The sequence below is a fragment of the Delphinapterus leucas genome, chromosome 19, assembly GCF_059928025.1.
Source record: "Delphinapterus leucas isolate spDelLeu-1000000601 "Yukka" chromosome 19, BTC_Dleu_Yukka2, whole genome shotgun sequence".
In the NCBI taxonomy this organism is placed as follows: Eukaryota; Metazoa; Chordata; class Mammalia; order Artiodactyla; family Monodontidae; genus Delphinapterus; species Delphinapterus leucas.
The window spans coordinates 51,456,083-51,592,042 of record NC_143147.1 but is presented as its reverse complement, the minus strand read 5'-3'; the positions used below and the strand labels follow the sequence as shown (position 1 = coordinate 51,592,042).

General features: G+C 48.3%; 10 protein-coding genes and 2 pseudogenes across 14 annotated transcripts; 2 read left to right on the top strand and 10 right to left on the bottom strand.

Annotated features, from left to right (window-relative positions):
* Nucleotides 1-13,434: 13,434 nt before the first annotated feature.
* On the bottom strand, nucleotides 13,435-22,005 carry G6PC1 (glucose-6-phosphatase catalytic subunit 1). The gene is made up of 5 exons (XM_022558106.3): nucleotides 21,310-22,005; nucleotides 18,981-19,090; nucleotides 16,287-16,392; nucleotides 15,538-15,653; nucleotides 13,435-13,946 (listed from the first exon to the last, which is right to left on the bottom strand). Exons 1-5 carry the CDS (start codon nucleotides 21,537-21,539, stop codon nucleotides 13,435-13,437), a joined length of 1,074 nt encoding a protein of 357 aa, XP_022413814.2. The 5' UTR covers nucleotides 21,540-22,005.
* A 17,739-nt stretch (nucleotides 22,006-39,744) lies between these two features.
* On the bottom strand, nucleotides 39,745-41,952 carry LOC111166274 (amine oxidase [copper-containing] 3-like; annotated as a pseudogene). Its single transcript, XR_016388789.1, has 3 exons — nucleotides 41,663-41,952; nucleotides 40,788-40,918; nucleotides 39,745-40,542 (listed from the first exon to the last, which is right to left on the bottom strand). The product of XR_016388789.1 is annotated as an amine oxidase [copper-containing] 3-like (transcript).
* A 4,136-nt stretch (nucleotides 41,953-46,088) lies between these two features.
* LOC149746762 (primary amine oxidase, liver isozyme pseudogene) lies at nucleotides 46,089-47,176 on the bottom strand (annotated as a pseudogene).
* Nucleotides 47,177-50,976: 3,800 nt separating this feature from the next.
* Nucleotides 50,977-59,157, bottom strand: AOC3 (amine oxidase copper containing 3). Its single transcript, XM_022557991.2, has 4 exons — nucleotides 56,994-59,157; nucleotides 55,187-55,472; nucleotides 54,645-54,774; nucleotides 50,977-54,026 (listed from the first exon to the last, which is right to left on the bottom strand). The coding sequence occupies exons 1-4, from the start codon at nucleotides 58,591-58,593 to the stop codon at nucleotides 53,751-53,753; spliced, it is 2,292 nt and encodes a 763-aa protein (XP_022413699.2). The 5' UTR covers nucleotides 58,594-59,157; the 3' UTR covers nucleotides 50,977-53,750.
* A 103-nt stretch (nucleotides 59,158-59,260) lies between these two features.
* AOC2 (amine oxidase copper containing 2) lies at nucleotides 59,261-65,261 on the bottom strand. 2 transcript variants are annotated; one of them, XM_022558018.3, is made up of 5 exons: nucleotides 64,468-65,261; nucleotides 62,892-64,351; nucleotides 60,616-60,901; nucleotides 60,255-60,384; nucleotides 59,261-59,915 (listed from the first exon to the last, which is right to left on the bottom strand). In XM_022558018.3, exons 2-5 carry the CDS (start codon nucleotides 64,276-64,278, stop codon nucleotides 59,649-59,651), a joined length of 2,070 nt encoding a protein of 689 aa, XP_022413726.1. In that variant the 5' UTR covers nucleotides 64,279-64,351; nucleotides 64,468-65,261; the 3' UTR covers nucleotides 59,261-59,648. The 2 variants fall into 2 exon arrangements, with proteins under 2 accessions (XP_022413726.1, XP_022413725.1); XM_022558017.3 differs by having other exon boundaries at nucleotides 62,892-65,261.
* A 100-nt stretch (nucleotides 65,262-65,361) lies between these two features.
* Nucleotides 65,362-72,817, bottom strand: PSME3 (proteasome activator subunit 3). Of its 3 annotated transcripts, none has more exons than XM_022558095.2 (11): nucleotides 72,514-72,814; nucleotides 71,799-71,831; nucleotides 71,613-71,675; nucleotides 71,312-71,416; nucleotides 69,863-69,911; nucleotides 69,201-69,313; nucleotides 68,919-68,987; nucleotides 68,716-68,783; nucleotides 68,562-68,616; nucleotides 68,350-68,436; nucleotides 65,362-67,767 (listed from the first exon to the last, which is right to left on the bottom strand). In XM_022558095.2, the coding sequence occupies exons 1-11, from the start codon at nucleotides 72,553-72,555 to the stop codon at nucleotides 67,687-67,689; spliced, it is 765 nt and encodes a 254-aa protein (XP_022413803.1). In that variant the 5' UTR covers nucleotides 72,556-72,814; the 3' UTR covers nucleotides 65,362-67,686. The 3 variants fall into 3 exon arrangements, with proteins under 3 accessions (XP_022413803.1, XP_089756156.1, XP_089756155.1); XM_089900030.1 differs by lacking the exon at nucleotides 72,514-72,814 and adding an exon at nucleotides 71,934-72,023; XM_089900029.1 differs by lacking the exon at nucleotides 71,613-71,675 and having other exon boundaries at nucleotides 72,514-72,817.
* A 6,581-nt stretch (nucleotides 72,818-79,398) lies between these two features.
* Nucleotides 79,399-89,716, top strand: BECN1 (beclin 1). Its single transcript, XM_022557975.3, has 13 exons — nucleotides 79,399-79,517; nucleotides 79,828-79,956; nucleotides 82,164-82,231; nucleotides 83,120-83,178; nucleotides 83,632-83,700; nucleotides 83,851-83,941; nucleotides 84,048-84,184; nucleotides 84,345-84,539; nucleotides 85,437-85,583; nucleotides 86,858-87,007; nucleotides 87,518-87,578; nucleotides 88,029-88,171; nucleotides 88,911-89,716. Exons 2-13 carry the CDS (start codon nucleotides 79,830-79,832, stop codon nucleotides 89,077-89,079), a joined length of 1,416 nt encoding a protein of 471 aa, XP_022413683.1. The 5' UTR covers nucleotides 79,399-79,517; nucleotides 79,828-79,829; the 3' UTR covers nucleotides 89,080-89,716.
* Nucleotides 89,362-98,128, bottom strand: CNTD1 (cyclin N-terminal domain containing 1). The gene is made up of 7 exons (XM_022557977.3): nucleotides 97,790-98,128; nucleotides 94,509-94,584; nucleotides 94,091-94,259; nucleotides 92,429-92,591; nucleotides 91,802-91,946; nucleotides 91,065-91,161; nucleotides 89,362-90,494 (listed from the first exon to the last, which is right to left on the bottom strand). Exons 1-7 carry the CDS (start codon nucleotides 97,956-97,958, stop codon nucleotides 90,300-90,302), a joined length of 1,014 nt encoding a protein of 337 aa, XP_022413685.1. The 5' UTR covers nucleotides 97,959-98,128; the 3' UTR covers nucleotides 89,362-90,299.
* A 172-nt stretch (nucleotides 98,129-98,300) lies between these two features.
* Nucleotides 98,301-99,463, top strand: COA3 (cytochrome c oxidase assembly factor 3). Its single transcript, XM_022558111.3, has 2 exons — nucleotides 98,301-98,552; nucleotides 98,906-99,463. The coding sequence occupies exons 1-2, from the start codon at nucleotides 98,339-98,341 to the stop codon at nucleotides 99,010-99,012; spliced, it is 321 nt and encodes a 106-aa protein (XP_022413819.1). The 5' UTR covers nucleotides 98,301-98,338; the 3' UTR covers nucleotides 99,013-99,463.
* Nucleotides 99,464-99,792: 329 nt separating this feature from the next.
* On the bottom strand, nucleotides 99,793-115,378 carry WNK4 (WNK lysine deficient protein kinase 4). The gene is made up of 18 exons (XM_089900036.1): nucleotides 114,767-115,378; nucleotides 113,108-113,280; nucleotides 112,068-112,288; nucleotides 111,583-111,740; nucleotides 110,990-111,078; nucleotides 110,700-110,916; nucleotides 108,673-108,937; nucleotides 108,320-108,441; nucleotides 108,038-108,096; nucleotides 107,818-107,935; nucleotides 107,429-107,545; nucleotides 103,919-104,056; nucleotides 102,771-102,825; nucleotides 102,083-102,666; nucleotides 101,933-101,993; nucleotides 101,042-101,450; nucleotides 100,754-100,953; nucleotides 99,793-100,387 (listed from the first exon to the last, which is right to left on the bottom strand). Exons 1-18 carry the CDS (start codon nucleotides 115,376-115,378, stop codon nucleotides 100,269-100,271), a joined length of 3,717 nt encoding a protein of 1,238 aa, XP_089756162.1. The 3' UTR covers nucleotides 99,793-100,268.
* A 1,126-nt stretch (nucleotides 115,379-116,504) lies between these two features.
* On the bottom strand, nucleotides 116,505-121,599 carry VPS25 (vacuolar protein sorting 25 homolog). The gene is made up of 6 exons (XM_022558097.2): nucleotides 121,491-121,599; nucleotides 121,130-121,275; nucleotides 120,163-120,216; nucleotides 119,379-119,467; nucleotides 118,535-118,610; nucleotides 116,505-117,125 (listed from the first exon to the last, which is right to left on the bottom strand). Exons 1-6 carry the CDS (start codon nucleotides 121,541-121,543, stop codon nucleotides 117,013-117,015), a joined length of 531 nt encoding a protein of 176 aa, XP_022413805.1. The 5' UTR covers nucleotides 121,544-121,599; the 3' UTR covers nucleotides 116,505-117,012.
* Nucleotides 121,600-125,584: 3,985 nt separating this feature from the next.
* On the bottom strand, nucleotides 125,585-127,566 carry RAMP2 (receptor activity modifying protein 2). Its single transcript, XM_022557903.3, has 4 exons — nucleotides 127,233-127,566; nucleotides 126,727-126,792; nucleotides 126,152-126,263; nucleotides 125,585-126,022 (listed from the first exon to the last, which is right to left on the bottom strand). The coding sequence occupies exons 1-4, from the start codon at nucleotides 127,330-127,332 to the stop codon at nucleotides 125,767-125,769; spliced, it is 534 nt and encodes a 177-aa protein (XP_022413611.1). The 5' UTR covers nucleotides 127,333-127,566; the 3' UTR covers nucleotides 125,585-125,766.
* Between the last annotated feature and the right edge of the window lie 8,394 nt (nucleotides 127,567-135,960).

The window sequence follows — 135,960 nt, the reverse complement described above, 5'->3', positions numbered from 1 at the left end:
CTGTTGTGGCCTCTCTCCCGTTGCGAAGCACAGGCTCCGGATGCGCAGGCTCAGCAGCCATGGCTCACGGGCCCAGCTGCTCCGCAGCATGTGGGATCTTCCCGGACCGGGGCACAAACCCACGTCCCCTGCATCGGCAGGCAGACTCTCAACCACTGCACCACCAGGAAAGCCCTGGTAGTTTAAATTTAAATGACATATTTGAATAACACATTGTTTCAACTTAGATGAGTAGAAGGCAACAGAAATAATTCTAAACATTCAGAAGTTTTTAAAAGAACCTAAAATTGGGGACTTCCCTGGTGGTCCACAGGTTGAGACTCCACACTCCCAATGCAGAGGGCCCGGGTTCGATCCCTGGTCAGGGAACTAGATCCCGCATGCAGCAGCTAAGATCCCACATGCCCCAACTAAAGACCCCCCACGCCACAGCAAAGATCCTGCATGTGGCAACTAAGATCCGACACAGCCAAGTAAATAAAATAAATAAATGAATACTAAAAAAAAAGAAAAGGAACCTAAAAAATTCGATATTCTAGTGCATCATTTAACCATGTATGAGCCATTTTTCTATTGCAGTACCTGAGGCAGTATGGTGCAGTGGTCAGAGCCCAGGCATGGTGGTCAATTGCCTGGGTTTGAATCTGGCTCAGACTAGCTCTGTGACCTTGAGGAAGTTTCTTAGCTTTATGATCCTGCTTCCTCATCTGTAAAGTGCTGATAATAATTGGTGTTGGGAGGATGAAGCAAGTTATATGTGCAGTCTTTAGAAAAGTGACAGCTACCTCACCATCACTACCATCATCACCACCACCATCACCATCACCACCATCACCACCACCATCACCATCATCACCACCACCATCACCATCATCATCCCTATTATTAGCTCGAGGAACCAGGTGGTAAGGATGACTCAGTAAGTTATTTTTTGTTTTGTTTTGGTTTTGATTCTTAAACCAAAGAGACCAAGGTCCTCAAGCATTCACAATCCTTAGAAGTCACCTACAGATAGCGATTAATCTGAATCTCAAAGGCACAGAATCAGCTTATTTCTCTCTCTGCTGGTGCCATCACCCCAAAAGCAGCAATGACAAGAGAGCAAGTCCTTCCTTTTTTTTTAAATTTTTTACCTCCTTTCTTTTTATTTTCCACCTCTCCCCCTATCCTCCTTACCAAGTCTTCCTGATCGCTTGTCACTTGCCAGCTTTAAATTCTCCTCAAAACTATCTCAGCCTCAGATATCGTCAGCTGACATTACTTCCCAGAACCTTGGTGTCATTTTCTATTCTGCCTGGAATACAGCTGCTTCACTCCAGCACTTGTGGGGTAGCATTCTATCAAGTTAACCTAAAAGAGCTCGTCTCTGGCTACACAAAGAGTGCTTCCATCCTTATTTTTGTTTTGTTTTGAAATTTTGTAACTGCCGCCCCTACTGAAGATTATGGAAGAATAAGAGAAGATAAAAGTTACTCTTACTGTATAGCGTGGGAAACCTGGTTAGACATTTGAAATGCCCAAATATACCACAATCTGCCTAGAGAATATTCTGGCAGTGGGTAACAACAGCTATGAAACTTTTCAAACCTTTGACCCAGTATTACCAGTTTTGGGAATATACCCGAAAGAAATAAACTAAAAGGGAAAAAATGTAACTCGTGCAAAGATGTTTGTGTGCAGCTATTTTTAAGAGTGAAGAATTGGAAATAAGCCAAATGCCAAATAAGGGAATGGCTTGGCAAATTATGGTATAGTGACATAAGGAGAGAGACACCAGGGAACGATTTTCAAGGACAGGAGTATAGCCTCTGCTGGCTCTGGGGAATGTGTAGATTAAATTACTTTAAGTGACAAAGAACAACAAATGAAAAGTTTGCAGCTGTGTAAAATGTGTGTTGTGCAGAAAAGTTTGGAAGTGAATTTTGAGGAAAGGAAAAGGTAGTTCAGAGTTGAGTGTGATACCTCTGCTGTAAAGCTGCGTGTGAATTACTGGAAAGTTGTGAACTGCCGTAATGTTGCAAACATCTATTGCAGTACCTTCTGGGGTCTGACCTTTCTGACAGCTGTAAGAGCATAGAAAATAGCTAATTATAATATAAATCAACCAGTGGGCTATGTTTTGCCCCCGCGGTAGAAGCACGGAGGCAACATCTTCATAGTTCTGTGCCAAGGCTTGGGAAAATATGACTCTGGCATCAGAAGTCTTTGCTCTAGAATCTGGAGACACCGAGAGCTGCAGAAAAGACATGCTGGGTATTAAAACCTGTTTGGAATCAGACCCCTGGCAGATCAGTACTCAGACCTTGCTGAGGGCTCACCAATAACCAGGCAAGTGGAGGGGACCTATTTTTTTAACAGGGAGAGAGGAGAAAATTAGATTTCAGAGGCCAGAATGTATGAGACATGCCGAAGAAACATTTACCAAAAAGTAACACAGACTCTTCAATGACTATTTACAGACTCAGGCCTACAGTAGACTCCCACTTCTTTTTTTAAAAACTAGGAATGCAAGAGTTCAGAATAGGAAACTGGACAGTCAGAGCAAGAAACTAAGAGGACATTAATCAAGGCGCTGTAAAAAACAGAAAGGTGATGGATAGATATTTGTGGCAATTTTAGGGGCGCATAGAGTATTTTTTTAATAATATATCTTGGATATGAGTTAATTTTTAACAACTAGAAAACAAGGAAACACGTTCACTGGAATGAATTGTTATTAAAGTTTACACATCATTTTTAAAAAATTTTATTTATTTATTTTTGGCTGTGTTGGGTCTTTGTTGCTGCATGCAGGCATTCTCCAGTTGTGGCAAGTGGGGGCTACTCTTCATTGCGGTGTGCAGGCTTCTCATTGCAGTGGCTTCTCTTGTGGAGCACGGGTTCTAGGCGCACGAGCTCAGTAGTTGTGGCTCGCAGGCTCTAGATCGCAGGCTCAGTAGTTGTGGCACACGGGCTTAGTTGCTCTGTGGCATGTGGGATCATCCTGGATCAGGGCTCGAACCCATGTCCCCTGCACTGGCAGGCAGATTCTTAACCACTGCACCACCAGGGAAGCCCTACACATCATTTAAAGTCATTTTTTCTAGTGAAGTTTTACCTTATCGTCATCAGAAGTCTATTTGGTCTGGGATGGATTTTTTTCTTTCTTAGCCTTAACTTGGGCAGTAAGACACAATCAAATTTGCATTTTTTTCCCATCAGCCACTAACAGAAATTAAAACAGGAGTTTGTACCAACATTATTGGACACTGAATTTTGTAGCGATGAGACATCAAAGTATCCCATCTCTTCTATCCTCTCCAAAGAAGTCAAGTCCAAGCTCAGCAGAGTTAAGCGCCCGTGTTATGCAGTGTGTCTTAACCAAGGTCTTTGTTCATCTAAGAATGTGTTTTGTTTTACTCATTCCTCTCCCTGGTGATTTAACAACAATGTTAAGTACATCCAGAGCCTTTGGAGCCAGGGTGGGGTTTGTCTCCCAAACTCTTGCAATTGGTGGCTCCCTGCCAAGACACCGCCCCTCTTGCTGGCTGAAACTCTCAACCCATCTACACATTTTATCCTGTGTTTAATGATGGCCACATCTATGAATACCTAGAAAGACATTCAGCTTCAGGGTCAGCTACAAAAGTCCTGGAGTCAAGGGTAGTTTTACTTATAGGAACCCAGTTGCAACGACTCCTGTTACTTTCACAAGTTGACCTCGTTGGAGGGAAAGGTTTTAGAATTTAGAGTGATAAATCTCCCACCTCGAACAGAACCGAAAGAGGGGCCGCCTGGCACACCAGAATGACCCCTTGACGCAGAGGTGCTCTGACACTGAGTTGAAAAGCATTCACTGGAGGGAAGTTCTTTCAAGTAAACTGTGATTGAACTGCTTCTTCTCTGGTTTGTCACAGTGTTTCTCAATCCTGGCATTATTAACATTTGGGGCGGGATGATTCTTTGTTGGGTGGGGGGAACGGGGAGCTGTGCATTGTAGGATTTTTACAGCCTGTGTGGCTTCTATGTACTAGATGCCAGTAGCACCTCATCCAATTATGACAACCAAAAATGTCTCCAGGTATCGTCAAATGTCACCTGGGAGGCAAAATCACACCCAGTGGAGAACTATTGGTTGATTAGATATTTTGTGTGGACATGATGGTATTTGGGCAATAGTGTGAGATTCTCCCCCATCTCTGAAATGAATGGAACATTCCAACTTCATCTACTCTGCCCTTGGCTTCCCAGCTGGCTCAGCCCAAAATAAAACTTGTTTTCATTCCTAACTCTTCCCCTCATCAAGCTCTTCTCGACACTTTTTTTTAAAAATTAATCTGTTTATTTATTGGCTGTGTTGGGTCTTCGTTGCCCCACGTAGTCTTTCTCTAGTTGCCCAGAGTGGGAGCTACTCTTCCGGGCAGTGCTCGGTCTTCTTTTGTGTGGAGCACAGGCTCTAGGCTTGCAGGCTCAGTAGTTGTGGCTCGCGGGCTCTAGAGCACAGGCTCAATAGTTGTGGCACACAGGCTTCATTGCTCCGCAGCATGTGGGATCCCCCTGGACCAGGCCTCAAACCCGTGTCCCCTTCATTGGCAGGCGGATTCTTAAACACTGCGCCACCAGGGAAGTCCCTCCAACACTTTTTTATTCTTCCTCAAATCCATTTCCCCCAGTTAATCTTCCTCAAGGATTGAGTATTATAGGCATTCCCTCCAAAGAAAACCTGTAACTACTTGGAAACCTTGAGCTGTTTCAGGTGAGAGAGCCCAAAGTGAGCCATATCCTCCCCAGGTCTTTTGTTTTTCTTAAAATGGATTGAGTTCAGCCACCCCCCGCAACTTGAGGAATTAACTCACCAGTCTGACAGTTATTATGTTTGGGGTCACTTGCCCTTTGGAATTTCTTAGAAGCGTATCATGCAGCTGTGTGGAGCTTTGTAGGTAGGAAGCGAGAAAGGGAGATAACTGTTTGGCGGCCACTGTAAGTAGGGAGGCTGCTGACAAAGCTTGGGGAGCCAGATCAAAGCCTGGAGCTGCAGCCTCAGCCTTTCCTGAATCAGCTCTGATACCTGTCAAGAGCCTCACCTAAGGAACCTCACCTAAGGCTCCCCAGAGCAAGAGAGCCCTTTGGAGGCTCTGGTGCAGTGGCCATGGTGGTTTCACTGCAGCCTATAAGGAGACGCAATGCCATCGTCATTTCACTGCAGTCATCGTGTGGGACAAAATGGACTGGTAAGGAGGGCATTGGTAGTCTAAAGACATTGAGGCAGGCTGGGACCTGAGACCCTTCGCTGCAGTGCTACAATGCTTGCACCTGGGCAAACGTCTCTTTGAGCAACAAAATACAAGGAAACTGTAAGGGACTAAAAAGACTGCATGCTTGTTGCAGTTGGGGCAAATTCTGGACAACAAGATATAAAAGATACAAAAAGTCCAAAAAAACTCAACTGCCACTTCTGAAGAGGTGGGAGCAACAACGGGGTGTCAGGAGCAAAAGCAGGGTACTGGGCGTGACCCCTGCTCTCAATAGCACCAAAGGGGTGGGCAAACACCTAAGCCGCCCCTCTGGCCTGACCCCTGGAAACATCCCTACTCTTCACCCCACATAGGGAACCAGCTCTCCCTTCCTCCGGGAGTGAGCAAGGGAAACTGTTACTTGTTTTCACTCCCCCCTGCTGCAGCAGGGGCCCCAGTAAAGCCTTGCCTGAATTTCTTGTCTCACCTCTAGTCAATTTCTATTGCTTGGGGAAGGCCAAGAGCCTTGTGGGTAACAATGTGATCAAAATAAACAAAAATAATTTATGCCACTTGGACTTTTAAGTTAGTGAAGCCAAATCACACTTGTACAAAAGCTCACTTAAGTTCATTACTAGGGTGGATCAAGTAGGGATCAGTGGCAGGGTTGCCTATGGGGTGGGGTTGAAGGAGGAGATTAGAGAGAAAGACAGAGGAGCAAAGATGGAATTTTGGTGGCAACCCTCGGCTAAAGAGTCCAAAATGGTTCACCGTGGAGGAGAAGGAATTAGATTTTCATTCTTTTTGCTCTGGAGAGAAGGACTGCAGCTGTTGAAGGCTGGAATCCCAATTCTGTGATGGCGCGGAATGAGAGAATGAGAGAAGTCTGGCCAGCCTTCAAATGTTGAAGTGCAGTTGAGCTGACCATGGAATGTGAAGATCAAAAGAAGAAAGCCAGAAGACAGCAGAAAAGAAAGCATTGAAAATTTGCTGACTGGAAAAATACCCTCGTGCTAAAAAAACCCCAAACCCCATAAAAACATCAAGTCGTTTCATGTTGTGGTTACACTCCTGCCCTGGAAAGATTTATGAAAGCAAAGGAAGAGAGGAGCACATAACATAATTAGGAACAGGCTACCTAGAACACAGTTATTCTAGCTGTGGCTTAATTTGGTTAACAGACTCTGGTCCTGGTTCAAATAAGCTGGCTCTGCTATTCACTTATGTCTTTCACTTCTGTTGCCTGTTGACCCCGCTGCCCAGGTAAATGCCGGAGTCAGACAAAGGGGAGATAGTTCTCTGCTAAGAATCAGGAGACCTGAGGACAGGTTACTCGTGTGACTTAGAAGGGCTGTTTTACCTCTGTAGGTCTTCATTTTTGTATCTATGAAATGAAAAAAAAATTTTTTTGAATAGAATTAATAATGAACAACTTAAAAAAAAATAAGGGCCAATTCAGGAAAAAGAAAAATATTAAAAACTTTTCTCTTTTTATTAAGAAGCCAGTAACCCAGAGGCAGCTTTTTTATCTTTCACTCTGAAATTAGATTTTGGACTTTGGGTTGCGCATCATTGGACTAGACTGTTGCTAGTTTCTCTTCCAGGTAAATTAGGTCCTTGGTTCCCTAATGGAAGTAACTTTTACTGACTGCTACTCATACTGTTTCTAGTCAATTCTTTCCTTGACAACATCATCAGAAGGCTCTTTGGCCAGAGTGTTCTCTGTTCTCAAGAGGCTCTTGAAAAACTCTTGGATACAAATTATATTCTGCTATTTGATTTACACATATAGGCCTTAAAGGCGTCTGTCTTAGTTTGGCAATTACTACAGAGTGAAATCAATAAATATTAAAAATTTAGCAGCTACCGTAATGATTTTCAGAAAACAGCTCAGCAAAGTTGGACAGGTTACAAACAACTGGTCAATTGTTAAGGACTGGAACTTCAACTATCCAGGTGCGTCTTCAAATGAAATGCTCTTGGAACAATAAAGCCACTGCCAACAGAAGAAGGAGGCTCCCACTGATATTTCTTCATGTAAATCTAATCACCTGATCAATCTTGCTTTGAAACTCTTCCAAAGCAAAGAATTAGACAGAATTTTGATATAGGGTCTGATCCTAGGAAACCAAAAGAGATGGCAAAACCAAAAACACTGTAAAACTTTTCCTTCCTAACCCCTTGGGGAAAGTTTGGTCGTTCCTTAAAAGTTTCTAGTAACTTTTTCTAGTTTCCGCTAGTTTCTTAAACATAGAGTTACCATTTGACCCCGCAGTTCCACAACTAGGGATATACTTAAGAGAAATGCAATCATGCGTCTACATGAAAACTTGTTTGCAAGTGTTCCTAGCAGTATTGTTCATAATAGCCCCAGTGTGGGAACAATCCAGATATCCATCAACTAATGAATGGATAAACAAGATTTATCCATACACTGAAATATTGTTTGGCCATAAGAAGAAATGAAGTACTGATACATGTTACAACGTACATGAACCTTGAAAACATCATAAGTGAAAGAAGCCAGACCCAAAAGGTTACATGTTGTGTGATTCCATTCATATGAAATGTCTAGAATAGGCAGCTCTATGAGTCAGAAAATAGATTAGTGGTTGCCGAGGGCTGTATGGGTTAGGGTGAAATGGAGGTGACTTCTAATGAGTATGGGGTTTCTTTACAGAGTGAGAAAGAATGTTCTAAAATCGATTTGTGGTAATGGTTGTACAATTCTCTGAATATGCTGAAAACCATTCAACTGTTCACTTTATTATTTTTTTTAAGATTTTTTTTGATGTGGACCATTTTTTTGAAAGTCATTATTGAATTTGTTACAATATTGCTCCTGTTTTATGTGTTGGTTCTTTGGCCTCGAGGCATGTGGGATCTTAGCTCCCCAACCAGGGATCGAACCCGCACCCCACCCCCGGAATTGGAAGGCAAAATCTTAACCACTGTACCGCCAGGGAAGTCCCTGGACTGTTCACTTTAAATAGCTGAATTGTACAGTATGTGAATTATATCTCAATAAAATTGTTATAAATTTTTAAAGCTATTATAAGTTTTGTTAAAAAAAACAAAAATTTTATGCCCTTGGTTTCTCTGCAGTGAAGCAGCATTGGCCCAGGCAGCAGACATTGCATTTCCTTTTCTTTTTTTAAAATAAATAAATTTATTTATTTTTGGCTGCGTTGGGTCTTCGTTGCTGCGTGGGGCTTTCTATAGCTGCGGGGAGCAGGGGCTACTCTTCGCTGTGGTGCACGGACTTCTCATTACAGTGGCTTCCCTTATTGCAGAGCATGGGCTCTAGGCGCATGGGCTTCAGTAGTTGTGGCACACGAGCTCAGTAGTTGTGGCTTGAGGGCTCTAGAGCACAGGCTCAGTAGATGTGGCACATAGGCTTAGTTGCTCCGCGGCATGTGGGATCTTCCTGGACCAGGGCTCGAACCCGTGTGCCCTGCATTGGCAGGCAGATTCTTAACCACTGCGCCACCAGGGAAGTCCCAGAAGTTGCATTTTCTTAATGGGTCTGTTTTCCTAGGGCAATAATACAATTGTATAGTGTGTGTGTGTGTGTGTGTGTGTGTGTGTGTGTGTGTGTGTGTATCATCCTCAAACTTATTTCCCTAAAACGGATAGACTGCTAGACCAATCTATCAAATTGTGCTTTAATATAACATGGACCTTGGTTTAAAACGGTCATTGGTCACTTAAACTTACTTCCATCCTGAGGATTCACAAGTCATTTCTAAAGCAAACATACATCTGTAACTTGGGGAAAAGATCTGTGTTCAAAATGTGCTAGTACATTGGCTATATTACAAATTGATCATGGCCTGACACTCTGCTCGGCTTTACCCGTCACAAATTCTTAGCCCTTAGGGCTGTCCATTTCTAGACTTTGCCTGTCCCAGTGAAAGGTAGCAGTCCTGTATTTGTGGAGTCTCTGATCTAAATAATCTTCCACAGTGTCTCTTTACTTTCTACTCCTGTATATGGCTCTATACCAAAAGTTCTTTGTGGTAATTCTACCTTCTCGTGCTATCTCGATTGTAGAAATAAGTTACTTACTGTCTGACCCAGATAGGCTGAGCATGGCTTTTAAGCTCTTCCTTGAAAGAAAGAAAAGAAATAGCTAAGGTTGTTTTAGACACTGCTGTTAATCTAACACGGTCATGCCTGTTCCAATAGTTAGTTTATGAAATTAACTTTGAAATACGGTATCTTCATACTTAGAAATAAATACTAGCTCACTGGGAGGATCACTCTGTGTTTTTTTTTTTTAATTGGAGTATAATTGCTTTACAGTGTTGTGTTAGTTTCTGCTGTAGGATGAAGTGATTCCCCTCTTGGACCTCCCTCCCTCCCCTGCCCCTTTCCCACACCTCTAGGTCATCACAGAGCACCGAGCTGAGCTCCCTGTGCTATACAGTAGGTTCCCACTAGCTATCTATTTTACACATCGTAGTGTATTTATGTCAAACCTAATCTCCCAGTTCATCCCACCCTCCCCTTCCCCACTGTGTCCACATGTAAATTCTCTACGTCTGTGTTTCTATTCCTGCCCTGCAAATAGTTTCATGTGTACCATTTTTCTAGATTCCACATATATGCATTAATATACATTATTTGGGGACTTCCCTGGTGGCGCAGTGGTTAAGAATCTGCCTGCCAATGCAGGGGACACGTGTTCGATCCCTGGTCCGGGAAGATCCCACATGCCGCGGAGCAACGAAGCCCGTGTGCCACAACTACTGAGCCTGCACTCTAGAGCCCATGAGCCACAACTACCGAGCCCATGTGCCACAACTACTGAAGCCCGCACGCCTAGATCCTGTGCTCCACAACAAGAGAAGCCACCGCAATGAGAAGCACGTGCACCACAACAAAGAGTAGCCCCTGCTTGCTGCAACTAGAGAAAGCCCACGCACAGCAATGAAGACCCAACGCAGCCAAAAATTAAAAACAACAACAACAACAATGGTATTTGTCCTTTGGCCACAAGAAATCAAAATCTCTGTGGTCTGAATGAAGAGTTGTATCTGGTATTGGAAGGATGGTTTGATGCAGCCATTAGTCTTACTGGCATCTGTGGGGTAGAGGATACAGTATGAACTTGGAGTCAGACTGCCTAGCTCTTAAACTGGCTCCTCTATTCTGGGCAAGATACCTAATCCTTCTGTGCCTATTCATATGTAATGTGAACATAAATTCTAACACCCACCTCACAGAAACCTTGGAAGAATTAAGGGAGTTCACTGTATAAATAAATAAAATACTTAGAACAGAGCCTGGTGTATATTAAGCCCAAATTTCATCTTTTATTATGTGTCTTTATTAACCTTACCAACTACTGGGGGCAGGAACATTACTTACTTTCTGCCAGAATCCTACTGTAAGGAATCTGGACTTGGTCCCTGAGGGCAAATAAATCATCCAGGATGGAGGCCATGCCCAAGCAGTGGGGTTCAATTCAGACAGAACAAGACCATTTCCCTTCATCCTTGGTGAGACCGTCAGTGTCTCGGAGGGGCCCGGTGCCACCCCTGAAGAAATAAAATTCGGTAGGAGGACTCACCTTTCCCTAAAGATTCACATCCCAAAATTCTGAAGCGAATGATCAGACTCAGTCTCGGTAGATCCAGAGATACGCCGATGAGCCAAGGCTTCTGGAGGCGGGACCCTGCACCCAGGATGAAATAAATCCTGCAGAAATGCTTTCAGTAGCTCCCTTGTGCAGCCCTCGGTGCTATCACTTGCCCTGTTCATATTTTAACTATAACCCAGAACCATGCTGACACTGGGTTACTGGATTCCACAGTCTGCTCAGTTTTTTTTTTGGCCAGGACCAGGGATTGAACCTGTGCCCGTTGAGGTGGAAGCGCAGAGTCCTAACCACTGGACCGCCAGGGAATTCCCTGCTCAGTCTTGTTCTGCTGCTATGACTTACATTCCCTGATTGGTTAGTTTGGTAATGATCTTGCCTGTCTGCCCCCAAGTTGCAGTTTTGTAACAGGAGAGAGCCAATCCTGACTCCATGTTGGATCTGTTTCTTTTATTTTAACCTTTGCTTCCGGTTGCTTTTGTTCATTAAAAGGATACTGTCTGGGCTTCCCTGGTGGTGCAGTGGTTGAAAATCCGCCTGCCGATGCAAGGGACACGGGTTCGTGCCCCGGTCCGGGAAGATCCCACATGCCGCGGAGCGGCTGGGCCCGTGAGCCATGGCCTGTGAGCCTGCACATCCGGAGCCTGTGCTCCGCAACGGGAGAGGCCACAACAGTGAGAGGCCTGTGTACCGCAAAAAAAAAAAAAAAAAAAAGGATACTGTCTATACATAGTGGCCTGCCTTAGGGAACCCTGTCCCCTCTGCTTGAATGTTAAACCAAAGTGCCTTTGTTCAGGGAAACATCCTGACCCTGTCCACCTGTGGATGGCGGCAAGAAAGAAGAAATTAACACATCCCCTCCCCAAGGCTGGCCGTTCCAAGGGACATTCGCAAACCTTATGGCCTTTTTATTTCACTTCCTCATCTCCTCCCCCTCTGTTCTATAAAAGAAACTGGCATCCAAACCCTGATAAGATGGGTTTTTTTGGAGACATTAGTCTGCCATCTTCTCTGTCTGCCAGCTTTCCGAATAAACTTGTATTCCTTGCCTCAGCACCTCGTCTCCCGATTTACTGGCCTGTCGTGTAGCAAGCAGAGCGAGCTTGGACTCGGTAACAGTTTGATCCCATAGAGCAAGTCATGCTGCACTGTGGTCTGGTAAATAATGTTCAGCCTTGGCCAACTAGAATATGATATTGTGACTATGTTGATATGCTCGACTCTACCTGTGCCCCTGTGGACACTTTATAAGTCTCAGCAGCCCTACTGGGACTCCTGGGCAACCCAAGACAAAGCACCTTCCTTTTGCAAAAAGAAAACATAAGTATATAGAAACCAAATTATTTGTTTAGGGAAATAGAGAAAGACCTAGAAATTTAGCTAAGCCAGAATTAGAACCTTCAGATCACATTGCCTCTAAAATATAGTAATCAACAAGACTTCATTCTTAAGTAAAATGTTGTTTTAATAAAATACTGCACGTATATATTTTTCTTTGCAAAGATGTTATGACCAGGATGGTTGGTGTGAATGATACTATATGGTAAGCTATATAATTAGTAGAAAAAACAAGGACTCTCAAATAAATAGGCTTCAACATTTTTTTTAAAGGACATATTCTGCAAATTAGTTGAGACTAGAGAATAGGCAAAGAGGAGGAGTTGGCTTTTCCTCCAAGAATGCACTCTTGATTGGCTTGGGATAGAGAAAGGAGTCATATTTACCTCCAGGAATCAAAAGTAACATTGGAGTGACCTTCTGGAGAGAGAAATCCTGGCCCTCTCCTTGCCATTTTGCCCAAGATTTCAGAGCTTAACTGAAACATACAAAAGCACCACTATAGAGTCACTTTTAGGCATCTGAGGATCCAGCAGGGTGGTTGTGGAATCAGTGGAAAATGCTGGGGAAAGCAGAGCTGGGCTAATAAGGAGAAAGATCGAATGTTATAGAGGAGAAGCTGACGTTGCCTGAGTATTCTGACCTAGTGCAATACCCAGATCACTGCAGCCATTCAGAAATCCCAGTAAATACAATGACCATGGATATATAATAGAAAAATACAAGAAGCAGAATTACTCCACTAAGGACCTATTCATTGTACTTTAAGTTGGTCCCCCACCGTTGAGAGCCCTTTACCTAAAGATTCGTATATCATCGAAGCCATTAAGATATTGTTTGACATACAATTTGCATGACATGCAAGATATTTAAAAATCCTCCTTAATCAATCCTTCTTTCCCTATCAAATCCACTGCTCCTTTCCCCTTTTCTGGGTAAGGATGAGCATGAGTAGAAAATTCAGTGTGATCCCCAGCCTGGCGTTATGAGCTGGCCCTACCAAGAAGTCTCGCTTTTGTGTATTGGACAAAAGAGTAAGTATATCTTCGTGGAAAAAAATCCAGAATGACCCAACCTCCAATAAGGCTTTTCTCAAAGAGCCTTATTAGCTTTTCAAAAAAACATCACCCAATGCAATTAGAATTGCAAAGGGGGAAGGGGGTGTCGCCTGAGCTGACTCTATAGTACCTCTGGCCTCACAACGGGCTGGCAGAAGGCCCTAGCCACCTTCAATCCTTGGTGCAGTCATCGACTTTTAAATTCTGAAGACTCCACATCCCTTTACAAAGTCTTCTTGTTCGGCTGGCCCAGGACCTGGGCCAGGCAGTAGGGGATGAGACTGACAGACGCCAGGGGCACTGCTGCACTCTTGCAGAAGGACAGGACATAGAAGATCAGCTCGATGTGGGATGGGGGTTTCAAAGAGTCAAAGAGATGCAGGAGGACGAGGGAGGCCACAATGCAGCTGAGGCGGAACGGGAACCACTTGCTAAGCTTGCCTTTGCAGCTCTCCCTGTACATGCTGGAGTTGAGAGCCAGACCCAGGCCAAAGAGTGTCCCCAGGTTCTTGAGGAGGCTGGCAAAGGGCGTAGTGTCAATGTGGACCCACTCTGGCCGCTCACACCTTCGCTTGGCTTTCTCTAGGGTCCACAGGAGGTCGACCCCCAGCCCCTTTAGCAGCAGGTAAAATCCAATGGCAAAACTGAACAGGAATAAGGTAATGAGAAAGTATTTCTTGAGATTGGCGTTGTAGATGCTCCGGATGTGGCGGAAAGTCTCAGCAACCGCAATGCCTGAGCGGAAGAAAGAATGACCGTGAGAACTGGGGAAGACGCTGGCCCTTCAGCTAGAGGTGAGTTTGGAGCAATGGGTGACATGCCATCCACCTCACCATTGTGGAGTTAAATCACAGATGCCAGATTGAGGGTCGTTTGTTTTCTTCCCATATGTGATTCCAGCCTGTCCTCAGCCACAGATTCTTTCAGATGGAAGAGTCATGTCACATACTTCCTCACTCCACATGCAAGTTTCCTGTGTGTGTGTGTGTGTGTGTGTGTGTGTGGTCCTCCTGTCTCTACTTGAATACCCTCAAGGATGAAGAGCTCACTCCCATTCAGGGAGCCCATTTCATTTTTGCATGGATTTGATCATTACACAGTTCTTCCTTGTGCTGAGCTAAATAAAACCTCTCTCCTTCTAACGATGTCTATTGGTCTCAGTTTTTTTCCGCAGGTGTTAATAAGTGGTAAATCTAGAGCCTCTGTCAGCACATTTAAAGATACTTGTTCTCAGCAGTGAGGGGTAAATTAGGAGGTTGGGATTAACATATACACACTATATAAAATAGATAACCAACAAGGACCTACTCTATAGCACAGGGAACTATACTCAATATTTTATAATAACCTATAAGGGAAAAGAATCTGAAAATAAATATATATATGTATGTGTATATATATAGGTAGATATACCTGTATATATATCTGAATTACTGTGCTGTACACCTGAAACTAACATGATATTGTAAATCAACTATACTTCAATTAAAAAAATAATAAACTGGGGGACAAAAAAGAAGAGACTAAGACAGATTGGGAACTCAAAAAATAAAATAAAGAAAGATAGTTATTCTCCTCTCTAACTTAAACATCCCCGGGTCTTTCATGTAACGTGAACTTGCAGGCTCTTTCTCAAACATGGAACCCTGCGCTAAATGCTGTGTCAATTCCGTGGTTGCCATGAAGCCATTATTTCCCTTGTTCTCAACATGCTTCTGTGAATGCTGCCCTGCTCTGCTTTTTCAGGTCTCCAGGGGAAAAATTCTGCACTTTCCTTAAGGTCTTATATTCTAGTCCTTTCCACAAAGTCAAGAAATTCTTGCTTACACTTAACCAAAGTCCTTTCTGCCCCTTATTAACTGGATCCAAGAAAACAAAATATTCAAAATTCAGAGCCTATAATAAAGACCAGCTGTGGGTATCTGTTAGGTTTGCAAATGAATTTATTTAAATAAAGAGCTTTCCAAGGACATGGTGTTAATTTGTTAAATTTGGTAGCTTTTCTTAAGACTAAACTAGGGGCCACTTCCAACTGAAGACCCGTAAGAAATAAAGAATGTAAATATCTTGGAGATTTCAAGCGAATTCAACTGGGTAGGTTAATTTTCTGTATTGTCATGTTTCTGGAACATACTTAGTTGTGTACATCTGGGCACTCCTATAGAAATGGGTCATTTCAAATCGCCCACCCTTGACTTTCAACCCACTGAAATGCTAATAGCATTGATTATACACAGAACATGGCAGGAATGCTGGGATTTTGTCCTGATGAGGGAGGAATGGTATAGGTGGGGAGTTGGAGGGAGGGAGCCAGAGCAGCTGGTACCTGACAAGACTCCAGCAACAACTTGATGGGGAAAATGAGCAGCAAGGTAGATTCGCGAAAGGCAGACATTCAGCTGCACTGCCCAGAATCCCAACCACAAAATGATGTTCAAGCACCTGCAATGGAAGAGGCAGCCATAAGAGAACCCAGATATAGATCCTTCAGCAAAGAGACCAGCCTCAGCAGGAATGTTGGAGCCTGGCAAACTTAGGTTTCATCAGTGGAATTCTTGTAAATTGAAGCCTGTACTCAAAATTCAAAGATAACCATGGCAAGTGGTGAACCCCTGTGTATGTGAATTTTAACCTCCCTATTTTATGTTTCATAATTAAGGATTTTCACAGTGTCTGCATACCCAGAATTCCCCATAGAAGGAATGTCTTCTGCTTCTTTGTTTATTTTAACCTGGACGGGGCGTCTCAATTGTTGGTACAGAAATGGGTTTTTGTTTAAAGCCTGCTTCTAGCTCACTAGCTGATCTCGAGAAACCCCTCTGCTATGTTAGGCCTTTTTTACTGATCTCTAAAATTAGGTGTTGCCCATTCACAACATTCATTAAGTGGGTCCCTTCCAGCCCTAACATTCTGTGACTCTAATATTCGCTCTCAGCAGAAATGCCACAACTCTTATCAGTACCATCCTAAGGCATGGGGTGGGCTGGGGGCACGCGAAGAAGAGTAAGTGGTGTGTCAGCTTCAGAGAGCCACCTCCTGCCCTCCACCACCCACAACCCAGAGCTGAGTTCTTACCGAAATCTGTAGGTTGGCTTTTTCTTTCCCCGAAAGATAGAGAGGGTAGATGTGACCATCACATAGTATACACCTGCCGTACCCATGGCATGGCCAGAGGGACTCCCTAAAGAATAGGAGAGAGATGAATGAATGAACCAAAGGTTAAAAGTCTCCATGTGGGAGATTGCTAGGGGGCATCATCTATCCATCCAACCATCCATCCTTCCATCTATCCATCTTTCCATACATCCATCCATCCATCTATCCATCCATCCATCTATCTTTCCATTCAGGAAATTTAATGGAAAAGCTACAAGATGTTGAAGTAGGAGGACCCTGGGCTCACCTCCTCTCATGAGCATACCAAAATCACAACTAACTGCTGAACAACTGTTGATGGAAAAGACTGAAACCTATCTTTCCATCCATCCATCCAATTATCCATCCACCCATCCATCCTTTCATCCGTCTACCCATCCTGCCGTCCATTCATTTATCCATGTAGTCATTTATTTAACAAATATCTATTGAGCTCCTACTACGTGCCCAGCACCATGCTAGGCTCTGGGAGTACAGTTGGTGAGCAAAGTCAGAGAAGGTCACAGCTCTTGTGGTTATATACAATCTAGAGATTACACAAAGAATCAACATGCTGGCTATACAATCACAAACCTATCTGCCTTCCATTGTCTCTCTTCCACTCTCTTTGCTCAGTCTGCTCCAGCCATGCTGGCCTCATGGCTCTCCTTTAAACACACTCCCACTTCAGTGTCCCTGTGATGTTGGCCTTTCTAACCAGACACTTCTTCCTTCAGAAATTTACTGGCTAATTCCCTTGCCTCTTTCAAGTTTCTGCTCAGATCTCACCTTCTCAATGAGTCCTACCCTGACCACCTTATTTAATCCTGCATTCAATTCCTAGTCCTGCTTCCTCTTCCCTGAAAGATGGAGGGTCCTGAGATGTGCCACTCAGATCCCCTTCTGGACCGAAGAGTTATTTCCCCTTTCTCTTGTTGAGAGTGTGGTTGCAGATGGCCCTCAGCTCTCAGACTTCTCTGGAAGTCTTGCCCTGGGCTGAAAAGAGCTGTCTTGATCACAGCTACCCTCTCCCTGGCGGGGGGAGCCTGCACCCAATCACTGGTCTCTATTGGGGTATAAGGGTCTGGTCTCCTTGAATCAATTCAGAGCTCCTATGGGGTTGGCTGAGACTGAATTGCAACTAGGTTTCTTCTGCCCAGGTGGCTTCTGTCCCTTTCTTCTATGAATGCTGCTCCCAAGAGCAGCCTACCTCCTGCATGCTGATCTCCATCTGAGTCTGCTTTCCAGGGAACCGCATAGGTAAAGCCTTGCCTTTCTTTCTTCCTCCTCCTCCTTCTTCTTCCTCTAATATCCTAAATATTTTACTTGTGTATTATGATTTTTTTTATAACACACACACACACACACACACACACACACACATACACACACCATTCAAATTTAAGCTCCACAAGAGGGAGAACTTTTTTTTTTTTTTGCCACGCTGCACGGCTTGCAGGATCTTAGTTCCCTGACCAGGGGTTGAACCCAGGCCACCACAGTGAAGGCACCGAGTCCTAACCACTGGACCACCAGGGAATTCCCACGGGTAGGGATCTTTGTTTTATTCACTGAGGCATTTCAAGTACATAGAACAGTGTTTGACACAGGTGTTAAATAAATAACACTTGAATGAATGGATATGCTCTGAAGTGAGTCAAGGATTTGTGAGAACAAATAACTAAGGGCCATGCCCTAGTCTGGGGGCCAGTGATAGGGTGTTTGAGGAAGGGACACTAACACTGAGACCTACGGGTGAGCAATGGGGTTGAGTATTCCTTTCCTTACTGAAAAATGAAATCTATCATGTGGCTGAAAAACGCCCGTCTGGGTGTACCTAGTAAAATACAGACAGGGTGCGGGATTGGACAGTCAGCTCAGGAGGCCACATCTCCCGGGCCATGCGTCTGGGAAGCACAGCCAGGGGCTCAGGCCTCTACCATGTTCCCTTCCCTGGACAAAGGGCCACAGCACAGTTACTCTCCTGAGCCTTTTGCCTGTGAGGGATCCCTTGCCTTTCTGGACTAGCAATTTCGGTTCTGGAAACATTAGGCAGATTTCCACAGTGTCAGTCATGGGCTATTTGGGAAGGCCTTGCTTAAGTGAATTCAAATGGAGTTGTACCGGACTTCCTTGGTGGTGCCGTGGTTAAGAATCCGCCTGTCAATGCAGGGAACATGGGTTCGAGCCCTGGTCCAGGAAGATCCCACATGTCGCGGGGCAACTAAGCCCGTGCGCCACAACTACTGAGCCTGCCCTCTAGAGCCTGCAAGCCACAACTACGGAGCCCGTGTGCCACAACTACTGAGCCTGCACGCCTAGAGCCCGTGCTCTGCAATAAGAGAAGCCACTGCAATGAGAAGCCCACGCACCACAACGAAGAGTAGGCCCCGCTCGCCACAACTAGAGAAAGCCTGTGCACAGCAACAAAGACCCAACGCAGCCAAAAATAAATAAATAAAATAAAATAAAATAAATGGAGTTGTACTAAATCCAAGACCATGACCAAAGCTTGCAAGAGTGGCTCTGCTCATGTCCCCCTCAAAGACAGCTTCATCCAGAACATTGTTACCAGGTGTCCACTGTGAGCAAGGTCCACCCAGTTTCTGTCTGGACAAGGGCTGTGACTCTCACCTGGGCCGGTCTCACAGGTGACCGGGAACTGCTTTATCAGCGGCACAGAGGTGTTGCTGTAGTAGTCAGTGTCCAGGACCCACCAGTATGGGCGCTGTCCAAAGAGAATCCTGTGAAAAAGCAGAACCGATATCTGGAATTACTGAGGGAACACTTTGTCCCAATGCCACACCTTCAAGAAGAGAGAATAGCTCAAGGAGAAGACCCATGTGATCCTACACAGAACACTGGTATCACGGGCACCTCCAAGAAGGGGAACTGGATGGCTGGAGAGGGGCAAGGGAGGGAGACTTTTTTTTAAAAAAATATTTTATTTATTTATTTTTGGCTGTGTTGGGTCTTCATTGTGGTGCACGGGCTTCTCATTGCAGTGGCTTCTCTTATTGCAGAGCACGGGCTCTAGGTGCGTGGGCTTCAGTAGTTGTGGCACACAGGCTCAGTAGTTGTGGCTCGTGGGCTCTAGAGCACAGGCTCAGTAGTTGTGGCACATGGGCTTAGTTGCTCCGTGGCATGTGGGATCTTCCCGGACTAGGGCTTGAACCCGTGTCCCCTGCATTGGCAGGCGGATTCTTAACCACTGCGCCACCAGGGAAGTCCCAGGAGGGAGACTTTATGGTGCACCCATTATATAACTTTTGAATTTTGCACTATTTGAAGGTATTATTTATCAAACATAAATAAATAAATCCAATATCCTCAAAGCCGTATTAACGGCAACTACGTGACTTTTTTTTTTTTTTAACCCCAAGAAGAATTTGTCCTGGCAGGATGCATAGGAACTACAGTTTGCAACTTGGACTTGCATATTCTATGGGTTCTCTTTCTGCTGGCCTCCAGAGTCTTGGGTTTCTTCCGGACACCAGAGAATGAGCCCCAGCCCCAAGGACAAGCCCCACCAAGGGGATGTGGTCTCTGTTTCCATCAGAATCACTCTCTGTTAGGACATACATAGCTTCAGGGGCTTGTTCTGTATCCGCTCAGCTTTGAAACAGAATATCTCAGACAAACCGCTTTCCCTTTCATAGCATGTTTTTCATCGTGGAAACATGTGTGAAGGGTTGGTCAGGATGCCTCCTTTGCCCTGCAGTGGAGGAGCAGTGATTTCTCACTAAAATTACCCACTAACTCTGACCTCTACCAACTCAGAGAAAATCCATGGTTCTTTACATGAAATTAGATGTTTGGAATAACGTTTTATCTTTTTATTTGTTAGAGTTATGCTATTGAATACCAGAAGTTACAGACAAAGTCGATTTTTCAACAGGAATTTCAGAATCCCATCAATACGCCTTGGGCTTCTGAGCCCAATAACGATGTTTTTTCCTACCCTAAAGGAGTTTTCTTGTTTATGGCCAAAGAAAATTAGAGCTAGAAGAGATCTTAAGAATCACCTACCAGTGAACAAAGATAATTTTAGGGATGGTAAAGATCTTAGAGGGCAGCTGGTCCAATCTCTTCATTTTCTAGACGAGGAAATAGAGGCCAAACCAGTAATGTGTTAGAGTCATCCGGTACTGGCTAACAAATGTAAAATATTCAGGATTTTTGCAAGCTGGACCCAACGGTAGCTTGAAAGTGGGATAATATACACAGTAGAAACTGGCAAATACTAAAACCAGGGCTTTTTACCCCCAAGAGTCAGTTTATCAACACTGGATGTAACATAGTTCGTAAGAGCGTTGCCTCTGAAACCAGCCTGCCTGGGCTTCAATCCTGCCTCCGACACCACCTGTGTTTTTCTAGTCGTTTAACTCAGTGCCTTAAAGTGCTTAGCACATGGCCTGGCACACACTACGTGTTCAATAAATGTTAATAACTATACTAATTACTAAGGTCTCAGAGATAATCTAAGTTTACAGATTATAAAACAGAAACTCAGAGAGTTGCTACGAGTTGTCCAGGACATACAGCCGGTAGGTGGCTGAACAAGAGAGTTCCCTGGATTACTTCTCATGACCCCACACAACAAGTTTTGAAATTGCCTATGTGTTTCCCTTCTTCATACCTCATTTTTCTTCCTTCGTACATCTATCTTTATGTCACCTATGCTGTTTCATAGTAATAAAACGGTGTTTCTTTGCTTATAGCCTATAATTCACAAGGTCCAGCTGGCCTTCCGTCCATACGACATAGCCTTTCCTGTATCTTCAGCTCACTGACAGGGTTTTCTCTGTCTACCCTCATTCTGCAGAGGATCCAAAGTCAGGAGGGGAGTAAGCTGTGCCTTCCTGAATAACACGGAGAAGAGGCAACTTCTGACGGACAGACATTTCCAGAGAGAATGCCAGCCTCTCCTTGCCGAGGTCCTCTTTGTCTGGCTCTTACTCACCACTTAAAGACGAGGTTGAGCCAGTCTCCAATCACAGCTACCCAGAGGAGTTTGATGCCCACAGCTTCTCGGAGATGGAACCAGATGGGGAAGAGGACATAAAAGGCATTCCTGAGGTCTGCGATCACGGACACCAAGATGAACCAATCCTGGGACTTCTGATAATTCACCTGGAGGTAGTGCGTTGACTGGACCCCAAAATCGTGCAGAGCATTCATTCCCTCCTCCATCCTCACTCAGGAAGCCTTTGGCTGTGGCCTTGCAGTTATTTCAGACTTGGTGGTGATTGCTCTGCTATCAGCCTGTGTCTTGCCTCTGTTTTATACACTCTGTATCCAGTCTGCAGGTCAACCCAGCCCTGATCTTTGGACTCAAAAACCGCTTTTGTCTAAAATCTATTGATCAAAGGTGCATCACCAGTAGGTTGATGCAAACGTGTTCAGTGTGATTTACGTAAAATAGGAAAACAGGGACACAAAAACAGCCTGATCGTCCGTGGGCTGGCACAGCCAATGATTAACTTTGGCATTGTTGCTTGACAGTGCAAGGGGCTGCCCTCCTGGTTCCGAAACCCGGCCAGAGACACAGGACAGAGTCTAAATCTGCCATGGTTCTTGCAAAGATGCCTGATTTCCTAAGTCTGCACCTGCACTTATTTTGGAACAAAGAGAAGTCTTGGTGCTCTAGCTATTCAACTTTTAATTTATTAACTTTAAAATATAGTAAGTTCTATTGTACTGGGAACTGCCATGTTGCTGGGCATTTCTTAACTGCATTAGGGTCTAGGAAATGTCTCTGATTTGCGAGAACAAACCCTCTTCACAGTATTGGCTCTGTATCTCTTAGGGCCAGAAAATAATCATCTTTGAATGCACTGATTAATTTTGTTGTTGTTGTTGTTTTGACAGTGCCACGTGGCTTGTGGGATCTTAGCTCCCCGACCAGGGATTGAACCTGTGCCCCCTGCCGTGGCAGCACAGAGCGCTAACCACTGGACAGCCAGGGAATTCGCCCTTTGGGGTTTTAACACATAAGTTTAAGCAACAGAGTGAATGCGTGTTCATGCAAAAACAATATGATGAATATGTGGTTCTAAATAAAAACACCAGCAAACTGGGGACTGGGGACTCTGAAAAGGGCTTTGTACTTTGAGCTTTCTTGCATTTGTACCTGGAGATTAGATACAGATATAGATATGATATAGATATAGATATAGATACAGATATATCAATATATACAAATAATCACCAGGAAGTAAATACAATGTTATTATAACCATGGATGTAGACAAGGAATAAAGTAACAAACACCAAGTTATGAGAAGCAATGCTGCCTGCTCACCCCTACAAACAGAAACCATCCTGCGGTAGCCTAGAGACCAAAACCTCACACTCAGATGACCTAGGACTGTGAAGGGAGCAGGGGCTGACTCAGGTGACAGACAGATGCATTTTCAAGAATAAGAGCCAGTGGGAATAAAACTTGTTAAAACCCACACGAATTCCCCATTAGGAAGTCCATGGTTGCTTTGTAAGGGGTAGTTTGGGGACAGGGAAAAGAAATTCAGAGCAAATGAGTTTGTAACAAAGGTTGACCACATTCCGCGCTGGAAATGATTAAAACCTCATCCAGGAGGTATGATCTGGAGTCTCATCCCCACTCCACCCCCTGGGCTCCTACCCAGCTCAAGCAGAATCCAACTGCCCTTGACCACATTGTCTCTGCTGGTCCAAGCAACCCTCCCCTGCCATGCCTTACCTGGAGAGCAGGGATGATGGTGGTGGTGGCCTGGTGGGCTGCAAATGACACATGTACTCGTAGTGTTGAGGGGGAGGGTGTTCTGCATCATCGGGACTGCCTGGCTACAGGTAATGGGCCCCGCAGGAGAGGTGACCCCTTCCCTCTATCCAGATAAGCCTTCCTAGAACGTATTGAGTAACTCTTGTGTGATCCCTGGGGACTGAAGTTTCTATGGTCTGAGGTGAGTCAAGGGCAAATAGGCCAGATGCTCTGACAAAATATTCAAAGGCCACTGTCTGGGTCTCCCCTGGGCTGCTAGGAGCCAGCGTGTCTGAGTTGGGCGGGGTGCCATCACGTGCTCAGCATATAGGGAGCCAGGGGTAAACCCTATCTTCTGGAGGAAACTCAGGGAGCATACTCATGTTGATAAGGAGTCCAGGTGGAGCTGATATCCCATTCTGGGCACACTGGGCAGTGGGGGAGTCCCTCTGGTAGGCTGCCCGCCAGGCAGGGGGACTCTCTTCATCAGAGCAATTGCATACATCATGAGACTACTTGCCAGTCTCTACCTTTCTAACTTCCACCCCCTTCCTGCTGCCTCCAGCAAAATTTTATCACGTGCGGAAAGAGGTGAGGCCCCAAAGGACTTGAGCCTACTAGAAAGCTGACTGAAGAGAGAAACTGTGGAACTCTAAGTCCTCAGAGGACTTGTGGATAGTTGTGGCGAATACAGTGGAAGAAGCATTTGAGTTGCTGGAGGTTTTGTTGAGAATTCTCTCATTTAAAGAACTATCTCCAGGACTTCCCTGGTGACGCAGTGGTTAAGAATCTGCCTGCCATTGCAGGGGACATGGGTTTGAGCCCTGGTCCGGCAAGATCCCACATGCCATGGAGCAACTGAGCCTGTGCGCCACAGCTACTGAAGCCTGCGCGCCTAGAGCCCGCCCGCACAGCCAAAATAAAGTTAAAAAAAAAAAAAAAAAGAAGTTCCCCAGTTTAATTCAACAAACATTTATTGAGCAAATCGCCTCGCTTGGCTCTCTGAGGAATTCAAAGTTAAATCCCAGTTGTCCTTAGGGGTTTCCACACCCTCTCTAGTTGGGCAGGGAAGCCATTTACTTAACTATGTGGACTGGGGGATCCTTCGATGGAAACTGAATCCATTTATACAAATACCAGTGAGCTCCCTATTATTTTGTCCTAATTGCAGATGACTCAAGACTTCTTAATGCCCTCTGGGGAAATGACAGCTGAGTCTAGGAATCAATGAAGATGGAAAATTATATGGGTCCCTCTTCACCAGGCACATTAGCTGGCACTCCCCAGGCACTCTCTCCACAAACAGAAATTCACAGGCTTGGAGATCTTGGTTTGGGAAGAACATGAAGGCAAGGTTCCAGAAAGTACAGTCTGGTCTGCCATTAACTAAGTGCAGCTGGTTCCAGTGTATCTGGCACCTTCTTCTTCCCAGAGCAAGGTTGACTCATTCAATCAGACAAGATTTGCTGACAGGAAAGCAAAAGGGAGGGAGCCATAATTGACCATGCACCTCATCCAAAAATTACATTTATTACCAAAAAGAAATTGTGACTTTATCTACAGCCAAACCCTCTATTCTGACTGGGGCTCTGGGTTCTATTGAGAGAGGAGCTGCCTTTCTGCTCAGTGATGATCACGAGAATGGGTCTTGTCTGCACAAGGTAACAGGGAGGCCAAACCCAGCTTCAATCCAAGGCTTTGTCTGAGTAACAGCATAGATGTCTCTCAAGGGTGACGGGCTGGACTGCAAGACGTATACTTTTATTTTTTGAAAAATTTATTTTCAGGTGCTTTTTTTTTCCTACGAAGTGATCATTGGTGGGGTGGGGGGGTGGTGTTTAGGGGTAGACAGAAATTGGCTGGATCAGCTGCTGTCACCTTTGACGTGAGTGACCCAGATCATTTTTTACAAAAACATGTTGGTAAAAACAGGTGGAGGGAGAGGTGGATTAATCATTGTTAGCCAGTGAAAATGGCTGATTTATCTCCAGCGTGGTGGGAAAGTTCAGCTGCAGGACCTTGAACTGTGCATCTATTGACCAGGTGGAAGGAGCGTGGTGCATGTCTCAAGATGAGCTGGACATTTTTTTTAAAATTTAATTAATTAATTAATTTTTGGCTGTGTTGTGTCTTCATTGCTGCGCGCGGGCTTTCTCTAGTTGCGGCGAGCGGGGGCTACTCATCGTTGCGGTGCTCGGGTTTCTCATCGTGGTGGCTTCTCTTGTTGCGGAGCATGGGCTCTAGGCGTGCGGGCTTCAGTAGTTGCGGCACGCGGCCTCAGTAGTTGTGGCTCGCGGGCTCTAGAGCACAGGCTCAGTAGTTATGGTGCACAGGCTTAGTTGCCACGGCATGTGGGATCTTCCCGGATCAGGGCTTGAACCTGTGTCCCCTGCATTGGCAGGGGGATTCTTAACCACTGCACCACCAGGGAAGCCTGAGCTGGACATTTTGTCCACAGAAAAATGCTGGAGGGCATTTGCTTCATCGTAAACCGTTAAGAATTCTTGTCTCATTACCTTACTCTTGTCACCCCAGGGTCTGCCTTCTACTGAAATCAAATGAATCATCCGAGCCATTATGGGAAGCACTGACCAACCATCTTCTTCCTCTCCTCCCTCTTCCTTAACCCCCTTCCCCAAAGAAGCTGTTTTTCCCTCCAGAGATTATCCTCTTTCCACAGACGGTCAACCAGTTCCCTCACGACCAGAGGGCAGACATTTCTACCACTCTCCATCAGCCCTTCGGGGGTGCCAAACCACCCTAGCAGCTGGGACACATTCTTGCTGTCAAATTCGATTCTTCCTGCCAGGAGTTAAACTTTGCTGATGGTGCAGGGCAGAGGCAGAGGCAAAGGAAGGAAGCCTCCAAAAAAAGTGCTTGGGACTATTTGAAAAAAGCTCATTTTCTTCTTTGTCCTGGTCTGTACTCCAGAGACAAAGACGCACTGGCTAAGGAGAGACAGGAAGGGTGACTCAAGCTAAGGATCCAGCCTCGACTGGCTGTTCGTCCTTGCTTCAACTCATGAATTCTTTGGAAGAACTGGCACAAACTAAAGGACAGGAGGAAACTGAGGGGTCATCAGTTGCACAGCGCTAGCTCAGCCTGATGCGGGGGGGTGAAGTGAGGTGGGTATTGTTGAGTGGGAGGTGGGTGTGGGGCAGAAGGAGCATCTTGGTTTTCCTTAGAAGAGTCAGAAACATCCTCAAGCTTCCAGCAGGCAACCCGGGAGACTGTCCCTCCTGCATTGCCATCACTAGGATTAAAAGGAAAAAAAAAAAAGAAGTTAAAGATCTGTGTGACCTTGGCCAAGTCACTAGACTCCTCTGGGTTTTACTCTTGTCAACTGTAAAACTGAGACTTGGTCACCCTCACCCACCATTCAGTTTTTTGGTTTTGGGTTTTTTTTTTTTTTTTGAATTTTATTTTTTTATACAGGAGGCTCTTATTAGTTATCTATTTTATGCATATTAGTGTATATATTTCAATCCCAATCTCCCAATTCATCCCACCACCACCCCCCCACCCCCCCGCCACTTTTCCCCCTTGGTGTCCATACGTTTGTGCTCTACATCTGTGTCTCTATTTCTTCCCTGCAAACCGGTTCATCTGTACCATTTTTCTAGGTTCCACATATATGCGTTGATATACAATATTTGTTTTTCTTTTTCTGACTTACTTCACTCTGTATGACAGTCTCTAGATCCATCCATTTGTCTCTACAAATGACCCAATTTTGTTCCTTTTTATGGCTGAGTAATATTCCATTGTATATATGTACCACATCTTCTTTATCCATTCGTCTGTCAATGGACATTTAGGTTGCTTCCATGACCTATTGTAAATAGTGCTGCAATGAACATTGGGGTGCATGTGTCTTTTTTTTTTTAATTTATTTATTTAATTTATTTATTTTTGGCTGCATTGGGTCTTCGTTGTTGCGCGTGGGCTTTCTCTAGTTGCATCAAACAGGGGCTACTCTTCGGTGTGGTGTGCAGGCTTCTCTTTCTGGTGGCTTCTCTTGTTGTGGAGCACAGGCTCTAGGCGCATGGGCTTCAGTAGTTGTGGCACACGAGCTCAGTAGCTGTGGCTTGCGGGCTCTAGAGTGCAGGCTCAGTAGTTGTGGCGCACGGGCTTAGTTGTTCCACAGCACGTGGGATCTTCCCAGGCCAGGGCTTGAACCTGTGTCCCCTGCATTGGTAGGCGGATTCTTAACCACTGCGCCACCAGGGAAGCCCTGCATGTGTCTTTTTGAATTATGGTTTTGAATGGGTATATGCCCAGTAGTGGGATTGCTGGGTCATATGGTAATTCTGTTTTTAGTTTTTTAAGGAACCTCCATACTGTTCTCCATAGTGGCTGTATCAATTTACATTCCCACCAATAGTGCAAGAGGGTTCCCTTTTCGCCACACCCTCTCCAGCATTTGTTGTTTGTAGATTTTCTGATGATGCCCATTCTAAGTGGTGTGAGGTGATACCTCATTGTAGTTTTGATTTGCATTTCTCTAAAAATTAGTGATGTTGAGCAGCTTTTCATGTGCTTCTTGACCATCTCTTCTTTGGAGAAATGTCTATTTAGGTTTTCTGTCCATTTTTTGAGTGGGTTGTTTGTTTTTTTAATATTGAGCTGTGTGAGCTGTTTATATATTTTGGAGATTAATCCTTTGTCCGCTGATTTGTTTGTAAATATTTTCTCCCATTCTGAGGGTTGTCTTTTCGTCTTGTTTGTAGTTTCCTTTGCTTTGCAAAAGCTTTTAAGTTTCATTAGGTCCCATTTGTTTATTTTTATTTTTATTTCCATTACTCTAGGAGGTGGATCGAAAAAGATCTTGCTGTGATTTATGTCAAAGAGTGTTCTTCCTATGTTTTCCTGTAAGAGTTTTATAGTGTCCAGTCTTACATTTAGGTCTCTAATCCATTTTTAGTTTATTTTTGTGTATGGTGTTAGGGAGTGTTCTAATTTCATTCTTTTACACGTAGCTGTCCAGTTTTCCCAGCACCACTTATTGAAGAGACTGTCTTTTCTCCATTGTATATCTTTGCCTCCTTTGTCATATATTAGCTGACCATAGGTGTGTGGGTTTATCCTGGGCTTTCTATCCTGTTCCATTGATCTATATTTCTGTTTTTGTGCCAGTACCACATTGTCTTGATTACTGTAGCTTTGTAGTATACTCTGAAGTCAGGGAGTCTGATTCCTCCAGCTCCGGTTTTTTCCCTCAAGACTGCTTTGGCTATTCAGGGTCTTTTGTGTCTACATACAAATTTTAAGATTTTTTTGTTCTAGTTCTGTAAAAAATGCCACTGGTAATTTGATAGGGATTGCATTGAATCAGTAGATTGCTTTGGGTAGTATAGTCATTTTCACAATATGGATTCTTCCAAACCAAGAACATGGTATATCTCTCCATCTGTTTGTGTCATCTTTGATTTCTTTCATCAGTGTCTTATAGTTTTCTGAGTACAGGTGTCTTACCTCCTTAGGTAGGTTTATTCCTAGGTATTTTATTCTCTTTGTTGCAATGATGAATGGGATTGTTTCCTTAATTTCTCTTTCTGATATTTCGTTGTTAGTGTATAGGAATGCAAGAGATTTCTGTGCATAAATTTTGTATCCTGCAACTTTACCAAATTCATTGATCACCTCTAGTAGTTTTCTGGTGGCATCTTTAGGATTCTCTATGTATAATATCATGTCATCTGCAAAGAGTGACAGTTTTACATCTTATTTTCCAATTTCTATTCCTTTTATTTCTCTTTCTTCTCTGGTTGCTGTGACTAGGACTTCCAAAACTATGTTGAATAATAGTGGCAAGAGTGGACATCCTTGTCTTGTCCTGATCTTAGAGGAAATGCTTTCAGTTTTTCACCATTGAGAATGATGTTTGCTGCGGGTTTGTCCTGTATGGCCTTTATTATGTTGAGGTAGGTTCCCTCTATGCCCACTCTCTGGAGAGTTTTTATCATAAATGGGTGTTGAATTTTGTCAAAAGCTTTTTCTGTATCTATTGAGATGATCATATGGTTTTTATTCTTCAGTTTGTTAATATGGTGTATCACATTGATTGATTTGTGTATATTGAAGAATCCTTGCATCCCTGGGATAAATCCCACATGATCATTTTATATGACCCTTTTAATGTGTTGTTGGATTCTGTTTGCTAGTATTTTGTTGAGGATTTTTGCATCTATATTCATCAGTGATATTGGTCTGTAATTTTCTTTTTTTGTAGTACATTTGTCTGATTTTAGTATCAGTGTGATGGTAGCCTCATAGAATGAGTTAGGGAGAGTTCCTTCCTCTGCAATTTTTTGGAAGAGTTTGAGAAGGATGGGTGTTAGCTCTTCTCTAAATGTTTGATAGAATTCACCTGTGAAGCCATCTGGTCCTGGACTTTTGTTTGTTGGAAGATTTTTAATCACAGTTTCAATTTCATTACTTGTGATTGGTCTGTTCATATTTTTTATTTCTTCCTGGTTCAGTCTTGGAAGGTTATACCTTTCTAAGAATTTGTCCATTTCTTCCAGGTTGTCCATTTTATTGGCATAGAGCTGCTTGTAGTAGTTTCTTAGGATGCTTTGTATTTCTGCAGTGTCTGTTGTAACTTCTCCTTTTTCATTTCTAATTTTATTGATTTGAGTCCTCTCCCTCTTTTTCTTGATGAGTCTGGCTAATGGTTTATCAATTTTGTTTACCTTCTCAAAGAACCAGCTTTTAGTTTTATTGATCTTTACTATTGTTTCCTTTGTTTCTATTTCATTTATTTCTGCTCTGATCTTTATGATTTCTTTCCTTCTGCTAACTCTGGGTTTTGTTTGTTCTTCTTTCTCTAGTTCCTTTAGGTGTAAGGTTAGATAGTTTTGAGATTTTTCTTGTTTCTTGAGGTAGGCTTGTATTGCTATAAACTTCCCTCTTAAAACTGCTTTTGCTGTATGCCATAGGTTTTGGATCATCGTGTTTTTGTTGTAATTTGTCTCTAGGTATTTTTTAATTTCATCTTTGATTTCTTCAGTGATTTCTTGGTTATTTAGTAACGTATTGTTTAGTCTCCATGTGTTTGTGTTTTTTATGTTTCTTCTCCTGTAATTGATTTCTAACCTCATAGCATTGTGGTCAGAAAAAAATGCTTGATATGATTTCAATTTTCTTAAATTTACTGAGGCTTGATTTGTGACCCAAGATGTGATCTATGCTGGAGAATGTCCCTTGTGCACTTGAGAAGAAAGTGTAATCTGCTGTTTTTGGATGGAATGTCCTGTAAGTATCAATTAAATCTATCTGGCCTATTGTGTCATTTAAAGCTTGTGTTTCCTTATTAATTTTCTCTTTGGATGATCTGTCCCTTGGTGTACGTGAGATGTTAAAGTCCCCCACTATTATTGTGTTACTGTCGATTTCCTCTTTTATAGCTGTTAGCAGTTGCCTTACGTAATGAGGTGCTCCTATGTTGGGTGCATATATATTTATAATTGTTGTATCTTCTTCTTGGATTGATCCCTTGATCATTATGTAGTGTCCTTCCTTGTCTCTTGTAACATTCTTTATTTTAAAGTCTGTTTTACCTGATATGAGTATTGCTACTCCAGCTTTCTTTTGATTTCCATTTGCATGGAATACCTTTTTCCATCCCCTCACTTTCAGTCTGTATGTGTCCCTACGTCTGAAGTGGGTCTCTTGTAGACAGCATATATATGGGTCTTGTTTTTGTATCCATTCAGCGAGCCTGTGTCTTTGGTTGGAGTATTTAATCCATTCACATTTAAGGTAATTATCAATTTGTATGTTCCTATTACCATTTTCTTAATTGTTAGGGTTTGTTTTTGTAGGTCCTTTTCTTCTCTTGTGTTTCCCACTTAGAGAAGTTCCTTTAGCATTTGTTGTAGAGCTGGTTGGGTGGTGCTGAATTCTCTTAGCTTTTGCTTCTCTGTAAAGCTTTTGATTTCTCTGTAAAGCTTTTGATTTCTCTGTTGAATCTGAATGAGATCCTGCTGGGTAGAGTAATCTTGGTTGTAGGTTCTTCCCTTTCATCACTTTAAGTACATCATGCCACTCCCTTCTGGATTGTAGAGTTTCTGCTGAGAAATCAGCTGTTAACCTCATGGGAGTTCCCTTGTATGTTATTTGTCGTTTTTCCCTTGTTGCTTTCAATAATTTTTCTTTGTCTTTAATTTTTGTCAATTTAATTACTATGTGTCTCGGCATGTTTCTCCTTGGGTTTATCCTGCCTGGGACTCTCTGAGCTTCCTGGACTTGGGTGGCTATTTCCTTTCCCACGTTAGGGAAGTTTTTGACTATAATCTCTTCAAATATTTTCTCGGGTCCTTTCTCTCTCTCATCTCCTTCTGGGACCCCTATAATGTGAATGTTGTGTTTAATGTTGTCCCAGAGGTCTCTTATGCTGTCTTCATTTCTTTTCATTCTTTTTTCTTTATTCTGTTCCACGGCAGTGAATTGCACCATTCTGTCTTCCAGGTCACTTATCCGTTCTTCTGCCTCAGTTATTTTGCTATTGATTCCTTCTATTGGATTTTTCATTTCAGTTATTGTGTTGTTCATCTCTGTTTGTTCTTTAATTCTTCTAGGTCTTTGTTAAACATTTCTTGCATCTTCTTGCTCTTTGCCTCCATTCTTTCTCTGAGGTCCTGGATCATCTTCACTATCATTATTCTGAATTCTTTTTCTGGAAGGTTGCCTATCTCCACTTCATTTAGTTGTTTTTCTGGGGTTTTATCTTGTTCCTTCATCTGTACAAAGTCCTCTGCCTTTTCATTTTGTCTATCTTTCTGTGAATGTGGTTTTCCTTACACAGGCTGCAGAATTGTAGTTCTTCTTGCTTCTCCTGTCTGCCTTTTCCTGCCTTTCAGTTTTAATATTGTTTAAGTTTTTGGGTGCTCCTTTTAAAGTAGCTCCAATGATGTGGTGCCTGACTTTTAATGATTTAACAGAAGTAAATGATTCATTATTGCCAGAAGGAAAAAGATAAATGTGTTCATATCTTTTTTTAATTAAAAAAATTTTTTAGGGCTTCCCTGGTGGCGCAGTGGTTGAGAGTCCTCCTGCCGATGCAGGGGACATGGGTTCGTGCTCCGGTCCAGGAAGATCCCACATGCCGCGGAGCAGCTGGGCCCATGAGCCATGGATGCTGAGCCTGCGCGTCCGGAGCCTGTGCTCCACAATGGGAGAGGCCACAACAGTGAGAGGCCCGCGTACCGCAAAAAAAAAAAAAAAAATTTACATTGAAGTATAGTTGATTTATAATGTTTCAGGTGTACAGCAAAGTGATTCAGTTAAGAATATATATTCTTTTTCAGATTCTCTTCCATTATAGGTTACTACAAGATATTGAATATAGTTCCCTGTGCTGTACAGTGGGTCCTTGTTGTTTATCTATTTTGTGTACAGTAGTGTGTATCTGCATATCTTTTTTAAAAATAAATTTTATTTATTTATTTATTTATTTTTGGCTGCATTGGGTCTTTGTTGCTGCGTGCAGGCTTTCTCTAGTTGCAGCGAGCAGGGGCTACTCTTCGTTGCGGCACACGGGCTTCTCATTGCGGTGGCTTCTCTTGTTGCAGAGCACGGGCTCTAGGTGCTCAGGCTTCAGTAGTTGTGGCACGTGGGCTTCCATAGTTGTGGCTCACGGGCTTAGTTGCTCCGCGACATGTGGGATCTTCCTGGGCCAGGGCTCAAACCCGTGTCCCCTGCATTGGCAGGTGGGTTCTCAACCACTGCACTACCAGGGAAGCCCACTGCATATCTTTTTAATTAAAATATTTTCATAAGTAATGTATCCACATGGTTAAAATAACAATTCAGAGTTTGAAAGATCATTCAGTGAAGTCAGTTCTTCCTTCCACCTCTGGGCATCTTCCAAACATGGGTGCTGCCAAGACCCAGCTGAGACCTGAGGTACACCAGGAGTCAGAGAAGCACCTCACAATTCTCAAGTGGAAGGCAGCTCCCTGCCCAGAGCCTGGCATCCAGCTGTGATCCAGATTGGGAGAGGGGGTCATCCCTTCCACTCTCTTCTGTTCCACCTACTGTTTTCCTCCCCCAGCTCTGCCCTGTAGTCCTTTAATCAACTCTTTAATTTTCAGAATTTTCATCCTAACCAAAACACCCATGTTGTATAGTCAGTTATTAGTCCTTTCCTCTTCCGGAGCCCAGCTGGGGGACATAATTAGGAAATTAGTAGTCTCGGACCCTGTTAACCTATACCTTACCCCCTCTGAGAGCTCCCAAATATGGACTGTGATGCAGAGAAAGAGGAAGAGGTGAGGCCCAGAATTGTCATGAAAACAAACAATGAGGTTTCCTCACCCTGCAAGGCTGGAGAGCGCCAAGGAACTATTCTGAGCTATGAAAACACAGCAGGGCTCTGCTAGGAAATAAACAGCTGTCTGTCCTGCCAACGCCTGTCTCTCTGGACTCGAGTCCTGACAGCGTCTGATCTCTAGCCAGCAAGTAGGAGAGACAGGGAGAAGGGCGAGGAGAGCGTAGTGTGCCTCCCTCCTTTAGGATGGAAAGGAAAGCTTGTTTTATTTTTAAGATTTTAAAGATTTTCTTCACTTTAGTAGGTTTGAAGTGGAAGGAGGGAAGTGCCAGGGTCATGTAAGTCCAGGGGATCTCTCCAACCTTGAATTCCAGAGAGCAGGATGTGAGTTGCTCCCTCCTCAGCCTTGTGCAACTTCAGCCTCCTCTGCTCTACTGGGAAGGAAACATGACCTTCTCTGTGTAAGGTCTGCTGGTTGACCTTTTCTCACCCTTCTTCTTTGTTAATTTTTGGCCACATCTGACACTTTCGACAGACGAAACACTCACACTCACCCTCACTGTTTCCAGTGTCTCTCCACCAAGCTCTACTCTCCTTTCTCCCCTTCCTCCTCCCACCATCAGCTTGATGTTAGGTGCCCCCTCGGCCACCACCTGGATGCTGTGTACATTCCCCAGATCTATGAGTTCCTTCCAGACCAGTTGTTCCTCCAGACTTCCTTGCTTTGTAAATGCATCTCTTCCTCCTCTGCCATCCTACAGGCACCGAGCCTGGCAACCTTTGAGTCATCCTTGTTGCCTCCTCATCAGGTCTTGTTGATTTTCTACTCTGGTGGCCACTCGTCAATCCCTCTGCCTAGACCTGCAAGTCCCTTTGTTACCTAGTGATGGCCTATGCCCCTTCTCACTCCCCTACCTGAGCCATCCTACAGACCACTGGCAAAGGCAAAGGAGCCTTCTTTTTTTAGAAAAATTTATTTTTTTATTTTTGGCTGTGTGGGGTCTTCGTTGCTGCGCGGGCTTTCTCTAGTTGCGGTGAGTGGGGGCTACTCTTCGTGGAGGTGCGCGGGCTTCTCACTGCGGTGGCTTCTCTTGTTGCAGAGCACGGGCTCTAGGCACACGGGCTTCAGTAGTTGTGGCATGTGGGCTTTGGTAGTTGTGGCTCCTGGGCTCTAGAGCACAGGCTCAGTAGTTGTGGCACACTGGCTTAGTTGCTTCGCGACATGTGGGATCTTTCCAGACCAGGGGTCGAACCCATGTCCCCTGCATTGGCAGGTAGATTCTTAATCACTACGCTACCAGGGAAGCCCCCAAAGGAGCCTTCTTACAATACAATTCTTTCCATGTATCACCCAGAAAACATCCCGTGACTCCCCACTGCCTTCAGAATGAAGTTCAAACTCAAGCTCACCCACAATCCGACCCCAGGTTATCTTTTCAGCCTTATGTCTTGCAGCTCCCCTTCATGGACCCCTCATTCCAGATACACTAATGGTCTTGGATTTCCCAAACATGCCTTGATTTGCCTAACTTGGCTCTTTCCTCCAACTGGAATATAATTCCTCCCATCTCCACATGTCCAGGTTCTAAACATACTTCAAAGCCAAGCTAATAAAGCCTTCCCAGCCCACTGACGCCCACCCCTCATCAGCTGTAAAGGATCAGTCTGACCTGAGCTCCCCTCGCCCTTAACCATTCCTGCCTTAGGTCACTCAGCATGTTCAAACCTTGCATTACAGTTGTTTGCATATTTCTTAACACTTTCCCTATTATCCTGAGCCCTGAGGGCCAAGAAATCATCCCTTCCAGCACCCAGAACAGAGTTCTGCTTGCATATCTGGGGCCAGTATGGTAGCTTGGTTAGATGCCTGCAGTGGTTCCTCCCATTGCTGATATATACCCCTTTGCACTGTGACTTTGACTCTTTTCCTGTCAAGACGTGACGTTTATGTCTCCATCCTTTGAATCTGGGGTTGATCTTGTGCCTTGGCCAATGAGACATTAGCAGATGTGATGTAAGCAGAGGCTTGAAAAGCATTCGCTCAACTAGGATTTGTTCTCTTTGAGCTACAGTTGGAACCCTGGATCACAGAGAAGTCCAGGCTGGCGTGCTGAAGACACGCTGCTGTAATGTGTGGCATGTCTGACAACTGGCCCCAGCTCCAGACCTGTGAGTGAGGCCATCTTAGACCATCCAGCTCCAGTCCATCTGCCGGGTATCTGCTGCCACAAGAGTGATCCCAGGACACTCCAGAAGAACTGCCAGATGAGCCCAGCTCAGAGGGCCGACCTACAGAATAATGAGCAAATAAAATGGTTTGTTGTTTTAAGCCACTATTTTCCAGGGTGGCTTGCTGTGCAGTAACTGAAACACCCAATAGATGCTGGTTAATAAAATATCAAATAAGGGAAAATTCCTTGGCGGTCCAGTTGCTAATACTTTGAGCTTCCATTGCAGGGGGCCGTGTGGTATGGCCAAAATAAAATAAAATAAAATATTAAAAATATCAAATAATAACTAGCATTCAGTGAGCATTCACTATATGTCAAGAACTAGTCTTGGAAAATTACATGAACTAATTCATTTAATCCTCATAAAAATCCTGAGGTAGATTTTATTACTGTTCCCATTTTACAGGTGAGAAAAGTGAGGCACAGAGAGGTTATATAACTTGTCCAAGGTCACACCTGCCAAACCCCAGCAATCTAGCTCCAGAAACCATACTACAAAACACTACACCATGTTGCAGAATGAGGAAAACTTTAACTCATCGCTTTGCTGCCTCAGAAACACCCTTCTTTACATACATGCCAAATTCTATAGCATTTTGGGGTCCAACGTCCAGTCTATGCTTCAAACCCTCCCATACCACGCGCCCTTGGGCCTACCCCAGGCTCTGGATCCCTTCTACCTGTTTCACGGAAAACCCAGTGTGGGGAACTAATTTACAGACCTGCCAATGTCTACCTACTCAGAAACTTTTCTGTCTCATCTCCTCCCTCCTGCAACCTTGGCTGGGCTGCTGGTTCCAGCAGTGCAGGTCTCATCTGGAAAGGAAATATTCAGGCTAGTGTGTCAGCGTTGCCCTTTGGACCTGTGTCCCAGCTTAACCTGTGCAGCCAGGGTGATCATTCACTCAGGATCTTTGGGCTTCTTTAGATCTTCCTTTTTGAGGTAGTCAAAGGAGAAACTGGATATGAAATGTTTTTTTTTACAAGACAAAGAATTACCTGAATATAACAACTGTCATTATTTCAACAAAGATGTATTTAAGCACCCACAATGGGCATGACACCATTCTGGGCATCAGGCCACCAAGGCCAACAGGACATGGTTCTTGCCCCAGGGAAGCGAGGGGAGGACACATGTAGATGATGAACTAGAGTTCAGCGTGTGAACCTCCATTGCAGGGTTCTTTCCAAAGAACCAAGGGTGCAGGGAGAACAAAGCAACCAGCGGGGAAAAGGGGACGGGGATGATATTTGAGTTGGGTTTTAGAGGATGAATAAGCCTTCACCAGATGAAAAAGGGAGGAAGGGGAAAGAGGAAGGAACCAGAGGAGGGAAGGAGGGGAGCGCATGGGCAGAGGCATGAGTGGATGGGAACAGCCTGTTTGGGGAAGGTCCCATGGTTGGGGGCGTCTGGTGGGCAGGGCATCAGGATGGCAGGAGCTGCTGAACCTGGTCCGTGAATGGCCTAATATGCTCTGGAGAGAGTGGGAAGCTCTGAAGATTTATAAAGGGCAGCTGGCCAAGGAAAACTATAGGAAGGGGACGGAAGGAAGGTAGGATTCCTGAGTCTGGGCTCAGGAATCTAGTTGCAGAGTCTGTGGCGAGGCTGGTGTGTGCTGTGTCAGGAGAGGCTGGCTGATGTCCCCCGGGACACCCCACGATGGTTTCCTGGTGAATTCACCACAGTCCAAGGGAAGCGCCTAAGTCAGAAACCAGATTTGTCAGCTCACCAGGGGGGATGGTCTTTCAGGGAAGATCTAAATTTACCAGAGTAACACCTGGGAATTCCCTGGCAGTCCAGTGGTTAGGACTCCGTGCTTTCACTGCCGAGGGCCCAGGTTCGATCCCTGGTCAGGGAACTAAGATCCCTCAAGCCTCACGGTGGGACCAAAAAATTTTTTTTAATAAATAAGTAAATAAACAAATTTACCAGAGTAACACCTGAAGGCTAATCTCCATTTCCAGTAACTGCTAAAGCAAAAGCGATTATCAGGATACCAATTTACAGAAGATATATATATATATCTCATATACCTATATCTATATCTATATAATCATTTACACAACAGCTATAACGGACTTGCCCATTTTCTTTCCATGACTGAGATGTGGTGGGAAGCTGGCCCACTGAGCTGCGAATCAGAGACAGCAGTTGGTCATGAGTCATGGGAGAGATTTGAGAGGGCCTGGAGCCCTCATCCACGTGGCTATTGTGCCTCCAGGGCTGGACAGTCCTGGCCTTGGGCCGGGTCCTCTGCTCCAGACACGGGTGGATTGTCACTGCTGGGGCAGGCTCTGTAATGCCCCTTTTCTGTGCCGTCTGACAGCCACCTTCTTTTTTAGATTCTTGGTCAGGCTCCTCTGGCAGGTTTGGAACTGAACTGCTATCCCAGGGTTTTCTCAATCTTGGTTTCATGTTAGAATCAGCTGGGGGAAATTTCAAAGCTCCTAATGTCTGAGCTTCACCCCCAGAGATTCTAATTTTATTGGGCTGAAATGCGGCATGGGTGCGTGGAGTTTTACAAGCTCCTCAGTGATTTCGGTGTCCTGTCAAGGTTGAGAGCCTTTGCTTTAAGGCAACTGCAGATCTCTGTTCTGGTCCACTGAACGCTGATTTTTCCCCTAGAGGGTCACTTACCATGGATCAGGTGCCAAGTACTTCTCAAGCGTGACCTCGTTTAATTCTTTAACCCAGCTCTGCCTTCGCCCCGTCCCCATCCGAGCACTTTTCACCATATGCTGCTGCCAGTCTCGATGGGAATGTGTCTCCTACTGCGTTTAGTCTTTAGGTGAAGGTCCCTTTGCCAGAACTTAATTCCTTCCCGGCTCACCTGGTTGAGCCTGGGTCCAGGCAGTTCCTGCAGGAAATGATAGGACTTCCGTGTGGTCTGAGCTTCCGGTTTCCCTCTGGTCACAAGCTGAGTTGGACCCAAGTCTCTGTTCCCTGAACTCCCCTCTTGCCAGGGCCTGCCCACTCAGTGTCCTCCCCTAGGGCTGGGTCTGTGGCCCGGGCTTCCAGCTGGGGAAGGAACCCCCTCTCTTCCTGACCTCACAGGTTCCTCTAGAAAAGACACTGACAGGATAGGTCAAACTATAGAAGTAGACACCGCACTCCACGTGGGTTCCTTTAGCCTGGAGGCACCTGAGAAAACTCGGTCTTTGAGGCCTACCTCCTCCCCACCCTACTCGTGCTCCCACACTCCTTTCTGGAAAATGTCCCAGTTCTTATTTATAGCCATCCAAAGTCCACGCCCCAGGAGGGGCAACAGGGATGTGAGGCCCTGGAGGCTGTTGCCTGACTAGGCGGAGACTGTCCCCACTGGGACACATCTGGCTCCACAGTCCCCTGTATGCCCAAGGCTTCCCCATCCCAGGGACAGAGGGGGACACCAAAGCTGAGGGGATTTGGGGTGGGGGATTATAGGACCTGAGGCAGCAGGGACTTCCCCCCAGGACCTCAGAGGGAAATACCAGGGAGTAGAAGCTGAAGTAGCAAGAGGAGGGGAAGGACAAGGGGAAGAAAGGAGAGAGAAGGAGGAAGCTAGGGTGACAGGGAATTGAGGGAAGCACCTTCCTAAGATCTCGGACACAGGCCTAGTGGGGACCCTGTCCTGGGGCTCCAGAGAACAGCTAGCCTCTAGATGCCTCACCTTCATATTCAAGACCCAGGGCAAAGGAGGAGCTGGGGAGGCCCAAGAAACTTCTGAATGTACTTAAGGTAACTGAATTGTACATTTTAAAACGGCCAAATGGTACATTTTATGTTGTAAGTATGTTGCATAAAAGTTTAAGTAAAAGTTTTATGTTATGTTATGCAAAAAAAGAAAAAAAAAGAAAAGAAAGGAAATGGTACAGTTACTTTGAAATGGTGTCTGGCAGCTCCTCCAAACGTTAACCATAGATTACCATATGACCCAGCAATTCAGCTCCCAGGTATATACCCAAGAGAAATGAAGGCATTTGTCCACATGAAAACTTGTATACAAATGTTCATAGCAGCACTATCCGTAACAACCAAAGAGTGGAAACAAAATATGGTCTGTCCATACAATGGAATATTATTCCTCCATAAAGGAATGAAGTACTGATTCCTGCTACAACATGGATGCCCCTCAAAAATGCTACACTGAGTGAAAGAAGCCAACCTCAAAAGACCACTTATTGTATGAATATATTTATATGAAACTTCCAGAATCTAGGCAAATCTGTAGTGACAGAAAGGTTAGTGGTTGCCTAGAATTGGGAATGGGTTGGAGGGAAATAGGAAGTGACTGCTAACAGATTTTGGAGTTTCTTTCCGGGGTGATGAAATCGTTCTGGAATTAGACTGTACATGTTAAAAGGGTGAATTTTATGGTATATGAATTACATCTCATTTAAAAAATAAGATTAAAAAACTGTTAAAAAAAACAGGAGTCTTCTGGGAAAAGTATGGCCATCACTTTAGGCTCCCGGCTGGCCATTCCTCTCTACTCTGCGACAGGAACCCAGGAGGTTTGAGGTCAACAAAGCTAAGAACCCCCTGTATCAGGCATCACAGACTCAGGATGCTCCCAGCAGGGAGGGGGAGGGAAGGGAGGATGGTGCGAGAGAGAGGACTGCCCCATCCAATTCCCATCCCCTCCCCTCCCCACACTCCCTGGCCCTGGGGTCCCAGCCACATTCCCCATCCATCTAGTTGTGGGAGAAGCCCGCGTGGGAGAAGGCAGGGAGGTGGGGGGCACAGGCCGCAGCCTGGGGGAGGCAAGCCAGGGGGTTGACCTCACAGGCCCCAGCACCCTGGTCCTCCCGGAAGTAGATGGAGTCAGCAGTATCGATGAAGGGGTCCTGGTCAAAGAAGTTGTAGGGTCGGAGGAAGAAGCCCATGCAGTTCCCCACAGTCACTGTGTTGGGAATGTCCTCTGCATGGGGGATGTGCAGGAAACCGGTTTTCACCCAGGCCACCAAGTCCTAAGGGGGCGAAGAAAGAGGATCATGAGGTCTGGCTTTGCTAGGGGCACGTCCGCCTCCCCCAGTGGCCTTGTATGGGGAGGACCGAGAGTTCAGCAGCCCAGGAAAAATGTGACATCATAGCGCTTTCCTCCTTAGTGGGTTCTAAAGACCCCTAGAGGAATCTGGCTTGGGAGAGAGTAAGGAGGCTCATCCTTGCTCCCCCGGCCTCCCCCCTCATGCCCACCCCCTCCCCCTCAACTCACCTGCCCAGCAATGGTCTCGTTGTTGAGGAAGTCAGTGAAGTCCAGGGTGGGGGGTCCAGGGGTCCTTCAAATTATAGATGCTGATGCTTCTGGGCTCCTCCTCCTTCCACCGGGTCACAGCCAGCTGGTACCTGCAGGGGATTTGGACTAGACCCACAAGGTCATCGAGCCATCCTGCTGCCTGAAGCTGCACTGAAGAGAGGACAGAAAGGGGAAATGAGCATAAAGGTCTTATGTTGTCCAGCCTCTTTATTGTTCTCTGTCCACTTCCCTCTCTCTCTCTCTCTCTCTCTCTCTCACACACACACACACACACACACACACGAAGTTCCCGCATTTGCTCAATATCCTGTATCTCAAACATCTACCGGCCCATTGTTCAGACTTCCGGTGCGACTGTCACGCATCCATGCAGATGGGAGTCAGGGCCGGGATGCATGTGCACAGACATGGCCTGATTCCCATCTTAGGTGAATTTCAGTATCTCATGTGCCTGCATTTTAGGGAATATTCCCTCAGATCTGTGCTCCTCTCTTTGTTTTCCCCTCCAACCTTGATTGTGAACACTTTAAACATACAGAAAAGTTAAACGAATAGTCTAGTGAACACGCGTATACCCACATCCTAGATTCCACCTGGAGCATTTTGTCATATTTGATTCAGCACATATCTTTCCATTCATTCACCCACGCAGGAGGCTTCATTTTGAGCGGCCTAAGATTGTGGCTGCAGGAATGTGTGTGTGTGAATGTGTGATCGTGAGTGTGTATATGTACACACACCCATGGGAGGTGGGGGAACCTGGGTTCCCAGCAACATGGAGCCTTTTGTACAGTCTGCCTCCCTCAGTGCCTCTCTGACACCCCATCACCCACCTTGCCCAGCTCAAGGCTCTCTCCATGGAGCTGTTCTGGGGCAGGAGCTCCCCAGCAAAGCTGACTGTCTGGATGCAGTGGTCCCTTGGGTGCCCCCACTTGTTGCTGTGATTGCTAGCCAGGTACAGATAGCGAGGGGAGGGACCTCCCAGGGGGAAGGCAGCCTGCTCCTCCATCTCCAGCAGCTTCCGGGTCACCTGCAGCCTCTGTATCTGGTGCTTGGGGCTCCAGGGTACCGCCGTAGGGACAAAAGCCATGTCCTCAGCCCAGACCCAGTTCTCCAGTCCTGCAGGGGTGAAGTGGAGATGGTGGGGGGAAGGGGGGAGGGAGGGCTGGTCATGCAGCTGCTCCACCCCCTCTGGACTCTGTCCCCACCTGGCTTCAGAGTGGGGGCCAAAGAGAAAGCCAGACTGAGTGTGCCCCCTCTTCCCTCCCCTCTCCCCAAGATGTCCCTGATCCAGAGGTTTGGAGAAGGTCTTTCTTCTTGATATCATCTCTGGTAATAATCCCAGATGCCTTGTGACTGGGCTTCCACTGACCTTCCCCCTCTGAGGAGCTGAAGGGAGGGGGGTTTACCTGAGGTTGGAGCAGTCTAGCAGGCAACGTGCAGGACCAGGTTCTTTCTGACCTGAGGAAAGGGTCTGCCCCTCATATCTGAAGCCCTCTGGCATCACTAGAACTGCCTTCTCGTGAAAATAATCACAGCAGTAGCTCATATTTTTTGAACTTGGAGGAGCTCTGCACAGGCAGTGTGTTGAGGGCTTTACATGGATTGATGCTTTACTTGCACAACAACCTGATGAAGGAGGAACTATAATTGTCCCCATTGTACAGATGGGACAACTGAGGCTTAGAGAATTTAAATAATGTGCCCCGGTTTGTCACCAAGGGCATGTGGTTAGTTTCATGGCAGTGCTGGGGACCCAGGTCTCAGTCTGGCTCTACACTGCCTACACATCAGTACCCAGAGGAAACCAACACAAAGGGGCTCCACCACACATGGACAGCAGACACGCAGGTCAGAGGGAAGGAGAGTCAGAGCCCAGGCCCAACACTGCTGGAGCTTAGCGGTGTTTTCTATTGCTTGGGAATTGGCAAGGAATAAGGGGCAAGGCCAAAGACATAGTCTGTTGCCTGAATAGTTGGAGTTTTGAATGATTTTATTGGAGTCCAACTAGGTTCTATATTAGGACTCAACTTAAGTGATCTGAGACCAAAGAGCAGTAAACCAAAACATGCCGGAAGCTCCCTCCATACCTTCCAAAGATCAAAGAGAGCAGAGACTGATTAAGCAAACCCTCAGTTTCCCTTTGTGAATTACTGCTCCTAGCCCACACTCCACAGTTTCTACTTGTAGACGACAAAGGCCAAGAGTTCCTTTTCCGGTACATCCACACAAGCAGGCTCAAGTGGATAATACTAACAATAATAACTAATATTTCTCTGTGGGTGTCAGGCACCGTTCCAAGTGCTTTAAGAGTTGGCATAGCTTAGATGTAGAGATAAAGAGAGATGTATGCGTCGTCCGATGAGACAGCCTAAAAGCAATGACATCCCAGTAATAATGAGAACACCTGGTACCCAGATCTTGGTTTCTACATACTATTCTCCAATAAAAGGAACCAGAGATTCTTGGAGAAGTGGTTGATTTCAGGGCTGGAGCAGGGAAAATACAAGATGTAACTGGAATATCTTGCGGTGCCAGAAAGTAAAGAAGTGCTCAAAAAAGGATGGAGGCATGTCAGCAAGACACAGGAACCAACCTGAAGGCTCTCCCAATGGCCAAAGCTGAAACAATTTAAGGAACAAAATAAATGATAGTATGGGTTTATAACCCTTAGAATAAAATATCCATGAGTCCATACAGTTATGAATAAATAATTACATACATAAATAAAGTAAAAAGGAGGGATAACACTTTCTTAATGGAGAATTCCAATTAATAAATGTATAAAGAATAAGAGAAAAAATGTAAATGAGACAGCAATAATAATTGTTGCAGGAAAAACCCACCAATAGATGCTAAAATTCGTGGGCAAGAGTTTGAGGAGAAAAGAAATAGTATATTTGCATAGCATCAAAAATTTCCCCCAAATATTTATTAACTGAAAACGGAAAAACAGTAACTTTTGCAATGGAGGAAGCTGCTAAACACCACCTTAACCAAGTGCTTGAGGCCAATATCACTGGTAATAAGACATATGGACATCACATACCCCTTGATATGATGCTCTGAGAAGGGTATAAAGTCATTTCTGTGGTTTTCTTACCAAAAAAACCTCCACAAAAACGAAACCACAAGCTCAACCCAATCATGAGAAAATATCAGAGAATCACAAATTGAAAGACATTCTACAAAATGATTGACTAGTATCTTCTAAAGTGTCAGTTCCTGAAAGACAAGGAAAACCTAAAGACCTGCCAGACTGGAGGAGACCATAAGGAGATAGGACATCTAAGTGCAAGGTGGGTTGCTGGTTTAGATCCCGGAACAGAGAAAGGAAATCAGTAAAGAACTGATGAAATTCTCATAAAGTCTGTAGTTTATAGTATTGTAATAATGTTAATTTCCTAGTTGTGATTGTCCTGTGGTTATGCAAGATGTTAACATTAGGGGGAGCTGGTGACGGGTATGTGAGAACTCTATATAATGTCTGCAACTTTTCTGTAAGTCTAAAGTTATTTCAAAAGAAAAAAATGTTTTTAAATAGTCATCATTAATTCTCACAACAGTCCTATGAGGAATGCACTGTTACACCATTTTTACACTTGAGTAAACTGAGATACAGAGAGGTTAAGCATAAAAATGTTTCAGGTGTGGAGAAAAGGGAACTGTTTTACATTGTTGGTGCGAATGTAAATGGGTGCAGCCACTGTGGAAAACAGTATGGAGGTTCCTTAAAAAACTAAAAATAGAGTTGCCATATGATCCAGAAATTCCACTCCTGGGCGTATAGCCGGACAAAACCGTAATTCAAAAAGATACATGCATCCCTGTGTTCAGAGCAGTACTATTTATAATAGCCAAAACCTGGAAATAACCTAAGTGTCCATCAACAGACGATTAGATTAAGAAGATGTGATACATATATACATATATATATATGTACATATACATACACACACAATGGAATACTACTCAGCCATAAAAAAGAATGAAATAATGTCATTTACAGCAACATGGATGGACCTAGTGATTATCATACTAAGTGAAGTGAGTCAGAAAGAGAAAGGTAAATACCATACGATATCACTTACATGTGGAATCTAAAGAACGACACAAATGAACATATCTACGAAACAGAAACAGACTTACGATATAGAGAACAGGCTTGTGGTTGCCGGGGGTAGGGATGGACTGGGAGTTTGAGGTTAGCAGATGCAAACTATTACATATAGAATGGATAAACAACAAGGTCCTACTGTGTAGCACAGGGAACTATATTCAGTATCCTGTGATAAACCATAATGGGGGACGTCCCTAGTGGCGTGGTGGTTAAGAATCCACCTGCCAATGCAGGGGACACGGGTTCGAGCCCTGGTCCCACATGCTGCGGAGCAACAAAGCCCGTGCGCCACAACTACTGAGCCTGTGCTCTAGAGCCCACGTGCTACAACTACTGAAGCCCGTGTACTTAGAGTCCGTGCTCAGCAATAAGAGAAGCCACCGCAATGAGAAGCCCGGGCACCGCAACGAAGAGTAGCCCCTGCTCGCAGCAATTAGAGAAAGCCCACACACAGCAACAAAGACCCAAAGCAGCCAAAAATAAATAAATAAATTAATGAATAAAAAAATCGTAATGGAAAATAATATGAAAAAGAATATATATATGTATAACTGAATCACTTTGCTGTACAGCAGAAATTAACACAACGTTGTTAAGTCAAGTAAACTTCAATTAAAAAAAAATGTTTCTCTCACATTTTCCAGGAGCCCTCCACTGTGCTCTCCACTCCTCCATTACAACCTAAGCCTACTGAGAGCAGGGATGTTGTTTCTTCTGTTACATTGTTTTAGTGCAGTGCTTGGCACAAATACGCATTCATTCGGTAAGTATTTGTTGTTTGCCTGAGTGTAATATGTTGTTATGTGAGAAATTAAAAGTGACAAAATATATGTACATTATGATTGAAATTTAGTGGTAAAATTCTAAATATGTATATCAGTATGTCATATATACATAGTATACACTGTAATATATTCTAGATTGCAGTTGCACAATTTTAAAAAAGGAAAGACTTTTTTTAAGCATGAGAGAATAACCACCTAAGGGTGAAAATCTCTGAGGAATTTGATGACTTTCACATTTTCTTCTTATACTTTTACATTTTTAATGTTTCAATGACAATTTTTAAATCTAGGCATGGAGACGTCAGCCCCCTTTACTGGAATCCTGGCCTCCGCCAGGATGTCTTACCACCTGCGTCCAGATCCACCTTGAAGTGGTCACTGTGGGTGTGGTCAGGGGTGCGGCAGCGGCCCTACCAGCAGCTCAGTCACATTGGGCTGGGGTTGTCCGCCAAAGAAGACGATGGCCGGTGCCTCCCGGGCAGGCGGGGGGCTCCCCCTGTCCAGGTGGGCCAGGGCTGCAGCCTTGGGGGGCAGCTCCAGCTCTACCGAGAAGACGCAGTTGTCTGAGGGTTGGGCCTGAGCTGCATCCACCAGGCCTGGTCCCAGCTTCTGGGTCAGAAAGCTTATCACAGCCGTCAGCTCTTCTCGGCTCAGGTCTGCAAACAGCTGGCTCTGGCCAGGGTGTGTCCAGGGCTGGGCACTGGGAGATCCGGAGGGGCAGCGGGGAGGCAGGCCGGGATGACACTCCTTCCCAGTTCCTTCCTCACTCCCAGCACCAGTTCACCCATGCCCATCACCAGAACGCTCCACAGGGACAAAAGAATAAAGGCAGCCATAGCTAAAGCTCCTGGCTGCCTCCAGGCTCTTGAATCGGAATGCAAGATAGAAAGACAGACAGACAGACAGACAGGGCCTGGGTGCACGATGCCCCTTTCAGTCTCTGGAGGTTCCTGGCTCTGGGTGGGGCTTCTGGGCAATGGCATGATGGGTACATTCAAGACAAACAGCCAAGGGCAGAAGGTTGGCAGGGGGTGGAGGTTGGGGGAATCAGTGGTCAGGCCAGGCTCGGGAGGTGGGGCTGATGTAGGAATGTGGACTTTAAGTGGCTCAAGTAAGCCTCTGTCCTCCTGTTCCAAAACAAACACACAGGTTCAAGGTTGTGGAACGAAGTGGGGGAGGGATCGGTTTGGGAGATACACCTGGAGAGAGGCAAGTGGAAGAAGTGACAGGGGCAGAAAGGGACTGTCCTTGGGCTCCTCCTCCACTCTCCAGATACGGCCTTTCTCCTGGCTACAAGGCCGCAAGCAAAACTCACCTGTGCACACCCCTCCAACCAGATTCCCTCCTTCCGTCCTCCAGCTGACGAAGCCCTCATCACAGTCTACGGCTTCCCCATCAACCAGAATCCTACCGGCACCCATAGGAGACTGGAGAGTCATGCTGAGAACATAAAGCACCTGGGAGGAGCTGGGGGGCTCAAGGGCTGACCCAGGTCAACATCTTGGAGGTCCTGAGCACCCTAAATCACTGGAGGGGAGCATGGGGGGGGTGGAGCCATCCAAAGTTTGAGGGGGTGGGGAGTTTCAGTGTAACAGAGATCCCTCCCCACTTGAGCAGGACTGATGGAGCACGGCAGAGGTCAGGGCGCCTGGAAACTGGCTGTGAACATAACCTAGCTGCCCACAGCCCTCATTTCCAGGAAACCCGCCTCCAAAATACTGCAGAGGCAGAGAGCAAAGTGGCCTCCATTCTTGGACAGGTGCTGTGTGGGAGACTGCCATCCTCTGTGCAGCCAGGTCCTGAGGGGAACTAGGAGAGACTGAGGTATCCAGAGAGAGGACATGCATCTCTTGTGAGCCTGGAGGAGAATCCTTTGCAACCTGGACATGTCCAAGAGCTCTTCCCCAGGAAACCATGTTAGACCGACCTTGTAGACAGAGTGCGTGCGCCTGCAGGAGACTGGACAGGGCATTCCAGCCGAAGGGAACAGAAGCTGCAGAGGTACAGGAACTTGAAACAGCCTGGGCCTGGGCAGGGAACGGCCAAGGCCAGCTTATGGGGTGTGAGGTGGGGATGGGAGGGGGGCGGGCAGAAGAGGTCAGGTCAGGAAGCCTTGTGAGGTGTGTGTCTAAGCAAAGTAGTAATTGCGGAAAGACAGTGAGAAATCTCAGAACATGTAAAACCAGGGAAATCAACACCAGAAAGGTCAGATTCTCCAAATATCATCTGGTTATGCGACCAGCTCTATTTTGAGATGGGAATTCCACACAAGGGGTCATTCTATTACTGACCCGTGTCCTTGGACTCTTTAATCGATAGAATTGATAAGAAGCCAGAGGAAGAATTCAGGCAAGGCTTTACTGGGACTCATGCTGCAGCAGGAAGGAGTAAGAACAAAACACAAGTTCCCAGGACTTCCCTGGTGGCGCAGTGGTTGAGAATCCGCCTACCAGTTCAGGGGACATGGGTTCGGGTCCTGATCCGGGAAGATCCCACATGCCGCAGAGCAACTAAGCCCGTGCGCCACAACTACTGAGCCTGCGCCCTAGAGCCCGTGTGCCACAACTACTGATCCCACGTGCCACAACTACTGAAGCCCACGTGCCTAGAGCCCGTGCTCCACAACAAGAGAAGCCACCGCAGTGAGAAGCCCGCGCACCCCGCTCACCGCAACTAGAGAAAGCCTGCGCGCAGCAACGAAGACCCAACGCAGTCAAAAATAAATAAATAAATTTAAAACAAACAAACACAAGTTCCCTTGCTTGCTCTCTGTGGAGGTTGGGCTGATTCCTTACGTGGGGTGAGGGTGAGGGTGAGGCTGGGGGCAGATCGGTGGGTCGGGCCCGAGGGGAGGCTGAGGTGTTTTGCCCACCCCCTTGATGGTGCTGTGTGCAGGGGTCGTGCCCAGTACCCTGCTTTTCCTCCCGGCCCCTCAGAAGTGGCGGTTGGTTTGTGGCTTTTTCGTATCTTATGGTTCATAATTGCCCCGATTGCCCATGCATGCAGGTATTTTTAGTCCCTTGTAGTTTCTTTGTGTTCTGTGGCTCCAGGAAGCATTTGTCCAGGTGCAAGTGCAAGCACTCCTGTAAAGGGTCCCAGGTCCCAGCCTGTCTCAATTTGAAATGGGCCATGTGGACTTTATAATAAGGGGGAGAAGAATCTAAGGTCAAACCCAGCCCTGGCCACAGGGCAGGCATTTCCAGCCTGGGAACTTCATTCTGGGCCCTTTCATAAGTGCTGGTCTTACCTCCCAGCTAAGAACACACCTTGAAGAGGACGGCTAATGTTTTATGTCCAGACCAGTGCTACCAAGCACAGGTCAAGAATGTCCACTCTGGTGGGGTATCCCCAGGCTCTCCTATGGGAGGTGGGTAACGATCAGGGAGTGGGAGGGAGAGCCTTTGCCTTGCCTGGTGGGGGAACTGGTACAGAAGAAGGTGTCCCCTCTGCCCACCTTCCCTAAGTGTCTCGCTGTCACATCGCTTCCTCTGATATCGTTTCATCCTAGGCTTCACAGTCATCATGTCAAACACCCTAAAAACGTGTTGAAAAGTTGTCCCTTTTGGAGAATTACTCAGGAGACAGGACCACACGTCCTGCTCCCCCCACTAGGTCTTATTTTCATTTGGACCAACTTGTCCCCAGCCTCTGTGAATGTGCTGAAGATGAGTTTATCCCTGGGAGCCAGAGCCCACCCCCCAGCCCACAGGCTGAGGACTGGGCCCCAGGATGTGGTGTCTGAGTCGAGCTGCTGCCCCAGAGGCCCTGTGTGGCCAGTGGGACCATCCCGGACACCCAGGTCAGTGCTCTCTAATCTGCATTCTGGGGACACGGCTCTGGCTCCAGTGTGGAGCGGGGCTTGGGTGTGGGACAGACGTGGGGAGGACACTGGACAGGAAACAAAGGGCCAGGATGAGGCCGGTGACCTCGAGGACAGAGAGGAAAGGAGGGGTCTGAGTGACGTGGTGGGTGGAGTTGACAGGACTCGGTGTCTGATTGGGTGAATGAGTGAGAAAGGGCACAGCCTCTTAGGTGACACAAGGACACAAAGGTTGCACTGGGTGACTTGGGATGGTGGGAGACTTTCCTCAGAAGAAGGACATACAGGGGACTTCCCTGGCGGTCCAGTGGTTAAGATTCCGCACTTCTGCTGCAGGGGAACTAAATCCCGCATGCCAAAAAAAAAAGCAATGTTCTTCCAATCAGGAGGTCAGGGGCTGCGGACCAGAGTCAGTGACCAGGCATACTTTCTTACTTTCCCTGTGATCTCAGCAGAATTTGGGAGGTGGGAGGGGGGCATCCAGGATGGGGCTCTGATCAGGGCACTCTGCAAACAGGGCCTCCTTGGGCCACATTCTCACAGGAGTCCTCCCCCAGCCTCACCCTGAATTCAGGCCACCATCATTTCTTCCCCCTGACCCACCTCCCTGTGCCTAAGCCTTCTGTCAACTCTGTTCTTTGTATCTGGGCCAGAGGCAATGTCCTCAAAGGCAACACTGACCCTGTCACTCCCTTGCTTAGAATCCTTCCATGGCTCCCCATTTTCCTTACGGTAACTGTGGCTTGCAAGGACCTGCCTCCTCTGCCCCCTGCTTGGCTCTCCAGGCTCTGCTCACAGCCCACACACATGTCAATGAACTTGGGTACTTGGATGGGGCCAGTTTGTCACCTCCTGGCTTCTGAACATGCTGTTCCCTCTTCCTGGAACCTTATCTCGCTCTCTTCCTTCTCCCTCGGCCAACTTCTACTCCTCTGCCAGGATCAGCTTAGACATCAGGTCCCTCAGGAAGCCTCCTCAATCCCTAAGTCCGGGTTAGGAGCCCCTGCTATGTCTTCCTCCTACCTCCCCTGGTAAATTCCCTGAGGTAATGGACCCTTTACTGGCCCCTCTCTTCCCTGAGGGTAGACATTGTGCATCTTATTCCATAACGTATCCTAGTGCCTTTCAAGGTACCTGGCATGTAGGAGGCACTGGGGAAATCTTCATTGAATGCATGTAGGAATCTTTCTCCTGCACCCTCAGAGGGAGCCCTTCTCAGGGGGCTACAGGAGAGCAGAGGCAGGCGAGCATATCTTGTGCTCCTCACAGGGACTTCCCATGTCTACATTCCTGGAAGTCCAGTTACGCCCCTGACCTAAGCCTCAGGCGTCCCCTTGTCCAGCTCCTCTTATAGGGCAATGGGCCCAAGTCCTAAAGATCTTGGCCTTGGGGACACCAGTTATTTCAGAACCTGACATCCTGGGTTACTATTCCCTCCTATGGCTGGACCAGAAGTCTGAGGCTAACAATCCAGCCAGCCTCAGGGGTTTAGGAAGAGAGCGGGTGGGGTAGGGGGCTGGAGGTCCACCTTGCAGCCCTCCTGACCCCAGCTGGGCCGATGAGCTCACGATCTACGTGTCCACTGACGCCTGGGCCAGGGTTGTCATCTCCGTGTCATCTCCATGGAGGGCTGTCATCTCCATGACATGACTGAGAGACACACCACAGTCCCTTTTTCAGATCAAAGCTTGTGAGCGAGCATTCACACACACATGCACACTCACCGCTTGCAAACACTCACACTCTTGGTCTGGAGATGGGTTTCAAGGCAATGAGTGTCATGTTATAAAAACAGGATGGGATGAGGGGTGGACACCAGCATTCCTTTATTCCTTTTCCCTCCAACACTGACTGTTGTGCAACTGACCATAAACAGGAGCCAGAAGGAGGTGGAGACAAAATCATAAGCATGTAATGGAGAAGTGAAATTACTCAGGCCAGAGAAAGTAGAAGCACAAACTCAGTATCAGAGCCACGGTGGCCACGACATGCCTTTTTCCCCTCGGTCTCAGTCTTCAGTCTCTCCTTGTCTTCAATCTCTCTCTGTCCTCTGTCACCCTGGCTTCCACCCCAGCCTGTGTTATAAATTCATCCAGCCATCACTGGCCCTCCCTCCTGACTGAAGTCTTTCTCTCTGTTCTTTGGAACCTAGTTTCTCTCCAGCTCACTAACTCGTCTCCATCCGCTGTTCTACTGACCCAGAAGTGAACCTGGGCTTGGGGCAGGACAGAAGGTAGCAGAAGCTTCTGTGTTGGCTGTGCTCCCTGGATATGATCTCCCTCTGGTCAGAAGCTGAGCAGCATCTGAAATCTGTTTCCTGCATTTCACCTCCTAGCCTGGCCTGGGCTTCCAGCAGGCAGAAGTCACCCCTCCCCTGTGCTTCTCAACGCCCCTACTTCTAAGAGAGAGAGAGAGAGAGAGACAGGGAGAGGGAGTGAGAGAGAGCAAAAGAGACATTGACTGAGGTTTAACATTTTCTTGGAGATGTACAGGCAAGAGGAGGCAAAGCAGTTACCAGAGGCCACACCCATTTCTCTGGGTCTCAAATACTTGAGAAAATTGAGTCCCTGGGGGGCTATCTCTTAACTCACTCTACCCTTGCCCCCTACCCCAACCCCTTCCTAAAAGACAAGTCAGTTTAAAAAAAGAAGTCAGGTGTTGTTTGGGCCCATTTATTATTTGGATAATAATAAATGAATAGGTAATACAGTCACATGGTTCAAAATTCAAACGTACAAAAGGGTATATACTACTAAGTCTCCTCCCTCCTCTGTCCCAGCTTCCTGGTTCCCCTCCACAGAGGCAACCAGTGTTACCCGTGTCTTCCGAATATGCATCTGTAAGATATGAAAATATGTATTTATATGATCCTTCCCTGTAAAACACAAATGGAAGTGCCCTATACACACTTCTTTGCCTCTCGTCCATTGGAAGGTTATTCCCTATAAAGAGATTTAATTAGTTTTACAGCTGTGTAGTATTGCTTGGTAAGGCTGCATCAGAATTTATTTAATCAGTCTTTGAGGGACGACAGTTCTGCTGCTTCCCATCTCTGGCTCTTTGTAGAGGGACCCCCAGTCCAGACTGCTCCCACCCACCCCTCCACAGGGACAACCTGCCAGGGAGGCTCCACCCCCAGAGGCCTTGGCTCATTTGCATGCTCACACGTGATTGGACCCCTGGCCCTATGACTGGAGTCCCTGGTCTTCCTGCTTCTCATCCTTGGTGTCCACCCAGCCTCCCATATTGGCTACCGCAGAGGACAGAGGGCACTGGTCACGCACAGACTTGGCACAAAATGACCACTCCTCATTACCACTGCACCCGCAAAGCCATCTAAAGTGCTAACTTGAGCTGCTGCTGTCTCCATGACCATCCTCTGCTAGAGAATGCAAGGCAGGCCTATACAAATGGGCAGAAAGAACTGTGGGGAAACACATCCTGCCCCAGGACTGGGGGTAGGGGCAGCTCCCAGACACAGCGACACAGACGGGGACTGTCCTCTCAAACTAGATGTCCCTTGCATTTGGAGACTTCCACAGGCCTAGAACCAGGAGAGGAGACCAGAGGTGAGAAATGAGGGCTGGGTAACATCCCCTCAGGGCTGGGAGGGAAATCCCAGGATATAAGAACAGGTGGGAACTGGAGGAGGATAGGCAAGAGGGGAGAGAGAGAGGAGGAAACGTGGGCCAAAGAGCCCCTTCCAGCTTGATTCCTAGATTCACGGGCCTGGCAGGAACCCTGCCCCACGGCCTCCTGGTGCTTATCCCCACAGCAGAGCCCCCCATCCTCACCTCCCAAGTGAGGACTCAGGAGTCTCAAGAGAAACCTGGGATGGCTAAGAAGATTTGGGAAACCCAGAAAGCAAAAATAAAAGGAAACAAAACAAAAAACACCCCAAACAGGAGTCTTCTGGAAAGTTTAACCATGACTCCAAGCTCCTGGCTGGCCATTCCTTTCCTCTCTGCAAGAGGAACTTTGCAGGTCTGGGGTCAACAGAGTTGAGAGCCCCCTGTGTCAGGCATCACAGACTCAGGATGCTTCCAGAAGGAAGGGGGAGGGAAGGGAGGACGATGGGAGAAAGAAGACCCCCAGGATGTGATGAGGGAGAAGACATAGGCTGCCCTGCCCAGTGCCCATCCCCTCCCCTCCCCACACTCCCTGGCACTGGGGTCCCAACCACATTCCCCATCCACCTAGTTGTGGGAGAAGCCCGCGTGGGAGAAGGCAGGGAGGTGGGGGGCACAGGCCGCAGCCTGGGGGAGGCAAGCCAGGCGGTTGACCTCACAGGCCCCAGCATCCTGGTCCTCCCGGAAGTAGACGGAGTCAGCAGAATCGAAGGAGGGGTCCTGGTCAAAGAAGTTGTAGGGTCGGAGGAAGAAGCCCACGCTGTTCCCCACAGTCACTGTGTTGGGAATGTCCTCTGCATGGGGGATGTGCAGGAAACCGGTTGTCACCCAGGCCACCAAGTCCTAATGGGGGCGAAGAAAGAGGATCATGAGGTCTGGCTTTGCTAAGGGCATGTCCGCCTCCCCCAGGATTCACTTTGGCAGCCCACCTTTGCTCAAGAGGATTTTAAGTCTTCACACATTTTTCCTACTAGTCCAGAAATCAACGCATAAATGGTCGATTTCATATTCGGAGCAACACCTGCCCCCCATCCCAGCCTGTACCCTCCATCATCCGACATTCCCCACGACATTACCATCAGCCTACACACCCCCAGAGGAATGATGACACCCACAGGCAACTTCAGCTCCTTCCCCTAACTCAACGAGAGCCCCCAAACTCTGAGAGAAGGAGGATGAGGAGGGAGTATCAGGGTTTGGGAGGCAGAAATTAACTTGGAAATTAATCCTTTCATGGTCAAGCCAGCAACAGAGAAGCTTTAGATACAAGAGATGTGGTCTTCCCTGGTGCAAATGAACTTCCAGCTTGGGAAGATTCCCTCAGCAGGTAAGGATCAGATCCACAAAAGCACAGAAGGCAGGAGTCCTTGAGGAGACGGTTTTCAGGGACCTCCCCAAGAGGAGGTGGGGCTCATCTCTGTGTCCCCGAACCCCTCCCTCAGCCTCCCACAGCCGGCTGACCTCTCCAGCTATGGTCTCATTGTTGATGAAGTCAGCAAAGTCCACGGTGGGGGCCCAGGGGTCATTCTGATTGAAGATGCTGCTGCTGCGGGGCTCCGCCTCCTTCCGCTGGGTCACAGCCAGCTGGTACCTAGAGATGCTCTGGTCAGGCCTCCATGGTCACTAAGCCCATCCTGCTGCCTGATCATCATGGAAGGGAGCCGAGCCCATGGACCTCAGCATTCCCATCTCGTTCACACAGTCACTCTGACACCACCCTGGTGGGTGGCCCAAAATCATTCCATGTCCTCCTGTTCATCCCTTGCCATTTCACAATATGCCCCCTCCCAAACAGAAAAGACTTTTCCCACCTGGGCTTTAGCCTTCCAAGGGGACCATGTATCCACTGTGGGCCTTTGGATAACCAGGAAATCCTTTTTGAGCTCTTACCTCACTCACCTCGTGTACAGTCTGGACTGAGTTCCCAGTTGCCCCTCCCAACACTCCCTTCTCACTCTCATCCCCTCCCCCATCCCACACGCATACCGCACCCCATCACCCACCTTGCCCAGCTCAAGGCTCTCTCCATGGAGCTGTTCTGGGGCAGGGGCTCCCCAGCAAAGCTGACTGTCTGGATGCGGTAGCCCCTCGGGTGCCCCCACTTGTTGCTGTGATTGCTAGCCAGGTACAGGTAGCGAGGGGAGGGACCTCCCAGGGGGAAGGCGGCCTGCTCCTCCATCTCCAGCAGCTTCCGGGTCACCTGCAGCCTCTGTATCTGGTGCTTGGGGCTCCAGGGTACCGCCGTAGGGACAAAAGCCATGTCCTCAGCCCAGACCCAGTTCTCCAGTCCTGCAGGGGTGGAGTGTAGGTGGGGGGAAGGGGGGGAGGGAGGGCTGGTCACGCAGCTGCCCCCCGCCGCCCCCGGACTCTGTCCCCACCTGGCTTCAGAGTGGGGTCCAAAGAGAAAGCCAGACTGAGTGTGCCCCCTGCTTCTCTCCCCTCTCCCCAAGATGTCCCAATCTTTCAGCCAAACCTGTTGACCTGTGACATATTTCTTCAAGGATTTCATTCCTTCACCCTTTCACACTCATTAGTGGAGAGGCCTGTGCTCAGCACTGGGGACACACTGATGAATGAAACAACATCCTTACCCTCCTGCTCTCACAGAAGCCCCAGAGAGGCCAAGCCCTGAAGGGACTGTAGTGTGAGAGGAGCCCATTCCAGATTGAAGGTTAGAGGAACACAGGTACAGGCAAGAATAGAGGGCTTCCTGGGCCACTTTTCAGCCTGGCCTTAGGGGATGTCACCAGCAGAGGTGACATGGCAGGGCATTCTAGACAGGGACAAAACAGGAGCAAAAGCAAAGAAGCGTGACTGTCACATGTGGTGCGCATGTCCAGGGACAGGGCGGGTGTGTGTCTTAAGCAACACAGGGAAGAATGTGAAAGGCAGGCAGTAGCTGTCCTCTGAAGGGAAGGGCCTTGTAGGTCCTTCTGTGGACAGGATCCTATAGGTGATGGGGAAAGTGGGAAGTGTGTAAGGGAGCAGGCTGGCATGGGCTGGTAGGCCCCTCTGAGCGCAGGGTGAACCATGGATCTGAGAGGAAGAAGAGTCGAAGCAGCAGAGAGAGGGCTGGTGCCCACAGGGGGCTGGTAGCGGGGCCAAGCGAGGGGTTGGAGATATTTCAGAGGCAGAAAAAAATCTGGTGATGAACTCAGTGTGGGGAACAACAGTGACATGACCAAGACTCCGAGGCATCATGTAACCCTTGGCTCTCTGTGACCACCAACTCCAGGAACTATCTGGAATATTCCACAGTATCCACTCTACCCCTCACACTTAAGTGTATTGTGCCCAGAGATGGAAATTCAGGGAGGAGAAAGGTCCACCTCCCAGGGAAATGTATCCCCCGGGGGTGTTCCACGATTGGCCTGCAGGTGCCAGGGACTCTGCAGAATGCAAACAGATCCTCCCCAATACCTACAACTGCAGGCCAGACACAGATAAGCTGAAAAGCAAATGGCTGCCTCACTGAAGTGGGGCCCATATAAGTGCCAGGGAGGGAAGAGGGCAAAGGGGACCCTTAGCCTGGATCCTGCCTCTTCTCTGAGCTTAGCTGTTTCCCAAGATTTTCTGATGAGGTCATGTGGAGGGTGGGTGGCAGCTCTGTACCCAGCCAATGAGCTAAGATCTCAGTAAAATTCGGCAGCCAACTCTCTCCCATCCAGCAAAAGAGGAAGCATGAAACTCCAAAACATATACTCATGCTCAGATCTTCCTTTCCTGGAAAACCTCCAACAAACACAAAGCAAACAAAGCCAACCCTTCAGCCCCCTATCTGGGATCCTGGCCTCTGCCAGGATGTCTTACCTCCCACGTCCAGATCCACCTTGTAGTGGGCACTGTGGGTGTGGACGGTGCCCAGCGTGTGCTTCCCAACCTGGTTTCCGTATCTTCGGGCAGCTCCAAAGAGGAACGCTGAGCTGATGTAGCCTGTGGCATGGAATTTGACTTCGATGGCCCCATTGGGGTGGAAGACCATATCCCACACATAGTCGTAGTTGAGCAAGGTCGACACAGATCTGAAGACCAGCACTGTCTCCACAAGGCCCCCAAAATAGTGGGAGTGAAAATCTGAGTGGTGTCGCCTCAGGGGCAGGCCCTGGTTCTGCTCAAACACACAAAAGGCATCAGGTAGTGTCTTGGGGGCTTGGGACTCCAAAAGGAAGTGCCAGTCCACGTAGGTGGCCAGATAGGGGCAGTCCACCCCACGGGTCAGGGGTGTGGAGTACTTGCCCATGCCAAAGCTGCCATCCATATAGTGGGTCAGCATTGCCGCTGGGGAATTTCCACCATAGACAGCCAAGGCCTCTTGGAGGCTGATCTCGTAAGCCAGCCGTTCTCCCTGGAATCGGATGTCAAAGATCCTTGGACCACTGAAAGCTCCGAGGCCAAAGGAGAAAGTCCACAGTGAGGAGGCCACTCGACTCCCCTGGACACTGAAGCGGGGGCCCTGGTGATGGAACTGCAGAGGGGGAGCCGGACCTGGAGGCGCCTTGGACTTCAGGGACCAGGACCCACCTGTGCCATTGTCTGGGATCACCACCACATTCACCAGGCCGGCCTCAAACTGCTCCTCCAGGTGGGCCAGACTCTCATAGTAGCGGCCTTGAAAGAACACCTTCTGGATGGTCCAGCGAGCAGGGTCCAGAGCCTTGTGGTCTACCAGAAGCTCCAAACCTATGGGGTGCAGGAAGAACCCAGCCCCTGAGATGTTGTAGTAGAGGCCAAACCAGGTGGCCCTGTCCCCTGATTGCAAGCCACGGGGGGCTGTGGTCATGGTCACCAGGTTCCCTCCTTGGTGCTTGTAGAAGCAGCAGTGGTGGAGGAGACCAGCAGCCTGGGGCAGCTCTGTGTTGAAGATCATCTGGTCTATGTCCAGGTACTCTCGCATGAGCACGGGGCGTCGGTGATAGGGCAGGGGGCCCCCGTGACGCTCCACAGTCACGTCTCGCAGGTAGGAGGGGTGCGGCAGCGGCCCCACCAGCAGCTCAGTCACATTGGGCCGGGGTTGTCCGCCAAAGAAGATGATGGCCAGTGCCTCCCGGGCAGGCGGGGGGCTCCCCCTGTCCAGGTGGGCCAGGGCTGCAGCCTTGGGGGGCAGCTCCAGCTCCACTGAGAAGACGCAGTTGTCTGAGGGTTGGGCCTGAGCTGCATCCACCAGGCCTGGTCCCAGCTTCTGGGTCAGAAAGCTCATCACAGCCGTCAGCTCTTCTCGGCTCAGGTCTGCAAACAGCTGGCTCTGGCCAGGGTGTGTCCAGGGCTGGGCACTTGGTGATACGGAGGGGCAGAAGGGAGGCAGGCTGTGTTCACCACCATCTCCTCCCCTGCCAGCTAGCAAGACACACACCAGGGCAAAGATGGTGATGACAGCCAGAGCGAGGAGCACCAGGGTGGTCTTCTGGTTCATTGTCCCATGAACGTAGAGACAGAGGATTGAACCAAAGTGGAGACTTGTATTCTCAGTCCAGCAGAAGAGGGTCTCTTTTGCTCCCTGTACTGGGGGCTCCTAGACTCTGGCTGAGGTTCTCAGTATTGCGACGCAATGGAGACTGAGGATGGGAAGAGCATGGGAAGGCTGGGGAGGGGGGCGGAGCGGGCTGGGGTTGGGAGGCGGGCCTAAGGCAGGGCAGCAGTGATTTCCACAGACCTTACATGGCTTTGTGTTCCAGGCTCCAACTCACATTCTGCTCTCTGGGTCAGGGTTGGGACAGGGGAGCGCTGGGTTAGGAGGAAGGGGTGGTGGGGATTTCAAACGAATGCAGCTGACCAGCCTGAGCACAGACATGCGCTGACATGCACAGAAATGCCGGGGAGGAGGAGCCCCTCTTTCCCCTCCGCCCCACTTCTTTCCCCAGCGCCCATTTCTCAGGGCCAGATGTTCCCTTTCCTGCAACTTGGAACTATTGTCCTCCTTCCAAGGAAACCCCACCCCCAGCTCTCCAGCTTCCCAAGCAGCATTTCTTGGCCAGGTCTGTCCCCCTTGCCCCCTCTCCTCCATGGCTAATTTCCTTGGCCAGAGTCCTTAATATTCTCTGGGGGATTCTAGATATACTTCAAAAGTCAAAGAGAAGAAATCCAAGTAAAAGTCTTGTGATACTTTTTATTATAAATTACACACACCATCAGTTTTTACAAAATTCTATCTATTCTTCCACTTCAATGCACATGCATTAAAGAAATGTCCGGTATAACATTCACCAAATGTGAATGCTGTTTCTGAGTGGTAGGATTTGTGGTGTTTTAGCTTGAGTATTTTAATATCAACGTCATTTGTATAAATTCATCATTTTTAAAAAGTGAACTGGAAATAAGAATTAACCAAAGGATATATGGGGGTTTACGTGGTAGGAGGCGGTTTCCCAAGGGTCGAGTGTCAGGGGAGCAGGAAGTGGGAACAGAGAGGAAGGTACATGTCTTGGCACCCCCTCTCCGCCCTGCCCATGTCCCACCACACACTCAGGGCTACAAGTCTTGGTAAGAGAAAGGCGGCAGGTCCGGGACACAGGCCACCAGGTGGGGGATGCAGGCCACATGATTGACACTGCAGAGTCCAGCATCCTGGCCCTTCTCAAAGTAGACGCTGCCAGGGGAGAAGATGGAGGGGTCCTCATCAAAGAAGTTATAGGGTCGGAGCAAGAAGCCAACTCTGTTCCCCAGAGTCACTGTGTTGGGGACATCCTCAGCGTGAGGGATGTGCAGGAAGCTGGCTGTAACCCAAGCCACCAGGTCCTGCAGGAAGAGGAAGAACTGGAGACTTTGGAGGCGAGACCCAGAGAACCCCCCCTCAGCCACAATCCCCAATCTCCAGTCTCAGCCCTGCTTCCACCTCTGCCCAGCCGCAGGCCCAAATAACAGGCGTGGTAATCCATGTGAGAAGCTGTAGGGTGGTCCCAGGGCTGATCTCACCCCCAGGAGGGATGACCCATGTTGGTCATCAGGGAACTCCCTGGCTGGCCCCTAATCTAAGAACTGGAAATCTACCATTCCCTCCATCCTACAGCCAGGGGCCAGGCAGCCATGACACCAGGCTTAGGGGAGCTCCTTTCCTCTGCCCCTAGGGCTACCAACCTCTCCTAACAGGGTCTCATTGTTGATGAAGTCAGCAAAGGCTGTAGTGGGTGTCCAGATGTCATTCTGGTAATAGATGCTGCTGCTCTGTGACTCCTCCTCCTTCCTCCGGGTCACCACAAGCTGGTATCTGACCAGGAATGTTGTAGGAAGGTGGTGTCAGAAAATGTCAAGGGTCTTTACCAGCCCAGAAATCCTTTGGATCAGATTCTGTGTGAGACCATTCCCGTCCCATATCTACTTGGATCTGAGAAGAGGTCCAGGGGTGAGTGATCGAGGTTAGTGAGTTGGGGTCTTCAAGAGCTGGGATGGGAAGGGGACCAGTCCTTCCCTACCACCCAGTGCCCAGGGCCCTCCTCACCTCCCCCAGCTGAGGGCCCTCTCCATGTCGCTGTCCAGGGGCATGTGTATGCCAAGAGGGCTGTGGATCTGGATTCGGTACCCGCGCTGGTGACCCCAGGAATTAGTCTGGTTGCTAGCCAAGTAAAGGTAGCGGGGAAGGGGGTTCCCCAAGAAAAAAGCTGTCAGGTCCTCCCTTCCCAGGACCTGCCGAGTCAGCTGTGGGCGCTGCAGTTGGTGCTCCGGACTCCAAGGGGCTGCCACAGGTTTAAACACCACGTCTTCAGCTACCACCCAGTTTTTCAGCCCTGCCAGGGTGAGGGGAGGGAGAGGAGTTCCACAGCAGGTGAGACAGGTCCCTTGTTTTCTCCGTGATGCCCCCTGCACTGGCCTGACAAAGGACAGCAGAGCTCATCAGAGCTCTGCTCACCACAGCAGAGCTCATCAGCTCTGCGCTGGGAGCCAGGTCTGGACTTGAGAGCTAGCCCGCCTTCTTTGAACTTGCCCTGTCCAACACAGTTACCACCGGTCACAAGTGGCTCTTTCAATTTAAAAATTCAGTTCCTCAGTCACACTATCTACATTCCAAGTGCTCAATAGCTACACATGGCTAGCGGCTAACATATCGGACAAGGCAGACAGGTAACATTCCATCATTGCAGAAAGTTCTATTGGCACTGGTCTACCCAATATACTTTGGACCAATTATTTACTTCTCTGATTCTCACTTGGTGAATCGCTACAATGGGCATAAGAAAAGCTGTTCTGTGGCTGAGCTCTATAAATGTAAAAGCACACACAGGTGGCTAATAACATTCTTCTAACTATGAAAGGGATATTTGTCTTGCAGAAGCCGGATGGAAAAACCCAATCCCCTTCCGTGGTGCCCTGCGTACTCCTCCTGGCTCTGAGACTTTGATTTTTTTCTCAATATGGCAGGTACCACTTTGTCTTTTTTACAAGGAAGTAGATTCATATCTTTAAATTGTCTGGGCGATCCCTGGAACACTTATACTCTTTCTGCAGGTTCGGACTGCTAGTTCCTTTTGGCATGACTCATATGAATGTGCTGGCACACAGGGAACTCTCCTGAAGCCAGTGCCCCTGCCAGCTGTCCTGTGCGCAGGGGCCTGACATAGACGCTCTGGCCCACAGCACCAGCCTGTGCTGCACGCTGGTCCAATACATGTGATTTGATTTTACGTCCTAAGACAAGGCTCTTCAATGCCAAAATGCTGGAAAGAACACTTCAAGTCAGAAAATAGTCATATTCCAAATATGTCCAAGAATAACCTAGTTAAAACGCATGATTTAAAATAGCATTTCAATCATGCTGTTTTCTTAGCTCTCTCCCCTCCACCCGCCCAGCGCACACACACAGATGCACACACACGCCATCTTTATACTCAAGAGAATATGGAAATGTTTCACAAGAAATATGCTGAGTTACAGTGCATTACACTTGGGCAGCCACTTCCTGACCCATCTCCCCCCACCCTCCTTAGTTTCCGTAACTGAAAAATGGAGAGGGTCTGATGGATTCCTAATTTTCTTTCTGGGCCTAATAGTCTAACTTGATAAGTTAATTATTTTGTTCTGGACAAAAATCTGTCAGGAGCTTTAGGTCCCCTTTGTGCTTAGAGCCCGACTTGAGAAATCCCTTTCTACACTTGCAGCAAGCCTATTGCATGCCTGCCATGTCACCAGAGAGCCCACCGCGATGACATGTGCTGGCAGGAATGGGACGGTCCTCCCCAGGAGGCGGATGGGGCCCCTGTCTCGTAATCTCAGTTGTCTGAAATCCTGCGGAGCAGCCCCCAGCTAGCACCTCCTTTTCTCAGGCCCCAGGACCACCTCCACTCTGAGGAAGCTCTTTACACAGACTACTCCCTATCTCTGTTCAGGTCCCAGCTTCCCCCACCTCCACCGACTCTCAGAATGAGGAAAAACTCAGAGCCCCAGCTCCAGCCGTGTCCAGCCTCAGACAGGCAGGGCAAGTTCACCACCCACAGACAGGCCAAGGCAACCAGCTAGTACAGCGCAGCCATTACATTTGGTTTCACAATTGCAGCGGGTCAGAGGGGCTGGGCGGGGGAACACTCTCTACCTTTTGCCAAGTACCCAATAAGCCCAGTACTGAGGCTGACTGCAGTTGAATACGGTCAGATCAGTCCCTGCTGTTGCCACAATAAATTGTGGTGCTGGAACGCCACCCTCTTGCCTCTTCCGGCTTGATGTGCGGGTCTCCCTTCCCTCTGGCCCACCCCAACGCTCAATCCTCACCCCCTGGGCACTCACCTGCCACATCCAGGTCCAGCTTGAAGTGGAAGGCATGCGTGTGCACCGCCCCCAGCACTCTCGCCCCAACGCGGTTCCCAAAGAGGAGGCTCTCCTCGCCCCCGCTCAGGAAAGCTGTGTTGATGTAGCCCGTGGCATGGACCCGCCCTTCAAGCGCCCCATTTGGGTGCAATACAAAGTCCCAAATGTAGTCATAGTTGCCTACAGAGGACACAGACCTGACTACAAGGGCCGAGCCAGCCAGACCACCATAGAAATGACTCTGAAGGTGACTGTGGTGCCTGCGGAGGGGTAGTCCCTGGGCCTCCTCAAACACACACACAGCCCCCGGGAGCAGCTGGACTGCCCCTTTGCCCACTAATACGTGGATGTCCACCATGGTAGACTGATAGGGGCAGTCCACTCCCCGCACCAAGCCCCGGCTGTGATGGCCAAGTCCATAGCTGCTATCCAGGTATCGGGTCATCATTGTCTTGGGTGAATCGGCACCATAGATAGAAACACACTCCTGGACACTGACTTCATAGGCCACTCGCTCACCCTTGAACCGAACATCAAAAATCCTCATGCCACTGAACACCCCATGGCCAAAGGTAAACGTCCAAAGGGAGGACGCCACTAGGTTCCCTTGCACACTGTACCGGGAGCCCTGAGGTGAGAACTGAAGAGGGGGGAGAGGACCTGGGGAGACCCGCGATCGCAGCGATGAGGCCCCATCTGGCAGGGGCAGAGGGACTCTAACCACTTCCAGCCGGCCAGCCTTGAACTCCCATTCCAGCTGACCCAAGTCTGCATAGTAGTGCCCAAGGTAGAAGACCTGCTGGACAGCCCAGCGGGCAGGGTCCAAGGCCCTGTGGTCCAGCAGCAGCTCGAGCCCCACAGGGTGAAGGAAAATCCCAACACCTGAGATGTTATGGTAGAGGGCTATCCAGGTAGCACGGTCCCCTGAGCGCAAGCCACGAGGGGTGGCGTGCAGAGCTGCCAAAGTGGAACCATTGTAGTTGAAGACAGAAGCCAGGAAGACTGGTGCCTTGGGGAGCTCCACCTCTTTCAAATGCTTCCACATCTGGGCAGACTCAGTTCCCAGCACGGGGCGTCGGTGATAGGGCAGGGGGCCCCCGTGACGCTCCACAGTCACATCCCGCAGGTAGGAGGGGTGCGGCAGTGGCCCCACCAGCAGCTCAGTCACATTGGGCTGGGGTTGTCCACCAAAGAAAACGATGGCCAGTGCTTCCCGGGCAGGCGGGGGGCTCCCCCTGTCCAGGTGGGCCAGGGCTGCAGCCTTGGGGGGCAGCTCCAGCTCTACCGAGAAGACGCAGTTGTCTGAGGGTTGGGCCTGAGCTGCATCCACCAGGCCTGGCCCCAGCTTCTGGGTCAGAAAGCTCATCACAGCCGTCAGCTCTTCTCGGCTCAGGTCTGCAAACAGCTGGCTCTGGCCAGGGTGTGTCCAGGGCTGGGCACTGTAGGATACAGAGGGGCAGCGGGGAGGCTGGCTGGAGCTACGTTGGCTGGTCAGCAAGACATAGGCCAGGGCAAAGACGGTAATGAGGGACAGTGCCAGGAACACGAGGACTACCTTGAGATTCATGGTGAATGCCGAGAGCTGAAATGAGAGTCCCGCCAGCTGCTCCTTCTGCTTACTGACATCAAATCAGGGTTTATATTCAGTAGGATGGATAGGAATAGTGAAAACTCCACCCTGTGGGTTGGACGGGAAATTTCTGACCTTGATTTATATAATTCTGCTCCAATTTTCTGTTCTGTGGTTTGGCTCAAGGTACTACTTCCACGTGCATAGCCTCTCCCCATCCCTGAACTCCTCCCAGCAGCACGGTCAGTACCCACTACCGATCTCCATCATTTAGACCAGATTAGAGGGCATTTGTATATACACTAGACTCTACCTTCCACCCAGAATGGGTCTGAGGAGGTATGCAAATCTCAGACGCCCAATCAAGTCCCATGTACTACATGCAACCACTCTAACTGCCCACTTGCCTACCTCCTGGCAGGCACTCCCCTCCAGTGTTTCCAGGATCCACTGCCCAGTTCAGCAGTAAGCACTGCGTTCTGCCAGATGCCTAAGACCAAAAGCCCCTGGTCTAGTCTCAGGCCTCTTCCATCTAGTCAGTGAGAAAGGAGTGGTGCAGGCCTGGGCGCAGCAGTCAGATTTGTACACCAATCGCAGGTCCCTAAGCTGTGTGACCTGAGGGGAGTTACTTATCATAAGTCTCCGTGTCCTCACCTATAAAGAAGGGATAAAACTACCCTAGAGATTCATGGAGAGTAAATGAGATCAGGCATGTAAAGTGCTTAACAGCCTGACACGGGGTAGGCATTCAGAAATTGTCAGCTACTGGTAAGGATCTCTGAAACAGAAGAGAGCAGATGTTCCTCCATTGTTCAAGACCTTAAACCTTTTTCTGCAGAGACAACAGATACCAGATCATCGGATACCAGAATGCTACTCTGCAAGGTGGAAGTTAAGGAAACTTTATTTCAGAGGGAGCTAAGGTCCTAGATAGCCCTCCAATTCATTTGAAAACCAAAAACCAGGAGTCCCTGGCATCTCCGCAAGAAACTTAAGACATTATTCAGAAGGAACTTTTAGTATAGAGCAAAGAAAATGACGGGGTCGGGTGTGCCTTGAACCAGGTGATTCCCCACACACGGAACTAGAGCAGCCTCTACTGGCAGTTCATGGGTATCACTGGGGAGGGAAGGAAGGAAGGAAGGAAGGAAGGAGCTGGGATCTTGTGAGGGTAGAAGGCAGCTTAGGTTTGGAAAGAGCTAACTTTCATTTAATTCAGACTGAAGACAAATGAAGGACCCACCCTTGCCTCTTGGTAGGCAGAAGCCTCAGCCTTTCCATTATTCCAGAGAAAAGAGGCAGCTCAGTTGGTATAAAGACACCCAATAGGGTGGCTGGAGGTATATGCGGAGGTGGGTATCCCAATGTGCACACACGTAAGTGTGGGTATGTTCCTGGACACCAGAGCATCGCATCAGGGTCTGCAGCTTTAGAAAGAGGTCAAAGTACCTGTATTTTTAATAATTTCTTGACATGGTAAAAGAATTTTACATTACGATCCAAGGGTGGTAAGGTGAGGAGGGGGGACATGGGAACAATCCAACAAACAAAAAGGGAAACTGAGAAACACATGGTGGGAGGACGGAACATTTTAGCTGGAAGGGGTCTGAGGGTGGGTAGGGGCACTGCCCAACTAAAATGCAATTGGTTTGTTACTGAGTACTATTCATGGGAAGACAGCATCCTAACTCCTTCTCTAGAGCACACTGGGAGGAAAAATGATGCATCCAGATGGAAATATGATTGGGGGCTGCAAGACAGAGACAGGGGTAGAATAAAAGTCAGCAACAGACACAGAGAATCACCAGCAGACTCTCCAGTAGTGGTAGAATAAAAGTGGGGGTTGATGAGGGTTAACACAAAAGCTGTAACAAGTGACATCTCTGGAAGATTTGAGAGGTAAGAGGCAACTCTTCTATGGTTTTGACTTGCCCAGCAGATTTCCACATACACACAATGTGTACATGCATGTGTGTGCATGCACACACATATACACACAAGTGACCGCTTTCCCTGGAAGCACAATACTATAAATAAGAAAACGTTTTTCCCAAAGGGAAAACCCAGTAGGAGCAGCAGCATCTGGCCTCACAGCTGCAGACACCCCCACCCCAATTTACAACTGGCCTGGGAAGAGGAAACCGGGATTCAGAGGACCAGCCTTTGCAAAAATGCCCCAAAGGACCCGAATCACAGAGGAAGGGGAACCCACTACCCCTGCTTCTCATCTCTCAGTTGTCCTCCAACTCACCAGCCTCGGGCACCAAGAGGCTACAATACCAGGAGACAATGGGCCCTGGTGGATGAGAATTTAGACACCCAACACCTTCTGAACAGGGGTGTGTGTGTGTGTGTGTGTGTGTGTGTGTGTGTGTGTGTGTGTGTGTGTGTGTGTGTGTGTGTGTGTGAGAGAGAGAGAGAGAGTGAGAGAGAGAGAGAGAGAGAGAGTGTGAGACAGAGACAGGGTTTGGGGCGGTGGGCAGGGCTGGGGGGAGGGGGGCATCAAGTAACAGAGTAGGAAGGCATGTGTGTGCTGCATGTGTGTACATGTGTGTATATGACGCACATATGTGTATGTGAAAATCCTAGTTATAAAAACATCTGAAGCAGCTAGGGACTTGGCAGAAGGTCTAAGGTGTTTCTTTTCATGATCAGGTTCAAGATGCAATGTATATAGATGGGAAACCCGAAGTCATCACCAGGGCAACTGTGGCAGGGAGGATGCAACGTTCCACAGTGTCAAGGGACACTAACCTCCCATCAGGAAGAAAGGAGTTGGTCCCCCACACTCCGCCCCAGTTACTACAAAACACCTAGCACTCTCCTTCCAGTTCCCTCAGCTTCTAACCAACTGATCATCAAGAGGAAGAATATACAAAGCCCAAGACACAGGAGGGAGCCAGGGAGAAAAAACACAAGTATTCTTGTGCCAATATCCTGCGTACACAAACCTGGAGGTCTCCAGAAATTAGGACAGGGGGGCGTGGGGTACTAGGGAAGGAAATAGAAGAGTTCCTGAGGCCTGAAAAAAGAGGTAAACACGTCACAGAACTACATGAGAGTTTCATTAGGCTCTAACTAAAAACAGAGAGAGGGGTGATTACTACTTCCAGCCAGTTTCCCCATCACGATAGTCATGTAACAAACCAAGGCAATGTCGGTCTTGAGCCAGACTCACAGAGTCCCCTGGCCCTGGCCCTGGCCTCAGTACAGTGTCTCTGCATTGCTGCTCCGGGGCCGTTTGATCTTCTCGATATTTTTCAGGATCATGTCATGTAGAGTGACCTGGGAGAAGAGGGATCATGGACTCACATGTCTATTGTACCCCTACCTCACTAGGAAAATAAGACACCGCCACAAACTCCCAAGCAATCACTCACATAACCTGGATCTCACTCACCTGAATCTGAATTCAGCATGGCTGCCCTACTACCTCTCTTATACCCCAGGCACACCTGGGTATATCCAGGGCCCAAGAGTCTAATAAATTACATTTACTGAGCATTTAACATACCAAGAATTGCACTGTGTCCTTTAATGTGTTAACTGAAGTTTGAGGTTAAACTTGCCCAAGGCCACACATTACAGGTAGGATTGGTTCTAAACCTAAGCCTGACTCTAACACCCACATCTTCACCCCTATTCTATGTTGTGCCCTTTCCCATCCAGGTAGAAAGAAGGGAGATGCCCAGCTAGATACCTTCAATGACCTCATACCTCTCAACACTTGGCTAATGGGCAGAATTTGTTCCACTCATTTTACCTCCACCCCTGCCCTCCATCTCAACCTCCAGAGAGTGGCAAGAAAATGGTCACCAGAACTAAGAGAAGCCAGAGCAACTGTGGGCAGGGACCAAGGTTACTTACATATTGATTCCTTAGCTCTGATATGATGAGCCGAAGGCTGATATATTCTTTCTCATCAATCTCTGTCACGGTGCGGCGATAGTCCTCCTGAGAGCGGGGTGGAGAAAAGGCTAGTTCCCAAAGCCTGACTGTCCCCACATGGCTCCTCCCAGGAACAGCCACTCCTCCCGGTCCTACCACTTCCACCCTCGGCCCACAAAACCCTTACTTACCACATGGGGATATTTAGCTATTTTAGAAACCAATTTGGCTCTTGTAATATAATATCTGGAAGGAGAGAGAAGAGGAGGAAGCTGCAGGAGACCCTGGACAGTGCTTACCACCTCATCAGCCCCCAATTCCTGGGCCAAGCCCAAGCAGCCCTACCTAGATATCTGGTCCAGATAAGATGCAGCTTCACTCTCAACAGTTCTTAGTTCTGCAACTGTCTCCTCCTGAAAAACAACTGAGTCAAAAGTCACTTCCATATCACCCCAAGGCAGACCAAAGAGAAAGGGAAAACAGAAAAGCAGGGGAAATGAGATTACCTCCCAAACTTTCCTCTCCAGTTTCTAATGCAAGCACATTACCTGAATGGACACCCCAAAGTTGTTCCCATCTTCTATCCTAGGAATCAGGAGTTGTACCCACATTTTGACCTGGAGAGTGAGGAGACCAAAATATACATATGAGGACCTTGGCCTTTTCTACTGAAGCCACGAAGTATACAATTCATGCTGCTGGGGCCAGATGTCAGGAGCACAGGAGCCAAAATAGACTTCCAATTCCCACATCATCTCCACGCCTCCAGCCCCATATCCATCAACTTGCATAGTTCAAGCCAGGCTATTTGGGGTCAGCCCCTGCCTCACCGTGTTGCATTTCTCAATCAGCAGCCGGATCTCAGGCTTCACTTTTTCAATAATGTCCACCAGCTGCTGGTTGCTTTTTAGCATCCCATTGGGCATCACGAACACCTTGGTTCCTGGCAGGGACATGAGGAAGGTTAAATGATTTGGATGGAAGGCAGGACATAGCACTCCACCCCTTTCTCTCTTTCCCAGACCCATGAGATGCTATGACCTCTGCCTTTTATCTGTCACAAATCTATAAACCTTGACACCCCCAACAAAATCAAAAAGAGAACGCATGGATTAGCAAATGCGTGTCTAAAGTATCCCAAAACTCTGAAGAATAAAAAAATTAAAACATGCTCTATAGACTTAATGTACCAACTATTACTGAAGAGGAAAAAATGATATGGAACTGTGACTTCTGTGAAAAATCTGTGATGTGTAGCCACTTCCAACCTCTCTCCCTTGGCAGTCCACACTAAGACAAACCCTCCCTATTAACTGGAAAATTAGGTTTACAGTGCTAAATAATGACAATGCTTGGAGGACTTGGGAATGCTAACGTCTGGGAAATAAATTCAGATCCTGCTTCCTGGCCAGGAGAACACAAGATTCATCCTGCATCTCAGGGCTGCAGGCCGGGAAAGGCTGGGGTGGGGTACAGTGAAGGGAGCTCTTACCCTGGAAGGCCTCTTCACATTCATCCAATCTTCGCTTCTTGTAAGTGGGCTAAAGATACAAAAAGATGGGAATTAGCCTGCTTGACACCTACATCCCCATCATAAGCTACCCTTCGAGCAAGTTTAATCCCTTCCTCGACCCCATTATTCATTTACACACAATTTACTAAGCACATACAAGGCTTTAAGAGAAGATTCTTGGGGCCTCCCTGATGGCACAGTGGTTAAGAATCCGCCTGCTAATACAGGGGACACGGGTTCCAGCCATGGTCCGGAAAGATCCCACATGCCAGCGAGCAACTAAGCCTGTGTGCCACAACTCCTGCACTCTAGAGCCCACGAGTCACAACTACTGAGCCCACGTGCCACAGCTACTGAAGCCCACATGCCTAGAGCCCATGCTCTGCAACAAAAGAAGCCACCACAATGAGAAGCCCGTGCACTGCAAAGAAGAGTAGCCCCCGCTCGGCACAACTATAGAAAGCCTGCGTGCAGCAACGAAGGCCCAACGCAGCCATTAATTAATTAATTAAAAAGATTCTTGCCACAAAGCAACTTAAACTCTAGTTGGGAAGACCAACCTTTCAAGAAATATAACAAATTAAGCAATTAGGGGTAATTCCCTGGTGGTCCAGTGGTTAGGGCTTGGCACTTTCACTGCCAGAGGCCTGGGTTCCATCCCTGGTTGGGGAACTAAGATCCCACAAGCCGTGCGACACGGCCAAATAAGTAAATTTTTAAAAATTTAAAAATTAAGCAATTGGGCAAGGGGGATACTATAAAAAACAGGAAAAATGAAGCACTGAATGCAGTTAGGATAATTAAGGGAATAAATACAAATCCGCTGGTTCCACAAAGAAATGCAATATTCAATCAACAAACGTGTATTTAGCACCTGCTATGTACCAGGAACAATGCTAGGTGCTGGGGATACAAAGATAATTAAGACAGTTTCTGCTCTCCAGAATTGCAAGTTCTATCAATGAGACAGTAATGCAGACAAAGAACAATACAGTACAGTGTCATCAGTGTTATAATAAAATATGGATATATAGCTGATAAAGACTAGGCACTAAAGATACACAAAGACTAGGACTGCAGTTACATAGCAAGAAGGACTGTTCATTCCATAACAACACTCAAGACACTGAAATGGGTAAGAAAAGTCTTGCCTAGAGTCCTGGGGACAGACCAGATCACCTGAGGGAACCTGTAGCTATTTGTCCTATTTTTAAACTCACTCTAACAGAGTAACATTAACATATTCACTTCACGCTACAAATGAAAATCAGGATCTAAAGGGGGTGTACTTCAGTCATAACATCTGTAAGAATCCTCATTCCCAGATCCAAATCCCACTGTCCCCTCTGTATATGTTCAAACTGAGCAGGGAATAATGAACAGAGAACCTACTGCTTCCGAACACAAAGATAAATATACGACACTTACACCGTCCAGTCCATCATGGCTATTGGTGAGAAGAATGGGGTCAGGGACTGGGAGATTCATGTCTGAGTGGATCTGAGTTAGGTCATGGATGTTTAGGATTGGTTCCTGAAAGAGAGAAGCCCACCCCAAAAACATTAGTTTTTTTCAAGATGAACAAAGAAGTATTTCATTTAAAGGGCAAGAAATGAGAGCGCTTTACAGGACAAAACAAAACAGAATTAACACGTGATTTGTCCCATTTGACAGAAAGACCGGGGGCAAAAAAATGGGGGAATCTGAGAAAAAGAAAAGCGTCTCTCACCTTCAAAAAACTATCAAGTTCTAACAATTTCTTTGGGAAAAAATTTGCCACCAAGTCTTCTGCCTAAAGATGAGGGAAAATACAACCGAATTAGTAACTGTGGGAAGGTCTGTCTCTACAGGTATCTCTCCTCTGGCGAACTCCCGACTATTAACCAACATTCATTTTTCTATTTATTTCACTCACCTCACTTGTGATCCGTTCCCTGAAAGAATCAACCTAAAATTAATAAAGAAAACAATTCACTATGAGTAAGTCGGTACCTGGCAACAGAAGTATGGGCAGGATGGGGAAACCCAAATCCAACTGTCTTCCCCTCACCTTGTAATCGTAATGAGAAGCTGAGAGGCCCCCAGACTGCAAATACTTTCTTTTTCTGAGGATCCATTTCTCCATCTCAGGAGAGGGAAGCCGGGCTTGAGGGCAACACCCGCCTGTCTTCCCTCCCTCCCTCCCTGTTCTGAAGCTGTCTGACTTTAAGAGCAGACAAAAGACAGGTAGGTGGGGGAGGTGTGAGCTCACAAACGTGTCAACCACCATCCAAACCTGGCCCAGGATACGAGGCAGACCTGATGCCAAGGGCAGGGGCAGCAGCAGCGTCCGGAGGCGGGGACGCTGCTGGGCTGGGGGACTTCCAGCTGTCACTGGCCTAAAGAACTTAAGTCCACCACGTGTCCGCAGAGGTCTCCCCGGGCTCTCCACTATTAGACGGGGTACAGAAGGCCATCCCATATTATCCTCTCCCCCGATGCTGTCCCGGGAGTGGGGGGCTGGGCTGAGCCGAGCGGAAGCTCAGGGCTGGTGTCCCCAGGGAGACAAAGACGCCGTGGGGAGTGGGGAGCCGGTCAGACTGCTCGGGGATCGAAGCGAGGGGTAAGGAGGCCCGGGCCGGTGCCGTTACCTTGAGCTTCACTTCCTGATCCACCTTCAGCAACGAGGCCATGGCCGGGCCGGGCCGTGTCCGCTCCGCTGGAGACCGGAGGCGCTGTGGGCTCCGGGGAGGGGGTCAGAGGGAGGCGGGAATGTCGACTGCTTTCGGGACGCGGCCGCCCTCGCTGGCTCACTCACTGCTCTCTCGCTCCCTCCCTTCGTGCCGTCCGTCCGCCCGCCCGCCTGCTGCCTGTGCCTGCTGCCTGCTCCCTCTCTCGCTCGCCCTCCCGGCTTTCGCCGCTCACGCCGGAAGTTACGTCACAGACAACCGCCGGGATTTCGGCGAGGATGCGCACAAGTCCTGCGCAGCCGCGCTGAGGTTCGGCTCTGGACATTCTTACTTCCCGGCTCCTCTGCGCTCTACGGGTGAAATAAAAGGGAGTGCGGCCAAGGGTGGTTTAGTGAGATCTGAGGCTCAAAGAGACTCGGGGATTACTTGCTTCTCTGTTATCCCGGCACTCGCCTTCTCCGAAGGGACCTTCGGAGCCGCTACCGCCTCGAGCGGGGACCCGACCGACGACGCCGTCGCGCCCCAGTGACGCCGTCGCTCCTCGACCTGAGGAAGCCGACGGTCCCCGTGCTGGGTTTGGGGCGTCTAGTCTGTGATATCTGCCGCCTCCTCCTCTTGGCCGGAGCTCTAGTGTTAGGCTGGAGCCTAACAGAAGACAAATCCTGTCGCACCAGGCTTCCCAACCTTTCTCTGCCATGTAGCCACTTAATCTCATACACTTTCACCTCAGTGATCAACTGCCTGATGGATGGGCAAATTGATGTCTGGAGGCCGGTAGTGCTTGTCCAAGGCTACACAGTGTTTCCAGAAAATCCAAGACCAGAACTCAGATCTCCTAACTTCTAGGGCAATGCTGTATCCATTTTCCTCCTGGAAGGCAGAGTCTCTAACCCTTAATTCACCCACTCATGGTCTCTTAACATTGGTTATTTCGCTCTAAAATGGACTAGGCTCTGAGACAGCAGTGTCTCAGAGGCTAGAAATAATGTGTCACTTATGTAAGTTAAAATCTTCTAGCAGCCACATTAAAAAGTGAAACAGGTAAAAAAAAAAAAAAAAAAGTGAAACAGGTGAAATTAGTTTTAATCATATATTTAACCCAGTTTAACCAAATATTATCATTTCATCATGTAATCAATATAAAAAATATTAATGAGATCTTGTACATTCTTTTCTCATACCAAGTCTTTGAAATCCAGTATGAATTTTACACTTACTTGCACATCTCAGTTCAGAGGAACCACATTTGCAGTACTCAGTGACCATATGTGGTTAGTGGCTCCTGTATTGAACAGCACAGTTCTGGGAAATCAAAGGTAAACAAGACTCAAGTTCTCTGGTCTCCTGGGACTTAATACTTGGGAAAGATACCAGAAAGTAAACTGACAACATAATTGCAAAATCTGATAAATGTTAGGGAAAAAATGACTGACATAGAGAATGCCAGGGGTCTATTTTAGTTAAAATGGCCAAGAAAGTCCTCTCAGATGAAGTGACAGGCTAAAAGGGTGTAAAAGGGTTAGCTTGGGAAGAGTGAGGGGAAGAACCTTCAAAGGTATGGGTGCAGCACAGGGAAATGCCCTGGGGAAGGAAAGTGGTTGTCCAGTTGAAGAAATTTTTTTAAAGAGCATATTTATTTATTTATTTATTTATTTATTGGCTGCACTGCCACCAGGGATCAAACCCGTGACTCCTGCAGTGGAAGCGTGCAGTATTAACTTCTGGACCACCAGGGAAGTCTCCGTTGAAGAAATTGAAAGACTAGTTAGTTAGTTGGGGGTGGGAGTGGGCTGGGGAGGGTTGTTAGGAAACAATTTGGATTAAGTGCAAAGGCAGGTCATCTGATTTACATATTATCTTGAGCACACCTCTGTGTTAAGAGCAAGGGAGGGACTTCCCTGTGGCGCAGTGGTTGGGAATCCGCCTGCCAATGCAGGGGAGACGGGCTCAAGCCCTGGTCCAGGAAGATCCCACATGCCACGGAGCAACAAAGTCTGTGCGCCACAACTACTGAGGCTGCGCTCTAGAGCCCACGAGCCACAACTACAGAGCCCGCGTGCCTAGAGCCCATGCTCCCCAACAAAAGAAGCCACCGCAATTAGAGGCCTGCGCACCGCAAAGAGGAGTGGCCCCTGCTCTCTGCAACTGGAGGAGGCCTGTGCGCAGCAACGAAGACACAACGCAGCCAAAAATAAATAAATTTATTAAAAAAAAAAAAGAGCAAGGGAGGTGGTGGGAATACACAGTTAAATGAAGTGTGACTGACTATGGCCTCTGGAATCAGAGAAACCTGCCTTCAAATCCCACCTCAGCTCCTTACTAACTGTGATATCTTGGGAAAATTACTGAAATGCTGAGTCTCAGTTCCCTCATCTGTAAAATGGAATTTCAATTATTATTAACAAATAGTATGCAATTTTGTAGGGTTGTTAAGAATACTGGAAATCACATATATGTAAAAGAACTAGTACAGTGCCTGGATACAAGGCAGGCACTAGATAAACAGCCATTATCAGACAAGCTACTTATTCATGCTTAGCATGAACTTACCTCATGCTTACCTTAAACTATATAATTATTATCAGCCCCATTTTCAGACTCAAAGTTCTTTTCCACTTATTCAAGACCACATACAACATAGCCCATACTACCCATCTTGTGTATTAACATCTAACGGTTTTCCCCCTTTTACCCCTGCTTTCTGTTACACTTGTCCCTAGTAACTTTTCAACTCTGATCTGGAACTTAACTTCAGGAATGCTTTCCCAAATTAACTACATCCTATTTTAAGTGTGCCATTACCCTGCATTTCTTTCAGAATTGATAACTTCAGCTTGAAAACTTAATGTGCTTCTGCTTGTTGAAATATGGCTTTGTTCTCAAATAATTGTATTTTGTCTTCTTCAAGTAGGGTTGTAAGAAGACAGATACACATTCCTTTTTTATTTCCCTTTCTCCTCCCTTATCCAAGTGTTTTATGTAATGTGCACTCATTTGTTTATTTATTCAGTGAACAATTGCTGAGGGCACCACTACATTTAACAAACTATTCATTCCTGGGTGCTTATGAATCAAACATGATCACTGATGACTGGTCTTATTTTAAATTCATGTCCACAACATTCAAATGGGTGCTCCTGGGAGTCTCAGGTGTTCCTTGGCTTGGAGACAACCATCTTCTCCCTGTGTCTCTTCACATGTCTTCCCTCTGTTCATGTCCACCTTTGTGTCCAAATTGCCCCTTATTATAAGGACAACCAGTCATACTGGATTAATGACTTAATGACCTCATTAACTTGATCAGCTGCAAAGACCCTATTTCCAAACAAGGTCCCACTCACAGGTACTGGGGGTTAGGACTTCAACATCTCCTGGGAGAACGCAATTCAACTCACAACACCTACCATTATCTGAAATCACCTTATTCATTTGTTTACATGTTTATGGTCAAATTCTCTCCTCAAGAATATAAACTATTAGAGCAGTTCACCAGTGTATCCTCCCAGACCTAGACGAGTGACTGGCACATAGCAGGTCTTCAATAAATATTTGTCGAATTGATGACAATATGTTGATTATTCACAATCCCTCAGGCACTACACATACTGATTGTCATATATTCTCTAAGCAGCAGGGCACACGGAGAGTTTACTACGTGCCGGACATTGCTCTTTGTGCTTCATATTATTAGTTCATTTAATCATCACACTACCCTATGTGATATACACTATTATTCTTATTTTAATCTTTTCTCTCTTTTTTTCTTTTTTTGGCCGTGCCGCGCAGCATGTGGGATCTTGGTTCCCCAACCAAGGATCGAACCCATGTCTCCTGAAGTGGAAGCATGGAGTCCTAACCACTGGACCACCAGGGAATTCCCTGTTAATCTCATTTTACAAATATGAAAACAAGGTACAGAGTGGTTGAATAACTTGCTCAAGGTCAGGGTTGGTAAATGACAAAGACAGACTTCCAAACGCACAGTTGTCATCTCTATAGGCCCTACCTCTCCAGAAGCCCTTTACGTCTCCCCGCCTTTCTGAGATGGTGTTAGTGGCAGCCACACAGGAAGAAATGTAGGACTATGAATCCGCCACACGAGGCCTAGGTGAAAATTCTTTGAGGATGATTCCACCCATCTCCTCTAGAGGGGGTCTCATGCTGAAAGATCCAAGAGGAATAAGGGCTGTAAAGACCATCTCTAATTAGCAATACCAGGAGAAAATCAATCTAGTCCCACATATTACATGTGATGCTAATTATAGAAGGATCGTACACATTTAATATATTAATAGGAAAGTCACTTCTGGAAGTGGGAACAACTTTCTAAGCAATACAAGTCATCAAGAAAAAAAGCAGATTTGAATTCATAAAAACATAAAACGTCTGCACATCTGGAAAACACCTTAGTTAAACAGACCATTCATACAAATTAATGAAACGTACTGAGAAAAATACTAAGAACCTAATAGACAAACGAGCAAAGGACACAAACGAATTTCACAAAAGAGGAAAACCTTCACAAAAGGGTCAATATTTACAAGTAACCAATGATATATCAACTAAAATAACAAGGAAGTGCCATTTTTTTGCCCTCGTTCCTCAACTATATGATATCTAGTACTGGCCAAGGCATCGTGAAATAGGCTCTCTCATACATTACCGGAGGTAGAATATAATTATGTGCAACCACTTTGGAAAGCAATTGCTAACGTTAATCAAGAGACCTGAAATAGCCAAACTCAGTAATCCCAGTTGTGAGGTTCTATCATTAGGAAACAGTAAGCTCTTCACTGCAGCATTATTGTAATCACCAAAACTGGAAGCAATGGAAATTTCCAGCAACTAAGAAACACATTAAGGTAGCGCACTTGATGCAGTGTAATGCAGTCATGAGAATGACAATTACAAAAACTGTATAGCAACATGGGAAAATATTTATTATGTAATGTTAAAGTTTAAAAGCAGGATACAAAAACTGCATATAGATTACAAACATAAATACAACCTTGTTAAAATACATAGGGAAAAAAACATCATAATGGAAAACATAAAAATTATAGTGTGGTGAGATTATGGGTAATTTCCTGACACTATTGCCCTAACTTCCTGTATTGTTACATTTTCTTTCTGTAAAAAGTTTAATTTTGCTGTAAATGAATTATAGGCTTATTGTTGAAAAAAATCTAACAATACAAACTTGTATGAAGTAGAAGTCTGTCCTGTTGTTCAGTGAAGGACACTGCTTGCTGTACATCATTTCATATAACATAACATTTACCGTGTCATGTTATATACCACATATGTTACGTTGTTTTCTGTACAAATGGAATCGCATCATGTTTACTGCCTATAACTTTTCTTATTTCAATTGATAATCATCTCTTGCCTCAATTCATGCAAAACCTCCCAACTGGTCTCCCTGCTTCTACCCTTGCCCTCCTTCAGACCATTCTCAAAGTAGTCAAATGAACCAAGTAAAAAGAAAGTTACTTCATTCTTTCTAATGGCTGCATAGTATTCTGCTGAATGAACAATACCATAATTTATTTAAACAATCCCTATTACTGAAGGAAATTTAGCCGTGAACTTTCTTGTACATCTATATTTGATCACTTGCATATCTATGAGGACAATTCCTAGAAAGAAATTTTATGAATCAAAGACTATGAACACTTAAATTTTTGAAAGACATTCCCAAACTGACCTCCAAAAAGATTATGCTAGTTTACGCATGGAGTTCCCCAACTGCTCATCAACACTCGATGTTATCAACTGGTTCAGCCTTTACAATCTCATAAATGAGAAATGCTGCCTGACTTGTTTGATTTTCACTGACTTAAGTACAAGTAAAATGAAATCTCTTTTAATTTTGTCAATCAACCATTTGTTTTTCTGTGAGCTTTTTCATATTCTTTGCCCATTTCATTACTGGCCTATCGGTATTTTTATTGATTGAATAGACTTCTGTATATTAAGAAAATTTACCTTCTTTCTTATGAGCTGCAACTATTTTCCATATTTTTCTTTCATAACTTTTTTTTACAGTCTTTGATAGTTCAGAAAGTTTTAATTTTTGAGTACAATTCAGTATTTTCCTTTTCAGCTTCTGATTTTCATGTCATGCTTAGACAGACCTTCTCTACTTCAAGATTATAAAAAATATTCACTCATGCTTTCATCTAGTACCTTTAATCATTGTATTTTTGACACTGAAATTTGTGACTAACTTCAAAAAGTGAAGTAGAAGATTCAGCTCACCACCATTTACATGGCTCTTTGGCCCCACCCATCACTTATTAAGTAGTTTATTTCCCCACTGATTTGAAATACTAGCTTTATCACATACTAAATCCCCCTGTATATTTGGTCTATTTTTGAACTCTAGTCTGTTCCACTGATATTCCTGCACCAAGACAAAAATGGTTTAGCTTTATAATTTCATAATACGTTTCAACATCTGAAGTGTTCGGCTTTCCCTAATTATAATTGAAATTTTAAAATCTAAAATGAAACAATAAAGTTTACCTCCTCACTTTCCCCTCCAAGTGTGTCTACCACGCTCTAGGGCGCCCAGCTCTCCCAACGAGAAATTTTTAAAACTGACACAGCAGTGAATAATGAAAGTGGCTCCGCTCAGAAGTGACAAATCTGAAGAAAAGTCACTGCATTAAAATACGGGATAGTGTCCTGACTCCCCCCCAACTCGGTCCTTCCACTTCCCCTCGCAACATCAGCCCGCCGGCCGACGCCTGCCGCAATTCCCAGTTCAGCCTCTAGAGGTGGCAGCCAGACGGAAGCGAGTGCACCAGGATTGACTCCCAGAGCAGCTGCAGCCGTCGTGACGTCACGTCCGGTCATGGCGGAAGTCCTCCGCTGGCCGATCGGGAAGTAGCTGAAGGCTGGGCGATGGCAGTCCTGGAGGCCCCGCGCACGGACAGACCCGAGGCCACAGTGACCCCGCGGTAGGCCGGACCAGGGTGGCGGGCTCCGGGTCCCGAGATGAAGAGCGTCGGGGGCTGAACCGCTACCTTAGAAGGGAAACTGGGAACCCTCACGGCCCCTGTTGCAGACCCTCCCTGACTTTGAACTGTAAACTGCCTTTGCCGGGGCTACCCCGGAAGAAGGTGTGCCTGGTATCCTACCGCTCCTACAGGGAACGGTGCGGGCGGAGATTTTACCCTTTCACCATAATAGTAAGGCTGGTGGTAGCCCCGGGCCGGGGGTTCAAGGCCGCCGATTCTCTTTAACATCGGCTCCTTTCCACCGCCGCAGGGATGGAGGGGTCTAAGACATCCAGCAGCACCATGCAGGTGAGCTTCGTGTGTCAGCGCTGCAGCCAGCCCCTGAAACTGGACACGAGCTTCAAGATCCTGGACCGTGTCACCATCCAGGAGCTCACAGGTCAGCGAGACCCTTAGAAAGAGGGTGGTCAAGATCGTTGAAAGTGGGCAGCTTTGGAGATGAAAGTCTTAAAGACTGCACATAGCCTGCCACAGACACGCCTTGTGAGCCTCAGAAGTCGCGTAGTCTCTCTGGCTTCTTGTTTTCTTATCGAGAACATAAAAGAATTTTGACACTGTGTGCTTCTGAGAGCTTTCTATAGCAAGGAAAGGTCCTTAGTTTTCTGCTTCTGTTGTTTCAGAGTAAAGGAATAGGTACATTTAAAAATAAACGGCAATTGTTGAGGACTTGCCATATACCAAGTGCGTTAACATGCATTACTTTTAACTCCTATGGAGTACTACAGTTATACTCGCCTATGGAGTAGTAGTAAAATTATCATTTTATCCATGAGGAATTGAGGCTTAGAGAGGTTAAGTGACTCACCCAGTGGCCAACAGCTGATAAGTAGAGGAACAGAGTCTCAAAGTCCCAAGAAGTGAGATGAAGCTAGAAAAAAAGAAAAGACTGAATAGACAGTTAAAATAAGCTCATGGGTCTAGAGTCAGCCTGCTTAGATTTAAATCCTGTCATTTACTAGCTGAATGACTTTTTGCAAGTTACTTCACGTCTCTTGACCCTGGTCTCTTGGTTTTCTTTATCTGTAAAATGTAGAACAATCTCAAGGTAGTTGTAAGGATCAAATATGACAAAGACCATAAATACTTAAGAATATGCTGGGGAAAAGTACTCAATAAATATTAACTATTATTATTAATACCTGATTTTTATTTTCTGAGGGGAATTATCTCTTTAATATATTTTAAACTTTATTATGAAAAATTTCAAACATGCAGTCAAGAGAATAGCATAGTGAACTCCCTTGTATCCATCATCCAGCTTCAACAATTAGCTACATCCTGCCGTTCTTGTTTTCTCTATACCTCCATTCACCTCCCATCTCCACTCAATTACTTTGCTCTTTACTTCCTTTTTTTTAAGGTAAATTGTCATGAATTGACAATTTTTAATTGTCAAGTTTTTTGGGTTTTGGCCACGCCATGCAGCGTGTGGGATGTTAGTACCCCACCCAGGGCTGGAACCCGTGCCCACTGCAGTGGAAGTGCAGAGTCTTAACCACTGACTGGACCACCAGGGAAGTCCCTAATTGTCAAGATTTATACATTACAAATCTTAGCTTTTTTTTTTTTTGGCTATGCCACGCAGCCTGGGGGATGTGGGATTTTAGTTCCCCAACCAGGGATTGAATCTGGGCCCTTGGTAGTGAGAGCACGGAGTCCTAACCACTGGACCGCCAGGGAATTCCCCTTAGCTGTATGTTTTTGACAGATGTATGCACTCGTGTAACTTAGATCTCCATTGTGATGTAGAAAGCTTTCATCTTCCCAGAAAGTTCTCTCATGTTCCTTCCCACTTATTCTGAGGGAAAGGGGATATTAACTTTTGTTATGGAAAACTTCAAAGTTTATGATGAAGCCCCGTGTACTCATAACTGAGCTTCAACATTATCCATACAGGGGCTTCCCTGGTGGCTCAGTGGTTAGGGATCCGCCTGCCAATGTGGGGAACACGGGTTCGAGCCCTGGTCTGGGAAGTCCCACATGCCGCGGAGCGACTAAGCCCGTGCGCCACAACTACTGAGCCTGCGCTCTAGAGCCCGCGAGCCACAACTGCTGAGCCCACGTGCAACAGCTACTGAAGCCCACGTGCCTAGAGCCCGCGCTCCGCAACAAGAGAAGCCACTGCAATGAGAAGCCCGTGCGCCACAGCAAAGAATAGTCCCCGCTTGCCGCAACTAGAGAAAGCCCGCGCACAGCAACGAAGACCCAACACAGCCAAAAATTAATTAAAAAAATTATCCATCCATATTTAACCATGTTTTCATCTACAGCCCCATCCATTCCCCTCCAACCCCAAATTATTTAGAAGCAAATCCCAAATATAGAAATACCATAAATATTTTAGTAAGTATTTTTGAAAGGTAAGGTGTGTCTTTAAAGACATAATCATACCATTATACTGGAAAAAGTTTAACAATCCCTTAATCCGATTTAATGGGTGTAAGGGAAAAAAGACAACAGATTCTTCTTTGTATAAATTGTACTTTAAGAAAAAGGTGGAGGATATTTCTGATTCTTATACTGTCATACATGCTTCTGCTTTGAGAAGACTCTTTCTGAAAGCTTCGATATTTTCCTTGCTCTTAGCTCCATTACTTGCCACAGCCCAGGTGAAACCAGGAGAGACCCAGGAGGAAGAGGCTAACTCAGGAGAGGTATGAAAACACTGGAATGCGAAGTGGATTTCTGCAGGGTACTTGGTGCTCTTAGAGCCCCCAGATGTTTTGGATCTCTGGTTAACATGAGACATTCTGCATGATCAGGCCGCTGTGGATCATTGGAGACACAGAAGTTGCACCTGAGGTCACAGGGTTGCTGAATGAGGCATCCATTCAAAAATGTGAAGAGAGGCTCTTCTTTATTTGAAGTGGAATTATAAGCCATTATAGGTGGGAGATGGGATGACCTGGATGCACAGGTCATCCCAGGGCATTCCTGGTTCACCTGGTGTTGTCCTAGCTAATTATTAATATCCACTCCTCTCTAGTCTCAAAAGTATCTTGGTTTGGACATTGAATTGTGTGATTACACTAGCTAGAAAGGGTTGTCAGTGTTAGAGAATGTGTAATTTTTTTAAACGTGATAACATGAGTGATAATTGTCATTTGCAGAGATCAATGTCATAAGATTTTGATCACATATAAATTATATCAAAGTATGGAAAACATAAAGTATCTACTTTGTTCTATGCCATGGTAAACTTCATTGCAGTCTGCTCTGGCTTTTTCCTTGTGCCATGATTTAGGGCATTCTCTCCCCTACCTTGACTGGTAAATGCAAATATAACAGAGTATAACATAGTTAGGAAACGCTGTTCCCCACAAAAAATCAAATGGGACTTGGGGTTTGTCTGTACCAAGGGTCCTTTCTTAGTACAAGTATCCAAGGATTGGCTATATAACACCCATTTCTTAAGTCTCTGTGGTTTTTCAAGTCTTGTGGTTATCAATCAAGGGTAAAGCCAAATAGTTCTGAGGCCACTGGGGAAACAGACTCCACCTCTAAGCTGCCAGGATTCTAATGCTCTCTTATTTCCTCCCCAGGAGCCATTTATTGAAACTCGCCAGGATGGTGTCTCTCGCAGATTCATCCCCCCAGCCAGGTGCCTGCTACTCCTCAGCCCCCTGTTCCTTGCCAAAGGCCAGTAGAATTTTAATTAAACCCGGAATTGAGACCTGGAGCCAGGTGATGACGATGGATCATCACGTAGCCTTTTGGCTCTTCCAGAAAAGACGTATTCCCTTATACCTGGCCCATCACTCTCCAGTGCTGATTGAGTTTTTCCTGTAGCCATTCACACAGTGGGAAGGGACAATATCTCTCATGATGAAGAACTGAGAAAAGTTGAGAGCGTGATTGACTAATAAAAGAGATGGGCCCTTGAAAAGTTTTAAGATAGCAAATGTTGTTAGACGTTCAGGTTCTTAATTATTGATGCACGTGAAGGTGGCTGGCAAGGGGTAGTAATATTAAGAAATGGTCTTTCCTGATTCTCCTTCCTTTTCTACTATAGACACACACATATCAGTTTTTGATGCCCCGTCTCCCCCCTTAGTCCATCCAGGCCAACCTTCGTGCTGAGTGTCCCTGTGGAAGACCAGCATGGCCTTCCCTTGGGAGAGAGGTACCCTTGGGAGGTCAGTCGGGCTAGGAGTGGGTATGTGCCTTGAGGCCCCTCAGCCGGTGCTTGAGAGTCTCTGCCACTGGCACTGCAGTAGGTGGAGGAGGCCTCTCTGCTCCCTCATGTGGCCCGTGGGCGGGGGGCTGTCTGCAGGATGATGTCTACAGAAAGTGCCAACAGCTTCACTCTGATCGGGGAGGCATCCGACGGCGGCACCATGGAGAACCTCAGCCGAAGACTGAAGGCAAGTCTGCCTCATGCTGGTGTCAGGCAGTGGGCCTGGCTGGTAGAGGGGGTGTCTGGGCAGGTAGCATGGGGTAGGCCCTACCCTGACTCTCCCACACTTCCAGGTCACTGGGGACCTTTTCGACATCATGTCAGGCCAGACAGATGTGGATCACCCACTGTGTGAGGAATGCACAGATACTCTTTTAGACCAGCTGGACACTCAGCTCAACGTCACTGAAAATGAGTGTCAGAACTACAAGTGAGTACCTCCAGAGCCTGGGCCCGGGAACGGAGCTCTGAATCTTAGAGCTCTCACTGCTCTGGGGCTGCGTGGCCCTTACCCGAGGGCTGTGCTTCACTCAGATAAAAGGAATAACAGGTTCCCTCTGGTAAGCATTCCCTGCCTGTGTCCTTGGCAGACGCTGCTTGGAAATCTTAGAGCAAATGAATGAAGATGACAGCGAGCAGCTCCAGATGGAGCTAAAGGAGCTGGCATTAGAGGAGGAGAGGCTGATCCAAGAGCTGGAAGATGTGGAAAAGAACCGTCAGATAGTGGCAGAAAATCTCGAGAAGGTCCAGGCTGAGGCTGAGAGGTTGGATCAGGAGGAAGCTCAGTGAGTGATCACCCTGTTCTTCTATCTTCCTGCCCTCAAGGCTCCAGAAGTGGAAATGGCTTCCAGCTGAATGTGTCTGATTAGTTTGTAAACAGCAGTGAGCTGTAATTCAGCAGCATGTCTGCTCTGGATCCTGCATATTGTTTCCAGGCCCTGTTTCTAGAGGTTGGTGGGGAGGATTACGTATGAAGGGTCAGCATGATTAAGTGGCACAAGCGTTGGTTAAATAGAGAGCCGAGAACCAGGCCTCTAGTCACAGCTCTGTCCTGTAGGGACCTGGGCTCATTTGGGTGAGTCAGCCACTGAACCCAGCATCCTCCTCTGGAAAGATGAGCCTGTTGGCCTACGTTCTTTTCCAGCTCAAAAATTTCATTGGTGCTCTTGACCTGAGAGAACCCTCTGTCTAGTGGAGGAGACAGTGTCCACAGTAACTACGGATGGGGAAGTGAAAGACATTGAACAAAGTTAATTTTTTCATGGGATAGTGTAACAAGTTCCATTAGAAATGATGTATACTAACCATTTAAAAGTCAATAAGGATGTAGAGGTGAAGTGATAGACGCTCAATTAAGGCCAATTCAGGGAAGAAACCACCATTGACTAACTCAGTTTGTTTCTGGAAAAGATCAGAAATCCAAGAGGTGTCTGGTCCTGGTTTGGGAGAGTCCTGTTTTCCTCCCCGTTTTCCACATGGGCAGCTGGAATTTGAGACATTTCTGTCCCTCCCAGGCAAAACATGTAGGGCAAGTATGTTCCTTTGAGTGGGATATTTGCCAAATGTAAAAGATGCTGTAACTAGAAGTGACCATAATCACTAGAAGAAATCATTAAGGGGGGTGGTGGGAGAGAAATTTTAGCCCCCAAACAGCCTTTAATGGTCACCTTGGCTGTTCACAGGTATCAAAGGGAATATAGTGAATTTAAACGACAACAGCTAGAACTGGATGATGAGCTGAAGAGTGTAGAAAACCAGATGCGTTATGCCCAGATGCAGCTGGACAAGCTGAAGAAAACCAACGTCTTTAACGCAACCTTCCACATTTGGTAATGAGGGTTGGAGGGTGAGGAGCGTCTGGGAAGCACGACAACCTGGACGTTAGCTGCTGGCCGCTACGCCAGGGTGCCCACCTCCCACGGAATGGGGGTCTGTGTCATTTTCACCCCCTCTAGGTTTCTTTCACTCCTTGTGATGGGATAGGCACAATCAGGGGATTGGAATTCTAGAGGTTGGTGACTTCCATTCTTCCAAGGAAAGGGAAAGATTGGAGCTCTCCAGCTACGTGAAAATCTGGTCATCTGCCTGGTGCTGATTTCTTGCCCCCCCGGGGTCATTTGTTTATTCATTGATTTGACATTTTATCCATTTCAAATGGTATCTTTTGAGCATCTACTGTGTGGTGACACTGTGCTAAGCACTAGGAAGGCAACAGCAAGCAATATACATTTTGCTTGGGCGAGATGGCTCGGTAACAGGCACTTGTAATACAGTGGGGTCGTGGTGAACCCTGGGTGCTGTGAGAACACATAAGGGCACTTTACCCAATTTGAGGAGGCTGCATGGAACGATTCCCCCAGAGGAAGTTGATGTTTAAGCTGAGATATGGAGTATAAGTCTGCAGAGGAGGGGGGTTGTTCCTGGCAGAGAGAACATCATGTGCAAAGAAACAGAGGAAAGTGGGAGTGGTAATCTCCAACTGAACTGAACGGAGCTTATTGTGACTGGAGATTGAGGGTGAAGCAGAGAATGACAGGATATGAAACTGGAGCGTTACCAATTCCTAAAGGATCTTGTAGGCCTCATTAAGGATATGGACTTTATCCAAAAGGCAGTGGGAGCCACTGAAGCACTTTAGTCAGGAAAGTGACATAAGTACAGTTGCATTTGTGCATGATGGCTTTACCTGTAATGTGAGAAATGACTTGGGGTAAGAGGGCAAGATTGTTGGTAAGGAAACCTGCCAGTAGGAATCTAAACAGGAGAGGGTAGAGTCGTAGCATTGAGTCTGAAGAGAAGTGGACAGATTTAAGAGGTTTAGGAGGTAGAATCAACAGAGCTTGGTGGTGTTGGGGGGAAGGGAGCTGAGAGAGAGAGAGCATTCAAGGATGACGCCCAGGTTTCTACTTTGGCGTCTGAGCAGCAGGGAGAAAGATGATGACTCACGTTTTAGACATCTATTTAAAGTACCAAGTAGGACTTGGATATATGAATCTGGAGATAAGGAGAGAGATTTATGGCAGGTTTTAGGTGAGAGCAGGAAATTTCAGAATTTGCTAAGTTTTAAATTCTGTCTGTATTTTTCCCTGCCCTTCTTCTGTAGGCACAGTGGACAGTTTGGCACAATCAATAACTTCAGACTGGGTCGCCTGCCCAGTGTTCCCGTGGAATGGAATGAGATTAACGCTGCTTGGGGCCAGACAGTGTTGCTGCTCCATGCCCTGGCCAATAAGATGGGTCTGAAATTTCAGAGGTAAGAAATGTAGTCCTTTCTTGAGTGTGGTGTGTCTGTGATATAATCTGTATCTCCTACCTGGTACTCTTGTCCACTATGGCAAGAGCCCTTGCTCCCAACGAACTGGGAGTATTCTGTCCATGGAGACTGTCTGTTTCTGGTTTTCCCCTCACCACAGTCCCTTTCCAATGATTGAGCAGTCCTTGAACTGCACGACCACAGCAGTGGTCCCCAACTTCCTGTCTCCATAACCTAGTGTTCCTAAAGCTGTTTTTCAGTTTTTGTTTCTAAATCTAAACCAGGACATACATGCATCCATAAAAGGCCCCCAGATAATTATCTAATAAATGTAGTTTGTTTGGGAAACGAAACCTTTTAAACATGGAGCCCGTGGGGAGGTGAGAGAGGAGTGGAAATAATAATAGAGGTTCTTGGGTAGCTGAAGACTGAAAATCACTGGGTTATAACATCCCAGTAATCCCTTTAGGAGGAGTCCTATTTCCATCTCTGTCTGCATCTCCATTTTAGGTATCGACTTGTTCCCTATGGAAACCATTCGTATCTGGAGTCTCTGACAGACAAATCTAAGGTACCCAGGAAGGTCCATTTTCACTGGAATACAGAATCATTTTACCTTCTAACGAAATGGTTTAGTTTTGATAATGGCATTATTTAGCTTCTTTCTTAGACTGAGATATCTCATGTTGAGCCAATGTCTGGTTCAGTGTCCTGTCTAGTTCAGGATTAGCTCTTTGGGGCCTGTAAAGAAAATTAAATTTTTACAGTTTGTTGAGAAGGGATATGGGCAGATCAGAGCAGAATATGTGCACCAGGACGGGGAAGGCATCACTGTGCGGTAGATGTTTAATACATTTCCACTGATGGTGAAACAGTTTTAGGTGCATTGTTATTTGCCCAAGGTTACTGTTGCCAGTGGAATACAGACATAACATGACTTGAGAGATCGATAGGATTGGGAACAATCTCCGGTAACCTGTGTTAGGGCCACAGCTATAGCCAGTTCTCTTTTCTTGGGCAGGAGCTGCCATTGTACTGTTCTGGGGGGCTGCGGTTTTTCTGGGACAACAAGTTTGACCATGCAATGGTGGCTTTCCTGGACTGTGTGCAGCAGTTCAAAGAAGAGGTTGAGAAAGGCGAGACACGTTTTTGTCTTCCTTACAGGTCAGTATCCCCCGGTGCTGAATGAACCTAGAGTAGGACCAGAGTGAGCAGAATTGAAGGGACAGTAGAGTGGAGGCAAAACTAGTACATATAGTGGGAAAGCAGAAAATGGAGTAAGATCACATTGACACTGATGGGCAGAGACTGATCCAACACTGCAAACAGGACAGAATGTAACCACCTGGTCCCTGGAGAAAAAGAATGTTGACTTAGATGGTGTGGGGGATTTTCTTGCTGCAGAGCTCAAGCCTGCTCTCCAGTTTCAGGGAGGTTTTTCCCTTACACCCTTGGAAATATACAGGAATGCTTCCTTTGATCAAATTTTGTAGGAGCCCAGAGATGGATGGACACCTTAGTTAACACAGTAAGGCTGAGCTGCTTCCATCACCCCAAAACAAAGCATTTCTTTTCTTCTGCCTCCCTTCTCTCCCCATAAGTGAGGAATGCCTAGGAAAACAGTGAGGAGTACTGTAACCGTCACTTACCCTCTGCTCCAGGCTTCTCATCTGTTTGGGTGTGTGTCTTGTCCCTGTACTCCGCAATGACAATGAGGCTCTTGTGACAGCCTTCCTGATATTGGGCTTTCAAGCAAATCCAAAATACACTACCATTCCTTGCCAAGAGTTCTTTAGTAGATAAAATGACGTGAATGGTCCCATGATCAAGTCCCTGCCCATTTGCCTGAACTGACTTAACTCGGATCTCAGTTACTAATGAGTTCTGCTGTGTTCATTTGCAGGATGGATGTGGAGAAAGGCAAGATTGAAGACACAGGAGGCAGCGGTGGCTCCTATTCCATCAAAACCCAGTTTAACTCTGAGGAACAGTGGACAAAAGCTCTCAAGTTCATGCTGACGAATCTTAAGTGGGGTCTTGCTTGGGTATCCTCACAGTTTTATAACAAATGACTTGCTTTTTTCCTTAGGGGTTTGTTTGCCTTAAAGGCTTTAAATTTTGTTTTGTTTGCAAAAAAAAAAAAAAAAAAGTGTTAAATTCGGGTACTATTAAACAGCACATGTTTACAATACCAAAAAAGAAAAAAAATCCACAAAAGCCACTTTATTTTAAAACATAACAGATACTTTCCAGAGCTACAACATGCCATGTATAGCAACTGGCCTTTATCACAGTTTTGACTCTTAACCCCATGTCTTCCTTTCCCTTTGTCCCCGCAAAACAACTAATTTAAGTTTGCTTTTTTTTTTTTTAGACTGAGTTGAATTGAGATTGATGTGTTTTCACTGGATTTTATCTCTCTCAACTTCCTGCACTTAGAATATGAAATAGAAACTTTTGTCTCCACTGAGACTACAAGATGTGTGAGATGCACAGTTGGATAACGTGAGAAAATGACATGTAAGCTTTGGTCACCATGTGATGTGATCAGAAGCTTGAAATTTAACACTTCTCACTTGGTTCTAGTACTGAATGCCTGCTCTGCTCTGTGTTAGAGATATGAAATTGTGTTTGATACTGTTTGAGACCTTATGGAGAGATTTAATTATTTGTAATAAAAGATTTACTGCAGTCTGATAACTGCCCAGAGGTGCACTGTTGGGTTTTTCTTTAACTAGAATAGAGTACTTTGTATTCTGGGAGAATCGAGTTCAAGTGCAGGTATGTGGAAAGTCTGCTGAAACATGTTTAGAGATGGGTGTTAGTTTTTTTAAAAGACTCTAATGAAAAGTAGACAGCTGTAAAGAAAGCCCTATTTGTGTAGCTCTCAGTAACAGAACAGAGATATTTAACTTTAAGGGGAAATAAAGGCTACCTCCTTGATGCTCAGTCAAGGTCACCCAGATGGTCTCAGTTTTTGAGCCCCTGGTTAATACTAATCTCCATGTCTGATGTTCTCCCTTAATGAACAGTTAAAGGAAAGCCATAAATATCTTGTTAAACAAAAATAAACTAATTTCACTGATATTCTAATATCTTGTCCCAGCTCTTGGACATTTTCAGTCTGGTACGACGAAAAGGACATGCTTATTCACCTTAACTCTTTCTCTGATGCAGAAAAATAAGCATCAAGTTGGAATATAAAACACAGCTCAAGAAGATACTTGGAACTTCTGTACGCTGAGTATGAAAGTAAGGAAAGGGAGAGATGAGTGCAGTGACAGAAGGCTGTTTATTTTGGGCGGATTCCGCCTGCCTCATGTGTTGGAGAAGTCGCAGCCCTCAGTGCTCCGGCCACCAGGTGGGGTGGAACAGGCCGCTGTCGACCTGGAGTGCTGGCTCCCACGCTGTGAGTCAGGATTGCATAAGAGAGTTCGGCAATGCTCTCCAAGGCAATGCCAGTGATGCTTTGCAAATGCCCCACAACCTTCAGAAACAGAGACAGATTTCTTATTACTAAATAAACATGTGTTAGTGCACAGACACATTGCTGGGGCTGTTTTCTTAAGCCAAATGTAAATTTTTTCATTTCTCTGAGCTTACAGAGAAGATTAAATCCAGATCCCAGCGTTTGCCAATGGCCAAATTACACTCGGATACCTTTGCCCTGATAGTGTTAGCATGGAAAGTTTCTGGTAGACATTTCCCTCTGCTGGAGGTAAGTTTTGTGAAATACGAGAGGGATATTCGGGTCTTGACATTTTTTCTATTTGGGAGGATACACTTATCGGGCTTTAACATAATAGCAGATTATCATCATAATGGGAAGTGAACAAGCTGAACTTGGGCCTCCATTTCCAATTTCATAAGAGGAAAACGGGAGAACATTTTTCAGTCCCACCATAGTTTTTTCCCTCCCAAATCCTGCTCATTCATCCTAATCCTGGGTCTTGGCACTTACCTTTTATAGCTTGTCTTCTGTTTTCCTTTAACTGAGGGGAGAACGCTTTCTATTAAATGAATTCTGACCATGCTGGTCCTGCTCAGTGGTGCATACCTGGCTCCAACACTCATGGTTTTGGATGAAAGCACTTGCTGCAATGATTCCTACTGCCAACAGCATGAAGTCTTCCTTCACGGAAATAAACTTTTCCCTAAGTGATTAAAACCATATTAATTTTGGAGCTAGAATGACACTTGATCTTCCAAACCCTAGGGTTATGGGACTTCAACTATGAGTTGTTTATGTTGATCATGGAATTTTTATAGATGGAAAGAAATGGTCAAATAATAGCTAATTGATTCCCTCTTCCAACCTCCCCCAACTCAATGGATTAAAACATGAGCCTCCTGTCTGAATGGCTTACGGACCTTTAGTTGTTCCGTCTGTCTCCCTAACAATGTAACTGTGAGGCTTTTTACCAGTCTGACTGTACAGTAATCAAACACTTTTGTCCAAGTTGCAACCCTGTGACTGGCTTTTTTTCCTAAGTGGCTATAAAAGCAGTTCAGTAATCTCAAATTATAAGCAGCTATAAAAGAAGAGCTAGGAATGAACGTATGTTAATTACTAGAAGTCATTTAAGTGTCAAAAGTAAAAGCCTTTAGGGTTTTGCTGATCGGGCTCAGTCATGCAACCAAACAACGTATTGGATGTGAATTAGATCGAGATAACCCATGCAGGTTATCTGTGGACCGGGTGCCTTGCTAGGTAAATTCCATTTCCCAAGTTCTTGTGGTATGTTACTGACTCCCTGTTTCTGGAAGGAGCCTACAATAAAGGAGTTGCCTTACCCTTGCAGCTGACTGGGTGTGGAGTTCTTGATTGAAGCCCTCAGCAGGCTCTCATATACAGGTTCATGGAGAAGATAGACTAGGTCAAGTAGGGTCAGGCAGGTTGCATACAGCTGTGTGGCTGGCACCAAACAGCCATTGTATCCTAGGTGGAGAATGCGCATGGTAAAGAGCATTAGGTACCTCTTCTCTGATCATAATCACAGTTGTCATGTGACACAAAGCTGTTGAGCTGCTAATGTGCTTCCTGGTTGCTATGTTCTACTGTAAGAAATCTCTGTAGCTGGAGGTCGATTTTAAAGGACAAAGGGAGAGGTAGAAAAATCTCCAGCTACAGTATTTGGAGCGTATTTGTTTGTTCCCCTCTCATCTCGTGCCTCTCCACAAAGTCAACTCTTTGATGCTACAATAAGAGAGTGCTTAATGAGGCCAAATAGAAGCCAGGTGCCGAGACTGGTGTTTGTTTCCCTGACAAGTACTAGAGGAAACTACTTTCCTCAGTCAGTGCGCGCTTCCTGCTGTTCCTCATTGGCAGGTTCTGCCCACTGCCCTCAAACCCCTAGGCACATTCTTACTGCCTTCTATGGAAGACTCCAACCCACATGCCCGACACACTTAATAAAGTACCTAAAACCTCCAAGAGCATCTCCACATATGCCAGGGGAGTAGGCAGATTGATTTGGAAGTTCAGGGACTTCAAAACATCAAGCTCTGACTCCAGCAGTTCTTCTTTAGTGTGTAGATACCCTAGAGCCTGGAGGAAATTCAGGACTGTAACGTTGCTGATTATCTGAGCAAAGAAAACCAAAATAGAGTGAAAGGGAGAGCAGGGTGTCAGAATAGAGGTCATACATCTTGGCATAGTAAACAAAGCCCTTCACAATCCAGCCCATGCCTTTATCTCATCTTCTCTCTTGGTAATTCCCCCTTACACTCTACACTTGTCATATAGAATTACTTGCACTCCCCAAACCCACATGCTGTCCAAGCCTCTACACATGCTCATTCCTGTATCTGGATCTCCCTCCTCACCCCCAACACCCCCACTGCTCTCCTTACCTCTTCTCCCTCTTTCCTTAGGATCCACCCATCTCCCCCACCCTCCCCTTCAAGAAGTCATTTTCTCTATTGGTTAAAGTGCAAGTACCAGGGACTTCCCTGGTGGCGCAGTGGTTGAGAATCTGCTTTCCAATGTAGGGGACGTGGGTTGGATCCCTGGTAGGGAACTAGGTCCCACATGCATGTGGCAACTAAGAGTTCGTATGCCACAACTAAGGAGCTGGTGAGCCGCAACTAAGGAGCCCACCTGCCACAACTAACTAAGACCCAGCACAACCAAAATAAAAAAGTGCATTACCAAAAATCCTACAGCTAACGTCACTTGCAATGGTGAAATATTGAATGCTTTCTCCCTAAGATTGTGAAAAAGCAAAGATGTCTGCCCTCACCATTTGTATTCAACTTATACTAGAGGGTACAGGCAGTGAAACATTCTTGGATAACAAAAGAATAATGCATTACTGTAAGTTAATAGAAGAAAAGAGTTATTTAAAATGTTTGATTAATCTCAAAGAAAGGCAGAACTGAGAGAAGCTTATCTCTAGATGGGAGTGGAGACAGAGGTTAACAACAGGTGGATGATAATGAATAAATGTTCTGTTGTTTGTTCCCCCAAAAAGTCATTTTCTCTAAATACACTTCCTTGACTCTCCAAGGCTGATTAGGTCTATTCAGAGCCCTCTGTATTTACACTAATCAGAACACTTGCTCACATTATTAGCCTGTGTGTCTTCTCCCATCAGGTAATAAATTCCTTGAGAGCACAGACAATATTTTTACTCTTGTAGCCATGGCACCTAGTGCAGCATCTGGCCATAGAAGACAATAAATATTTGTTGAATAAATGATACTATACAGACATCGCACAGTGATGTGGAAACATTTTAGCCTTTATAAATGTAATAGGTTGCCTCTAATACTAATAGGTATGTTGGCAATTCAGGCACCTTAACTGTCCTTGAGTCAAAGGGGAGGAAAGGTGACCTGTATGAATGATGGCATCCGTCCAACAATTATACTTTGGGAACAGAACTTCAGACTATTTAGTAACTGCTTCTGTGTGACCCGTGTGTGTGTGTTTAGGAGGTATGCTTAGGAAGCATAATTACACTCTGGAATTTCTGCATGAGTAGTATCACCTAGCCTAGGAGTGGGTTTCTCAAAGCCACCTTTGGATGAACTGGTTTCTCTCTAACACTCAGGTGCCCATGCGCAACCCCAGCTCCTTACTTTGTAGTGGAAGGAAAGTTTGCTTGCCAGCTGAACACATGACACAAGACGCAGGATAAACTTGTTGAAAAGCTGCTCTTTCAGAGCCCTCCAATTCTGAGGCCCTGTCTTCTCTCTCAGCTGGATTGTGGCTTGCCTGCAGATGTTCTCTGCCTGCTTAACCATAAACCTATAAAGAAGGGAAAGGGGAAAGGAAACAATCCACACTCAGACTAAATGGAGTTTGTGCTTCAAACCGTGTTACATCTTATCCTCTCCAATATCAATCGCTGGCTAAAAAATTTTACATTTGCAAGAAAAAGAGGGTGCAAACCAGGTCTCATGGTAAGGGGCAACTAGCATTTTTTTTTTAAAGGTCTGGGTACCTTAGGCATTCTGAGAGGTACCCCTCACAAAGGCCTTATGCTCAGGGCTTTACCTTTCTAGGATTTCTACAGCCTGGTAGCTCACGGATTTCTCCAGACACCATTGTTCAGACAGGAGAAAAACAAACTCTGCCAAAACAGGAAAGAAGAGCTTAATTCACAAGGTGCAACCAAAACGACTCTGTGAACTCTTGGCGTTGTGTAAAAGCCATGATGGGGCCCAGGGAAGAGGGTCAGGAGGTGAGAAAGATGAGACGGAAACAACCCAAGCTGAACCTGTTTCCCTTTGTTGCCAATAGGCAAATGAGAGGCATGAAAAGGAGGCTGACTGCGTGCAAAAACAAAGGCTTACTGAGCCCCCTCAGGGCCCCTTGAGCCTTCCTATGGGTCTCAGCTGATAAAAGGCTTGGCCAGCTACACACAAACAAACCAGCTGGTCTAGTTGGCCTTTACACCATGCTGGGAACCTCCAGCTCCAAGAGAGATTTTGGATGGATAAAAACCCTAACCCCTATATTCTGTTTTCAGTGGAATGTTGATAGGAACAGAAAGGTCCCTCCTGGAGCTTTGATATTCTTTATAACACTGTTTGTTTAGTAACCACCCACTGGAGAACTCCCATTGCTTTACAAACACAATTCACCTTACAGCTGGACACCACTTCTCCACCACCAGTTTGTTGGGTATATCTGTGGTGGCTAAGCCTCTCCCCAGGAGCAAGCTTGTTACTCTGAAGTGGCTTGTTTGGAAGCAACATCCCCTAAATCAGGGAACATAGCCCAACTTGGGTGGGGGAAGTCATTGGGAAGGTGGGAAGGGTAAGATACCTTGGCAAGATTTTAGGCTGCCTGTGTTTCTCTTTGAAAGAACAGCCCCAGATAGAATTCTATTTAGTTAGCAATATCATTAGAGGGTGGAAACAAGGATAAACGTTCGTTCTCAAAGCTCCTGCAGAACTAGGAACTTTTAGCATTGATCAGCAACGAATTACATATAGTCAAATTTCCATTACCATATGTCGTCAGAGAAAATGTGACTTAGAGGAAAAACAATCTATAAAAGTTAAGCTAGCACAAGACAGTTTAACAACCTACTTGACACAGGTTACACATAGCTACAAGTGCAAAACCTTATCATTACAGAGGCCAAAGCTCTGCTAACAGTGTCCAATGAAGAAGATAATTAGTTTAAGCAATTAAGCAAAGTATCCTAGAACACATAATGTGTGTTATTAGCCAGTCCTTTTATTTGCTGGAACTTAGGTTTTATTTCTTTGTTTTCCTGTGTGTGTGTGTATAGTTGTTTGGTTTTATTTTGTTTTTGATCTGAATCATCTGGGCAATTGTTTCTATTTTCCATTTTAATTTGCCAAGAAAACAGTTTTGGTTAGGTGGAATGGATGAGGGTTACACCTCTCTCCTGCTACTGGCTCCTTCTCCGTACAAACATACTCAGATCTATTAACTAAAAGACCCTCCCCTTCTATTCCCTTAAGCTAGGGCTCTATCTCTCTAGCTTCCATGACTGTGAAATTCCTTGAAAGCCTAGCTTACACCTGCTGCTTCCACTTCATCATTCACTCCCTAATGTTCTGCAATTTGGCTTCTACTTTTTACAGCCTGCTGAAATGATTGTCTCAAAGGTCAGAAAATACATCCAAATTGTTAAATATCATGGCCCTCTTGCAATCGTCATTCCTGGTGTTCATATCCGTGAAGTATCTGAAATTGCTGACCATGAAACTCTCCTCTTGCTTCCAAAGGTTTCTAGGTTCTGTTCCTAACTCCCCAACCATTCCATCTATTTCCTTCATGACTCTTCCTCCTACTCCACTTTCCCGAACACAAAATGTCTCCCAAGGAACTGTACTAGACCCGCTTCTCTTCTCTCCCTCTAGGAGCTCATCCTGTACCACAGTTTCAACAGTATCATTTTGGTGAGAACTCCCAAACCCTTATCTCTAGTTTGACCTCTCTTCTGCCTTACTCTTTAAACAACCTGCTAGAAACCTTCCTCTAGATGTCCCACAAGCACTTGAAACTCAGTAGATCCCAAACCAAAGCTATTTTCTTTCCCAAACAAGTCACATTTCCTCCCATTTTATTTATTTTAATGTATGTGTGTGTTTCTCTTAATGGCACCACTATATTTCTAGGCTCAACCCTTTGGCATAGTCATCTTCGCCTTCTTCACTTCTTAAAATTCATCCAAAAAAAAAAAAATTCATCCATTGCAGAACCCTAGATTTTACCTCTGAAATGTTTTTAATCCATCCTCCCTTGTCATTCCCTCTGCCCTATCACCTAAAAAACTACTCATGAAGACTCCACTGGTCTTCCTACCTCCCATCTCTCTCTACTCCAGTCCATCCTTTACATCACAGCCAAAATAATTTTTTCTGAGGCAAAAGTTACAGTTATATCACTCCCATATGGAAAAAAAAAAAAAGACAAAAACAAAAACCCTCAGTGCCTTCTTGTTTTCCTATTAAGTCAGGTATAAACTCCTCACTTTGGCATTCAAAGTTCCACGTGGAACGTCTCCAAACCACTTTCTGGTCTGGATTTCAACTACTCTTCCACAGGCTCTGGCCAACCTGGATGACATGGTACCCACATTCACCCAAAATGTCCCTATTTCCATAGCTTGACTCATGTTATCCCCTTTTAGTAGAACCATGGTCCCGGGAGTTCCCTGGTGGTCTAGTGGTTAGGATTCGGCGCTTTCACTGCGGAGGCCTGGGTTCAGTCCCTGGGTGGGGAACTCCCACAAGCCGCCCGGCAAGGCCAAAAAAAAAGAGAAAGAGATACGGTAAAAAGGAAGGAAAGAAGGAAGGATGGGAGGAAGACGGTCCATATCCACCACCTTCACCAGCCAAAATGTTATCCTTCCTTCAGGGTCTACCTCAAATGCCACGATGCCTGAAGGACTCCTTAATTCATCCTACCCCCACCTCACTCCATCTCTCCTTTCAATCCCCATAAAAGCGTGTTTTACCTGGTATGTCACTTATCTAACCATACTTGTACCTAGTCATTTGCAGATTTGTCCTAATATCCTCCAAAGATTATATACATGGTTTGAAAGCGGGGACTAGATCTCTCGTTCATCTTTCTAACCCAGGAAGCAGGGGGAATAAGTACTCTATACGTGTTGAAATCAAGGGTAGGGTGCTGGTGAGTCTTGCTCATCACTGTAGCCCCAGCGCCTGGCAAAGAGTAGGTACTAACGAAACTTATCTGAATGAATAAGGGACACTGAATCTCAAGGTCGGTGCCTCAAAGAGCGGTGCCCCAGTCTCCCATAAGCCCAGCTCCCCGGACTACATCCCCACCCACGATCCGGGTCTCCCTGAAGCTGCCCAGCCGGCCCGCAGCCTCCTGCACGGCTTGCTCATTCTGCTGGGCCAAGTGGAGCAGAGCGTCTTCGATTGTCTCTGTGGCAACAGCTCCAAACTGAAAGTCACTGAGAGAGGCCAATCTTGGCCTCACAGGTCGGTCCATTTTCAGAACCTTGTTTGTTGCCCCGGACGTCTCACTGGATCCGTCCCCATTAGCTTCCCTTCAGAGTCTTCTGTCACACCCTGGATTCTTCGTCCCCTTCCGTGTGCTTGTCCTCCTGGCCTGAAGTCTGAGGAAAGCTCGTTTCCCAGCACAGCCTCGAGCCTTTCGCAGCCTTTTCCAGCCCCAACGGACGCGGACCCTTCAGCCAATCGGAAAGCACGGCCTCTTCTCGCCTGCCCCGCCCTTTCCCTTGGGCCGGGAGCCACGCTCTTTGTGAAAGGAAATGCGGACTACATCTCCCAGCGTTCCCTGCGGCGGCCATGGAAGGCTATTCCCAGCAAGTCCCGCGCCCCGGGAACTGCGGAGGGCGGAGCGGCAACATGGCGGCGCCGGGAGCTGGAGACCCTCTGGATGCTAAGAGCGGAAAGGGCCCCCTGGCTCAGCGCATCGACCCGACGCGGGAGAAACTGACTCCTGCGCAACTACAATTCATGCGGCAGGTGCAGCTCGCCCAGTGGCAGAAGATGCTGCCACAGCGGCGGACCCGGAACATCGTGACCGGCCTGGGCATTGGGGCCCTGGTGTTAGCAATTTGTATCCGTCTGGACTGTAGACTCAGGAAGACCGCATTTGGGGGCAGGAGAAAGGCAGCAGAGGCGTGTAGGAGGGCAATGTGGGGGTGGCAGAAAGAGCCCGAGCTGTGAACGTCTTGGCTATTTGTAACGCTGAGCCAAGCTGTTTAAGTGTACCTTACTTTGTCATTTTAAAGGTGGTCTTTTAATATAATTTATTAATGATAACGGAATCAGGGTCAGGGCTCAGAAGAGCAGAGGGCAGAAGATCGAATCACTGATTTGGGAGGGTGAGAGATCAACAAGGGCGGTTGAGCAAGTCTGGGAAAAGGGAATGTGCATTTTCCACGTGGTTTCCTGAACCCACCTCCCCAGATGGTTACACCTTATACTCGGTGTCCCAGGAGCGTTTCCTGGATGAGCTAGAAGATGAGGCCAAAGCTGCTCGAGCCCGAGCTCAGGAAAGGGCATCAGGACACTGATCCAGACGGGCATCCTGCATCTCCAACCTGCTGGAGTCCCTTCACATGATGGATGATGCCCCACGACCCTGTAGAAATGGAAGCCTGCTCACAGCATTGCTTTCCTTCTTACTAACTTTGGACGATGATAGAGCCCAAGTAACCACGGGTTTGTGCATTTGGCCATTGTCAAGGGAACATGCCCACCTCGCACTCACTGTGTGGCCACTGACTCCTTTTCCTAGTTTGTTTCCTTGTTTCAGGTGTCTGACCTTGGCTTTTCCCAAGCTTTCTGACTTTGTGGTTTATCCCCTTCAGGGTCTGGCTGGGAGGGTGGAGGACAAGAGGTGGGCTCTTAATGGGGGTGAGGGTGGCAGCTCTGTGCAGTGTTGGAGCCTAAAATGGGACAAATGGGGTCAGGTTGAGAACAATAAACTGAGTCATCTCTCTCGGAGTCCAATGAGAGTGTGTTGGGGCTGACACTTCATGCTGGAACGCTCCACAGGCAGTAGCTGCAGCTGTGGCATGGCCCCGGGGAGCCGTAAATGTTTAACTAGAATTGCTTTTTCCATGAGATCTTTCCACCTGATTTAAGGGAGAGATCGTGGTGGGTCACTGGGCTGTTTGAGACTGAACCAGGTCTTGGGGGGAAGGAAGGTCACTCACTCTTCTGTCCTCTACCCTGAGGAACACACTACTCCAACTTTACTGCCTTTTCCCATCGAGAGAGAGGGAGAGAGAGAGAGAGATGAAGGATGAGGGACAAGCAGCTTTCATTCTTTTGACTTCCACTGGGGCCTGCTTGTGTAGGCCTAAGGTGGGGTCTGGGTGGACTCTTAGCTTGGTCAGGTGGATTACTGACCTTGCAGTTTCCTCATGAACTGCTGGCAGGAAGCCAGAAGGCTGGGCTCCACCCCTGCCTCCCGTTGTGAAACGGGAATTCCTTGTAAATCCTCCCCTGCCTTACCCTGTAAAGCTTTGTCCCCAGTTCCTAAGGCCCGACATACAAATTCACCAGGTTCTAGGTTCCAGCATTTTTATTGGCTGCTACTAATGCTGGTGTGAGAATACCCCCTCCTCCTGCCCAGCTGGGAGTGTGCCTTGTAGAAGCATCCGGGCTCGGATGGGACTGCTTAGTGGTTCACTCTTGGCTGGAGACGTGGCAGGGATGAGGATGGTAGGCTGCAGAATTTATGCCTTCCACACACAGCAAACAGTTCCCACGTGTTTGGCTCTTCCCTATAATGGAACGGCACTCTCCATGCCCCTGGGGCCTCCTACTCCCTCAGTGTTGAGGTCTTCCTTGCAGAGTAGTGCTGGTCAGCAGATTCTGAGAGCACGAGCTCCACGGTGGGCCCTGGTGTGGATGAGACACATGGCTTCTGTTCGGAATTCACTGGAGGGAAAAGAAAAAGAACTGAAGAAACCTCCAGGGTGGGAGGAGGGTGAAGCTGCAGCCAGTTATCATTCCCTGGGCTCTCCCTCCCTTGGGCCCGCCCTCACCATCCTGCCAACATCCCTGGCGAATGTCACCCCCTTGCTCGCCCGCTGCTCCTGGGAGCCGGTGCTGCTGCCACTCAGGGAGTTCCTTCGCATGATGCCTGGGTGCAGGATGGGGAGGGAGAGCACTGAGTGAGGGAAGGGGCCATGGGGAGAGGGGGCTAGTCCCCCCCAGACTAAGGGGCAGACCCCCAGGGCCTGAAAGAAAGATCACTAGGGACAGGTCTTCAGAAAGATGGGAGGGGGGCGACTGCTGTCTCACCAGGGCCCAGGGGCTCAGAGCGCTGCAGGCTATTGCGCCGGGAGGTGGGGAAGCTGCCCTTGGAGAGGCGGCGCTGGCGGCTAGACAGCATAGCGGCAGGGGCCACGATCCCCGGCGGGGGCTGCTTCCCGAGCCTGCTGTACAAGTCCTCGATTTCCTGCTTCTGTAGTGTCTGCAGTGCCTCCACCTCTGACAGGTGCCTGAGGACACATCAGGAGCGTGAGAGGGCCAGCCAAACACTTTGCTCTCCCAAGTCCACCTCTTGACCTCCATCCTCCCCAGACTCACTTCTGCCGAAGACTCCGCAGCTCAGCCCAGAATTCCTCATCCTCCCCACTGCTCTCTGACTCCTCACTGCTCAGACACAGGCTGCTGTAGGAGTAGTTCATCCACACTGGGCTGGGATGGCTCAGGGGTGGAGGGCTGCCCCCCACTCGGGGTTCCTTCCCATCGTCCCCTTCCTCTTCGGCTCCAGCCCCCAGGCCCTCGGCTGCACGGTCACTTTCAGCCAGAGCCTCCCTGGCCTCTGGCCCGCCTCCAGCACTATCCTCCGTGTCTGAGCTCTCCGAGGTCAGCTGAGGGGTTGGAGGCTTCAGGGAGCCAGAGAGAGTAGGGGATGTCGGCTGCAGGGGAAGAGGCTCAGCTGGTTCCTTGGATGAAGTCACTTGGAAGCGCCCAACAAGCTGGGGCTTTCCCTCTGTAGTGAGACAAGGAAGGAGTCATGGAAGAAGGAAGAGACATCAGTGGCAGGATATAAAGTGACTGAGGGACTTCCCTGGTGGCGCAGTGGTTAAGAATCCGCCGCCTGCCAATGCAGGGGACACGGGTTCAAGTCCTGGTCCGGGAAGATCCCACATGCCACGGAGCAACTGAGCCCGTGCACCACAACTACTGAGCCTGCGTTCTAGAGCCCACGAGCCACAACTGCCGAGCCTGCGCGCCACGACTACTGAAGCCCGCGCCCCTAGAGCCCGTGCTCCGCAACAAGGGAAGCCACCGCAATAAGCCCGTGCGCCATAACGAAGAGTAGCCCCCTCTCGACGCAGCTAGAGAAAAGCCTGTGCGCAGCAACGAAGACCCAATGCAGCCATAAATAAATAAATAAATTTATTTATTTATTAAAAAAAAAAAGTAACTGAGGATAACGGGCAGGGGAAGGTCAGTGGTCAGAGGCCTCACCTTCAGAGATGGGAGCCAGTCTGGCTTCACCCAGGAGTGGCCAACCAAGATTTGGAGAGGCCTAAAAAGTGTGGATCCATGAGTAGAGAAATGATCCAGAATGGACCCCACACACACACCCCGCAATCATCCCTCTTGGTTCCTACTCACCTCACTCTCCATCTCAGATGTCAGAGGTGAAGGCCTCTCCTGGCCACAGGGAGCAAGGGGAGCTGGAGGGGGCAGGCTGGGCAGGGGACCAGGAGGAGCTGGCGGGGGCTGGGAAAGGAGCCCAGGGCAGGGGGACAGCAGGGACTGAGCCACAGTCATCACAGCCAGTGAGAACGCACTAGCCAGAGAGAGCAGAGGGGCTGCTGTGGTGGAGGGGACGGGAGAAGCAGAGGGAAAGGGCGGAAAGGAGGGAGAAGCAAGAGTAACCTGGGAACAGCTGGGGAGGAGAGAATTCAGTGGAAACTGAGCAGATGGGACTGGAAACTGGGATGCACTTGGGGAGAATGGAAGTGGGGAGCTGGGGGGATGTGGAGAGAGATTTGAGGAGACCTGGGGAGAAACTGGAGAGAATGCGGAGGAGCTGGGGTGACATGGGGGAGAAGTGATGGGGAAGATGGGACTTGGGAAAGCAGGGGATCCAGGAGAAAAGGGGTTTCCAGGAGACGAGGGGGTTCCAGGAGAGGATGGGGAGGTGGAGAAGGCTGCCCAGCTCCTCTGCTCTAGGGTGCTGCTCTGGAACTCTGCTGGGCAGGGAGCGGATGTTGAGATTCCCATCCTGCATTCCCTATGCCCTTCCCAGGAGCAACCCCAGGGGTTGGGATGAGTAGGGACAGAATGTAGTACATACCACTGGATGGGTCTGGGGGGTACCCTGGGAGGGCAGGCAATGGTGCTGGCTCCTCCTGAGAGAGAGAAATGTCACAGTGGGAAGAGCTGAGTCTTAGGACTCATGAACCTCTAGGAGTCCACAGATGAGTTTCAAGGGATTCAAAAGTGTATTTGAGGGACTTCCCTGGTGGTCCAGTGGTTAAGATTCCATGCTTCCAATGAAGGGGGCCCAGGTTTGATCCCTGGTCAGGGAACTAGATCCCGCATGCCGCAACTAGGATCCCGCATGCCACAACTAAAGATCCTGCATGCTACAACGAAGATCCCGTGTGCCACAACTAAGACTGGTGCAGCCAAATAAATAAATATTTTTAAAAAACTGTATTTGAGAAATATGTAGTGGTAAAGGGGCATGATGTCTGCAACTTACTTAAATGGTTCCCCCCAAAAATGCATGCACACACACAGATAGGGGAGAGAGGAAGAGAGAATGGTAAAGCTCATGTGGCAAAACACAACTGGCAAATCTAGGCAGAGTATCTAAGAATTCTTTGTTCAACTTTTGCAACTTCTCTGTAAGTCTGAAATTTTATTTATTTATTTTTGGCCACACCGCAAGGCATGTGGGAATCTTAGTTCCCCAACCAGGGATCAAACCCGCGCCCCCTGCATTGGAGGTGTGGAGTCTTAACCACTGGACCACCAGGGAAGTCCCCTCTGTAAGTCTGAAATTGTTTCAAAATAATGAGTTAAAAGTATGCATTGGGGCTTCCCTGGTGGCGCAGTGGTTGAGAGTCCACCTGCCGATGCAGGGGACACGGGTTCGTGCCCCGGTCCGGGAAGATCCCACATGCCGCGGAGCGGCTGGGCCCGTGAGCCATGGCCGCTGAGCCTGCGCGTCAGGAGCCTGTGCTCCGCAGTGGAAGAGGCCACAACAGTGAGAGGCCTGTGTACCGCAAAAAAAAAAAAAAAAAAAAAGTATGCATTGAACACATTTTTCTAGAACAAGAGTCTGTGGCTTTCATCAGATTTCAAATGGGGGAAGAGCTATTGTTTTGGGGTCCCAGAGATGAAGACAAGTTAGATCCAAGGGGACTGGTAAGGGCAGAGAGTAATGAAACCTGGAGCAGAGTCCCTTCCCCCTGGAGGTGCCCAGAGGGGTCTGACCTGGGGGCCCAGGGGGTCTTCAGCAGCCTCCACAGGGCCAGTATCTCTCTTCAACAGGGTCTCCACTCGCTGGATAATCTCCCGAATCCGGTTCAGGAATCCAGCTCGCTCCGAGGGCAGAATGAACTCGTTATACACCTGGCGAGAGTCAGTAGGAAGGGGAAGGAGGGCTCGGTTATCCCACTCATCCCTCTCTCCCGGCCCCAGTCTTTAAAAACCAACCCTTCACCCCACGCTTGTGCTCACCACCAACCTAAAACAAGTATTTAGTAAGCATCCATTGTGTGCCAGGCACTGGGTGGCATAAGGAGAAATACAGCTTAGAGAAAAGGAGGTAACATTCACAGCATGCGTGTATATACCAGATCTTTACATAGCTTATCACATTTAACACCAACGACAGCTTTCTGGGGTCTACATTAACACCGCCACTTTAGAGCTATGCTAACCAATGCTCAACGAGGTGAAGTTCAGTCTGCCCAAGATCAGGGGATTTGCACCCAGACCTGTCTAAAGCCAAAGTCTGAGTTCTTTACACCGTTGCCTCACAGGCTTTTGGACACAATTCCTCCTCTCATAGGGCTTATAAAGTATGCCCCCACAGATCCACATACACACACAGCCCCACAAAGTTAAGTAAAAATAAGGCAATAAATGGTAAATGTAACATTCAAGTCTGCAAATGCTTACTGAGCACATACTATGTGCCAAGCATTTGCTAGGTTCTTTGAGGGAACAGGGAAGTATGAAACAAGGTCCTGGTCCTGAGGAAGCCCAAAATCTAGAGGAAGAGACACACACATACATAACTCAATAGACCGCAAGTCAGCCCATGGCAGGTAAGGCGTTTTTGATTGGCATAGAGATAAAAATGCTATTCCTGGAAGGGGAAAGGGAAAGCTGCTGTTTAATGGGCAGAGATTCAGATTTGCAAGATAAAAAGGTTCCAGAGATCTGTTGCCCAACAGTGTGAATATACTTAACACTACTGAACTGTATACTTGAAAACGGTTAAGATGGTACATTTTATGTTATGTGTTTTTTAACACAATTTTTAAAAATCCATTCTAAGAAGAAAGCAGTTCATACCACCTCAGGGGATAGGGGGAAGCTGGGATGGCTCCACAGCTGAGGCTTGAAGGATGAGTAAGAAAAGCAACCCTTTATTGAGGACCTACCATGTGTGGACACTTCCCATACTTTTATCATCATTTCACTTCTTGTACATGCTGTATCACTTCTCATAAATTATATATTACATCAGAACATCTTTGCAAAATAAGTATTGTCCCCTGCGTTTTACTGATGAAGTTCAGAGAGGTTAAGAAACTTGCCCAAGTTTGCCAAATTGGTAGATAACAGAGCTGAAGTTTGAACTCAGGTCTTATGTGAAAGTCCACCCTTTCCTCTGTTCCATGCTGTTCTGAGGCAGGAGAGGGCCCAGCACATTCACAAAACAGCGAAGACTGGAGTATAGCTGGGAGTGCTGTGAATTTTAAAGGCTGTGCTCCAGAGTTTGGACGTTACTCTGTAACCACAGGTAGCCTCTACAGATTTGGGGGCAAAAAAGCAACAGGAGGAGATCTAAGTCTCAGGAGAATTCTGCAGCAGAGGAGTGGAGGGTGGGCTGGGAAGGAGAGAAAAGAGGGCAATGGACCCTGGGTTCAGGGACAGGGTCCCTTTGGCTGTGTGGGATCTGAGTGGGGCTTGAAAGCCCAGTAGAGAAAGCTCCCAGGGTGAGACCCCCGAGGAGATGGAGCCAGAAGCTGAAAGGCACCCAAGCCTCTTCAGAGGACCATTCAGAAACCAGTGTGGCTGGAGGAAAGATTCTTGAAGGGTTGAGTGGCTTGACAGAAGCTGATAAGCCTGCACGCCAGGTGATAGTTTGTCTCTGTCCCCGACACAAGCTGAATGATATGATGGAGGAGAAGCTTTAGAGAGAGTTCCTGAAGTCTGACGTTTCTTCCATTCCCTTCCCTCTTTCATCCCAGAGGCTGGCATCCACTGCCCCCACTCCACTGAAACCGGTCTCCCACAAAGACCTCCTCCTGACAAAAGCCAGTGTGGTCTTGCCTCAGGCTTCACCCTATGCCTCCTTGAAACAATCTCCTTACTCAGTTTTTAGTAACATCTTCTGGAGCTCCTCCTACCTCTCAGGCTCCATCTCTGTCCTTCGATGACCTATCCCCCCCCACCACAATTCCACAACTGGGGGTATCCACTAAGACAAACCTCTACGCCTCAGGCTTTGCAGGCCCACCTTGTCTCACGCTCAACTCTGCTGAGACCCCCAGATCCACCGCTCTCTCCAGCCCTGACCCGTATTCTCTCCTATAGAGGGTCTTATCTTGCCTGTCTCTGTCATTCAAGCTCATCATGATCCCTAAAAAAAAAACAAGCCTACTTTCATTTTCTAACTTCCTCTCTCCTTTGATGGCCTATTGCCATTAGTTCCTCTAAGCTACAACTCGCCCTTGATATCCCCTCTCCCTAACTCCCTCTCATATCAACTCAGCAAATATTTATTGACCATCTACTATGTACACTGTACCATGTCAATAGATTACTGGATTACAGAGTAATTTATTTTCCCAAAATACCCTCAGATTCACCCCTTTTCTTCCTCCTCCCCCATAATCCATTCTCTCCTTGGACCACATCCGGCTTCTTGTATCCACCTGCCAACTGGATTCCCTAGCCCCAACCCTCTCCCACATCCCACAGCAGAACAGTCTTCTTAAAACCTTCTCTCACCATGTTACTCTAACTCTTGAGACTGTCTGTGATCTGAACTCAACCTCACTTCCACAACTCTCCCACAGGAACCCTTTTCTTTTTGGATTTTTTAAAAATTGAAGTATAGTTGGTTTACAATGTTGTGTTAATTTTTGCTCTACAGCAAAGTGATTCAGTTATACATATATACACATTCTTTTTTTTCATATTCTTTTCCATTATGGTTTATTACAGGACATTGAATATAGTTCTCTGTGCTATACAGTAGGACCTTGTTGCTTCCTACAGGAACTCTTCCAATGACAAAGTCTCCTCATGAAGCCCTCCTAGCCCCATATTTCAAGTCACTCCGTATATCCATGCCTTTCCTTTGCCATACCTCCACTGGACATGCCCTTTCCACTCTTCACTGCCATTCTGACCCATCTGTCAAGACCTCACGTAAGTCCTACCTCTTCCCCTGCTGCCCCCAACCCATCCTTTACTTACAGCCACAGTATCACGTGTCTAGCATGCACTTCACTGCACTTATGTATACCCTATGTTACTCTCAAATTGCTCCAGCTGAGGACCCAAACCTCACTGGATAAACAGAAACCTCCCCCCAAACAAGGGCAGAGATATCTTCAGTGTCACTGTGCTGAGGGCCAACGAGCTTTAAAACCCTTTTGCTGTTGGATGGGGTGGGGGTGGGGAGTTCAGCAACAGGGGACATCAGGAAGGAGCCTCTTGTCCCAGATCCAAAGACTCTGTCTTCATCTCTCTCCCCCTCACCATGGCAGCTGCAATCTCTTCCGGGCTGTCCCCGTCCAGATCAAATCGGAAGGTCACCATCTTGCTGTTGTGCGTCTGTAGCTGGCACTCAACCACTCTGTCATTCTGGTCTGAGACCTTCAGAGTCAAAAGTCAGCAGAGGGAGGAGGTCAAGCTCTCTGTCTTCATCACGTGTCCCCGCCCCACTCCAACCAAATGACGGTGGCCAGATTGGAACTGGAGAGAGGCAGATTCTGCCAACGTAGTCTTGTATTAAAAACATGTCTGGCTGACTCTTGGGTACCAGTAGCACACTGCTTCTCCCCCTTTCTGGCTAACATCCCCTATCCCTCGGACAGTTCCCTCCAGGCCCTGTAGCTTATTCCCCAACACCTGTGCCCCTTCCTTACACTTGTGACCCGAAGCCGGGATCGGGGTCTGCGCCGGAGGTTTTTCCCTGGGGGTCTCCTCATCTGTTCCATCCCTTCTCCCATGTCACTAAGGCCTGATGCTGCATCTGAGGCATAGCTGGAAAAAAAAGGAAAAGAAGACAGGAGTGTCAGAGTGGACACTGGGAGTCCAGAGCTCCATATATTTCACCCTAACACCCCAACTCAGACCAGAACTTACCTGTCTCCAGGGGAAAAGTCATTGCCAGGGCCAGAACGTGGAATGGATAGGGCAAAAGCCTGAAATAGGATATGGATTCATGAGGTCAGGGGAGGATAACTGTTGGACTCCAGGGAGATGGTGTCAAGGGTGCTGGGGTACTTGGCAGAGGGAATTAAGAAGAGGACAAGAGGGGTGGATTTCCAAGGACATGGGGCCATGTCAGGGGTTTGGGTTTTACAGTATGGGAGATAGGTCATAGGATTGGAATGGCTGGGAGCCCCCCATGTGACCCCCTCTCACCGAGGGCAGGCAGAGATGGGACTCAGCGGGGCTGGATGGCACGCCCCTAGGGGGCTGAAGGGCAGGGTCTGAGGCATCCAGGAAGCCGGAGGAGCTGAGGTAGCCATCAGTCTCGCAATCCGCTGGTGGGGAGGGAGGGGATCAAAAAGTGGAAATAAAGGGGAGTGGTGGCCAAGGAGGGAGGCTGCCTGAGCAAGGAGGGGCCTGGAGCTGTGGCAGAGTTCTTTCCCAGAAGGAGCTATGGCTAGATGTGGAAGGCTGGGTAAGTGACAATGCTGTTGGCTTCAACTTCTGGGTAGGGGGCAGAGGCCAAGGGTTCTGGGACCTGGGTCCCAAGGTCAGAGGTGACTTACAGGTGGTAGATGAGTAGCTGGCATGGCGGAAGAGGAAGGGCTGGTGCTGGTCTGCCTCTGGCTCCTCGGGTTCAGGGGGGAAGACACTGGAGGGGGCTGGAGTCATGGGGACAGCTGCTGGTAGGGGCCCTGGTGCTGGGGGGAAGGCCGCCAACTCCTTAGCTTTGCGCAGCTTCTCACGCTTTCGCTGGATGGCAGCAACCCGTTCACGCACTGCACGGGCCACTGGCTGGTAATCGGCTTCGCACACTAAACCCAGGGCCACCTGGAGTTGGGAGGGTGAGGAACACAGTTTGAGATGAGATCCCCCCTCCCCCAGCAAGGACCCATCATGACACCTTCTTGAGGCCTCCAGGACATGGGAGAAAGGGAACCAACATTTACTGATTATCCACTGTGTCCATTAACTGGCAGCTCTTCACATTATCAACGTTAAATCCTTCCAGCAACCTTCTGAGGTAGGTCTTATCAGCCCCATTTTAGAAATAAGTAAACTAAGTGACCAGTTCATGGTTATACAGTAAGTCAATTGCTCTTGGGGGCTGGGGGACACTTGGCAATATCTGGAGACATTTTTAGTCGTCACACTTAGGGGTAGGTACCACTGGCATCTACTGGGTAGATGTTAGGGATTCTTCTCAATGTCCTACAATGCGCACAGTACAGTCTCCCAAACAAAGATGTCAGTAGTGTCAAGATCAAGAACCTCTGTATGTAATGGATCAGGATCCGATCCCAGGTCAGGTTTGAGCTATGCTTCGGAGACCCGCTCCTATGCCATATTTCAAACACATTCTCAAGTTCCTGACCCAGACCCACCAAGAGATGCTTCCCACCCTTTCAACTGCATTTTTTTTTTTTTTTTTGCGGTACGCGGGCCTCTCACTGCTGTGGCCTCTCCCGTTGCGGAGCACAGGCTCCGGACGCGCAGGCTCAGCGGCCATGGCTCACGGGCCCAGCCACTCCGCGGCACATGGGATCTTCCCGGACCGGGGCACGAACCCGTGTCCCCTGCATCGGCAGGCGGACTCTCAACCACTGCGCCACCAGGGAAGCCCTCAACTGCATTTTTCTATCAAGAATTTCATACTCTTTCCCTTCCCCCCTTAGGCCTTCCAAGACCAGCCCCACATCTCTGTCTCCCACATATGCCTCTCCTGGTCCACCAGCTTCTGTTCATCATGTCCTTATTCATTTCAATAACAAGCTTTGCTGGGCATGTAAAGGCGGTGGGGCAGGGTGATGTGACCTAAAATCTGAACAACCTGGGTCAGTTCTGCCCTTAACTTGCTTGGGACCTTGTACAAGATATTCAACCTCTCTGAGCTTTTATTTCCTCATCAATAAATCGGGATAAAGTCACTCCATGCAGGGCTGGTAACAACCATCAAATGCATGGGAAAGGGCTCTAAGCTGTGTACAGATGTGGGTGATTAACAAGCTCCCACCACGTGCTAAGCACCCTCAGGGATAGAAAAACCAATACACACAGTCCCTGCCCCCAAGACTTTATAGTCTAGTGTAAGAGAAAGACAGGAATGTATCCTGGTATAAAACAAGACCAATGGGGGCCCCTCCAGTAATGGAGGACCTGCTGGAGTGGGAAAAAAGCATTTAATTTTGACTCTAGAGGGGACAGGCTTTCTGAAATGGATGGTTCTGGGCATGAAGGAAGATGGAGAAAAAGACATGGGGGGGATGGGGGATGAAAAAGGGGAAAATAGATAAGCAGGAGAGAAGGGCATTTCAGGAAAACCGGATCAGCCGGAAGTAAAACAGGGAGGTGGAAGGACCCAAGGCTGGAAAAGGAAATCTCCAACTTGTGGAGAACACTAGGTGTGCATGTGAGTGGGGTGCGTTAAGGCCGGAGCTGCAGGGTGACCCTTGCGGGAGATGCCGAGAGGGCTGGGTTGAGCCCCCCTCCCACCACCCAGGCACCCCTCCAGCGAGGCACTGGCCCCTCCAGTCGACGTCCAAACGCCCCTCACATGCCCAGCCGCGGGGCAGGCAGTCTGTCCTCCGCTCACCATCTCCTGCGCCACCTCCTCGGCTGCGTCCCGACCCAGCTGGAACAAGAACTCAATGGCCTGGTTGTCCCGGCGGCGCCCCCCTCTCCGCGCGTCCTCCATGCGCAGCCAGAGCTTGAGGTCTGGCTTCTCTCCGTCGTCCTCCTCCGCCAGCTCCACGTGGACGCCGCGCTCCTCGCGGAAGAAGGCGTGAGCCAGAAGGTCCTGGATGGTGAACCTGAGGGCGGCGCCACCGTGAGCCGAGCCCCACCGCCGCCCGCCCCCACCCCCATCCTGCCCCCTCCACCCACCTCTCGTTCTTATCTGTGCGGATGCAGCCTTCAATAATCTCCTTCACCTCGGGCATCTTCACCTTGTAGAAGCTGTTCGGCTTTGTGCCCTGAGGAATGGGGTTGCATGAGGCCTCCCGCCCTCTGCGCCCCAGCTCTCTGCTTGACACACCCGCCCCTGCCCGAGGCAGCAGGGCTTGCAGACGCAAAAGCACCGCGACTGCTACTAGAAGATGTGATTTCAAATCCCAGTCCCCCCCCCACCCCGTATCGACAGTGTGACCTTGAACAAGTCTCTCGCTGAGCCAGTGTCCTCATTTGTAAAACGCAGGGCAGAACATTTGCCCTGCTCACCCCGCGGGGCAGCAGGAAGGATTTCACATCGATTGGACGTGAAATCGTTTGTAAGCTCTAGGGAGCGCTACACACGACATTATTCTAAATAGCTTGTATTGGAGGGGCCTTGTGTGCATCCAATTTCCTTCAGTGTTCGCCAGGGCGTCTTTATGTCCAGCCTGTTTTCATTAAGGGAAAGGGCACTGACCGCGGGGTGGCTGGAGCAGGAAAAGTGTAAAGGGGACCTGTAATTCCCTCTCCTCCCTGCCCCCTCTCACCGAAGTGACCTTGCGGTAGATTTGCGCGGCATTCTGGCACTCAGAGTAAGGGTACTCCGAGGTAGCCATCTCCAGCATGCACATGCCAAACGCGTACACGTCCACGGCCTCATCGTATTTTTCCTCGTACATCTCCGGGGCCATGAACTCCGGGGTCCCTGTAGGATCCACAGCAGGTGTCAGGCTGCAGTGCCTCCTTTATGGCTTCGTCCCTCCCCTTGAGCGTACAAGAGGCTAGGCAGTTCTGGAGTGCAGGTGACCGACCCCTCCCCGTCCTGTGTGTGTGAGGGTGGGGGATTGGGGGAGGGGTGTGGGGGATTGGGGGAGGGGTGTGGGGAAGAGGGAATGCCATAGGTCTCCCCATCTTCCCTGTGGTCTTCTACCTCCGTGGATCCCGAAAGACACTGCTAGGGGGAGGGGGTCCCCAGGCTCTCTCCTGACATAGGGGAGGGCAAGAATGGCAAGGACCCCCGGGAGGGACGCACCGATGACGCTCTTGGCGAAGGAGGCGCGTTTGAGCGTGGCCAGGCCCAGGTCCCCAATCTTAACGGAGCCTGTAGGGCCCGTGATAAAGACGTTGTCACACTTGAGATCCCGGTGCAGGATGGGGGGTACCCGGGAGTGTAGGAAATGGAGCCCCCGAAGGATTTGGCGGCTCCAGCGCTGAAGGACTCGCGGCTTCATCTCGCGGAACCGCCTCAGGTATCTGGGGGAGGGCGCATAGCCACGGTCTTGGCGGGGGACGTATAGGCTGGGGAGGGAGACCACCACTGGGAAGTTCCCCGTAGCCCCACCCACTCCCCCGCCTACGCATCTTTTGCCAGCCTCTCCTAGCCTAGATCCGCGCCAGTCCTCAAGCAGAAACGCAGTCGGGGGTGTGGTAGGTAGACAGGAGGTTACAAAACGGGGGTCGGGCGGTAAATGCACAGACAGGGCCGCCCCCAAGGTGCTGTGGAAGCGCCAGAAGGGATAACTAACTGCCCCGGGCGTGGGGGAGGGCTCCAGAGAGGAAATAACTTCTATGTTGAGTCTTGAAGGATGAATAGGCGTTCAAGGTTGAAAACGGGAAGGGACGAAGACTTTCCAGGCAGAAGAGGCACCCGTGCTCAAAGGCACGGAGACAGCAAGTGATGGGGCAGGGTGCGAGGAGCTGCTGGGAATTTGGTTTGTCTGTAAGGCAGGCTGGATCCTATAAGGACTTTGTGAGCAGTCCTTAGAGAGTGTGGACTTTATCCTGAGGGCAGTGGGAAAACTCGAAAGGGTTTTAAGAAGAGAAGTGACAGTGCCAGATCTCTGCAGGCTGCAGGGAAGATAGGATAGCTTGCAGAGGAGAGATGCAGCGTGGGGGAAGACTCCTTAGGGGGCAGCTGAGGCCTCCAGACGCTCAAGAGAGGAGGATGAGAGATAGTGAGCCTGGTTTTGGACCTGCGTGTAGCGTTTGAGGAGGCTGGGCTCCTCCAGAAGCAGTGGAGACCTCCCACCACCAGTCCTCCCACCAACTCCCACCACCAGGCGCAGAGCTCACGTCTTGAGCGTGCCCGAGGTCATGAGTTCGGTGACCAGCACGATGCAAACCTGGCCCCTCAGCACCGACTTCCACGAGTCGTAGAAGCGGACGATGTTGGGGTGCTGCAGCCCCTTGAGCATCTCCACCTCCTCCGAGAATCGCTGCCGCTCCGCTCGAGACAGTTTCCGAGTCTGTGGGGTAGGGGGTAGGGGTCACAGTCACATCAGGCCCAGGACCCCCACGAGAGGGGGGATTGGAGCACATGGCGCAGGGCTGAGGGAGAAGTGAGGGTAGGAGCCAACGGATGGGGCTGGGTGGGTGGGATCATTTGTCCACTGACTGTAGATTCCTAATTCCCAGTGTGCCCCCCTGGGCTGCTCCAAGGACACACCCACCATGGGCCTGGGGCCGCCTCCTGGACCCCCGCCTGGACACAAGCGCTTTTATGCAGCCCTGTCCAGGAGCCCTGAAGTCAATAGCGCCTTTGTAGCCGCCCAGGCCGGCCGTAGGGTGGGAGGGGACGCCCAGGGGCTGGCAGCGGGCAGGCAGCAGGCGGGCAGCAGGCGGATGGCAGGCAGAGAATTGGGGCCGGCAAGGGGATTGGCCTCAGAAACTGGGAACTGCTAGATCCAGGCAGGAGGCAGGAGGGCTGCAGAGGGAGGTACAGAGTAAGAGACAAAGAATCCAGGACCAGGTGCCAGGAGACTGCCCCCTGCCCCATGGCTGTCTCGCCTCCCCCATCTCCCTCCTCCATCTCCCTCCTCCACCACCCCCCCCACCCCAGTTTGGCCGCCTTGCCTTGCCTGGCTTAGAGCCTGGGGCGCGGCACTGGCAGGCGCAAGGGGCAAGCCCAGTGCCAGGGCTGGAGGGGAGGACCCTTCCCCCAGGCCCTGTCCCCCCAGTCTGAATCCAAAGCTGCTAGATCAGACTTAACTGGGTTCTTTCCCTATGGGGAGAAGGTCCTTCAAACCAGCATACCCCTAAAGTCTACGGGGTTCAGCACCTTTAGATCTGAGAAAGGAGAGCTCAGGTAGGCAGCGGGATGAGGGGCAGGACTGGACTCAGGCCAGGGCTGGAGCTCCCTGTCTCCCCTCCCCCAGCTGTGGAGAAGTCCAGAAGTCTGACTGCTTCAGAAGGGGCGTGGGAGGGCCCCGTCCTGCCACAATAGCCCTAAATCATCTGGAAGTGGACAGGACCCTGTGCCTCAGCTGCTGGCCTCCATCATTCCAGCCTCCTGATCTGCAAAGAGCTAGGGTGAGGGAGCAGGGGGACCAGGGTCACACTGAGGGCCTCAGGACTCAGGGGGAAGGGAGAGGAAGGGAAGAGACAGTAGGTAACCACTGCAGGAAAGTGGTGCGGCCAACCACCCGTCAGGTCTGAACTGGCTCCCTACCCAATTTCCCATCCTATTTTCCACCTCTCAGGGTTGAGTACAGAGCCCGTAAAGTGAGAATGTCTAAATCGATAGGGGAGCCACCATACGCCACCTGCCTCAGTTTCTCCTTCTGCAGCCTGGAATCAGCCAGGTCCATGGATCATCAGAACAAGGGGGACAAGAGTATCTGGATATTTGACTGGAAAAATACATCCCTCTTGCTGCTGTCCCCTGGGTCTCCCATCCCAAGACCTTCAAAGGGTCCCATCCCGTGGCGTCACCGAGGGGGCTCCCAGCCGCACCTGCAGCTCACACCAGGCCACCTCCACCGTGGTGTCGGTGTCCAGCCCTCGATACACCGTCTTGAACGAGCCACGTCCAATCTCGATGTCAAACTTGAGGTATCGGCCGTCCGGGGACGTTGCCACAGCCTGAGTCTCCGTGTCCTCCTTTTCCTCCTGCTCCCGCCGCCGCTCCCGGGCCGCCGCCTCGGTGATCCTCGGCGGTTCCCGGGGCCCCGACCCTCCTGCGGAGCCCGCGAGTTCCGGACGCTCGGAGTCTGCGGCCTTCACCGGGGCGCCCGCGGTCCACGTGCCCTCACTGGGCTCTTCAGAGCTAGGCGGTGGACCCATTGCGGGGCCGGAACCAGCGGAGTCCGGAGGAGCAGGGGGCTCCGGAACGGGTGAGGCTGGCTGGGACCAAGAGCTCAGCAGCCCCAAGTCGACTGAGCTGCGGCGGCTGAGACGGGAGGAGCGCGGCCGGGTCTCAGCCTTCCCGGAGAAGCGGCGCGCCCGGCGAGGGGGCCCGAGGCGGGGGACCCCCGCCGCGGCGAGAGGCGGCGGGGGCCGCAGGGCCAGGTCGGCCTCCGCCTGGGACATAGGGACCTCGGTCTCTGGGGCCGGCGGTGCCAGCATGAGGAAGGGCCGGGCGCCGCAGGGCGGTAAGCCGGGCGGCTGCGGAGGAGGCGGCTTGACAGAAGTACTGGCTGGGTGCGCAGCGCTCCGCCTGAGCTACTGGGGCCCCAGCCCAGGGTCGCCTGCCCCGCAGCCACGCCCCGACACGCCCCCGACACGCCCTACTCCCCCAGAGCCGCCCCCTCGGAACCACGAGCGCAGTGGAGCCCGTGGCGCAGCCCCTCACCTCGGCCACCGCCCCGCCCCCGGCCGCTGGCCCTCCTCCCCCTGGCCTCCCGGAGAACCCGCCCTCAGTCTCATTCCGAAGCCGGAGCCGGGTGCGAGGCGGCGGTGTGTCCTCCCGCACTACGAGTGCGCAAACCTGTCTGGGGGAACACGGTACTGGGACAGGGAGATGAAAAGTGACCGCGGCTCCCCGGCCCTAGAAAGGGGGGTGGTGAGGAGGAGGCTACCACCAGCCTGCACGACCCAGATAAGGTAGCGCCACCCCCTCCTAATCGTCCGGAATGGCCCCAGGCCGACAATACAGAGGTCAATGGAAAGATCTGGTTTTCTCCGACGTCGCAGTTCCCAGTCCCTCCGGGCTGCACAGGGATGGGTGTGTGCACCCCAAAGCCAGCCCCTCCCCCAAACCAAGGACCAGGTCACCCATCCTCCACCTCCCCACCTTGACCGCATCCTGGCCGGAGTGGCTGTTTTTGCTCTGTGGGCTCTCCTTCCTCCCCATTTGCCAAAGTTTCTACTAAACCGAAGTCCATATCCGGTTTACTCCCCCTCAGCTCCCCTTGGCCTCAACTACCCCACCCAGAGCAGATGGATGGAGGGAGGGGCTTCAGAGTAGTTCAGGACTTCCACGGGGAGATGGTGAGGGAGGGGAAGTCGTTAAGCTACTCCATTTTAGAGACAGAAAGCAGTCTGTCCCCAAGCTGTGTGCCATCGGCACTCCCCCACACAGCCCACCCGGCAGATGTAAAACCACAGGCTCACTGGAGCCCGCCAGCACGAGAGGACCTTTTCAAAGGCCATAGGCATTCTCTTCCCTCTCCTAGGCTGGGATTCACTCAGGGGGTTAACACTTCACAGCCTTCCCTTTGCCCACTCCAGTAATAACCTCAGCAGCAGGCAGTAGGGTTAAGCTTTTTAATATCATAAATCAGTGTCCGGCCCCACCTCTCATTGCCAGGCCCCTTCCTGGGCCTCCTATCTTCACATTGCCTGAAAGGCTGCCTGCAGCCAGGGCTTCGCCCATCCCCTAGGAAAGATCCAGCACCAGCAGCATGAGAGAGGAGGCAGCAGCAGCTAAAGGGGTGGGAGGGGGAAGAAACAGAAGCTTGTGCAGGTGCAGGTGTGTATGTACTTACGTGTGTCACACAAATGAAGTTTGTGTTTAGGTTTACAGACCCCAGCTCACGAGAGGAGGTGAGGCAGGGAGCAGCACATCTTTTCTCCCTGGCACCTCAGCCTCACCCTATCCCAGGGACAGACACATGGGATAAGTGGGAAACCCACCCCTGGACTGCAGCCCTTTGGAGTCTGGTGGAGTCACGGATCCAATCTGTGGGGACACTTGGTCTGTCTCCCTTTGAAAGCCCTGGAAGGGTAGGAGGTAAGAAGTAAAGGGAGACAGGTTTCTGCTAGAAGAACTTGACACCTCGGCCATCGCTGACAGTGATGATCTCGGCCTTGTGCTCCTGCTGTAGGGCCTGCAGAGCCCGCAGTAGGGTTGCCTCATCCAGCCCATGGAACTCTGGACAGGGAGAGATGGGTAGTCAGGGACACTCAGCTCCTTAGGGCTCAAGACCTCTGAGAAGAGCAGTCCAGCTGGAAACAGAACTTTCCAGGCCAGCTGTACTGCTACAGCTGCCCCCACCCACCCTTCCTGGGTATTCCTTAGGAGTAAGGAGTGGAAGAAAGCCTGAGTCAACATGAAATGGGAGTTCATGCTTATTCCCCCTTCCTGTTTCTTCTGTCAGACTCAACCCACACGCACCCTCGCACTAACACCCCCCCGCCCACTAGTGTCTGATATACAAGAGTAACACCGTTTGCTTGTGGGCCACAAAGAAGGGGCCCTGACAATCAAGTGTAGGGAGGTCAAGTCCCTTGTCACTGTATGCTGACCCTAACTGCATCTGTACCCATTGGGAGGACCTGTTCTAACACAAAGAGGTATAGCCATGCCTCTGGCCAGGAGACGGTTAAGGTCCAGCACAGATATCTGCCCTTTCCTACTGAAAAGGAACAAGGCTGGGAGCCAAGGGCCCCCTGAGTATCTGGAGATATGGCAAGATACTGCAGGGAGATGTGAGAGGCAGGAGGCAAGCCCTAACAGGCTTGCACACCTCACCCCCTGCAGGGTCCCAGCTCTTGAGTCAGGGAGCTTGCTTTCTGAGGAAGCTTCCAGCTTTGCCTGGCCTGAGCGGTGGGCTGGGCAAGGCTGCAGCACTGAAGTCATGGCATGATGGTGGGAGTAGCAAGCAGAGGCCTGCAGGAAAGTGGGGGGAAAGCCAAGAGCTGTAAACTCTGCTGGGGCAGCCAGGCCTGGCAGAAAGGGGAGGTGCCCCTTTTTCCCCAGCTCAGATTGGTACTTTTGGTGATCCTGGGGATCAGAATATGAAGTCAGAGATAAAAGAGCTGAGAGAGTATTTACACTATGTAAAAATCAAACAGTATACAAATCCTTGTCTGGCCAGAAACCATAGTATTCTAAAGGGCAGGGGGTGGGGATGGGAGTGTTGGCCCAATCCCTTCAGCTGACACCCACAGATCTTGAGCCCTCTATAATAAAGGGTGAAAGAAAGCCTGAGTCAGCAAGGAATGAAATTTCAGGCTTAATCTCCTGCCCTAGTTCCTCATTCGGCATCTCTACCAATAATTCTTAACTTTTCATGGGTCACAGATGCCCTTCAAAATCTTATAATATGGACTCTATGCTGAGAAAAATGCACATACACCCCCACAAACAAAATCTGTGGGTTCTCTGCATGTGAATTCAGATGGTTTATGGAAATCTTGGACATGGGTTAAGAGCCTTTGTATTATTTAGTATTTGGAATTTAGAGGCAGAAAAATGGGAAATCTGAATGTCAAGTTAACAAAAATTAGACGGAGGAGGATTCAGATAACAAAACTGGGGAGAAAGGGAAAAAGCATTACCCTCATCCTCTGTGTCTTCCCCATTGGTCAATTCGTACAAGGTGAACACGGAGTTGTTCTGGCCACTCCTGGAAACCTATGGACACAGAAAACAGGGACTGAATAAGAACCAGGAATTTCCTGGGAGAAGGTAAACTCACCAGCTCCACCTCTCTGACCCAGGAATGATACTTGTTCCCAAACCAGAGCTGTCACCTCAGCAGAGGAGTGGCCTAAAACCCCAAACCCTACAGGTGCTATATTTATACATGTACACACACGCTCGGAACCACTAAACCACAGGCCTTCACGTGTCTGAGTAGTGACCTCTCATTCTGGTTGTTTTCCTGTTCAAGAATGGGTGGTGTGTGTTTGTTATATTTGGGTTGTTGACGCTTCTTCCCCATCTCTCCCCCTTGGGAATGTTTAGGGCTGGTGGTGACAGGGAATGCAGGGGAGAGAGTCTGTCTCCACACCCACACTGTTCAGAAAGTCTCATTTATATTGTGGATAGCCCCATAAGGATGTAGTGGGGGAGGGGCTCCAGGTTTTTGTGTTTTTTCCCCTTCCTTTCCCCATTTATCTCCTGTGGCCAGAGGCTCCAGCCAACAATAGTACTCGTGGTTTCCAGTACTGCATTCTCCAAACATGGCCTCGCATAGCCTCTGGCCTCCTACAGGCAAAAAAAGGAAAGTTCTTTCCAGCCAGGGAAATTGAGTCATTGAAAGAGGCTTGCCTGGAAGACCTACACTTCCTCTTTCTGCCCCCTCCCACTCTGCTCAGTCTGGATCTGAAAACACCAGGCATCTGCTAAGCACAGATTCATTCTCCTTTGCCATGGGTCACTGCGTCACAATAGTCTCACCCACTGATAGATGAGCTTCCCCCATTCTTCTGGCCTCCGCCACATGATCAGGAAGCTAGACTTGTTCTTATCCAACCACTCGAGGTTCCCTGCAAAACAGATACTTATGAAAGCACCATGCTATAAGAAGAGACAATGAGGCACAAACCAAGGTGGAAGAGAGTGGAAGAGGCTCAGCTTTCAGGCAGAGAAATTCAAGAATTGTTTTACTATTGCTATCCGCAAGGCATCCATTCTCCTCTTCAGGTCTTGGGGCACAGATGGAGAGATTTCAGTTTTGTATACCAGTGGGGGAAAAGAGCCCAGGGAGTTGAGCTACCGCACAGAACACTCTGGGCTCCAAGCCAGGAGAGGAAAAAAAAAAAAGTTCTTAAAAGAAAAGACTTCTGGGGGCTTCCCTGGTGGTACAGTGGTTGAGAATCCGCCTGCCAATGCAGGGGACACGGGTTCAAGACCTGGTCCGGGAAGATCCCACATGCCGCGGAGCAACAAAGCCTGCGAGCCACAACCACTGAAGCCCGCGTACCTAGAGCCCGTGCTCTGCAACAAGAGAAGCCACCTCAATGAGAAGCCCGCGCACCGCAATGAAGAGTAGCCCCTGCTCGCCACAACTAGAGAAAGCCTGCGTGCAGCAACAAAGACTCAATGCAGCCAAAAATAAAAATTAATTAAAAAAAAAAAGCCACTGAAGGGTTAAAAAAGAAAATGAAAAGACTTGTGCTAATCTGCCCTCAGGAAAACCCAACTAGGATGAAGAATAAGGAATCTGGGGAACTGAACCCACCTTTCTTCCTCAGTTCCTCTAATACAACCTGGATTGATTCCACAGGCAGCTTCCCTGGTTTAAGGTTAAGGGAATGGTATTAATGGAATGAACTGGGTGGGATAAAATTTCTCAGAGCCAGGCTTATGCTACAAACTACCCTTCTTCTCCCACCTACACACATAGATGTGCAATGCCCCAACAGGATATAAACTGGCATTTTCTGCATATTGGGGGGAGGAAAGTAAAGAGAAACTAGTGTAATTAAAAGGAAGAGCTTTAGGGGCTTCCCTGGTGGCGCAGTGGTTGAGAGTCCGCCTGCCGATGCAGGGGACGCGGGTTCGTGCCCCGGTCTGGGAAGATCCCACATGCCGCTGAGCGGCTGGGCTCGTGAGCCATGGCCGCTGAGCCTGCGCGTCCGGAGCCTGTGCTCCGCAATGGGAGAGGTCACAACAGTGAGAAACCCGCGTACTGAAAAAAAAAAAAAAAAAAAGGAAGAGCTTTAGAGAATGAAAGGTACTATCATTTCTCACCCTCTGTCATCTCTCCTTCCTCCAGCCATTCTCTAGATATTTTAGGGATGAATCAGGCAGCAAAAGAAAACAACCCTTACTTCCTGGGACAAGGAGAGTAGGCAGAGAAAATTACTAAAGGTAATGCCAGAGTTTGAGCCTCATACAGAGGACAAAAGTTTCAACGAGTCAAAAAGGCTCAGGTTGAAAAACTTGGTACTTGGCTTCAGGGCAGAAATTCTAAGATGTGAATGACACCTGGGTACTCATCACTGCCGCGGACAAGAGGGCTTGGTGCTACATTTGGGTTGGAGCTGGAGGTAAAATGGATGTCAGCTGCAGAGTCTGGCTCTTTCCCAAGGCCAGTTGGGGTGGGAACCTGCCTTCTGTGGGTGAAGAGGAGTGTGAGGTCTGGGCACGTGGGAAAGTGTGGAAGTGCATGTGTGGGGGGTGTGGAAGAGCCTGAGGGAGGATACGCTGTAGCTTCACGTTGTTGAAGAGCGGGCTCTCCTGAGCTTCCATCACCGTCATGCTGGACTGTTTGTGCAGGCGACAGAAGGACAGGACTAGCGAGCACCAGGCGGCCAGCTGCTTCTGCCGAGTGTCCACGTTCGGTTGCAACCTGCCGGGTGAAGCGGGTGGGGCGCAGAATTAGAGGAAGTGAGAGGGCGAGCGGCAGCACTTGCCAGGGGCGCGTTCGGGGGAAGAAAGTGAGGGACTGAGGGTGGCGGCGACCGGATCCGTTCTCCCCCTCCCCATTTGAAGCATCAGTGCTGAGCCCGGGGTCCTAGGGAGGGGAGGGAGGCCCAGCGGGGCTTCTCGGGGTCTGAGCCTCACGTAAAGAAGGGCGGGAAGCGATACTGCCACGGCCACTCGAAACTCATCGCCATCGTAGTAGCCCAGGAAACCCGGAACCCGCCGGCAAAGGACTTCCGGTCTCCTCTCCGGCACGTCCGGGCAGAAAGCACGGCAGAAAGGTTCCGGCTTCCTCTGGGGAGAGGGGCTGCCCAACGGGAGGGATCGTCCTCGTCAACCCGTCCCTTCCTATTATCCCCAAATCCTTACCGTCTAGAGCAGAAACGGCCCTGAGAAGTCTTCTGGTTCCACCCCAGAGAAGGGCAGTCACTCCCCCAAAGTGGGCACAGTTAGTAGAACTGCAAGTAGAACCCAGGTCTCCAGAACCCAGCCTAGACTTGTTTCCACTATACTAGGCTTCTTTTAATATCAACATTTGTGTCATTTAACTTCAATCCCTCGCAGTTGCCCTCAATTCCTGTGTCCTTCGACTCCATCATTCCCCAGGAGCTCATTTGTAGCTTTTATCGCTTGAAATGGCTCTGCTTCCATTATTCAGAGCCGCCGTATTTGAGCACAGCCACCTCTCTCTCACCTCTCCCACGTCCTCACCTTTCTAGCCTCAAGTCCCTGGACCCCTTTTGGTCTTATCTGACTCCTTCCCCAGCCTAGACTACTCAGTTCTGTCCCCTTGCCTGCCTACCTGCTGCTCAGTTTCCAAACCAGGGTCGTTGATCCCTGCCCACCTCCCCACCCCACCCCCATCTTCTTTTTTTCACGCCTGGGCCCAGGAGTATTACTGAAAAAAAAAAATAAAAAAATTCACCGGAACCTGCTGACTGAACCCCAGATTCCCTGACTGACCTCATTGCCGGGCAATCAGTGCGGCCCAGTGATGCTTTGTCTTTTATTGGCTCCCTGTCATATCCCTCAAGGTAACTCTTCAAACTTTTCCACACTCATCATGCCATTCCACCTGTTCCCATCTCCTCCATCTCTGCAGAATGCCCTTCCCTTCTATTTTTATGAGACTGAGGCCATGCATGTGAACCTCTTAATCTTTCCTCTCTGTCATCACACTGGATTCATCTCTCAAAAATTTCTCTCATTTTTACTCCTTCCTTTTGGACTCAAAGGAAGAAGTATCACTCTTCCTTTACAAGGTCAACCCTTTGGCAGCTGATTGCCTCTCCTTTCCAGTTTCCTCCAGGACTTCTCTGTGTATCATATTCCCTCTTTCCCTTTCCCCTGGCTCCTCTCGTCTACAAACATGCTGACGTCATCCCTACTGGAAAATATGTAGTTCCCTTGACTCTACCACCCTCTCAATTTCCTGTCTGATCTCTAACATCTCCCCCACCAAAGTCCATCCTACACTGTGTACAGTTCCTGGTCCACAGACGTGCCCAACAAATATTTGTTGAATGAATGAATGAATGAACCATTCAATAAATAATGTTCTCTTGGGACTTCCCTGGTGGTCCAGTGGTTGGGACTTTGCCTTCCAGTGCAGGGGGTGCGGGTTCGATCCCTGGTTGGGGAGCTAAGATCCCACGTGCCTCGTGGCCAAAATACCAAAACATAAAACAGAAGCAGTATTGTGACAAATTCAATAAACTTTAAAAATGGTCCACATCAAAAAAAAAAGTTCTCTCAAAGGGTACCATTTCCTTTGCTTCCATGGCACTGCTTTATCCTTGTTCTGCTATCTCTTTGATCTTTCCCTTTGTCTTCTTCTGTCCTCATTGTTTACATGTGGGTGTTTCCTAAAGGACCTTAGCCTTCTTCAGTACACCTTCTCTCCGGGAACTCTCATCCCTTTCATGGCTTCACATGGCTTTTCTGTGCAGGGGACTCCTAACCCTATATTTCTAGCTCTAACCCTTTTCTACCACTAGCAGCACCACCACCACTCCCATTTCTAACTCTCTACGGTATATAACAGCTTGTTCCATTGTTATTCATATTATACACCATTTTCTTCAGGCCAGCTTCTCCTTCTAATGACACCCAGGTTCAAAGCCAGAGTCAGCTCTAACCTCTCCTCTACTTCACCTTCATATCCAAATCCCTCCCCTATTTTTAATAACCTTTCCTAATTTTTATTTTTTTAATTGCTTTTTTTTCTGCTCACTTTTTAAATTAATTAATTTTTTATTTTTGGCTGTGTTGGGTCTTTGTTGCCACGCACGGGCTTTCTCTAGTTGCGGCAACTGGGGGCTACTCTTTGTTGCGGTGCACTGGCTTCTCATTGAGGTGGCTTCTCTTATTGCGGAGCACAGGCTCTAGGCGCATGGGCTTCAGTAGTTGTGGCACGCGGGCTCTACAGTGCAGGCTCAGTAGTCGTGGCTCACGGGCTTAGTTGCTCCACAGCATGTGGGATCTTCCTGGACCAGGGCTTGAACCCGTGTCCCCTGCACTGGCAGGCGTATTCTTAACCACTGTGCCAACAGGGAAGTTCCCTACTTTTTAATTTTTTCCATTTCCCCATTCACCACTCCTTTGGTCCATGCCCTTGTTCTCTCAAACCTGGATTATTGCAATAATTTTTTAACTCACCTCCCTTTCGACACTTTCCCATAGGGGAATGTACTCCATCTAAGGCCTAGTCAGGTGCCAACTCCACAATCACCCTCCTGTGATCTCACCTCCTGTGACTGCACCTTAGCTAAATGGGCCCCTCCTTCCTTTGCACTCAGAAAACATTTGGCTTGCATCCCTTGCATGACTCTCATCACACACTCCACTGTTTTTATTTGTGTACATGTCGGCTCCTCTACTAGATGAAAGCCATTGAAAGCAGAAGCCAAGCCTTATCTAACTTATCTTCCCAACACAATATGCAATATACAGTGTCTTACACCAACATGCCTTTGATGTATATTAGTAAAATGTATGAAGGCAAATATGGGTCAAAAAGAGCATAGATATATCCTTGGAGAAGACAGATGCATTCATGGAAACAGAGCAAAGATTTCTCTCTGGTGAAAACTCTAAATGTCCTAGGGAATAGGTATGTCTCTAGAGAGCCAGATGTGTCCTGAGAGGAGAAGTGTGTCTCAGAGAATAAATAGATATGTTCTAGAAGCATATAGGTATATATCTGTGGAACAGACAGGCATGTCCCAGGAAGTGGATATGCATGTACTCAGAGAAGCTTACATTTCAACAAGGAGGGAAGGAGAGTTCCTAAAGAGGTGCCAGGTGCCACAAGGAATAAACAGGTGTCTTTTTGAAGAACAAAGTTATGCTCTAGACATTTTTGATGACCTGGCAGGTTTGTCCCAGGGAGAACTGGAGGTGAAGTTTCCATGGGGAGAACTGGGCCTCACCATCCAGGGAACATATAGGAGTGTCCATATACAGAAATGTGGATCGCTAGGTATGTCCCTAAGAAGTGGGAAAGGGAGCATAAGTATGGCTCAAGAAGCTAACAGAAGCATCCAGTGAAGAACTAGTGGTTGCTATGGGGATGACAGGTCTCTGATCACAGGGTTCAGTTTTGAGCTTCTTCCAGGCCACGTCCATCTTCTGGTTGTTAGCTTTAGTGGACACCAGGGGGCAGTGTGTGGCCAGGCTGCAGGCCACACCCACCCAGGGTCCAGGACAATGTAGGATGAGGGCCAAGGACCTGGAGGGGAAGTCCTGTGGCGAGTCTAGTAGAGGAAGCCTCTACTGCCTTCGCCCTCAATCCTGAGGTCCTTAGGGATGGACTCCTGTTGGTCAGATCAGAGCTCCTATTCCCAGGCCCTGGGAGGAAACTGAGGCATCAGGAAAGGGAAAATTCAGGGCTCCTGGGTGGCACCCCCTTCCTTCTTGCAGGAGCCATGGCAAAGTGTCCTCCCTCATCCCACCCCCCTCACCTCCCCGGCTGCTCTCCAGACCGGAAGGGAGTCTCTTCCTGCACGTTTCCTGGAGCTGGGTTTGGACAGACGCAGGAAAGGCCTGGCCTTGGGAGGAGGAAGTATATGGGTGTGGCCTTCGGGTGGGGGAAGGGGTGGGGGGGGCAGGTAAGTGAACAAAACAGTGGGACTATCCAGATTCTTCACGCTCTGCTGCTCAGAACAGAGGGCCTGTGGGAATGGCAGAGACTCTGGGAAGGACACAGGCCCACTGGGATGGGGAGGGGAACAGTGTACAAAAAAAAACAGTTTTATTTTGAAGATTACAGAACTTGAGCCTTGACCCCACCCAGCTTCCATTTCCACCGATCTAAGGATCTGCAGTTGGGGTAGGAGTGAGAGAAGGAAGTAGGGAGGGGAGGGGAGAGACCTGCAGAGGAAAGGAGTAAGATGGCGGCTGAAGAGCTCACGCCACCCTAGGTCTGGGCTTCACTGTCTTTACTCCTCCACACCACAAGGGTGACGAGAAAGGGGATGAGGCAGATGGGGGCTATGATCATGGCCAGGAGCACATCCTCTGGGGGGTCTGAGAAGGGGGGCTGCCCCAGGGAGCAGTTGGCAAAGTGGATCTGGTGAGTCTCAAAGATGATCTGTTCTGCCCAGGGATTGGGGAAGCCCAGGCCAAACTCTTCTGCATTCCTTTCCAAGCAGTCTCGAAGGATGCTGTAAGGCCTGGGGACAGGAGAGGACTAGAGTGAGGGAAGGGTTGGGCCCAAAAAGAGGACTGTCCCACACTCACTCAAGGCCCACAAGGAGCAAGCCCCAGCCCTGGCCCAAGCCGCCCTCCAGCACTGCCCCTACCTGCTAATGAGTGCCCAGTCACACCAATCCTTTTCGATAGAGTCCATTTGAACCTTATAATCATCCCAGCAACGTAGGACATTTGTCTCATACTTCTCCTCCACTGTTTTCCCTGTGGGCAGAGATGCTGCACATTGACCACACCCCTACGCCACCCTCCAGGCCCTCTGGTCCAGGTACTTCCATTGAGGAACCACTGTTCCCGTCTTCAAATATGGGAACTACCCGGAGAGCCTCAGAAGCCTTCCCAAGCAAGACAGTCCTGGCTGAGGAGAGAGTCTCAGCTCAGGAAAACTTTAATGTCTTCCATGTGCCCAGCACTACCCCGCCTGCCAAGAACTTCCACATACACTTTTTCTGGGATCTTCTAATCCACCTGTGAGGTGGGGCCAGCTCAGAGCCGGCTGGAGGCTTTGTGGGATGAGAGGTAGACCACAGGGAACCCCAAGAGAGAACAGAGCAGAACTTAGGGGCACCAATTGGGTTTGGGGCCTGGCTTGTGAGAAAGGGACACTCCCCACTGACCTCTCTTCTCCTTGCCCTGGGCCACCCTCCCACAGCTGCTGGGTACTCACCTTCTGACTTTAAGACGTCTGGGGTGGGAAGAAGTTGAGCCAGGGACTCCTGGGGCTTCAGGACAGCTGTGGGCAGAAAAGGGGCAGGGAGATGGGATGCTGGGGATCTGGAGCCTGGAGGAAGGGCTGTGTGGGTTGGGGGCTGAGACCCTTGGAAGTCAGGGCTACTCTCAGAAAAAAAAGAGAAGCAATCCAGGCCCCCACGGGATGCCTCAGTGCCCAGAAGAGAGGGGCTGCGCCAATTCATTCCCACTCACATCCAAACCCCTCCCTCCTTGCCAGCTCCAGACGTCCCAAGACCTCTCTGTGGGACCCGGGCACGCCAGCTTTTCCCCAGTGGGAAGCAGCTCGCGCTGCGCCCTCACCGTGGTGGGGCCAGGGACCGTCCAAAGAGCAGCGCTGTCCGCACCCGCACCCCGGGGCCCGTTCCGGTCTTGGCCGTCCAGCCCGTCTCCCCTCCAGGGCCTCCCGCGCCTCCCGCCCGGGCCTCGGGGCGCTGCGCTTACCGCCCAGCAGCAGGAGGAGGCGGAGCGCTGCCGGTCGCCCGGCGCCGGTCGCGGGGAGCCGCGGGCCCCCGGCAGCGCGCTCCGCCCGGAGCGAGGCCATCGCGCGGCGAATAGGCGAGGAGGAGCGGCGGCGCTGAGCCGGGCCCGGGCGGGGGCGCCTATATCCCCGTCCCAAGCCGCAGGAAGCCGCGCCGCTTCCTCGCAGGGGCTGGGACGGCTGCGGCCACGTGGGGGGCGGGGGCGACGCCCGGGGCCGGCGGGCTGGAGGGGGAGTCGCTGCCCCACCCGGCCCTGGCGCCCGCCGCTCCCTCCGCCTGGCCGACGTTGGCTCACCCTTTCTGCTAGCTCACCCTGCGGGGCTGGACAGCTCCCCTCGTAACCCCAGAACCGGCATCCATTTCCTGGGCTCGGCTGCGTGGCGCCCAGGACTCGTCGAGGTCTCTGAGCCTCCGCTCCCCGGACTCTAGCAACCCCTTCCCTTCCTCTGCGAGGCGGCGGGGGCGTGGGGGGGGGCGGGTACCGAAAAGAGGGAGGGGTTTGGGAGCTCAGAGGGCCTCTGAACGCTGCCGTTTCTAAGGCTGGGGGTTGGGGCTGTCCGGGGCCGTGGGGGAAGGGGCCCGTGGAGCTCGGCTCAGAGTTCCCTTTCCTTGGGAACACCCACTGATGTCAGCCCGCCTGCCAAAATCGAGGAGGAGGAGGAGAAGAGGGAGCCAGACCTTCGGAGTCTGGAGAAGGCCTGGGGATAGAGGTAGAGGGGAAAGCAAAGTCCGAATACCCTGCCTTCGAGGCACCCCCCTGGGGCCTAGACCCACGAACCAGATTGAGTGCAGTGGCAAAAGTAAGACTGCTCCATCCCCAAGAAGAAGGTGGCCACAACTTCTCAGGGCCAAGGTTGTGAAAAGGGAAGGTTTAGAACCTACAATGTGTGACTTCATTCATGAGGTGGGTCCATTATTTACAGAGGAAGAAGCGAAAGCCCAGGGGAAAGTGCTCAGGACTTGAGCTCAGAAGCCCTGAGTCCTAATTCCGTCTTCCCATTTTCCAGCTATATAGCCTGGAATGACCTCAGTTACCCTCTTGAATTCTCAGATTGCTCCCATGTGAAACAGGGACGTTACCCTCCTCACTGATCTGTAGTGAGAGTGACACTTGTGAAAGGGCACTGCACTCTCTTAGACAGATGCTAGTTTCCTTTCCTCCTTTCCTGAGGACTTGCCTAAAGCCACACAGCTGAGCAACAGCAAGGCTGAGCCTGGGGCCCCAGCGGCCCTGACTTCTGCCACACCACAGCTGTCTCTGTGTCCTGAGCCAGAGCTTCGTAGGCCTGAAGCAGCCGAGGATCCCAGGAGCTGATTTGGCCATGACGTTCAACTCCAGACACAGCTGTCAGCACCGAACTTTCCTAAATTACTCCCAGACACTGACCCTTGGACTCAGCTGCTGCTGTTGTCCCAGTTTACTGATTCCTTCCCACCACAAATTATCTTGCACCATCTCTCTTCAAATCTTCATCTCGGGGTCCTAGGCTCTTAAATCATGGCCACTGATAACCTGTTGTTCCTCCATAGCTAGGATCAAGAGGTTGCTTTAGCAAGGCATCCAGAGGGAGAAGGGAATTGGCCCACTTGGCATGAACCCCAAAGCCTTCCTGGTGAGGGTCATCTTCTGCAATGGGCAGAAAAGAGCCAGGCTGCCTTGGAGTCACTTCAGGCCAGGGACAAACTCCATTCCTTCCCTCCCACCTGTGATTGCCCTTTTCAGGAAGGAAACATGGGGGCTTCCCTGGTGGCGCAGTGGTTGAGGGTCCGCCTGCCGATGCAGGGGACACGGGTTTGTGCCCCGGTCCGGGAGGATCCCACATGCCGCGGAGCGGCTGGGCCCGTGAGCCATGGCCGCTGAGCCTGCGCGTCCGGAGCCTGTGCTCCGCAATGGGAGAGGCCACAACAGTAAGAGGCCTGCGTACCGCAAAAAAAAAAAAAGAAGGAAACATGGTCAAGAGGGAGATTTCTAGGTGATAAGATGGGAGGAGGAAGCAAGGAGGGGCAGAAAGCAAAATCAGCCATTTCCACTGGCCAGAGGCACCTGAGCCCACTGTGGGTAAAGGCTAGGGTTGGGATCAAGATTAAAGTTGACAAAAACAAATGTTGGGTTTTAAATAAGGCAGTATGGTATAATGGATAAAAACAAACATTAATTAGGACTCTGAAGGCAGGTTTTGCCTCTGTCTTGCTGTGTAACCTTAGGTAGGCCATTTCACATTTTTGGAGCTCAACATTTTCATATATAAAATATATATTTGGAGCTCAACATTTTCATATATAAAATCTATATTTTATATATTTCATATATAAAATATATATATTATATATTTCATATATAAAACATTTCATATATAAAATAAAATTTTATATATATATATAAAATTATATTTTCATATATAAAAAGCAAAAGGGAAAATACAAGTGACTTGGTAGAAAGCGGTATTTTAGCCTAGAGTTGGAGTTAAGCTTGCATCATGATGTGGAGACCTCCAAAGGAGAGCTTGTTGTAATCCTTCCTGAACTCGGGAGTTCAAACCTGTTGGAGAATCTGGAAATTTCCTCCCCTCCTGATTCTCCTCTTCTCACTTTTCCTAGCCAGTTGGATGTTTGGCTGTTTTCATTTGACCCCTGGGGGCATCCTGGTAACTGCGGGTCTGCTGCTATGGGGGTCCTTTGGGACTGAACGGGGCTAGAGACCTCACCTTTTCCAAGTTGCCATAGGAAATAGTCCCAGGATCTGCAGCAAGGGGCCAGAGAAGGGTTTCATTAGGGACAGGGGCTGGCTCTTTCATGGGAAGTCGTATTTTCCACCCCTGCGGGCCGTTACCTTTCCTTTCTAAGCCTGTTTCTGCTTTAAAATATATACCTTTTGCTATAAAGACATACTTTTTAATTGCAAGTAATACATAAGTATATACTCATTGCAGAATACTTAAACACAGAAAACGTTATAACCCCATTCCTTTCTCACCTCCCCCAGGTATTTTGGACCTAAAAAAAGCATAAATGGGAATTAATATCCTTGTTCAGCGACTTTTTAAAAATTAGTAATGTCTTGGGTCATCTTTCCATGATACCATATACAGCTGTGCCTCTTTCCTTTTAACTGCAGTGTAGTATTGTCTTCAGTCTTTTTTCCTTATATCTAGTAGAGTCTAGGCTTTGAGTTTCCTACACAATCCCTTATTCCTCTGTCCTTAGCCCACTCCCACCACCAGTGCTTGGGAAGAGAGGGATCTGGTTCTGATCCAGCTGGACATTGACCTGAGATTTCTGGCCTCAACCTATATTGACTTCTCCTGGGCAGGGATCTTACCTGCCATGTAAATTTCCCTTCCTATTAGGGGCCAAAGGTCATCCTGCCTGGAGCAGGGGGAGAGGTAACTTGATCCTAAGGAGGAGTGCCACTTCTAATCCTCAGCCTTCCCCCTATGCACACAGACAAGTCCAGAACAACATAGGGGGAGTCAAAAGCACTGGGGGCCTCCTACGCAATGAAATTACATGCAGAGCATCCAGGAATTAGCTTTTCTACTGCATAGAGACAATCATACATGCTGGCCTCTTCCCCAGCTGTCTGCAAAATAAAGAGCAGAGCACAGGAGAAGGTGTGGGGGAGAGCCAGGGTCAGGGAAGCCCGAAGTTCTGGCTGGGGGCAGCTAATCTTTCCAATCTGGAGAGAGGAGACAGGCTTCTTCAGAGGGCAGGGAGGCAGCAGGGAGAACCAGAAGAGCTACAGCCAGGGAGCCAGCTGGCTAAGGGAGGGAAGACAAAGGGGTAGGGACACAACTACTCCGTCTCTCCCCAGCCTCCTCATCTCCAGGGTGCTGGCGTGAAGAGCCTGACCACCTCTCACAGGGAAGAATGGTTACTGGAGAAAACGCTGGCTCTCTTATAATATCTATAAGTTATACGTAAAAAGCAGAGAAAATTGTCAAGCCACGTTCCTCATCAACTGCTGGGGACTTAATAGTAGCAACGTTTATTGAACAATTACTATGTGTTGCAGCGTGTATTCCCTGACACATATGCTGAGTGATTTCCAAGCATTTCTTAAAACCTCACCACCATAACATCAGAATTATCTTGTCCATGGGTGAAATGGGGAAAACAGGAGTGATTTTCTCAAGGTCCCAGAGGAAGTAATTGGCAAAGCCAGGATATGAACCCAGGACCGTTTGATGCTAAGCTTCAGGTCTTAACCATTAGATTTATCACCTCCCTCTCACTCCAGATCAGAATACTGATTCTTTACTGAGTCTTGAAGGGAGGGGAGAAGGGTAGAGAGTTTCTTCCAGGACCAGATGGGCCCCTCCAGAAAGAAGAAGATCCCGTTTCACCCAACTCTGTACGCACAACCTCCTCCCTGCTTCCTTCCCTGGCCAAGGCTGGACCATGACATCACATGGTGGAGGCTGTTTTTGTGAAAAGAACCCAGGCCAGATTTATAAGAATGACGTTCAGACAGTGTGACTGAAGAGGACCATGGCCAAGAGGCCACAGCACACACCCAGCAGTGCTGACAGCACTGCTGGTCCCTCGGCACCTGCGGCTGACTCATGGCTGCTGCCAGGACCCAGTGCCAGATGCCAGGATTGCTTTCACCCTTCTTCCATTCCTTAGGACTGTCCTCTGAAACCATCCCCAGGAATCCTTCCACCCCTCCCCAGCACCCCAGAAGTCTAGGTGTTGTGTAACATGGGGATGCCCTGAGGGAGCCAAGCAGTGTGCTCAGTGCTTCATACAAATTGTTTCACTTAAAAATCACAACTCAGGGAATTCCCTGGTGGTCCAGTGGTTAAGGCTACACGTTTCCACTGCAGGGGGCATGGGTTCGATCCCTGGTTGGGGAGCTAAGATCCCACATGCCTTGTGGCGTGGCCAAAACAAACAAACAACAAAAACCACCACCACCACCGTCAAAAAAACCCTCACAACTCCATTATAGTAGGTACCGTAGCAACCCACTTTACAAAGGAGGAAACTGAGGCTAAGAAAGGTTAACACCTGATGGAAGTCAACCTGCTATCCAACCTGTAGACAGAAGGTCACTTATGTGACTTTGTGCAAGTTACTTAACCCCTTTGAGCTTGCCTGTTTTCTTACCTGCAGAAACGGGGTTACTAGCATGTATCTCACTGAGCAGTAGCGATGAAGCGTGTTAAAGCATTTGGCCCGATGTCTGGCACTAGTAAGCATGCAATAAATGGTAGTTACTATTATAATGTGTACCACATATAGTTATGAAACTCTGTTTCCAAGATATTCTGGGATCCTTCCCATTTCATAATTTTGGTTGTTTTCATTACACAACACTCTTTATTGAAAAGAATACAGGCTTTGGAGTCAGTCCTAGCCTGGGTTTGAATTCCAGCCCTCCCACTTACCAGTCAGTCATGTGGCCATGGCCAACGTTGTCAGTCTCCCTGAGCCTCAATGTTCTTCTCTGTAAAACAGGGATAAAAGTACGTACCCCCAGGCATCTTGCAAGGATTGTACCAGATGATGTAGGTTCACCTACAGTCCAATAGCTAATGAATATGTGAATGCTAAAAGCAATTTGTTAAATGTATAAAGAAATGTGATTTATTTTTGGTTCTTTCCATACAATGTCGTTCATGGAATCTGTAGATTATGTATTATACTTTTCTTTCTCCAAAAGAGTTTCCATAGCCTTGTATCTCATCCTAGCTGCAGTGGGGTGCAAAGGGCCGTAGTATCAGCAGCATGGGACCCTGCGGATAAGCCAGGGAAGAAAGAAGGGGGAGTCACAGAACCAAGGGGAACTCCCCTTTCCTGTCTGGCTAGGATTTGTTTGTCTTTCACACAGGCTGTGCCCTGCTGATATGGGGGTCTGTCCAGTGTCCAGCTTTGATTGGCATCTCTAGTACAGAGGAAGTAAGGAGCCCCTTGTCTATTAGGAACTGTTTTCCTCTGAACTTGCAGGGGAGAGTCCCAAACACATTTCTCTTCCTGGCACCACCAGTGAAAGGAAAAAACCATGGAGAAAATCCAGACTTGTGATTCAGAGCTAGAAGACCTCAGAGAAAAGAGGAGGTAGAGTGGAATGGTTTAGAGGGTAGGTTTGGAGTCAGAATGATGGGGCCCAAATCCTGGCCCTGCCATTTACCAGCTGGCTGACCTTGGCCAAGTTCCAGAATCTCTTTAAGCCCTGGTTTCCTCAGTTGTAAAATGAGTGTAAGAATATTGCTGACTTCATATGGAACGAGGTGACCTACTGTAAAGCACTTAGCACAATGCCAGGCACATACTGAGTGGTCAGTATTTGAAGGCTATTATTGTCTTTCTACTTCTGCAGTTTTACAGTTGAGGGCCCTGATGGCCAGGAAGGAAGCACAGCTCATTAGCTGTCCACCCGATCAGAGCTACTTCCCAGGCAGCGCCGTGCCAAGAGCGTGTCCCGTGGGATCAAGGCCCTGCATTAACTGTGCCAAGAGAGTGAGAATGGGCAGCACCACCCTAGCTGTGGGGTTGGAGCTTTCCCAGTATGTGCAAAGCAAGGCCTGAATCCCACCAAATAATCCCCCAAAGTAATTCTCCTTCCTGCTGGAATTATTTATTTTGTAATTAACAAAAGCTAAGGAGGCCCTTTCTAATATTTTGGCTTGGAGGTTCAGAGTTTAAACTTCTAAGAGCCATGGACAAGGGTTTATTGTGGGCCTGTTCTTACTTGCTGAATTGAATGCATTATTATGATCCCTAAGCAACTAGGGGTCAGGAGATAAGTACCTGAGGCGGAAAGCTGGGTTTTTGAGATTAGAAGACAAAATGTCCAGGAGTGGAGAGGCTTCAAAAATCGAGCCATGTTTCCAGGCTCGGTAATGTCCAGACCTCAACTTGCTTTGGAGCTGCCTTTGCTCTAAGTGTTCAGGGAGGGGTCTGGCACTTCAGCTGGCCCGGTCAAGGCCTGGGCAGCAGCTTGTTTCTGGTGACCTTCATGCAGGCTTTAAGGCTGTGCTTTGTTTTGTTTGCTTGTTTGTTTCTCCACAGCAGGGTGGCCTTTCCCTGCTTCTGGGTGGGAAATGCGGGAGGAGGGAAGATGGGTTGCTCCCATCTCCACAGCTGTGTTTACATTTCCCTGTCAGGGACTGTCTGGGGCCCAACGGTTCCTCAATCCTCTGTGTCCCTTCAGAGAAAAGCTATTTGATATCCCTGTGGGCTTTACAAGGGAGGGGCAGAATGAGCAGAGGGGTTACCGTGGAAGGGAGGAAAGTTGGAAGGGAGGAAGGAACAGTGCAGAAAGCCCTGTTTGAATTCTGGGAAGCATCAGCTCCCTCCCTTTCTACTAGTGGCCTGAAGACCAGCAGGGGACAAAAGTACACTTAGAACTTGCCTGCCCCAGAAGAAACAGAACACGTGACATGTCATTTCTAATCACTGGGTGGAACAAAATCTTGCTTGTGATGGGGTTGTGAGTGCACAGAGCAGAACAGTCTTCCCTGAGGCTTCTTTGGGGCCAGTGGTCAGAGATACAGCATGTTAAAGCCAATAAGATCATGCTAAAATACATGCAAATTAAAAAGGATTTAAGAAAATGGTCAAGTAAATAATGCTCTTCTTCTCCAGGGAGCAAGTTGAGCTGGTATTAATCAGTATATTAGTGTTGCTGGACTCTCGGCCAAGCCCAGGAGAATGGCTGCCAAGGCAAATCAGGCATCAGGTTTCAGAAATTAAACACATTATTTTATTTTTCCACAATAGGGAACTTTCAGGAAAAAAAAAAAAGTCCTATTAGGCTACTCAGCACACTTTGTCCAGTTTCCTTCAGCCCCAGAGGCCTCCAGTTTAAGAGCAAGATGAGCAACTGGAAGCCAGGAGTGACACAGTTATTCCTTTCTCCTATTAACTGCCTGGGGGTGGGGCTGGGAGGAGTGGGGCAGGGGTGATGGTACTGTTTTTCAAAGGTCTAGTAGCTGACCACTTGCCAACAGTTTTTCTACGAATTTATAGGGCAAAGACGTAAAGGGTTGGAAAAGAAAAAGTTAGAGGAAGCGCTGGCCAAAGATTGGCTGATAGCGTCTCATGGACCATGGTCAGCTAAGAAGGAGCCTGGTCTCAGGAAAAACTCTCTCCCATCAGAGAGGGAGAGAGGAACCAATTGGCAGACAAATTTTCCCCAAGAACCCCACACTTACTGGTGATGTGGAAAGTTGGTTTTATAATCCTCTAGTGAACAAGGATAACTAAACCCTGGGTTTAGTCCTATGTCAAACATTGTGATGGATATCAGAGAGGTAGACAGCCTGGTAGCGAGTGTAAAGTGGTAATGGAGTTGAAGCTGGCGGAGATCCTGGGGGGCTGGCAGGAGGGGGTGGAGCTTGAGCTGCATTGTACACTCTGATATGTACAGATATATCCCCTCTCCTTCCTTCCTTTCCACCTCAAAATATTTTTGTAACCATATTTTCTCTGTTAGCACAGAATGTCTTTGTATCTCTCCTCTTGTCACTTGGCATACTTCCTGAAAACCAAGTGGTCCACTTCCATGGTATTAGTTAACAACAATAAGCTGATGGTTCTCAAACTGCTCTCCAGTCTCAGTCCTGACATTCACATCTTCTGAACATCTCTCCTTAGATAACCCAGATTCTTTTTTTTTTTAACCTGCTGCCTGTCCCCTTCCCCCCCTTTTAAACCCATATTCTTTTTTTTTTTTTGCGGTATGC

Excerpts from the sequence above, each read along its gene's own strand:
- G6PC1 (XM_022558106.3), bottom strand. The coding sequence starts at position 21,539 with ATGGAGGAGGGAATGAATGCTCTGCACGATTTTGGGGTCCAGTCAACG. Across the intron at positions 19,091-21,309 it reads CTCAACCTCGTCTTTAAGTG|GATTCTCTTTGGACAGCGCC; the intron begins GTGAGTAAGAGC and ends GCTTTTTCACAG. Across the intron at positions 16,393-18,980 it reads CACCTGTGAGACCGGCCCAG|GGAGTCCCTCTGGCCATGCC; the intron begins GTGAGAGTCACA and ends CCTATTCTTTAG.
- AOC3 (XM_022557991.2), bottom strand. The coding sequence starts at position 58,593 with ATGAACCAGAAGACCACCCTGGTGCTCCTCGCTCTGGCTGTCATCACC. Across the intron at positions 55,473-56,993 it reads GGTGGATCTGGACGTGGGAG|GACTGGAGAACTGGGTCTGG; the intron begins GTAAGACATCCT and ends CCACCCCTGCAG. Across the intron at positions 54,775-55,186 it reads AGAGCCTTGAGCTGGGCAAG|GTACCAGCTGGCTGTGACCC; the intron begins GTGGGTGATGGG and ends GAGCATCTCTAG.
- AOC2 (XM_022558017.3), bottom strand. The coding sequence starts at position 64,479 with ATGAATCTCAAGGTAGTCCTCGTGTTCCTGGCACTGTCCCTCATTACC. Across the intron at positions 60,902-62,891 it reads GCTGGACCTGGATGTGGCAG|GGCTGAAAAACTGGGTGGTA; the intron begins GTGAGTGCCCAG and ends TCACCCTGGCAG. Across the intron at positions 59,916-60,254 it reads ATGAGACCCTGTTAGGAGAG|GACCTGGTGGCTTGGGTTAC; the intron begins GTTGGTAGCCCT and ends CTCTTCCTGCAG.
- PSME3 (XM_089900030.1), bottom strand. The coding sequence starts at position 72,008 with ATGGAGAAATGGATCCTCAGAAAAAGAAAGTATTTGCAGTCTGGGGGC. Across the intron at positions 68,437-68,561 it reads TAGCTAAATATCCCCATGTG|GAGGACTATCGCCGCACCGT; the intron begins GTAAGTAAGGGT and ends CCCCGCTCTCAG. Across the intron at positions 67,768-68,349 it reads CAGAGCTAAGGAATCAATAT|GTCACTCTACATGACATGAT; the intron begins GTAAGTAACCTT and ends CTCTTCTCCCAG.
- BECN1 (XM_022557975.3), top strand. The coding sequence starts at position 79,830 with ATGGAGGGGTCTAAGACATCCAGCAGCACCATGCAGGTGAGCTTCGTG. Across the intron at positions 83,701-83,850 it reads GGCCTTCCCTTGGGAGAGAG|GATGATGTCTACAGAAAGTG; the intron begins GTACCCTTGGGA and ends GGCTGTCTGCAG. Across the intron at positions 87,579-88,028 it reads CTCTGACAGACAAATCTAAG|GAGCTGCCATTGTACTGTTC; the intron begins GTACCCAGGAAG and ends TTTCTTGGGCAG.
- CNTD1 (XM_022557977.3), bottom strand. The coding sequence starts at position 97,958 with ATGGACCGACCTGTGAGGCCAAGATTGGCCTCTCTCAGTGACTTTCAG. Across the intron at positions 94,585-97,789 it reads CAGGGAGACCCGGATCGTGG|AGTTTGTTTTTCTCCTGTCT; the intron begins GTGGGGATGTAG and ends CTGTTTTGGCAG. Across the intron at positions 91,947-92,428 it reads GATGCTCTTGGAGGTTTTAG|GATACAATGGCTGTTTGGTG; the intron begins GTACTTTATTAA and ends TTCTCCACCTAG.
- COA3 (XM_022558111.3), top strand. The coding sequence starts at position 98,339 with ATGGCGGCGCCGGGAGCTGGAGACCCTCTGGATGCTAAGAGCGGAAAG. Across the intron at positions 98,553-98,905 it reads GGCCCTGGTGTTAGCAATTT|ATGGTTACACCTTATACTCG; the intron begins GTATCCGTCTGG and ends CCACCTCCCCAG.
- WNK4 (XM_089900036.1), bottom strand. The coding sequence starts at position 115,378 with ATGCTGGCACCGCCGGCCCCAGAGACCGAGGTCCCTATGTCCCAGGCG. Across the intron at positions 110,917-110,989 it reads CGCACAGATAAGAACGAGAG|GTTCACCATCCAGGACCTTC; the intron begins GTGGGTGGAGGG and ends CGCCGCCCTCAG. Across the intron at positions 101,451-101,932 it reads ACTGGCTCCCATCTCTGAAG|AGGGAAAGCCCCAGCTTGTT; the intron begins GTGAGGCCTCTG and ends GTCTCACTACAG.
- VPS25 (XM_022558097.2), bottom strand. The coding sequence starts at position 121,543 with ATGGCGATGAGTTTCGAGTGGCCGTGGCAGTATCGCTTCCCGCCCTTC. Across the intron at positions 119,468-120,162 it reads AGAGGAACTGAGGAAGAAAG|GGAACCTCGAGTGGTTGGAT; the intron begins GTGGGTTCAGTT and ends TCTGTTTTGCAG. Across the intron at positions 118,611-119,378 it reads GGAAGCTCATCTATCAGTGG|GTTTCCAGGAGTGGCCAGAA; the intron begins GTGAGACTATTG and ends CTGTGTCCATAG.
- RAMP2 (XM_022557903.3), bottom strand. The coding sequence starts at position 127,332 with ATGGCCTCGCTCCGGGCGGAGCGCGCTGCCGGGGGCCCGCGGCTCCCC. Across the intron at positions 126,793-127,232 it reads CCTCCTCCTGCTGCTGGGCG|CTGTCCTGAAGCCCCAGGAG; the intron begins GTAAGCGCAGCG and ends TTCTGCCCACAG. Across the intron at positions 126,264-126,726 it reads AGACGTCTTAAAGTCAGAAG|GGAAAACAGTGGAGGAGAAG; the intron begins GTGAGTACCCAG and ends CTCTGCCCACAG.